The sequence below is a fragment of the Cyprinus carpio genome, unplaced genomic scaffold (assembly GCF_018340385.1).
Source record: "Cyprinus carpio isolate SPL01 unplaced genomic scaffold, ASM1834038v1 S000006747, whole genome shotgun sequence".
NCBI lineage: Eukaryota > Metazoa > Chordata > Actinopteri > Cypriniformes > Cyprinidae > Cyprinus > Cyprinus carpio.
In genome coordinates, this window is record NW_024879346.1 from 163,307 (window position 1) to 307,485 (window position 144,179).

The 144,179-nt window shown below is 37.6% G+C and overlaps 3 pseudogenes; all 3 read right to left on the bottom strand.

The window, feature by feature from the left end:
* Positions 1-1,361: 1,361 nt before the first annotated feature.
* Positions 1,362-96,825, bottom strand: LOC109098251 (annotated as a pseudogene).
* A 9,473-nt stretch (positions 96,826-106,298) lies between these two features.
* Positions 106,299-112,988, bottom strand: LOC122144649 (annotated as a pseudogene).
* A 22,459-nt stretch (positions 112,989-135,447) lies between these two features.
* Positions 135,448-144,179, bottom strand: part of LOC122144650 — a 12,003-nt pseudogene continuing 3,271 nt past the window's right edge.

The following is a 144,179-nucleotide window of genomic DNA, read 5'->3' on the forward strand; positions in this document are numbered from 1 at the left end:
CCGTATTCGTTACTACACTGACTCACGATTGGCAGACTGTAATGAAAATCACTATATGATACATATCGCCGATACATATATTGCAATTAGATATGTCATGATATCAAAATGTGGTCCCCCCCGCGAGTTGACACCTCACCAAATCGTTGTGTGTGTGAATCGGTCAGTCTCTCTAAAGCAGTTTCAGAGTTCAAACTTAAGGCCTGACACACCAAAAACACGAACTAGCAGTGACAAAAATTGGGGCCTGATTGTGTTGTTGCCTCATGTTCGCACAATCTTGGCTAAAAAGTTGCGCTTGAACAAACTGTCCGACGATTACAGCCAATGGCTGGCCAACTATAGCAGGTACATTCTGTGCCTCCATGAGAGAACAACTGTCCATAACAGCAACCCCCCCATTGTGTTTTAATAGTTTGTATTTGTGATTCAGAAAGAAGATGAACCTAGGACTGCATACACACAAAACCGTAAACAAAGCCATTTTAATTTTGAATAATGTGCTCATTATTTTAAAGAATTTCCGATTAAAAACGGAAAAAAGGATATATGGGGGGGGTTATTGGGATGCTCAGGTTTAGAACAGTTCTCCTAATGTCTGTGCCTTCTTGACTTCTTTGCTTTCATTACTTTTGCTATTATTCTCAGGCACCTTGTTAGTTAAACCGAACAGCCAGAGTTCTTTCTCACAGACAGCGCCGATGCCAGCGGACATTGATTCAACATGCTCAACTGTCCAAAACCCCCCCCAAATGAGCGTCATAGTGGCCAACGTTTCTGAACATTACCACAAAAATACTAGGGCTGATTAATGCTCTATGATGGCCGGACAGCTGGCCTGTCGCTTTCTGTGTCATGGCCGGGTATTTAGGTTGACCTGATTGAATTGTAGAAAATATGAACAAATTAATAATAAAAAAAAATCAATACAAAGCAAGAAAGTTAAAAAAAAATTACAATATATGATTATTTCAAGATTCCTAAATATTTGTGTTTTTACGGGAATAATGGGAATATTTAGTGTAATTCATGATGTTTTTGTAGGGACGTTTTTAGCTTGTCATTGTTCCATTCCACAATTCTCCGATCAAAGTCAGCTGAGGGTTTCTCAATTGAATGGTGTAATAGTTCACAGCATGTGTGTGGTTTTCAAATAGCCGGTGACACATTGAAATGTTGCAATCAAAGCCAGATTCCTCAAGCTTCCTGTGTATAACTCCCATGAATCACAGCAAATATCGGAAACAAAAGAAACAACACAAGGCCATCTGCTGGACGGAGGTGTGGAAAATTTTGCAGGCCGCGAATCAAGTAGAGCTTATTTTTCTCCCCCCTTTTCAGTTCACAGAGAGTCCCCACTATTATTCCATCCCAGTTCCTCCAGGTTCCTTGTAGAGGAGCTGCAAGAGTCGGCCGGGGTGGCAGTTGTTGCGGTTGATCTTGCGCGTCGGGGGTCTGGTAGAGGGTGGAGGAGTTGGAGAAGGTGGGAGGGGGGAGTGGCCAGTTGTCGGAGGCAGGGAGAGGGGTATCCTGGTGGCGGGGAGGAGAGATCTGGGATCGTTCTGAGGAGCGGGGAGAGATGGAGAGCTGTGGTTCTGATTGGAGGAGGTGGGGCGGTTTCCTGGAGCCGCAGGGCCCCTGTCGCTCTGACAGCTGGTTTTTTCTCAGCTCTGATACACGTTCCTCTTTCTGTCGGGAGAAAACCATGAGGCCAAAATGAAGAGAAACCAGTTTCTATTGAGCCTAAAATATTATCTGTGCAGATATGAAAAAGAACTGAGAAAGGAAGAAGAAAGTAAACGTGACAATCTGCCACGGCTCTCATGACATTTAGCATCAGACAGGATAGGGGCAAATTTAAGAATGAGCTCCCTTTGAAGCTCAATTTGAATAGAACTGGCCACACAACCTACAGGATGCTGAATTGGAAAGATGGAAGAGGATTTTGCTAAATCATAATTCAAAGAAATTTCAGTCACACAAAAAGGGATTGGATTTCCTTTCAGTGCTCTTATTGTTAACTAAAACTATTAAAACATTTCCATAAATTAAATAAAAACTGAAAATAAAACAAAAGAACTAATAGAATGCAACTAACTGAATTAAAATAAGTACGTAAATTACACATTAACACAGCAAAATTTTAAAAAACTAAACAAAAATTAAAATAAAAACTATTCAAAATATTAAGAAATACTATGATAGTATTAAAAAATGATGCTAAAAATAACTTTCATTCGCGCTGCCACCAGAATGCTGAAACAAAAGAAAATGCATTTATTATACAACTTCATTCTGACTAACTGTGCTGATGTTCTTCCTTCGTATGTTAGTCATTTTTCTCAGCTGTGGTTTCTTTAAAAACAAAGTTCATTAACTGTCAAAAAGAATGCCATCAAAATATCCACTACATTGTTTATAGATCATGTATAAAATAAATTTTTACATCAATATTTGGAATCTATATAATCTAATGAGCTTTTACAGCTCGAGTAAATAAATTCCATGGTCCATTAATTCTGGAAAGATTTTTTTAGTCCTTGTGAAATGGCAATTATTTGGTACATTAGATGAAATAAATATATAAAATATATAATATACTGCAATTAATAAATAGAGTTAACAATATATCTGGGGAAGCCATATGTGACCCTGGACCACAAAAACATTCATAAGGGTCAATTTTTCGAAATACATCATCTGAAAGCTGAATAAATAAGCTTTCCATTGGTGTATGGTTTGTTATGATAGGACAATATTTTTTGCCGAGATACAACTATTTGAAAATCTAGAATCTGAGGGTGCAAAAAAATCTAAATTGCCTTTAAAGTTGTCCAAATGAAGTTCTTAGCAATACATATTACTAATCAAAAAAAAATATTTTAATGTATTTACAGTAGGAAACGTATAAAATATCTTCATGGAACATGATCTTTACTTAATATCCTAATGATTTTAATAATTTTGACCCATACAGTGTATTTTTGGCTATTGTTAATAATAAACCCCAACGACTTAAGACTGGTTTTGTGCTCCAGGGTCAAATATACTTATGTGTTAACATTCTGATGATTATCACCATATCTTAAGGTTTTCCACCCACAAAATCCAATTTATCCCCATTATATGTGTTATTTGACTCACTGTCTAAATCAAATCTCAGTGTTAAATTTCTGAGGCAGAAGACATATCATCTGTAAACTTGTGTTTGGTTGTTTTTACTTTCAGATTAAGGCAATCGGCAACAAATACATTTCCTGGGTTCTTACTGGGCATACATTATACCAACTGCTCTTTACAAGAGCCAATCAGTTATGTACATGGAAAATGAAGTCATCTTCCACCATGGTCCATAAAATTACAATGAATAAATAGTATAGATTTATATATTTTTTTATTACTTAAAAATGACAGTTACAGCAGCTTATATGTATGATTTCCCCTTGAACTCTTGTTTCTTTAATGACAAATGCAAATCTGCAATCTGTTACTACCCCAATTCACATTCCAAATAAAGTTAAAAATGCATTCTAAATTCAGTTCTGAAATGTGCTCTATCCTAGTATGAGACATCCTCAACAGCATGCTGGAGAAAGTGAAGGTGACACAGAACATCCTGGATGATCTTCACTGCAGCTCTGTGTTCTCTCTCTCCAGCTGGCGGGGCGGGGATTATCATTGTTGGTTTTTTCTTCATCATTGTTTGTTTGTGGGATGAGCCGGTCCTTCATGGTCTCCTGCTGGTCTGCTGCCCACTCACCACGACGTGATAAGCCTCCGCATCTGCACCAAAACACACAAAGACAGCCACACCACACAGGTTATAACTACAGACGGATTCATGTTGACAGAAATATATGTGAATGTAGTCTTCTATGTACTATTTTTTTATTTTTTTATGATGGTGGTTAGGGGGTTGGGCAGTAGGAGAAATAATAATGGTGTTTTAATAGTGATTAAAAAAAACAAATAAAAATATTCATCAAGTTATAAGGGTTATCATGTTGGAAATGAAAATTTAAGTCTCTTAATAGTCTGATTAAAGAATAATTCAAAGAGATCAGGTTAAAAATAATAATACAATAACACTGGTCTGGGTGTATACAACGTGGCTCCTTTCATTTGTATATATAGAAATGCTCTTATTCAAGTGCTTGTGTGTATAAAAACAGTCTGGCTTTATGTCTTTTCATCTCTTTCATATTCTCCAGAGATGGTAATAAACACCGTGTCTCCTCTAGACAGGATGACACTGATTCCACACATCTCCATAACATCGTCAACTCAGCGCGCGCTTTAAGATTTCACGAGGCAGACCCGCTGAGAGAGATGCATATGTCACACATTTTACGGCTCACTACTCTAGTTATCCATCATTAATATTCATCACTGTAATACATTATTTACATTACTGCTCCTTCTTGTTTTGAGAAAATGATCTTCTGTTGTACTTAGGGACGAAGAGGACAACACAGAGTGATGTGTAGACGGAGAAGATGATGGCCAGCGAGGCGAAGGGCGAACGAGGCACGAGTCCTTCACTTGCTTAGACGACAGAATCATGGTGTGACGGGAGAGCTAGTTATCATACACAACACCTGAAAGAGAGGGACAAAGCGATTCACATATACAGGTGTTTCTTTAACTATGGACACTTACAAACATTTTTCACTCCCTCATTTCTGTAATTTGTGTATTGACAACATCCAACAGTGTTGTTATTGTTAAGGAAAACTATACAAAATTGTTTGTTAATTTTGAAATTAAATTAAATAAAAAAGTTAAATGATTAAAAAACTTAAAAACTAGAAATGTTGCTTTCGCAACTAACTAAAATTACTAAAACTAAAACTGAAATAAAAATAAATTAAAGCAAAGTAGAAATATTAAAAAACCCAAAACTAATAAAAACATTATAACAGCACTTAACTTGAACATATATATATATATATCTATCTCTCTCTCTATCTATCTACTTCACTCTCTCTATCTTTTTTTTTTTTTCTATTTATTATCTATCTTCTATCTAGAAACGTATCTAATCTATAGTATTCTATCTATCTATCACGATATCTATCTATCTAATCTATCTCTATATCTATATTAGATTAGGGCTGGGCAAGTTTACAAGTATAATTGTAATGCAACATTTAATTTAGTGCAGCGATAACACATCTCTTTTGATATTATTATATTATTATTTTGAAAGTCCGATGCTCACTGGCTCTGAATACAAAATAGACAAACCATGGGGTTACAGGATGGGGTGGGATGTTGATCAGTACTGGTTTTGTTTGGGATGGGCGTCATCATGCGACATAAGCAATGAACACTGTGTCTACAACGGACACAAGAGGCGGGTGGGATTTTGAGATGATTCGTTATATATTAAATTTTTTATATAATTATATAATATACTACTTTTAAATTCATTATTGAATTTTGCACAAAACTATGTGATTAATTGCAATTAATTGCAGAAAAATCATGCGATTAATCGCAATTAAAAAAAAAAAAAAAAAAAAAATTAAATAGTGTTATTTTTCCGGCAATATATATTGGTGTGGTGTGTTGTTTTGTTGTGATTTGTTTTTTTTTTTTTTGTTTTGCATGTTTGTCACACTTTGATGTGTCAGATCATCATATTAGTTAAAAGAGTTAAGATACAAGTGAACACAAAATGCAGTTTTTTAAAATGAAGGTTTTATTATTAAGGGAAAAAACAAAATCCAAAACTACATGGCCCCAGTGTGAAAGAAAAAGTGTTTGCCCCCTAAACCTAATAACTGAGTTGGACCACCCTTAGCAGCAACAACTGCAATCAAGCGTTTGCAATAACTTGCAATGAGTCTGTGACAGTGCTGTGGAGGAGTTTTGGTCCACTCATCTATGCAGAATTGTTGTAATTCAGCAAGATTGGAGGGTTCTCGAGCATGAACCGCCTTTTTAAGGTCATCCACATCATCTCAATAGGATTTCAGGTCAGGACTTTGACTAGGCCACTCCAAAGTCTTCATTTTTTTTTTTTCAGCCATTCAGAGGTGGACTTGCTGGTGTGTTTTGGATCATTGTCCTACTGCAGAACCCAAGTTTGCTTCAGCTTGAGGTCACAAACAGATGGACCGAGACATTCTCCTTCAGGATTTTTTGGTAACCAGCCCAGAATTCATGTTTCCATTTATCACAGAAGTCTTCCCAGTCCTGAAGCAAGCAAAACAAGCCCAAGACCATCACACTCTACACCACCATATTTTACTGTTTGGATGTATGATGTTCTTTTTTTCTGAAATGCGGGTGTTACTTTTTACGCCAGACGTACTCCGGACCCACACAACTTGTCTTCTAAAAGTTAAAGTTTGTCTCGTCAAGTCCACAGATTATTTTCCCAAAAGTCTTGGGGATCCAGCAAGATGTTTTCTGTCAAAACTGAGACGAGCCTTTATGTTCTTTTTGCTCAGAAGCGGTTTTCATCTTAAATAATTTTTACAGAACATCGTGATAAATTATTTCTAATTTACAAATTTCTCAAATTATATTTACTTTGAACTTTTTCCTTATAAATGTTTACCCAAAACATGTTAAAATAGTTTAACGAATTATTCACAGATTTTTTTTTTTTAATAATGGATTTTCATTTATGATTGAATGTCTGGGTATGGGACATTCAGTATATGCATAAATGGCTACTGAATTTTTTTTTAATAAACGATGAAGGCATGATAATATATTCACAAGATTGTTTATAAGTGATGTTTATATAACTTAAAGAAACAAAGCATTCATCCGAAGGCAGAGGAGAGGAGAACAGAAGCCAAGAGAGAAAGAAGCATAAAGCAATAAATATTGATCATCACTCAGTCATTTCTCACAAAGCCAGTAAAATCTTATCCAGGCTAGCAAAAAGAAAATGGTTGTTCCTGGCATCAACAGAGGTGATCTTTTTTTGCAGGGTCATATAAGTTATTTTTGGACATGGGCAACAAAAAGTGCAAGCAGTTCTCTCTAAATCAAAGCGGGTTTACAGCTGGTCTGCACAGCAGTTAGCCTACGGCTTAGGAAGCGTCACAGAGCCCATCTGAATCACACCCATGACAGAGCAGTGATGATCGGTATGAAAAACCTGCACGCTTTTAGGCTAGTAAAATGCATGGCCATGCTAAATAATACAAGTGAAACCTGAATGGAAAAAGAGCAGCAAGCCAATCCTTAACAATATTTTCTTTTGTGTTCCAAAGAAGAATGACAGTCATATGGCTTTGGAACAACATGAGGGTGAGTAAATTATGGCAGATTTTTTACAGTATGTCAATTATTTAGTCATCCTCGCATGTCATTTCAAAAACCCATATGACTTTCAGCATCCTTCTGTGGGTGGAAAAACAAAAAGGAGAAAATTTTGGGGGGAATTATCTCCAAAAACAGCATAAAAAGCACAATAAAAAATAAACATTCTAACTTTGAGTGAGGGAAAAAACTAAAACTGAAGTTGTTACTCACTGTTTTTCTTTCATCAGGTTTATTGCTGGGTGCACTATTCTTATAAATAGCCACTGCTAACTATGGGAACATCAAATAGAAACATGTTTAATACCTGTACATGGTCCCTTCCAAAACAAAGAACTAAATAAAATAAATAATATTTCAAAAAAAACCATTCTTTTTCTTTGATTAGGGTGTTTTTTTTGGGCAAGTTTCCTCAGAACATGAATTCCATAAATCTTATCAGTTTGCTGTGAACAGGAGTGCTCTCATCTTTATTATTGTCCTCCAAGCAGCTTGAAATTCTAAAAAGTGTGATTGAGTGGTAATGGCATGGCAGATGGCATCTGAAATCATTTCTGGTAGCAGAATGGGCATTTGCTAAGGGCCAGGAGTCGGCCTTGAGACTTAGAAAAAAATTTAAAGTGAGAGAGAAAAGATTTTAAATGGCAAAATACGGCCCCTTGCTGATCTAAAGTCTCTCCCTCAATTGAGCTAAAATAGGGTGCAAGTGTATAATGGTTAATCCTTGGAGGCCGAGATGAAGAGCGACACACTGCCTCTTCAATTAAAAGCTTACAATGAAAAAGCTGATGGACAAAAGCTTTGTGCTTTATTTCCAATCAACCTTCACCACAGAAAACAGACCAGAAGTCTTTATATGGCAAATGGAAATGAGATTCGGGTGTACTTAGCGTCTATTACATTAAGTGTGTGATCAAGCGTAGGGTACGTGGTGCTTTCATGACTTGTGAGCCTTGAAATTTGCTAAAGTGGAACAGACGAGATGATGTGCCAAAAACAAACAACTTTCAACATTACTGAGGGACCACTTTACTTGAGTTTTCTAACTACTCAAGAGCTCCAGTCCCGTCAAACTGATTGTGCAATCTTATTCCCGGGTGATGAGGGGAAGCTCTCTTTCCCCCCTTTTTCCCTGTCCTCTATGGAAAACTCTGCGTCCCTGGACAGCATTCGAGATGGCCAGGCTCCTCAGGACACTTCACTTCCATCAGATCTAGCAGAGCCCACACTGAAGAGCTCCAGGCGTGTTCTTACTGCTTATGAGTGTGTTGTGACACACAACAGCTCCAGACGGACACCGCGTCCCATTCACAGGCCAACTCCCAAACTAAATTTGAGCAACGAAAGGAAAAAAAAACTTCCCTCTGCGGTGCTATTCAGTCATGTCAGCCCAACAGTTCTACCTTTTAATTGGACAATATTTGGGTGACAACTGACATTTCAAATGTCACCCAAGGCGCTCTTTAAAATGTCCAGAGGGACAAGTATAAAAAGACGAACAGACTCACAGAGACATTGTAGATGGCCATCCCAACAGCTCGATGATCGTTTATTTTTTCAGGTGGACACAGATTTGGTTTTCATAAGCCAGAAAAAGAAAATCCCCAGAAGCAGCAGCAAACCCTTATAGCCATAAACGACACCTAAAAGACAAAACAGAGACAAAAATAATGAACAGGTTTCCAAACATCCTTATTGTCCTGACCATTGTTCCTTCCCAAATCACTTCAGCACTCACTATTGATGGAGCTCATGTTGCTGCATTGGGCCACTCAAACAAACAGAGCAATCCAAACTTTTAGATTATATTAACATACCAGCATCAATATAATGGACTTCAATGGTCTGACTTTGGTGCTCAATGGGTTGAAGGTCCAAATTGCGGTTTCAGTGCAGCTTCAAAGGGCTCTACAGTTGAGGAATAAGTTTCAAAAACAAATTTTTAACCAGAAATGCAAGTCTTGCACTAGCTCCAAGATGCACGTCCGCAAATTCATGCATGACGTAATCATGTTGGAAAGGTCACCATGCAGTTAGCACCTCGTCTGTTTACATCAGTTCAAAAAGGTTGGGTAGGGGGAAACTTTGCATGTTCGCTTTGTAAACACTGGGTCGGTACTTCCTACATCACGCATGACCTTTCCAATGTGATTACGTAATGCGTAAGGTCGAGTTAGTGCAAGACAAGCATTTGTGGTTAAAAAGTATATACATTTAGATTTTTTAAGAAAATGACAGATCGTTTCGCTAATTAAGACAATTATTGATCGTTTGGGTTATTGTGGGTATCTTTGAATGACAGCATTGAAACTGCAATTTGGACCTTCAACCCGTTAAGCACCACTGAAGTCCATTATATGGACAAAAATCCTGAAATGTATTCCTCAAAAACCTTAATTTCTTTGCGACTGTCGAAAGAAAGACATGAACATCTTGGATGACATGGGGGTGAGTAAATCATCAGGAAATGTTTATTCTGGAAGTGAACTAATCCTTTAAATCATCGGGTAAACCTCGCTGGTGCAATGACGGTCACAGACAGGGGGTGCAGATTTAATTTAACTGAGTGTTTGCTAAAAACCAACTCTCTCAGATTATCATTTCAAATTTATTTGGCTTTGGATGTGACCGAAAATGGTTGCTATCCAAGCTCAGGGTGAGCTGGTTTTATTATGTAATTTAGTCCATCCATTTCCACCAGTTTGATGTATTTTCAGTTCTGATGCAAACATGATAGGAGGACATTATCACTCTGACAGGGTGATCAGTCATGTCACACGGGCGCTGCCTGCACCCCATGACTTTTGCCTGCATCTAACCATTCATACCCCTCACATTCACACCACCACTTTACTACTGAAGAACTCTGCTATATTTGTTTTTTTTTTTAGTTCTGTTCGATCAAGTATGTTCTCATCCAGATGTTGTGAAAGGACACTGCTGTCCATGTGTCCTTGGGACCAAGTGCCTAAAATGGTTTATTCAGAGAAACTGTCATGACAGAAGACAGGTTGTTTACGGCCCAGCACTGTGCTCATTTCTCAAGGACTTTGCCTGAAGAATACATTAAAGGCTGACCGTAACTGGAAGACCCAGGCCGCCAGTTCAATTTATCTCATAAAAGGTAGCAATTAATTTGTTTAATTAGTTAAACACTTACAAGAAGGAAACACATGAGTTGAGAGGCTGAAGGTCGTAGACCACCGGGGTTCCTTCATTAAATCACTCTTTCACGCTCACAGGCTTATAGGCATTATTCAGACAGCAACTATTTTTTATGTCCAACACCATGACAAAAATCAGGACGAAATAAAAGAGCAGAGACACAGTCTACCCATCTCGTTTATTTTCATGCACCAGCCGTGTTGTTTTAGTATCTGATTTAATATAGGAATTATGCAAATCAGGTAACATCAGGACACTAACATGTCTTGTAGGACACTTCTTAGCATTAGGTCATCAAGGACGCTGCAGACTAAACTTAAACCTTGTGAAAAAAAGAATTACACTTTTTACATACTTTTTGCAAAAAGTCTACATGTGACAAATATTCTTAAGTGTGTAAAGATGCAGTATCACTCCTCTAGTGTGTTCAAGGCAGCTCAGGCAGCTCTTATAAAATGTCTTAAGTGTGGCTTGACTACACTGCCACATCTGGATATACACCGCCTAATAATATAACACGTTTAATCATCTTTTGATGAATCACTGCCAGCATGAATCACTAGAAAAATGTACACAAAACATCTCCTTAAAAGAAAATTCTGTTTACTGCCTGTTTTCTACAAAAACGGACGCTTCATTTAAATATGCCTTCCGCAGGCCTAATTCAGCAAGATAGTGTCGGGTTTAACTAGAGTACGAGTGGTGGGTAAATAAAAAAGCAGGTTTTTTAATGGAAAGACTGCATACAAAAGTCAGGAAATGCATTATTAACTGGTAAAATGTATAAAATGCAGCAGTTCACTATTAAAAAATAAAGTTTCAAGGGGATTCCCAGGGATGCCATAGAAGAACCCATTTTTGGGTTCCCCAAAGAAACATTCAGTGAACAATTTTTAAAATTCTAAAGACATTTTTTCCACTATAAAGACCCTTTAATGCAATGAAAATGTTAGAAAAGAAACATTCAGTGAACGCCATAATAAGGCATTTATTTTTAAGAGTGTAGGCATTTACATTTGACAAAAAACAAATCAGAATTGGGTGCACTGTGAACAAATACAGTGTCAAACCCAGAGAAGTCTTACCAAGCCATGTGTTCATTTTCTCTGAACTGCAGTGCTGCAGCAGAGGCTCGATCAACTGATCCACGTCACCCTTTAGGTGCTTCTTTAGTGAACTTCTGCTCAGATAGAAAGGAGAAACACAACAGCAGCTCATTCAATATTTTGTTTATATCCACCTTAGGGCCAAACACAATAAATCCAGCTGTGCAATATACAAAAAACACAGTCCTTGTGTGCTGCCGTACCTCCACTGTGATGTGCAGGGGATCCACAATCTGCCAAATCATAAGGGACAGGATGTCGATAACCAGCAGGACTCCCACAGTGGCATAGAGCTTCCATGGCTCCAGGTGCTGCTGGGATATAAAAGGACCACTGAATCAACTTTCCATCCTGGACAGTGAAAGACACAGCTTGCCCCGTGATTCATGACATCATATAAGCGTAAGTGCAGAGAGCTTGACGGGGAAACAATGGCCCATTATCAGGATGCCAATTCAATCCTCCACACGGGTGGCCGCACTTTATGGTTTAAGTGAGGAAAGTGTCTTCAATGGATTTCGGCTGAGAACATAACGCTGCAGCAAAATCAATAGTCATTCTTTTTTGTAGCGAGGATGGTGTTTGTGAGCAATTAAACATAAAAAGCATTTATTTAAAGAGCAACATAAAAGTGTTTATGTTCTCTGTGACTCGTATTGTTTATCGTCACTTTTGAGAGCTCATAAACCTCAAACACACACCTTCGCAGCAGCGAAGATGGAAGAACTCGCACATAGCCACACAACTGACTGGGTTCAAAACAAGTTAAGCTCTATGTATGGACTGCTATCAATTACTACAGAACTTTTGACTCATGCCTCTGTAAAAATGAACAGGAATGGACTAGAAAAGGACTATGAGTCATTTCAGGGGGGTTACAAGCAAAAATATGAAGCTTGCAATTTTGTTCAAGTGCTTATATTAAGGCTCTAAAGGCACTTCAATCATCCTTTTAAGCGGTGGATCTACTTTTCTGGGTGGATGAGCTTCTGGTTTCCCCATAGGCTTCCATTTTAAGTATGTTTTTACAAACTGAGAATCAATGTGTAAATTATTTCCTGTGTTTGTTTTTGTCATTCTTTTCAGACAGTATCTGATGTATTTAATGTGTTAAGGGGACATTTTCATGACAATTCACAAAATACAATACCCATCACGAGTTCCTCTGTACTTTAAATTAGAATGTTTGTCCCAAATATTTCTTTCTGTCTTATGGTCTATAATAAATGCTGACACTATTCTGTTTTCCATATTTTCCTTTTGTATCCTGACGATGACTTTGAAGAATCCACTTCAAACTAACTTACTGATGCTCAGTCCTGTGTTTGTTTGTTAACTTATTTTTTAACATAAAAAAAATATTTTTCTAGTGGCTCCCTCAGTCAAAGAAGCACGTTTGAAAAATGACAAAGCTGTCAATTTGATACCCCACTGCACATCACAGATCATTTCTCAATCTCTGAATCCTTTCTTTGTGTAGACCAGACGAGAGAGGAGAGAGAGAGAGAGAGAGAGAGAGAGAGAGCTCTCCACAGGGGCTCATGACAAGCTCTTCTCCACCACTAGATGGACGTTCAAGAATATTCAATAATAGGCATTATGTACTTACCCTGAAAATACCTTTCTCCTCTATCTTTATCTCTTTCTCTATCCTTATTTTAGTTATTATGGCTGTGCGTTTGTGTGATGGGTGATCTGACCTTCAAAACATCACTTTCTTAATACAGCACAGAACTAACAATTATAAATACATACATAGCTTTTGTTAATCTTAGTTATCGTTAATTTTCAGCATGTTCTGATAAACTTTTAGTTAATGCACTGTGGACTAAAATGAACAATAAACAATTGTATATGTATTTACTAACATTACCTAAGATTAATAAATGCTGCAAAAATGTATTGCTCATTGTAAGGTGGTGTAAACTAATACATTAACTAATGGGATCTTAAAGAGTTAGAAAAATCAAACATAATGATTTGAAATGATTTTGCTTGCAGTGTTTTTTGTGGGAGCCTGTGCTGTATGATAAATGTGCTGTTTTAAGGATGCTCAAGGACAACGGGAGACCCATCGCTACGAGATCACAGATGACAGAGAGACGGTGGAAGTGAGAAGGAGATCTAAAGATGATAACAGAGAGCGGAACGAGATGTATACTTTATAAAGAAACAATAATTCCACTATCATATATTGATCATGCCAGCGGCGTACTGAACGTCCTTGATACAAGTATAAAGAGAAAATCCCTGAGGGTTTAAAAAACAGATCATTTTAAAAACACCTCCGATTAACCTCACACAGTCTTATTTTTGCTAAATTAAGATTTTTAACTAATTATCATTTATTTAATTTTAGTTAAAACATTTATTTTTTTTTTTAAATATGCCTATATATTTTTTATTTCAGTTTAGTTTTAGTTATGATACTACATCACGTTAAATTAAATGAAAATGAGAAATGTTGTTCCTTGGCAACTTGCAGAAATAAGTTTATTTTATTTATTTATTTTTTTATTTCAGTTAACGTTCATTTTCCTTCAACTAATTTTTAAGTTACAAGTAACCCAATTTTAGTGTAAGTATAATAACCCTGGTTCTCTACTCACCTTTCTCTTGTCCTTCTTCTCATCTTTTTCTGTGAACACCGTGTGAACCCACCAGATCTTCTTCGTGAACATACTTCCATAAGCCAAACTGAAGCCAAGTCCAAGCAGCCACAAACGGAACTAGAAAAACAACAACAATAATAATAATAAAAATTTAGCCAATTTTTCAGTGTTTAACTTTAAAAGACTTTAGTGTACAACAGAAATAAGTATAATTTTAAAATTCTTGCCAGTACCGATAAGCTTCTAATTATTCTAATGTTATGGGATATAAACAATTGATGCCCAATATTAAAAATTCCAAAAAATTCCAAAATTTGAATTTCATTGCATTCTGTTTTGTCATCTCAAAGGTGAATTAAATGTAAAAATAGGAGAAAAGAGCTAAAAGTTTAATAAAAGCTGCAAAAACATCAAGTCCTGATCTTCAGGCTTTGCTAGGTGCTGTTATTGAAGGAAGAGCCAGTTCAAACTAAATTGGACCTGACTGCAAGCCTGTGACCCATGAGTAAATGTAAATTAAGAGGGTGTATATATATAGATGTCTGAAAGCAAGGCAGTGAAACAAGTCTGTTTAATACTCAAGGTTCTGAGAGAGGGTGAAAAATGGTCATGAAAAATTAAATAAATTCATATGTTTTTGATTCAAGAAACCTTGACTAACATTATCAGTGTGCATCAGGGAAAAAAAATAAAATTGAGGAAAAAGAGAAAAAATAATGGATATGCCTCCTTAAAGCCCTTCTGAAGAAGACTAACTGGGAGATTTTTATAATGTCAGTTACTACTACAATAAATAACATCAATATAGATATAAATGACAAAACGGTGTCACCCAGAATGCCTGAGCGCTTACCTGACAGACCACAGGAAACTGAGAGTTGCGTACATGCAGTCCGTCAATTCCCAGAGGAAAAACAGCAGCCAGAGCCATCATACAGCCCACTGCCGTCATGTTATTCAGGTACGGCTGGGGGGTTTTTGAATGTACCTTAACATAACAGACACACATATCTTGCAAAGATGTGTATGTTCAAAAAACAGGTTCATACATTGAACAGATGCTAATATAGTGAAGTGAAAGTGAAGTGACGTGTTGCCAAGTATGGTGACCTATACTTGGAATCTGTGCTCTGCATTTAACCCATCCAAGTGCACACACACAGTAGTGAACACACACACACACACCGTGAAAACACACGGAGCGGTGGGGAGACATATTGCTGCGGCACCCAGGGAGCATTTGGGGGTTCGGTGTCTTGCTCAAGGGTCTCACCTCAGTCTTGGTATTGAATGTGGAGAGAGCGCTGGACATTCACTCCCCTCGCAAACCTGAGACTCAAACCCGCAACTTTGACTCTCTAACCATTGGGGCCAAGACTGCCCCGTATATTGAGGGCTATATAGTGCCATAGTGCTGTGATATATATAGTCTAGAATGACTAACATATTCATGTAACACAATATTTCATATAATATGGTGTTCAATGGTACTTTGTTAGTAAATTTTTATAAGAATATTGAACTCTGATTCAGCTAATTTAGTTAATCTCTCACTGTGGTATAGGACTTATACTCCTGTGCCATTTTATCACACAAAAACATATAGATTCGTAGATGCACTCACACATTCACTCACATGCATGACAAGATTTGTAAGTGTTCAGGGTATTAGCTTTAGCTGTCTGCTGAGAAAATCTAGTTGAAAGTCTTAGAGTCCCTAAGATAAAAAGACTGAAGCACCGAACATTAGTCTGAATGTGTCTGTGGAGTTTGAATATGTGTGAAATGCTATCACTATTCATCATGCATCAGCCTGTTTGAAACCGGCGTGTTTTTATGCAAAGAGAATGCATAAATATGTGAATGTGACCCTTGGAAACACCAGATAATTGTATGCATATATCAAGCTGTCCTCTGCAACCGGACTCACACGTGAGTATGCAATATAAATTAACACAGACCTGCAGACAGGAGCATATACTTCCATCCACAGCTAAACATACCTGACGTTGCTGTTGTAGATGTTAAAGGTGAGGCAAACGATCCCCATTAAAATGCCCAAGCCAGCAAAAACGGACACAGAGACGAAGAGTTTTTGTGACAGATATCTGAACTTCTGAATCACTACCGTCTGGTCAGCAGGTGGATCAGAGCCTGGAGAGAGAAATGAGGCTTTTTAGTATAATATTATTTTATATTACATTGAAATAACTTGGGAACACTTTCATGGATAACATTATTAGAGGTCAAAACCTCCATCTTCCACATGACTAGTATGTAGCAATTAGCATTGAAAAATGTAATTATTGTCAAACATATTCATATCTGCATGTATATAAACTGCTAATCTGATAAGCAGAGTGTTGTTTTTAACTAAAACTATAAAAAATCATTTTTGTTAATGTAAAAATCGCTAAAAAAAAAAAAAAATCACATAACAAAACTACTGATACCTAAACTATATAATAATACCTAATACTAATAATATAATAATACCTAAACTAAATTTACAATGTAAACTGAAAATATAAAAAAAGCTAATTCAAAATGAATAAATACTATAAAATCATGTATAGGAACGGCTGATCTGCTAAACCCAGTGCTGATATTGTTTACTAAAATGAAAACAATTTAAAATTATTTTTGTTCATTTAAATAAAGCTGAAAAAATAAAAAAAATAAACAAAATGTTTCTTAAGCAACCAACCGAAATAAAATAATTTTAAGTACTAAAATTACTGCAAACCCAACTAAAATTGATAGAAAAATAAGTTAAAGCTAAACAGAGATAATAATAATAATAAAATACAAAAACACATAAAGTACACAAACAATAGTATAGTAAAAACACAAGTAGTATAGTAAAAACACAAACAATAGTATATAAATAATACTAAAAACTTACATAGCATTTGTTATTTACTTAAATTTTATTTACTTGTTTATGAAATAATCACGCATGGTTTGAATAATGAAACAATTGAGCAAAAGAAGGAAAAGCAGAGCAACTCTGAACTGCTGTTTTCGGAGCCAGAAATGAGTCACTTCACCTCCCTCTCTGCCTCTCTTTCTCTCTCTCTTGATAAAGTGGCTGCATTTCAGAGTCCTGCAGAGAGAAGCGCGATAGCTATCGAATTTCACCTCCCTGCCACTTGACTAAAGCTTCTCCCCCTCTGGTCTCTGTGAAGCGATACCATCGCAGACTGTTTCACTGCCTCCAGATGGGTAATCAGCTGGCCAATTGGCAAAAAACAAAACAAAAACAAAGCACAACAGGGTGCATTGTGGTCAGCTTCCTTCAATGGGTGGGCAGCACACAAGACGTGCACAATTGTCACATTCTTTTGTGAGTGACAGATTGGCTGGGGACCACACGGCTTGTTACATCTATCTGTAGAGCTGATTAATTTTTATAAAGCCTAGCTCCTTGAGTCTGACAGGACTCATATTGCCAATGCGGTCCCAGGTGAAAACCTGGACAGGTCGTCTGGTAATATGATAAGATGAGCAGCTGTCAGTCTTGATTAGAAGTTCACGTGAGGCCATCTCCCTTGTGGATCTCGCTGATATTGATTAAAGGAGAGTGGGAGATCCATGAACGCTCGCGGCAGAATACGGCCAACAGACAGATCCTGGGATGCTGGGAAGCAGTGTGGAGCTGCGCTGATGCTGGAACAATCTTAACAGACAGACCCAGGATGTGATATGGCATGACACATGAGTTTTAAGTGGTTTGTGGAAATAGAAAGTGGTTGCTATGGTGTTTCAGGTCAGAATGTTAACGTTGCAGTGTTGCTATGGTGTTAAAATTAACTTGCGATCCGTGTGGAGCTGCAATCCTTGAGGAACTGAGTGAACGCATTTAGGCGGATCACACAAATCATAGATATTTGCAACCGGTCGGGTGTGGATTATACATGAAATGGGTTTTGAAACCCATTTACTTCCATGAAGTGAAATATTTCTGAGTCAAACTGGATTTGAATCTAATTTGGAATTGATCAGATTGTAAAACGTAGCGGGGGATGGTGATGTCAGCCAAGAAGTGAAGTCATTTCAGAGGCGGGTGTACTATTATTACGATTGAAAAACTGTTTTACATGCACTGATAAGACCAAGTGATGTGTAATAAAGGGATAGTTCACCCAAAAATGAAAATTCTGTCATTTACTCATCCTCAAGTTGTTCCAAAGCTGCATGAGTTTCTTGCTTCTCTTGAACATAAAAGAAGATATTTTGAAGAATATGGATAACCAAACAGTTGACGGTAGCCATTGACTTTCATAGTATTTTTTCCCAACAGTGGAAGCCAATGGCTACCATCAATTGTTTGGTTTCCAACACTCTTCAAAAATATGTGTTCTTCTTGTGTTCAACAGAAGAAAGAAACTCATACAGGTTTGGAACAAGTAAATACAGTAAAATTTTGATCTCAAGGTGTCTTGAATGTAAATCAGGTCAACACTGAACGTGTGATAGGTGTAAATGTTTGTAAATGTGTGTGTGTCCATCGGGCCAGAGAGCTCATGCTGTTTAATACCTCTCCCTGTCCTTGATGGTGGAATCGGGACAGTATGTTGCCATGACGACCAATACCCATAATGGTTACCAGAGTGATGAGAGACACAGGCGCAGATGCAGTGGTTGTCAGGGGCGACCGACGGCGAGAGCGAGAGAGAACGAGCGAGGCCAGTGAAGTGGATGGGTAACAGCGAGAAACAATTGAACATAAAGACTCAAACAAAAATTTTCCCACTCAGCTGAGAAATGAAGGGACGTAACCTTCACTTTGCAGTTGGTATGAACGAGAGATAGAGAGGGAGAATATCCTGACGAGCGACGGTCGGTCAACACGTGGCATCCAATCTGGAGCAAAGTCACCCTCTCCTTCAAGAGGCCTTTATTTCAGCACTGATTATTTTTAGCTCTACACACTGCCGTCTCTCGGGATACACTGTCTGGGAGCGTCAGTGACCATTGCGGCAAGGTGAAAAGTTGGGCGGTGATGGGTGGCACTTGGGTGTGCGTCTCCAGATGGCATTGCGCAGCCTCAATGGTCATCCGTCTAACATCTAACTTTGATGATCTCGCATTGCTGTTCACCTCGTCACGATCAAACGGCGACCTTTCACCTCACCAGCAGACTCAAGGCGACCCACGGTCTGGCACAGTCAAGGGTTGCTGTTAAAGCGATGACCTCCAAAGAGATCTATCATTGACAACTAATGCAAAAGTTAAAGGTGCCAGACTGTGTGAGCCACCTGTGGTTTATGACAATGCTGCGGGCACTATTCCCAGATGCAAGCTGGGTAAATAAATGAAAAACAGGTTCCATCACAAGGCCCCCGGAAGGGCTTGTGAAAAATGCAATTAGCGCATTTCGCAATGCCGACGTGCTACAGTTGCCATGGTTCTCGCTGCTTCAGTGAGTTTTTAATAAGCTAATAAGCAAGTTCAAAACAGCGTAAGCCCACCGAGAGCACATCTAGGGAAATGTCTAGGCATAGAAATGGTCACATAATGAGCACGGTGATGTGCCATCATACCTCCGATATTATAAACCAACAAACCCAGGCTGCTATCACAAAGCTCAAGGATGTTTTTCAAAACCGCAAGCTCTGTTCAGAGCCTGTGAGGGTTTAAATAACAGGCAATGACAATCAGCTGAGGCAAGTTGTCCCGTCTGTGTTGATTGGACAATTCGTACTCGTCCAGTCAAGGTTAGCACGTGCTGGGAGGCAGCTGGGGAATAGCCCGGGCCGTTTCTGATTTGTGTTGTTTTCAGCTGTCAGCTGGCATCTTCTCAGTGTACAGTCAACAACACTGAGCATGAACTGGTCATCAAATACAATTAAAAAGAGTAAATGAAACCATCACTCATTGTATATTGCACAGAATTGTTATCAGTGCGCTTGCTCAATTTATGATTGGAATTAACTCCTGGCGGTTTTCTAATGGCATTCATTTGTCTTTTTTTGTTGAGCCATGCAGAGCTCCTGCAGCGCGGCTGCCCTCATGGACTGAATGCTAAACAGAATTTGACTGACTGATTGATTAACGCCCCGTAACAGCCTGTCATCCGCGGTTCTCTTCGTTTTGGGGGCGGGGCGTAGAATGTGCGGCTGTGACACTGGGAGAGATGCAGATGAGCGGAGAGAATAATAATGTGAGTGATTGTGTGAGAGGAGGTTTAAAACAGAGAAGAGTGCTTGAGACAGTGATAAACGAGCATATATGGGAGATGAGAGAGACAAATGTGTCCTCACCTATCCACCTGTCATTCCCATACCAAGAGAGATTGCCTTTGGTCATATCATAGTATCCAATCTTCTTGTAGCTTCCTCCTGCCGAGAGAAAAGGGAAGAGAGTGCGATTCAGAAATAGTTTAGTGACAACATTAAATGGCATTCACAAAACATTTTTCCCCTATAATGTGACATGTTTTTAAGGCAGGATATTTAAGGAGGAAAAAATGTTATTGAATTCATTTTATACACTGGGAATTCAGCTTTATGCAAATGAGCGAAGTGGTGACTATCAGTGGGAGTGCAGGGTGGCCCTGTTAACATGCAGACAGAAAAACACATAAGAAAAACGCTTTATTGCAGCATTCTGAAACATCATGCAAACACGAACAACATTTTCCTTATGTTGTCTAATTCACCCAAAAATTAACATTTTCTCATCATTTATTCACCCTCATGTCATTCAAAACCTGACTTTTGTTAATATTCAGAACACAAATAAAGACATTTTTAATACTGTCTCATCATTTTGCCCATCCACTGAAACTTCTAACAAATTAGTAGAAGTTTCAAGTCTTCTAAAGAGACATCACTTTATATCATGACCAGATTTAATTTATCAGATTTTCAGATTTTTATAAACAAATACAGTAAACGGAAAAACGCAATGTTGGATGCTTAAAGAGTCAAACAAGCACTAAGGGGACATGGTGATTGAAAAAAAAATATATAGATTGAAAAAAAATATATATATTCACCATGACCCTTGACATTTCCTTGAGCTTCTCTTTACCATATTTGATGTTCTCTATGTATGTGTTTTGACTAAACTAAATCTATTCATCAAATAAAGCAATTGTGTCTATTTACAAAACATGGATTAAACCGCTTGATTCATATGAATTACTGTCACAACCTCTTTATGAACTTTTTGAAACTTGAACATTTTGGTTGTGTGGCCTTTCAATGAATAGACAATAATAATAATATTTTCATTTGTGTTTTGAAGATGAATGACAGTCTTATGGGTTTGACTGGAAAAGTTATCACGACCATGGTGTTAGTGTGGTGTCACTGTTCTCTTAATTCTGAGATCAGATTTGTGGATCGGTTGTCTGAGTCAGATGTTTAAAATTGTGGAGTTTCAAAACAATAATTTACCTGTTTGAGTCTGGTTTGTGAGTATTTTTTGACCGACTCATTAAAGTCATGAATCAGTGACTCAATAGAAAGCTGTTTATTTATTGTCTTTATTTAATGCTTCTCTTTTATTACATTCAATTGAAAGTGGAAGGTCCACAAACGTTTGTAAAAAAAAAAAAAGAAAAGATCTGAATCCAAAAAAGAATCAGTTCTAGATTCCCAATTCCCCCGCTTCCGAAGAGGCAGCGGGTCAAGATCTGTATTTAGCTTCTTTTTCAAATCTATTATTTACTATTATTGTTGTAACCTTTTCTAACATTCAAATTAACAAGCATTAAACTGGCAAGGTTTTATAAAATCTAGGTTCCCAGTAGGCTAAAGTAATGACTAAATAGTTATTTGGCTGTCGGCTAACATTAACTAGCCTGCACTGCTTTGGTGAACTAAAACAAAAAAGAAAACCATTCAGATGTGGAAAAAGTTCATATGTTTTTAAATCACATACAAAAAGACCAGGAATATGCTTTATAAAAGTAAACGGTCCATTTTGATTTCACATTGACTTTCAGAGACGAAGGAAAGTGGAAAACAGGTACAAGGAGAGTTTTATGGGAGGAACAAAGGAAAGAGAAATGTCACTACACATTGCTGTAAATCAATACGGTGAGGCTGGATCTGATTTTGGGCAGCCTTTAGAGACCAAACAACACTATAAGACAAACAGACTGAAAACAGATCCATCATCAATCCTTATATTCCAGCAGGCGTATCAGCTGAGCTTTAAATGAGAAAGCACAACAGGGTCGCTCTCCCTTAAAATCAGCTTTATAGAGAGTGCTGTAATTGTGTGCCAATGTATCAGCAGTGCTCGAGCGAGGACCGTAAGACAGAGGAATTTATCTTCTGGTACGTTCTCTACCTTTTGCTCCATTTTTCTGTGTTCTTTCATGCACGCCCTCCCTCTCCTTCTCAAAAACACACTGGCGTGGCAACAGAGATCTGTGCAGGGCTCTGAGGGGCTCCACCCCCAAACACAACGAGAAATTAGCTTAAGTGAAAACCATTATAATTATCAGGTGATCATTAAGCATAATTACTCCAGTCAGCTTGGGCTTTCCCCTGGGAGACTTGAAATAGAGGGAAAAGAGAAAGAAGAAGAAAGACAGGCTCCGGGAGCACTGTATGATCCAGGCATGAGAAGAAATGCCTAAAAGACTGTAATTTCCTCCATTTAGATAATATCCTCTAAGCTTGCTTTGGTCTCTGGCTGTAGATCTTTCTGCAGTTCATTCTGAAACCAATTTCATCCAGCGACGGACAACACTAATAAGCCCATTAAAATCACTTCTTCAAGTGGTGCTTTCTTTGGCAAACATCAATGTATCATCGCTCATCATTATTTGCACATCTAGGAAACTAAAGCAACAACATAGCAACACCTTAGCAACAGCACAACAATACCCTGGCGACCAGCTATAGCATTGTGGAGGTGACTTCTGAATCATTTACAGTTGAACCCTCTTAATTTGAGACACTAGGCGGAAATCAAACCAATTAGCAACCACCTAGCAACACCTTAGCAACAGCACAACAATACCCTGGAAACTTCCTACGCTAACCTAGTATTGTGGAGGTAACTTTTGCATGGGCAAGCATAACTCATAATTTTGCTGGACTCTTTTGACTTGGATCAGTAAACAAAATCTGGCAATGCATTAGCATTGCCCTTAGCAGAGGGCAGTTAATAAACATCTAACACTGCCCTAGCAACCATCTAGCAACACTTTAAAAACAGCATAACAACGCCCTGGGCAACCACCCACATTACCCTTACATTTTGGAGTTGACTTTTTATGGGCAAGCACAACTTACTTTATGGTGGCTTTTTTTTTTTTTTGGAACAGAAAAAACCCTCCTAGCAATGCCCTAGCAACCACCCAGCGACAGCACAACAACACCCAGGAAATTACTGGTCCAAGTAGTATGTTTCCAGGGTTTTGTGAATGGTGGCTGGGCAGCAATAGCAATGCCTTAGCAACCACCTAGCAACACCTTAACAACACCACAAAATCACCCTGTTAACTATGCACTTTAACCCAGAACCGCTTTAGAAACCTTTGCATAGGCAAGCATTACTCCCTTTTTGGTGGGTCTTTTGATTAGGACACTAACTAACCATTAACTTAGCATGGTGGAACATGACAATTTTGGTGGATTCCTTTGACTTGGACCAGTAAACAAACAAAAAAACTAGCAATGTCTTAGCAAACACCTAGCAACACCACAGCATCACCCTGGAATCTACCTACTTTAACCCAGCACCACTGAAGAAACCTTTGCATGGGCAAGCATTACTCACAACTTCGGTGAACTCATTTGACTTGGACCAGTATATAACAACATATCAATGCTCTAGCAAACACCTAGCAACAGCATAACAACATCCTTGGCAACCACCCACATCACTGTAGCATTGTGAAGGTGACTTCTGATGGGCAAGCACAACTTACATTATGCTGGGCTTTCCAGGAAGTCCAGGAAGGAACCACCTAGAAACCACACAAGACACCCTGGTCACTACACAGCAGCACCTTAGCAGTCACAGTGCAATGACTACTCCAACCTGAACAGTGTAGCTGAGAGCTCTGGAGAGGCAACTATTCATATTTTCTTCGGAAAATGTTAAAATGTAGTTCCGTTTTTTATTGTGTCTAACAAAGAGGGATTGACGTAGGATCTGGGCACCCGGCAGAGACACAAAGAGATGTGGCAGATTGAACAGGGGAACACAGGCGCACTGATCAAAAAGACAGCTTCTGAAACAACGCCAATACAAAGACCGAAAACAAACGACAGGAGAGAGAGAAAAGGATCCAATCTGTGTGCGACAGTTGAGGTTGCAGTCACAATGCACTTGTCACTCGAGGAGGTTAACAAGCAAATGAGGGAAAGAGATGCCCCTGTCACCATGTCTGGAAACAGTGTGTGAAGATCAAATGGAATATTTAAGTCTGAAAATGAGGCTGCATGGAATATGTGACTTCTATTGGTATTCCAGTAGATGCTGGTTGTATAAACGTTTCTTTCCAAAAGATGGTTTTGAAATTGACCGGCCATTCTTATGATGCTTAAATTGTTAGACTTTCAATCCCACAACACTGACATTCTCAAAAAAGCTCTAAATATCTGTGAGTGAGGCCTTGGATTCTTGTTAAGCTGGCTGACCTTTGCCAGACTAGGCCAAATGACCAGTCTGGCCGAACTGCCATATTCATGAAAGAGTTGTAACAGCTTCAAAACCTTTCACTGAGCAATAATGGAGGTCACTTTGCTCCTGTGAACCTTTAATACCATCACTTTTTTTTACACTGGAATCCACATTTATATACTGACACAATTCTATATCAGAAGTTTGAACCTGCTGCAGGTTTTGTTCTGTCATGCACTGTGAACTCTAGGACTTTTTTATAGACTTTATATGCCCAAAGGCAGCTGTGCACCTGCCCAGTTTCATGCATGAGAACAGCTAAGGAAACTGGTTTCATTCATGCACCTCACCTCACCATCAGACCTACACAAACAGGAATGTGGTAAATCTCAGGCTAAAAAATGCTGCCTACACGGAGGTAAGAAGGCAGCCAGGCACATCTGAATCAAATTTTTGCATAACATCCCATCTACTAAGATGCTTTCATCTAGTTGGCTTTTGAAGGCAGAATATATGTTTTCCTTCTTTGATATCCCCTATCTGTGCATGAGGCTTGGCGGTTGGTGGAAAGAATAAAAATGGCATCTTAAGGAGTAAAATTATTTATAAATTCCCAATATTTCAACATATGATGCATGTGATGCAGTTTCAATTTAGAGCTTAAATATGTTCTTGCTTATGCTAGATCATTGGTAAAAAGAGGGCTGCAGCATGATTTAAATTGTTAGTATTAACATTTATTAATAATAACATAATTCATATATTAAAACAATCTAACTTCATTAAAAAACAAATAAAGAAGATGAACTAAAATCTAATTTGATTCTATAGATCCTTGACATGATATTAAGGTGCCTGAGGCATTTTTCTCAGAAAAATAGAAAAGGTCCTGATTACTCATGCAAATAAGCAATTTTCATTTTTACTTGTTAATACATGTCTACAAACAGTTATGAATCAAAACGAATGGAAGAATATGTCCTAGACAGATGAGACAAAGGTAGAGCCACTTGGCCACAATGCCAGACATGTGGAGACCAAAAAGTGCTGTGACTGCTTTGATAAAAAAGACCCTAGCAGCAAGTGTAAAGTGTGCTGGTGGAAGCTTTATTGGTTTGGGGTTATTTTCTGCCTCAGGCCCTGTCAGCTTGGCATCATAGTGTAAACCATGAATCCCCACATTGTACCAGAGGACTAAACCACCATGAGACAGTCTGTCAAAAAGCTAAAGCTGAAATGTAGACATGTACAAAGCAGACCATGCAATAAAATGACTCAAACCCTCAAGCAAAACCACAAAAATAGTCTCAAAAAAGACGAAATTCTGGGCTATCGATTGAAATCCAAGACCTCAACCTCATAGAAGTTTTGTGGGGGGACTTGAAACAGACTGTACATGCAGAAAAGCACAAAGTCAAGAGTTCTGCATGGAATATAAAGCAATGATTTGTTAATGTAGGGCACAGATACACTTAAAACTCCTACAACAAGCGACTTCTGACACAAGTACATCGAAGCAGGTATTTTTCCACAGAAGACTATTACATCTCACTTCTTTTGAATTCTTACTTTTGTTCAGGGTGAACTAAGTGTGCATTTCTCTACTTTAACACCTAAGTTTTACACCTGAAGAAATCCATGGCTCTTTTGAAAAATATGATCAAAATGATACAGGCTCCTACGAGATGATTGATCCAGTCATATAAGTGACCTAAAAACAGTTTTAAAGAGTAGTTCCATGTTAAGATCACATTAACAACTGAGTATTACTCACTATAAACCAGTTCACCCCATCATTAGACTCTTTTAAAGGTGAATCATGAGTGACAAATACACCTATTTTGCTATTTGCTTTCCATGGTGCTGAATCTGGTGTCTGTATAAAGACCAATGTTTTATCAGACAATGAAAAGAAAAAAAAGAAAGAAATACTAAGTGCACCTCTAAGAATAGATATCCAAATATGTAAATATGTTTTTTTTTTTTTTTCAAACATATGTCCCAAATTATGGATCTTAACAGTAAAAATGAATGGAATCTAATTTAGTATGGATACAAGAGTGGCTTTTTCTGAACCACCAAGTCTACTGAAATATTCAGTGATTTGTATAAGTTTTCATGCACATGTAATTCTCTTCAATCATTTTTTGAGCGTGCATGAGAGCTGTGAAAAAAAAGATACTGAGCTAAAAAAAAAAACAATTCAAGTGTCGTTTCTCTGGCTTTGGCAAAATGTTTACAGCTCTGGAGCTTTTGAACCCAGGAAAAACTGTGTTTTACCTAACACCTGTGCCACTCTCCAAATGGAGCGAGAACACTGATCGCAGAGTCGTTCATCATTTTAGAATTGCGCAGAAGCAACCATGCACACAGGCTACACCTGCTGTCCACACTCACTCTCATTTACCCTTTATTATATCTGTACCTTACAGTTTTCAGGGGGAAATAAATCATAAAATTACTTTTTATTTTGCTCACCTTGCAGCTGTTCAATGAGGGTCCATGCCATTCTGGAGCCCTGGGCATCAAACACCACATGACCCTGAGAGAGAAAGGAAACATTTTATACTGCTGTGTCTATCAGTCTCTTAAATTTTAGTATAGTATTATCTATATGTTATTCGTTGAATTAACTTTCTTTTTATATTTTCAGTTTTCATTTTAATTTTAGTTTGAGCCTGTATATATGAAAAACCTGTAAATATATATATATATATATATCTATATAGTATATACTATATATCTATATATATATATATATATATATATATATATCATTTTTTTATTTATTTATTTTTTAAATGGGACAGTTTAGAACAAATACATAAAAAAATGCTTGCATATGTCTTTTTGTTGAGCATTAGATTTGATACATCAGGCTTTTATGGCTCATTTAGTACGATATAGTGATAGAAAAACATGTTTTAGATTTAATACAATACAATAACAACATTAGTTAGCATATTAGTTTTACTGTGGTATCACAATTGTGTAGCACTGAGTATTATTAAATGTACTGGTACAGACTACTGAACCTTCATGTAGCCAAAGCCGTCACTCACCGAAACCCCCTCGAAGGAGCTGGTGTTGAGGGCTCGGTAGATCTCTGCAGTTATGTCCTTGTTATTGTAATTAAAATCTTTCCAATCTCCGTCCCTTTGCCTTCAAAGGCCCCACTGTCTTATTGAGAGCCAGAGCCAGGGCCCAAACTGCATCATACGCCAGAGGAGCTTCCTGAAACCCTCCGGTTTCCTCTGGATTCTTCCCACCCAGTTTGGACATCAGCTGTGCTAGGAACTCCTGTGAGGTCTGGATCAAAACAGAGGGTGTATGGTATCATCTGGCATGCATATGAAAGCATACACACCTGGAATAAACTTAGTGCACTAACAAGAGTTTAGGCTTGATGTATTTTAAACATGACTTCACAGTCGCCACAAAAGCACCGCACTGAAAAAAGTGCCAGACTACTGACAGTGAGAAAGCGATGAGATAAGTTAAGGTAAGTTTACAGTACAGTTCATCACCGTGGAAGTGCATCATATAGACGGAGGTACTTTTCTCCTGGGTGTGAAAGTCTTCATTCACACACACCAGGACCTGAAGGGCCAAAAATAAACTCCTGCTTCACACACACACTCTGAAGATGTTCCATGTCATTAAGGGGGTACTGGGAAAAGAAATAGAGTTGGCAAGCTCTTATTGTGGTGGCATATGAAAACTGATTTCCTTGACATTTTTCACACCTTATAGAAACAGCTGTGATACCTTCCTCACTTCAAAACAGGTGCGTTTTAGGGAAATGAGCCAAGCTGCAGATGGGCATCTGGTGATTGCTTGATGCAAATGGACAGTGGAGAAAGTGTGCGCATGTGTGTGGATAGAAAACTGCGTGTCAAGAAGCATTTTGGCTCTCTTTAAAATTACACCCTCATAGTGAGGGACGGTTAAAGCAGGATGAGGGGAACAAATTATGGTGATGCTGAGACAATTTAGCATGGCCATCTTATCACAAATGGGCCTGTCCAACATACAGTTTTTTACGTCGAATGTGAAGCATAGGTGTCTGGATACATGCCCAGATTGCTCCGGATCCAGGAAAACAGCAGGGGGACATATGCGTCGAGCCCATTCCCAGCACAGAGCACCGGAGTTTTGGGTGGGCTCCAGACACTAGCACCCCCTGGAGCTCACACCTGCCATCCAGCTCTCCCAGGGGGACAGCAGTTGGACCTGAGCGCACTGACCCCTACGTGACTCTTCGGGTTTTCAGATCTGAGAATAGCACATACACAGCTAAAGATATGACGGTAGGTTATGGGCCGTTCCCAGTGGGGAAACAGAGTTAGTTATCTAAACAGAATGAAGCTTGTGTACGCCGCGCTAATCTAAGGGATGATGTCATTGTAAAGCGTGCAGCATATGGGAACAGACGGGACACTGGTGGACAGTCATTATGGGTTTTTTTCAATGACCGATGAGGACATGTGGAGAGCAGGGTGACTGATGGCCAACAGACACAGAATATACAATTAAGTCACTGTACACCAAATAAGAGAAAATACAGAAATACAGAAAAAGCTGAAAAACACTTATTCTACACAATATTAATTAACAAAGATTTTTTAAAGAAGCTATTCATGTGATGGTTAGCATGTTGCTGTGCAGCTGCTAGGGGGTTCTTAATGTATTCCATGCAGTTGCTAAGGTGTTTTTAGTGGTGGTTAGATTGTCATGTCATTTACAGAATGTAAAAGCTAGTCTGCTGCTATATGATTTCTATAGTATTTCCAGAATGTATAGGTTAATTTACAGTCTTTGCATGAGGGTTTGTTTGGAACTTCAAAATCCAGTTTCTAGGTGGTTGCTAGGGTTTCTGGGTGGGGTGGTTGCTTGCTATCTCAAGTCAAAAAAGCCCACCCAACTGTTGATATATATGTCTCTATTATATTCTGATTAACAGATAGATATGGCTTTTGTTCCTTTGGAAGCAACAGTTACTGCCACGGGATTAAAAAAAATTAAAAAAGGTATTTGCAACTTTTTATCTCACATTTCTGCCTATTTCTCGCCAATCCAAGTGTAATATTCCACAAATCTGACAATTTTCTTACAATTGCGAATTTATATCTCATGACTCTGACTTTATAACTTTAATAAAATCAAAATTATATCATATAAACTTGCAATTCGTGACTTTGCAACTTGCAACTGCGAGTTATAAAAAAAGTTGCAATATTCCTTTTCTACTTTTTTATTCAGTGGTGGAAAGGGCTTCCATATGTTCCTCTAATATGAGCCAATTTTTTTCCCCAATTTTAACATCAGACAGGCAAAAATTGCTTTATGAACTGGATACCATTCAAGAGTCCACAGCACAAATGTGCAATGTGCCCGACTGGGCCTGGACACAAACTGAATTGTTATAAAAAAAAAAGATTATTTAGGCCCACTCACAAGGTTAGAGGCCCCTCGCACCGTCTCCGGATTGAGCATGACTATCTCCAGTGGTACATGACCCTCCACAGCTTCTGTCATCTGCTCCACAGTGCAGTTGATGGATGGTCTTTCTTGATCTTGAACCAGTTGTCAGCATACAGCCAATCAGAAACCACACATACTTTTTTCCCATACAGCTTCTCCTTATAGACCTGCAGTTTGGTTGTGTGAAACAAGTCGGCTTAGGGAACAAACTTGAGCCAAGAATGGAAAAACGAATAGAAAACACCCTGTTTCCCACTTTGACATTGACAAAGATGAATAATGCTCAGTTGGATGGCTGATTTACTGACCTCACAAAAACACTTTCCTGGCTTCCGTTTCATAAAACGTCCACAATGATGCGAGCATCTTGCCGCTGTAGGAGCAGAGTGAGAATGGATGATTTAGAACAAAGCAATGAATGCAACAATTTGCAAAAGTCAGTGAATTAGCATCAGAGGGAGGTTTGAGAGTGCTACTATGCATAACACTGCAGTAATGGTGGTTTGGACAAGCAGTCCAATCAGTGCTACTTTCCCTTTTAGCGGTTGTGCTGTATTCCAGGTTACCATGGTTCCAGCCTGGTGGTACTCCATTTATCTTGTGGCACCAAAATCTAGGGCGGCACACATGGCAGGCCTTTGCTAAACAGGCAGCCCAGGGGCCCAGCCGTCACTGGAGATAGCAGGATGGGGAGGCGAGACCGGACTGGGGGGGAAACCGATCATCTGAACCCATGTTCCAATTAAACATGATTCTCCTCAAAAACGAGAGTCCGATCCCCACATTGTTGAATTTTACTCCCGGACTTCAATGAAGGTCTTATGGTTCGACAGACCCAGAGACCGCAATAAAGGTTTGTGTGTTTTGGGGGAATCTTTTAAAGCTACAAAAACCTAAATAAATAAATATTGTTTAAAAGAAAACACAGTTTCCTAACACACATTTCCCCCAAATCCATTGAAAATTTAGCTCTAAGCTAAGACTATAAAATACATAAATACATTTTGTGAACTGTCCCTGTATAAATAAACAAACAAACAAAAATAACATAAAAAATATTTTGTTATACTAATATCTGTTGTGTTGTTTAAATAACAAATAAAATCACTATATGACACATTATGTTGTTCTTTAAAAGTGATATTAAAGAATGTATAAAAATTTTTGTTTAAGTTTTGTTTGTTTATCTATTTATTAATTATTTATATATAAAAAAAAACTTGTACGGAGGCAGGTTATAAATTTATAGGTGTTAAGATTTTATTGGGAAATGATCATTGTATTATGGCATTACTATAATAATGTAATACTAGAATAATTGAAAAAAAAAGGAAATTTAAACATTTGGAAGCATACAGTAATGAATTTCATGAAAATAACGCCACAATCTTTAAAAACAGGCTTAAAAATATGACCTAATCATGCGTTAATATAATTTTGTGCTTTTATTCATCTGATTTTGTGGTGACATGTAACCTTGGACGTGTTTCGAGAGATTTCATCTATTATGGAAAAAGTTTTATTCATTGTAAGCAGCTCTACTAAAGATAGTACGGGCAGTTCAATGTTGATTCAGTTCAGTTCAATAACAGTTATCAATGCTGCAATATTCTTCAATTCTGAACAAATTTCAATTCATCTATAAAGCAGAAGACAATAGTGGTCATTATTTAGCTCAGTTCAGTTGAAGTTTTGTTCTCATCCACTAGTGGTCAGTGGCAGTCAAATTGATGATATTACTAAAAATAAGTTTGTGTGTTTGGCATCTGTATGAGAATTGTGAAATGAGTGAAAGTGAAAGCACCTTGAGGTTCTTGACGGCCACAGCAGGATCTGTGAGGAAACTTTTGCCTCACACATGATCTCAATGCCTGCTCCTTCACCCGCTGCTCTAGATCATCCAGAGTCTAAGAAAGAGGGAAGAAAGAACGAGATTAAAGGAGAACAGAGGGAAAGAGAGGGAGGGAAAGTAAAGAGCACAGAGATGAGAAAAACATCTGCAGATAGACGGGAGGTGAAGAAAAAGCAAGAGACGGGAAAGAATATTATTGCGGCAGAAAGGCAGAGATAAGACAAGCATGTAGAAAAGAAAATGAGGGAAGAAAGAAAATTAGAAAGAGACTGGCAGATTTAATTTCTTTTGTGGGACTTGTTTACTGTTTTACCGTCCTGTGTGTATCAATAAAACAAGCGTGTAAAATTTAATAAAGTCTGTATAACCACAGGCTGCAGCAGGAAACAAAGAAACTGAGCTGAGCTTACATCAGCTACAGCCCACATCCCACATCCCAGATGCTGTCTTCTACAGCACACAGATAAGTTTTACCTACATAGATAGCATACAAAACAACATGCTATACACTGCTAAACCCTCAGTTACGTTAAACACAGCCTGTCTGAGTTGCACGACTCAGATTTTCAGGCATTCACTACATAGTGTTTTACAGGGATTGTGTCTGTCAACACTTAGAAGAAAAAAAAATGCTGTGTGTAATGCGATAAAAATCTGGCCAAGATGTTAACCTAAATCAAAGGAGATCCTTTCTTGTAAAAAGAAATGCTATTATCAGATCACATTAGTCAGAAGTAGGGTGGTTTCGATGTGAGGTAGGTTTCAATTTGATTCAAAAACAGAGTTTTTTTGCTCATTCAGAATAATTTAATTTGATTCGATACACACATTTCATTGATCTGAATCAATCACAAAAATATTTGGTTCGTTTAACAACTTTTCAAACTTGTTTATATGCATGTATAGGATTCTTAAAAAAGACCCCCTGTGTGGTCTTTAAAGAGATCAGTTTCTGGTTCAAACATATACAGTATGACTGAATTAATCTAACATTGCCCACTTACCCATTGTTTAGCATTTATTACTTTAGTTAACCGAGTGCAAGTGGAGGAGGTCTGAGCTGATGCAGACGAAACAGAAGAGTGTATGAACCAATGGGGCTCAAGAACATTGCTCCACTGTCCATATTTACAGGTCACCTACTATGCTAAATTTAGTTTTACATGGTGTGTTGACACATAAATAGTGTTGGCAGTGTGTACACAACCACCATATAAATGACAAAAATACTCCCCCACTATTTTTCTGAATCCCCATAAAATCATAAGCAGTGTCTCAGAACAAACCATGTGCAGAATTGTTAGCATAGATCCCACCCTGAGTGAGCTGCACCACATCCACCATGTTTTTCACACAAGCAGTCATTCAAGTAAGAAATGTCTTCTTACTAAAGCTATAGAAGTGAATCAGTCAAGAGCAGTGAGTGATTTTGTTTTTATTTGATTGTTTGGGTCATATAACAGCATAGGCAGCAGTAGGTACCGTATATTACGCTGCTGTCACTTAATATGCAGATCTAATATAAACATGCGATTTCTTTCCCAGCTGTTTACCTTCACAGACAGTGTTTATGTAAATTATGTGTGTTTTTGACATAACGTTGTGTGTATTTGACAGTTTAAATGCAATAAGACATGAAAGAGAACTTGTGACAGCTGCTTTCTGTGCGCGGTGCTTCGGATGTGTGCGCTCAGAAAACCTTTTATCAGAAGTTTTTGCACTGATAGTTTAAGGATCATAGGTTTAAAAAATGCATGCAACTACACTTTCGGCATGATAGACATGATAACCTAAACCAAACAGATGTTATCCGAGGCACAAGCTGTAAAGGCTCAGCCCTTTTCTGGGGGAAAAACGGGAGCTGAAACTTCACGACACATTGTTGAAGGGGACAACTGAGACTTGTATTACATCTTGTAAAAAAAGGGCATAATAGGTGCCCTTTAAATGCAACAATTACATTTATTTAATATGTGCTTATTTTATATATTGTTCAGTACTACTTTAATACGTTATGATTCCTACAACTGTTTTAGCATTTTAAATTGATTAATGACCAACTAAAAAAAAATTCATGCTTTTAAAAAGTCATATTTTAGGTCAAGATCAATATGTAAACGGATTTTGCAATAAGAAACAGGGTGAATCGTTTCCAAAAAAGAAATGTTGTCATAATGTTTCATTAAAATTTTATAATCCAGCTCTGAAACAATTGTCCTTTTTTTGCTGATATCATAAAGGCTGCCATATTTTTTCAACCACAATACTAAGTGAAAAACTCTGATATGAAATGCCAAAACCTGACATGATCCAAATGAAATCATGTCACATGCCCTACGTTTTTTCGTCTTCACTGAATATGCTGATTCACTTGGAAATACACGTGCATTTAAAATTTGTCGCATATAGAATTAACTGGGTTTTGAATGTCATTTCATGCTTTAATGACACTTGCATAACTGTAATGCATGCATAACTATGATGTGAAGGACTTTGGACCAATGGGGTTGAAGTGTGGGCGGGGCTACCCAACACAAGGCAATAAACATGGACCAACACAATACGCAGCTAGACAAAAGAGAACGGGAGCGCTGCTGGAATCCCTTGTATCCTCTGGTGCTCTTGGAAGGGTAAATTAGAAAAAGATTTTGGAAAAAAATCCAAGTCCAGGCACTCAATAGGATGGCAAAAGTTAAAAAGCCTTTAATAGTTGGGCTAAAAGCATTAAAACACCCAACGCGGTATCGGCCCATTGGCCTTCATCATGGGTGTTGGTAACAACAGACAGAATCACGCAATACTTATAGTTGCATTGGTTTCAGGTGTGCCCCTCTGGTACTTGCAACACAATTTTTGGCCACTAGAGGCAATAGTTCAGATAATGGCTAATACCAAAGGTCAACCATACAAATACAAGATAAGGATCTCAAGTGGAAAAAAAAAAGAGTATAACACCAATAACAAACATCTTGTGTACTCCACACAATTATATCCCTAAAGTCAATAAAATGTGTAGAGGCTAGTTTACCCATCTTACTTCTGAATTCATCTGTCAAGATAGTTCTAAAAACAACAGGAGAAAAATATTATTATGGGTCATTTTTTTTACAGTACATTAAAAGAACAGTCAAACAACAAACAAAGGGAGACATATTTGGATCTATTCCTTGAGGGCCACCAGTCATCCAGGTCTTAATGAGACTTTGACCTCTCACCTTTTTTGTAAAGGTTGTGTCTCAATAGGGACAGTGTATTGTTGTCCGTTTAATGTACTGTAATGCCCATAATACTATTTTTCTCCTGTATGTTTTTAGAACTATCTTGACCATTGAATTTCAGAAGTAGGATGGGGTAACTAGCCTACTACTTATTGACTTTAGGGATATAATTGTGTGGAGTACACAGAGATGTTTGTATTGGTGTTACTCTTTTTTTTTTTCCCCTTTGGAGATCCCTTATCTTTATTTTGGTATGGTTTGACCTTGGGTATAGCCATTATCTGAACCTAATGCCGATAGTGGCCAAAAATTGTGTGGCAAGTACCAAGTGGCACACCTGAAACCAATGCCAAGCTATAAGTATTTGCTGTGTGATGTCTGTTTGTTGTCCAACCAAACCCTGAGATGAAGGGCCAATGGGCCGCTACGCGTTGGTGTTTAATGCTTTTAGCCCAACTATTAATCGGCTTTTTTAACTTTTGCACCGATTGAGTGCCTGGACGTTTATTTTTTTCCAAAATCTTTTTCTACAATACTCCAGTAGTTAGGAGAATGGGTGTTACACCTCATCCTAACACACTGAGCAAATGATAATGGAATCTCTACGGGTTGTGCAACAGATCCGCAAGCTTTTCATGCAATGATTACTGCTTTTTAAAACATCTGTACTCGTAAACATTGTTACTCCACCAGAGAGGTGAAGACTTCGGTTGGGTGTTGAAATGGTGGCGATCTGGTCCACTTCCACTTATGGAAGAGCTGCACGCGGGTGGGGTGTGCATGTGGCTGAGGGGTGGATGGCGGGCGGACAGAAGGGGGGGAAACGCTGCCGGTTGGAGAGTGCTGGTGAAACTGGATCGTAGGACACTGCAAGCCAAATATCATATGCTTCGATGAGAAAAGAGCACTCGAAAAACATTACACACAATGTCTTATGTACAGACACTGAGACCGTCGAAAGAAAATTAGAAACAATCTAGTTGAAAGAAAAATGTGCGATAAACTCACCTGCAGGAAAACCAAGTACCCAAGGGACACTAAATAATCTGCCTGTTATGGTTGATTCACAGTTCACTCGGAACAGCTTTACTTAACAATTGGGGGATATGTGTGTGTGAGAGCAAGCGTGCAAAGTCCTGTGCTAAAAAGTTAAAACATCCTAAGAACACAGGTGTTAAAAACGAGAAAGAAAAAAAAAAAAAAGAGAGGTTGAAAATTTCAACTTTTAGCTGTTTATGTTAATCAAGGCAGTTCACATCAGATGACAGCAGAGGGTTTAATAAATATTTTTTTCCAATACTGAATGTCATTCACAGATGCAGAGAGCGTCGCCTGATTGACCGAGTCTGCTGAGGGGGGTGGAATTTGTGAAAAAAAAAAAAGGGCGAGGGGGTTTCAAAAGGCCAGAGGGTGGGGGGATCATTAGGTCAAAACTCATATTGTGAAGAGAAAACAAAAGCTCCTCAACAGATATAAAAATAGAGCAGGGCAATTAAAAATAAGAGAGATGATTTAAAAAAAAAAAAAAAAAAAAAGGAGAAAAAAAATGGAAGATGAGCGGGGGGCAGGGGGAGTGCAATCCAAAACGAGCCAAAAGGAAATAAAATGACAATATCTGATCGCAAAATGTCTGTGGAGCCATTTCAATGATTGGGGTATTGAACGAAGTGACTAGCATGTGTCTGGAAATGGGAATGCATTTAGATAGGCTCATCTTCACTGTGGTATACCCTTTTCAGTGATTAGACCTCCTGGAGAGTTCGGTTTTGTGATGTTACAGAATCATACAGAAGCCATCAAAACTAAATGCTGGTTGACTACAGGTACCGTTCACCTCTTTAATGTTTTTTTTTTTAATCTGTGTCAGATATCATGTCAATATAGTGGAGTAATTCTAACTCATATTTGTGTTTTAATTAATTCTGCCCTTTGTTGAATACATTTATTTCATACACATCCCGTCTGATTCGCCCGCTCTTTGCCTCAAAGGACGACAAACTCAACTTAATGAATCGCTGCGATTGTAATCAGTGATTGGCTATGTTCAATAATATGAGATTTTAAAAAAAAAAAACAATAATATTAACATAAGAATGCAATTCTTTCTAGAAAAAAAAAAAATATATTATATCGATATATTATATATATATATATATATATATATATAATATATACTATATATATATATATATGATATATATATATATATATATATATCTATATATATATATATATATTACTGACCCCCAAACGTTTTGAATGACAGTGTACTGTACTGTATATGTCTTTTTAGGTATAAATTTTATACATTTATGCATGCATTCACATAATCTCCAAGAGTTCAAATAATGAAGAAACACATATTCTAAATTAAAAGAACGTTGACACTTGCAGTTTGCAAAACAATCGAAAGTTGAGACACACTATAATTAATTTCATAACTCTTCTGTATTTTCTCTACATCCTTGCAAACAAAACAACCCCTATTGAAATCTGTGCATTTTCACATCCTTTTAAACTTATCTATGTTAGGAGTTTTTAAACCTATAACTTTTTAGATACCTGATATTTAAACACTAGGCTGATATCACCTCATTCTACAGTACATGTGTACTGTAAACATATATTGAAGTCAAATTGCTTTCACTCCCTCGTCTGAAATTTAAGTGGATGCCGGAATAATCCAATGTTTGTTGCAGAAAAGAACATTTTGCTCATCACTTTTCATAAACCTTGAGTTTTCCTCATAACATCCTTGCATTGACATCTTCATCTGAGAACAATTCAAAGCGAATGAGGATGTGATGAAAAGAGGAAAACCCACCACAATGAGGTTCCACATGCGCGCGGCTTCGGCCACCAGTGTGGACACAGAGCTGCAGCCTGGCATCAGGACGATCTATTATGGGCTCCGTGTACAGCAGGTCATACAGCAGCTTTGTGGCCTCACCAGGATCACCACTGAAAGAAGAGAGAAAAACACTTCTAAATATATAATCTATATTCCGTGTATTGAAGCCCAGCTGTCACTATTCATGAGGCATCCTGTCACTCCAAGCGCAAAACTGCATACCTCGACAAAAATAAATAAATAAAAAATGTACACTGTATCCGTTGCTACAGTATATGGAAAGACTTCATTTCATACTGAATCACTTAAGTAGAAATACATCTGCATGGGAAAGCAGAACCAAAAGAAGCAGACACAGATACTGTACAGAAAACAGCCCAAGTCCTCCAAGAACACATGCATTTGCTCATACATAGACCAAAAAACAATGTTTGTTTTGCTTAAAATGTGGATTTCCTCAGTCTTTAACACCCGGATCTGCTGACACATCAGCATCTTTTTTCCCATTTGTCTTAAAATTACTGTCAATGAAAAATCAATACCTCATTTAAATGATACTAGTAGGTTAAAGTCACAACTGATCATGTGTTGAGAGCAAACCGAGTTGCAGCCAGTGGCCTTGAGCACAGCCAGCATTTCTAAAGCTGGGCTTTTTTGTTGTTTTGGGAACAAAGAAAAGCTTAAACAGGAGCAAAAGCTATAAAGAATAAAAACAAACATGAGTTTAACATGATTCAAGGCTTGATTGGTGCAATCTCTGAGCAGACTCTCTCCAGACTCCCTGGCGGTCATCGGCAGAATCGTATCCCCAGAACGGAGACTTTGTTTAGGCTATAAATCTCCTCCCTGCTCTGACTTTCCAACCCTGAGGGAAGCCATGCGTGAGCCTCACTCTTTTAAAGCACCTGGGTTCCACCAAATCAAAACAACTGCAAAAACTGAAATCAAATTTTTCTAAAAAAAAAAAAAAAAAAAAAAAAACAGATTATCCTGAAGGTAGGAAGAACATTTCCTTATTTAACGATAGATTTGACTGATCATATAAGGTTCTAAGTAATTACACAGAAAACAAAACACAATTATTTAATTAAAATACAAATTGAGTAGCATGTAACAGAATGCCAGTAATGTCCCCCCTATTTCTCACTAGTGTTACTTTCGTTAACAAAAACCATGATACATGATAAAAAAAAAGTCAATAAACATCATTAAACACTAACTGTAACTATCTCAACATGCAATATCATTGAAGAACAAAGTCGAAGTAAAATATAGATTAAAAATTTAGACCTCTGCAAGTCTTCATGCTTGAGGTTGCCAGATGTCAACCCCCCCCCATCAAAGATTTTCTCAAAAAAGGACACATTTTCTGCCCTGCCTTTAATTTTCAATCTAGCAACCATGTGCATGGTCTCTCTCTACACTGTGGAAAAAGTGATGAACTATAATGAACTGAAATCCTTGACAAAATGTTGGAGTTTAGTGATCTCCGTTGTGATATTCTGCTCAACCTTGGTGCCAGAAAATATAAAGTTTTTGTTGTTTTAATAGGAAAACAAGAATATAATTTGGAGTTATTGAAATTTATATTAGGTTTTTCAGTGTTTGGTTGTTTTGAGGGAAGCTTCTGAGATTTACTAGTTTTTTCATGATGTAGAGATTGTGTTAATTTATATGATAATATAATAAATCAGGAAACTAGATGAGGTAAAATAAACCATTGTCGTATGAGTCAACATTCTCTTTATTTGTGCTTATAGGTAAAAGTGCAGTATTTATGATGAAATTTCTCAAATGGCAACATTCAAGACCAGTAATCACAATTATAATTTTGAGCAAAATAATTTTGATTATCAGTTTAACCATTAAAATTCCCAGACTTTTAGTCAACTAAAACTTGTCTAAACAAAAACAGGATAGGCTGACAAAATATGATATAAAACTAAAAAGGGCATTTGAGGCAGGCCCAGACTAAATTACAAAACAACTGACAAAATGAACTCTATGGACCCTTTTTACAGATGACATGTTTTTCTTCTTTCTTTTACTTTTGGAGTAAATGGGAATGTAAAAAATATATTTGTTGTAGTTTCTCTTCACTACTCTACAGGTCCAGTCCATACTAATAAGCATGCCCCCCTCGTACCATCACCGTCACCCCCCGGAGAGCGCCGTCCTCCGCTCCAATCAAGAACGGACCAGAACTACACTGAGCGCAGGTTTAATGAGACTGTTCTTTCTGTGTCTCAGGAGGGAACATCTGGGTCTGAATACCTAAAACCCAACTCAGATGAAATGTTCCTGCTCGCCTTATACCTCCTGATGACACAGCGCTTTCCTGCTCTCTAAATGTAGCTGTCCGTGGTGCTGAATCCTAATCAGACGCGGCCTCTCTGCATGAGAGTGTTTCTGTGTACATGTATTCATTCGGATCCACAGGGGTCCTGATTACATCCCCACCCGACCGCTGGGGATCAGAAAAGATGCTCTCAATATGTCCAAGTGCAGACGGAAGAACGGGACTTCATACGTCTATAAGTCTCACACCAGCTGCCTAATTTCTCTCATTTATCCATCTGCCCCTGTTTAAGCAATAATCATAAATGACCGTGCTTTTTTCTCTCTTTTGTCAGAGCAATCTGTGGCCTTATGTATTTGTTTGAGCAGCAGTGGTCTTGGTAACTGTTGTCATGCCAACCTCCACCCCCAGTCTTTCCTCCTTCTCCTGTATCTTTGAAGCGGGGTTCCAATGCAGACCCATTCCGACCAATCACGGCGAAGCTCTAAGCAACACCAAACAGTCACAGGGAATTAACTGTTTGCACTCTGCATGTATCTTTTTGTTTTTTGTGTTTTATTTTTTGGTTTGTGGTTTGCTTTATTGTGTGTGTGTGTGTGTGTGTGTGTATGTGTGTGTGCGCGCGCATGCGTGAGGCAGTATGCATTGGCATCTCTTGTGCGGGGGAGGAGGGACGCAGGTGGGAAAGATGGAGAGAAGAAGAGAGAGAGTGAAGCAAATGGAAAGATACGAACAGGGAAAGCGGAAGGTATATTGGGCCGCTATGAATAGATTTTTGCCAGCAAACCTCAGGTGACAGCATAACTAATATGATGCTGTCAAAAACATTCCTCTGTGCAGCTTTAATGAAGTCACACTGAATCAAGTACAAATTCCCATTTAAAGAACATTATGTTCATTAGGATCCACCAAACCCTTATTAGCATACTACAGCTGACCTAATATGCTGTCGTAAAATGGTAAATTTGCTCAGAAATCTCCTGTGAACACAAATCTTCAGCAAGCCACTGATAACGACACTCCACACTGTTTGAATAAATCACATCAACAGCAAGTAAACACTCTTATGGAATGACTAGTTCGGTGCACACTCAATTGCATGCTATCAAACAGTTCATATAATGGAAAGTAATTAAAGAGGCTCACATGCAGTGCTCACTTACCATACTGTCATAGTAGATTAATTCAAGCTCATAATCCGGAAGAATATCCGTTCTCTTGTTCACCAGATCCAGGGCCATTTGGGCAGCAGGGAGACAAGCCTGGCCACCCGGCCATCCGCCCGCTCATCGGGAACAGGGCTCCGATGTAGAGCTTCTTCTTGCCTAGAACCGGGCAGGGACCAGGAGAACAGTAAAGTAAGGGTGGCCAAAACAAAGTAGGAAGTTGATACCAAGCGCCGTCCTCTGCTGTGATGCTGCCAGGATAGTTTGGCCATAGTGGGCATGAGTGTGTGCCAACACAGTTTATGTTCTTGATGTTATTTTACATGAAAGGCAAGGCTGTAGGTTTTTGCCAAGAATTTTACTTTCATAAAAAAAAGTGTTTTGGACAGTGTAAATTTCAGTCTCCTTCAATGCTGAAATTAGTCATTCAAAATCTTACGTGAATGCTGCACTGTCAATTACCCCGAAGTCCTATAGATATTTAATATACTTTTAGATGCACTAAAATACACTTTTACATTTTCAACTTGGATGCGTTTAAGAAAAAAAGCCTAAACACAACATCGATGACGACTCAAAGTCATGTGGTTTGGATTTTTCTAATAAATGTAATAAATCTGCAAAGAGGAAATTAAAAACCAAAAACTATTAGCGTCGCGTTAACAGGCTCCGCGTATTGAACTATTGCGCACGCTATAGTGTTTACATGAACGCTTATAAAATGTACTATGTTCCAAAGTTTTAAATAGCCGACATTAAGCTCGCGAATGCAACTGATGTTAAAAGTTAACGTGACGTTACAAACAGTCTAAAGGTGCGGTTTAAAAAGTAACAAGAGAGTACATTTACGCGAAATAACGTTAACGAGCGGGAGCGCTAAAAATAATAACAATCTGTCGTCTCAAGAGTTTTTCGTGCCGTAGTCTTATACTCACGGTTCTCTCGAACCCGGAACGAATAGTGTACAGAAATGAACGTTACGTGTTCGTTTATGGAAAGCGGCTCGTTATCCACGATCCACTGGAATCTTCTGTGCGCGTCTTTTATGAATTCGGAGTGAAAACCTGATTAGCGCGATATATCTTTGTGGCTGATCGGTATAAAATCCAGTTAGGAAACAAAAGAAATGATAAACGAAGTCACGGCAGTGAGTGAGTGTGTTGTGTTCGTTGGATGCAGCAGGAGACTGAGTGAGAGTGAGTGAGATAGAGAGAGAGAGAGAGGAAAAAATGTCCTGGTTTATAGAGAGACAGCGAGCGCGCGCGCGAGAGAGAATGTGTATGTATGTGCGTGTGAGAGAGAGAAAGTGTGAGAGAAAGAGAGCTAGAAAGGAGTGTGTGTGTGTGTGTGTGTGTGTGTGTGTGTGTGTGTGTGTGAGAGAGAGAGAGAGTCGTAGATGTGTGGGGCTCATTTTCCTTCTCCGTTTCACAGAGCACTTTGAATTTACAATCCCTTAACACAACCACTCTGGTTTATTACCCACCAGTCTCCCCACCTCCTTTCCGCCAACTACACCCAAACCATCAGATCCACATTTTTCTTTCTCTCACTGTCTATTGCTCAGAACCTAATTACAAACGCATTTTAATTCAATAACGTCTTCCTTCCCGCAATTGCATCCTTGCATTTTCAGTCACAGTTTAGTCTGTTTTCATGTCACTCACTTTTTGTTGTTGTTTTCCAATCAATATAAGTATTGAATGTATCCTGAACCATTCTAGATAAAAACCTGCTGTACCCTACATTATGAATCACACGCTTCATTCCTCTCTCCCACACACCTTCATCTCCACTGCACCATCTATTTCTAAACTCCCAGCCACCGCTCACACTAATCCTGCACCTTGCAGCAGATACATCATGGTAAACAGGATCCATAGAGGACTGACTATGTGTGCCTGACTGTAGTCTTCAATAATGTATCTCCAAACTGATGGGCTGACACCGATCCTTCGCTTCCTCACCTTCCCCCGAACCCAATGTTATTCCACCGAGTTGAGGGCCATTTTTCTACACGTTCATTGGTTTTGGTAACACATTCGCCCTCTCACTAATCCTGAGAGTTGATGAGAATCGCTGCAGCAATCTATCTGTTTTCTCCTGCTCCGTTTATACCCATGACTGATCTTGTAACTTCTCTTTCTGCAAAAACACGGCACAAGCCCGGATACATCACATCGATACTCAAAGTTAGGGGTGACATGGGCCATGATCAAGCAGACTTTGAAATGAATAATGAAACTCCAGCCAGAAACACGAGATATCACTTTCGCTAGATGCCTTGGGAAATTCAGATTGTTACACCGATATATTTTCACTCACAATCTAGCACAAAGCTGATTAGCGAATATAGAATCTACATGTTTTAAAATGAGTCATTTTTTTGTTTTGTTTTGTTTTGTTAGGGAAGCACTTTAGGCTCAATGGAAATGGAATAGCTGCAGAGGTTTCTGGCCACCTTTCTGTTTCTCTCTCTCACAAACTGTTCTGATTTTCACATTCTCTCCAATATTAAAACCCACAGGCACTGGTTATATATCAGAGAACTGGTATTAGTTTAGCAGCTGCTGCAAGTGCCCTGGGGTTGTGCCACAGATGAAATACACCCCTGTATGTCTGGTGCATGCAGAGTGGCGATTAGCCTCCAGGGTGGCTCTAGCCCACAGTTCTAGACTTGTTTACCCAAAAGCCTATAAATTCTAAAATAAACTCAGAACTTCATGAAATTAGGTAAGAATATGCAACATATGATTCTAAACAAGCACGCCAACTTTTATGGTGATTGGCCAATAGGTGGCACTATAACAGTTATGAAGGTATAAATTATATATTTCTATACGGGGGAAGTCATGGCCTAATGGTTAGAGAGTTTGACTCCTAACCCTAAGGTTGTGGGTACGAGTCCCGGGCCGGCAATACCACGACTGAGGTGCCCTTGAGCAAGGCACTGAACCCCTAACTGCTCCCCGGGGGCCGCAGCATAAATGGCTGCCCACTGCTCCGGGTGTGTGTTCACGGTGTGTGTGTGTTCACTGCTGTGTGTATGCACTTTGGATGGGTTAAATGCAGAGCACAAATTATGAGTATGTGTCACCATAATTGGCTGTATATCACTTTCACTTGGTTGAATTTTAATACTTTTACTGATATATAAGGCAAAAGGCCTCGGCCTGAATCAACCAAAATAAAAAATAAAATAAAATGCACAAAAGTCATCATAACTATTTGTCGCTTACTCCAGTGTTTTATGTCATTGGAATCCTTGGATCACACAAAAACACATTCCTCCAATTTAATTTCCATCATTAAAATAATTCCAGCATATTGATTTTTTTTTAAAACTACTTTTGTGAAATAGTGCTAGGTTTCTCGCCTGATTGCAAACAAACCAGTGCACCAGAAATCTCTACAGATGGAATTAATCAAAAAAACTTTCAATTCATCGCCACAATGGTACAACAAAACAAGTTTACTTAAGACTATAGAGGGAACGAGTTAGCGATAGTCTGGAAACACAGTCCAAATGTTGTTAACTCCCTTCTTCTTTAGCCAATGAACACTTTGATGATTCATTTATCATTTCAGTTATTCACAGTGATTCTTATGAAAGGGATTCTGAACTAATTGGTATGCTAATATTTATGCTGCTGTCTCTGCTGAGCTTCAGCTGCAAGCCATCCAGACAGATCAGCGTCGGAAACGCTTCGGGGAACGAGAATGCCCACGCCGCCAGACTTACAAATCTCTGCCTAGTGTGGGGAAACTGCACAGCTATGGCGAGAGAACAAAAGAGCCTGGAGTGGATCGCATATCTAGTCCGTTAAACCTCACAAAGGTCAAGGGCGTGGACCAACCCACAGCATCGCAGAGGCCGCCACACCTCTAGTGGAGTGAGCCTTTACCCCCAGGAGAGAGGGGAGGCCAGAGGACTCATAAGCCAAGGCAATGGCATCTACTATCCACCGACTGAGGGTCTGTTTAGTAGCTGGAAGACCTCTCTTAGGGGGACCATAGCAAACAAACAACTGGTCCGCCCTTCTCCACAGGGCAGCTCTGTGGACGTATGTGTCCAGTGCTCACACTGGACACATATAATTAAGCTTCTGCTGGTCTGGCTCCCTAAAGGGAGGAGGACTAAAGGCCTGGAGTATGACAGGCCGTGGTGTAGACGAGGGGACCTTGGGGGGATATACTCCACTCGAGGGTAAAGAAAAGCTTTGCCCAGATCGGGCGCAAAATTAATGTAGGACGGGATTGCGGATGTGGTTTGTAGGTCCCCAACTCTCTTGAGAGAAGATATCACCAATGAGGAAGGGGAGAAAACAGTCTTTATAGTGAGAAGGTGATCAGAAATCTCCTCAATTGGCTCGAATGGAGGATTACAGAGAGCCTCTAACACCACAGCCAGGTCCCACGTTAGGACACAAGAACGTACTGGAGGCCTCAGCCTCAGGGCACTGCGGAGGAAACGTGTAACCAGGGGGTGTCTGCCCACTGACTGGCCACCGAGAGGGGTGTGGTAAGCCGCAATGGCCGCCATGTAGACCTTCAGGGTGGAGTGGGTCAACCCTGTGGAGAATCGGGCAGTTAACTGAGTTGAGCTTGCGGTCTCCGCACTAAGAAGTGAAAAGCTTCCACTTCAAGGCATAGTTTACTAGTTGAGGGAGCTCTGGATTGGAGGATGGTCTCAACTACCTCATTTGAGAGACTGGAAGCTACGAGTTGTGCCCCCTCAGAGGCCACACCCATTACTTCCACAGCTCCAGGCGGGGATGGACTATAGTTCCCTCCGCCTGTGAGAGGAGATCCCTCCTGACGGGAATCTCACATGGAGAGCCATCGAGGAGGGAAATCAGAACCATACTCGGCCCGGCCAGAATGATGCTACCAGTAGCAGCCGGACCCCGTCCGGCGCACTCTCTCCAGAACTCCCAGGAGCCGAGCGACTGGGGGAAAAGCGTACAGATGAAGCCTCGGCCACGTCTGTACCATGGCGTCCAGCCCCAGTGAAGCTGGATGAGTCAGAGAGAACCAGAGGGGACAGTGCGATGTCTGGCGAGTCGCAAACAGGTCCACCTGAGCCTGGCCAAAAACTCTCCAAATGTGCTTCACCACCTTGGTGTGAAGCCGCCATTCCCCGGGCCTCGGCCCCTGCCTCGACAGGATGTCTGCTCCCAAAATTGAGATGCCCAGGGATGTGAAACTGACCCGCTCTCAGCGAGAGGAGTTTGTCCTGGGACCACACAAGGATCTGGTACGCTAATTTGTACAATCGGCATGAGCCCAGACCTCCTTGGTGGTCTATGTAAGAGACCACCGCTGTGTTGTCGGTGCGCACCAACACATGGTGACCTCTTAGGTCTGGGAGAAAATATTGTAATGCTCGAAGCACAGCCAGCATCTCCAGGCAGTTTATGTGCCATGTGAGATGGCGACCACTCCACAGACCATGGGCAGGGTGGCCACTCATGACAGCATCCCAGCCAGTGAGGGACGCGTCCGTCGCTAGTGTTACGCGGTGACAAGAAGCTCCCAGCACCGGGCCCTGAGGTAAGTCACGACAATTCCTCCACATGTCCAAGGCACGTAGGCAGCGCCGCGTGACCTTGATCATGCGAAGTGGGTTCCCCTCGGGGGAGAACCCCTTGGTTTTGAGCCACCACTGTAGGGGTCTCATGTACAGCAGGCCAATAGGTATTACGTTGGACACAGCTGCCATCAGACCCAGCAGTTTTTGAAACTGCTTGACAGTGAGTGACTGGCCTTCTCTCACTCTCGCGACTGCTCAGAGGATCGTCTCGATCTGAGCAGGTAACATACGTGCCTGCATCGTAGTCGAATCCCACACCACACCTAGATAAGTGGACCTCTGTAATAGAGAAAACACATTTTCGTGGCGTTTAGCCTTAACCCCAGCTTGTTCATATGATGCGAGAACGATTTCTCGATGCCGAACCGCCTCCTGGTCTGGCAGGCTCCGGCGTGGAGGTGGCGGCTTAGTCTGCAGAAAGCGATCATCCAACTTGCTTTTCTGCGGTTTAGCCTTTTTCTCGGCAGGCCAATCGATGTTCAACTTGGCCACGGAGCGAGTAACCACTTCCAACACCTCCTCATACTGGGGCGATTGAGGGGCGAGTCCTCATCGACGCCCACCACGTCAACCTCCTCAGAGGAAGACAGGTGAAGCGCAGAGCCCGCTCCCTGGGGGGAAGTAGCGATGGAGCGTGCTTCCAATCCCTTAGAGCGGGCACTGGATCTGGCAGGTGAGGAAGAAGATAGGGACTCGCCCGTCTCCATTCCCTCTGCCAAATCCAGCTGCAAACCCCACGAGCGAGATCACCGCTCCGCCTTTCCCTCTGCCAAATCCAGCTGCAAACGGAAGGCTCGCAAAGGCTCCATCCATGAAGAGAGCCTTCCCGGAGCGGAGAACATGCAGGGCAAGCCGACTCGAGAGCAGACTCTGCATGCTCTGCTCCAAGACAAACAATGCACAAACTGTGTGTATCCCCACCCAAAATGTAGCATGGGCAGGGAAGAACAGTCAGTTTGAAACGCTGTTTGCCCTCGCCCAAGTGTTTGGATTTGGAGGGTGGTTTTGACATTGTTTTCGAAGACAAACAACACTAAATAAGACTGACAGAACAGGTATTGTACAGGCACACACAGAGCGCTTGCTGAAGACAAAAGGCTAATGCCGGCTTTGCTGCATGTGCTTTTAAGCTTCCTGGTCTCTGACATCACCCGCCTATGACATCTTGCCCATCCATTGGACTGATTACACACGTGATTCAGAGCGGTTCACGCTGGGGGCGTTCCCTGAAGCGTTTCCGACACAGCTCGAGTTCCTGAAAAGGAACCTTGATTTTCTAAGCAGTATGATGTCATAATGCTCAGGCCCTGCCCATGTATTTAATGTATTTCAATTGAATCCAACATTTCTATTTAAAACTGGTTTTATTTTAAGACTAAGAAGAGAAAACCTAAATTGAAGTGCACGATTCATATTGATAAAATTTACAGTATCTTTATGAACAGAAATCTATTGGTTTTCATTTGTGTTTGAAGACGAACAAATGTTTTAATGGTTTGGAACATCGTTATGATTCACTAAAAAGAACTAGTTCATTAGAGTCATAGGTATACACTGATTGTGCTGCATGTTTTTGATTAATAACTGGCTGTTTAGAGTCATTCATTCAGGAATTGTATTACAGTGGTTTATGCTGTACCTAATAGTTTGGAACGTTGTGTCGGTGAATAAATAATGACAAATTTTTTCACCAAAACCTTAATTATAATTCAAAAGTCCAGAACACAGTTAGTGATTTTGCTATACAGACCAGTAATTAAAATTAAATTATCATAGTTCAAAATTAAGAGAAATTACCACAACTTTTTGTAATTTCTCTTGGGACCACTATCTCTTTCAAAATCTGAGAGATAAATATTCCCTTTTACTGTCCTTCTATTGCCATGTCTTTCTGTGTATTTGCATTGAGAGGACTGAGTAACATGTCCCGGGCTGCTTGGAGTAGGATCACGACACAGCAGACTGGATATCACCAGAATTAATATGGATATCTGCACATGCTTTTTGAGAAGAATGTCAAGGTTGAAAGCAACTGGGGGAATATGAGGCAAAACTGCCTCTCGAGAGAAGTCTCGCCACTGTCATGCACAGCCCTGCAAAGCTGTAGCACGTGGAGGTCAGCAGCTCTACCCCACACTCCCTCTGCATACACAAAGAGCTGGCAGCAGGCTGCCAACGTCCCTGTGGGCCACCTTTCACTGTCTCTGCCAGTAATTCAGGCACCTGATGCATTCCATTGCTGCCTTAATGGGACCAATTAAGTCACTTTCTTCAGATCTAAAGGCATGGATCATTTTAAGATACAGCCATATCCACACTGTCTACTGGTTCGTGGCCAGTCAAATGGGATTGATGTTAAGATAACTGCACAATTCGACATCTAATCCGAGTTTAAATGGACCTGCAGCCTGATATCCTGTGTTTGATGGGCTCACACTCACAGTTGTAGGAATGATCTAAATCTCTGTCATTGTGTTCCTGTTCTCTGAACCTTAAAAACACAGATGGGAATTGCAATGAAATAAATGTTTTTGGTTCCGCTTCTGGTTCCTAAATGGTTCCATTAATGACTCGTTTAATACTTTTTATGAATAATAATTTGGGGGGTGAGAAGAGTGATGTCTTCTTAAAGGCATACTAAAACAAAGAAAAAAAGTGGTAATATTTATAAAATACTAATGATACAATGCATAATGGGTATTACATTAACAACCAGTCAGTATAATGGTGTATTACTACATTGCTACATTGATTTAAATCTCTCAGTTAGTAAGATTCTCTAAAACCAACAGACTTATAAGATTGATTAGTTCGAGTGCCATTTGTTAGAGACTACACTGTTTGTGCTGTATGGTTTTGATTCACCAAAAAAAAAAAAAAAAAAAACGACTCATAAAAGTCATTAGTTCAGGAAAGGACTACACTGATTATGCTGCAGGTTTCTGATTTACTTGAAATAACTAGCTCATAAAAGTTATTCATTCAGGAATTGAACTTTAAGTTGTATGTTTTTAATTCACTAAAAAGAACTGACTCCTCATTAAAAAGAACCTGCTCACTTGTTCAGAAATCAGACTACATTGACTCTCATGAGCCAGTTCATTTTAGTGAATGTAAAACCCAAAGCACAGGAGCTGGACAACGCTGGTTGAGCTTTATGTTGTAGATTCATTAAAACAAACTTACTTATTGGTGCCATTAATTCAATAGTTGGACGACACTGATTTTGCTATATGGGTTTGATTCACTAAAAAGAACCAGCTCATGAGAGTCATTCATTATATAATCAGACTACCGATTCTCGACACCCAACTGCACGGTTGCCATAAACATCCATGTGTGTTTATTTCAGGTGCTGCAGTGAATCTGGCTTCTCTTACCAAAGAATTCTGCCACCATTCCTTAAGTGAAGGGCAGCAGCTCCACAGCCCATTTAACTCACATTACTAATATGCCGGGGGCTTGGAATTACAACCAGCCTTAATACAACAGGATTGAGCTGCAGGGTGTTAATGAAAGTACCTGGTTTGCATTTGTGCAAATATTTCTCTTAGTAGGCCAAGTTGGGGAATGTGCTCATAATGGGATACAGCTAACAAAAACACACATGCATTACAGAATACAAGAGTGTTTATTATTATCTTGCCCACAAAACACCTAAAATCAACCGTCAGGGTATATTTAGTCATTAAACTGTGGGGAAAATGTCAGAAAAAGCTGATAAATGAGCTCTGCTGTAACCCACCATCAAGACAGATTTTATCAAAAGAAAATGACACCCCATTGACACCATATTCATAAGAAAGACTATAATTTTTTACGAAGAAAGAAAGAAGAAAGACATCCTCTGCAATTACAATCGATTCTTTGACCTCCACGGACCAGCGGAAATGTGCGAAGTGACAGGTGGTTGCTGGGTAATGATCATGGTCGCGTAAGTCGCCGGGCCATGCCACGGCTGCAAGGTCACAGTGGGACACTGTGATTGGCTGTTCTGGTTGCCAGGTCACAGCTGGGCAGCTTGATTGGTTCTTGAGGTTGCCAGGTCACCAAACACATGAAAGCAGGCAGGCAGTTGTAAGGCACCAGTGATATGCATCACGTTTCTGAAGTGCACAAAGGAAGAACAAAATTGTCTGCTGTTATTTTTCATAAGACATAGTTCAATAAACGAAAGAGGGTCAACTCAATATGCGGAGGAGAATCAAAACCAGACAAACAAAAAATGCCTGACTTTGAGTAAATAAATATCCAATCCCCTACAGATGGTTTGTGGTGCGATCTCAGCATCCAGCCAAAGACTTCCCTCTCATCACCTCAGTGATGCTTTTATTTTCCCGCCACGGAGTGCGTTCTCCAAACAGATTTGTTAGATTTGACACCAAATTTTATTTACTGCTAAATGCCAGAGTTCAGAATTGCATCGTGGCCCATTCCCCAGGCCTCCCAGAAGTAAATGAATCGTAGAATATTAGGAGACAGATCACTCAGCCATCATGATAACTGAGGAGTCGAGGCACATTCAGACATGTAGAAAAAAGCTCTGCTCGCCACGCTCTTCCACGACATAGAAGTTTTAATCCGTGTCTGTGTTTATCACTTTGATAACAAAGCAATGTAAGAATCTATCCGTGCCGGGATTGTGGCACAGTGAGCAAGCCGCAACTGCATCTCCTGGCTGCTCTGTTGAATTGAAGTGTGAAATATGACCAGGCACTGCTTAATAACACACCTGCTGTTTTGAACGTCTGTCCCTCTAAACTGCTAGCCCACTGATGGTTAACGCTCCTGGCTAAAATGCGCCAAAAAGCGGTGTGTGGCTGCTTTAAAGCATGCGGGTTCTTATAAATTACTGTTAAACTCAGTCTGTCCGGTTCATTCAAACACATGCAGTTTCCCTATCAGAGTGTAATTATAAAGTTTTTCCATTGTTTGCATCTGGAACCCGCTACATAGTGGACAGCAGGTAACGGCAATTTCTGACAACGTCTTTTAAGTCTTGCTGAGAAAATATTCCAGTGCTCCATTGCTGTCAGCTGTCATCACCATCGCCTTTGTTGCACTACATGCTGAGGTCGCATTCTTTTTCTACACTTACTCTGTAATGAGAGGAATGACAACAAAACTACTTGACATGAATGCATGCTAGATTAAACTATGTGGTTTACAGAATTTGGTTGATCTCCAAACTGTCTCCAGTAACTGCCTACTCCACCTCCTCCTTCTGGTTTGGATTTGGCTGCATTTACACTGCAAGGCCTAATGCACAATGTCTGTTATATTCACTTTTGATATTTTCAACTAATAAATAATACACATAAAATTTACGAAAACCCCACTAAAATGAACTATAAATAACTATAAATCACTAATCCCTGTAAATGCCGAAATGACCTCAATGAATAGAGCTAAGAATTAAAAGAAGAATTCAAACACAGTTCAACTGATTTTTCTAAGAAATACTTTTTTAATACTTTTAAATTCACTGTAAAGACATTTATAACGCTACAAAATATTTCTTCCACAGATAAATGCTGTTTTTTTTAACCTTCCATTCAAAGAATGTAGTTTTTATAAAAATATTGATCAGCACAACTGTTTTCTACTTTGATAATAATAGGAAATGTTTCTTGAGCAGCCAAATCAGCATATTGGAATAATTTCTGAAGGATCATGTGACACTGAATAGTGAAGTAATGATGCTTAAGGATATTTAAAAATATATACTTTCAAAAAACAGTTACTTTGAATTGTAATATTATATATAGATATATATATATATATATATATATATATATATATACTATATATATATATATCTATATATATTCTATTTTTTTTCTGTTTTTGATCAAATAAATGCAGCTTTGGTGGGCATAAGAGACTTCTTTGAAAAAATATAGCCAACCAAACCCCAACTTTTGAATGGTAGTGTATATCAGATTTAAAACCAAATATGAAGTGGCCCAATCAGATGCCAAAAATTCTGATTTCACGGGTGTTTTTGTCATTGCTGCCATCTCCAAAGTTTCACCTCTGCAGCTATTTATACTTTCACCCTACCTGCCCCTTTATCTCCTCCTCCCGCTTCTTATTTGGCTGGATGTAGTAGCATTAATGTGATCTGCCATGCTTCAGTAAAATAAACTCTAATCTCCTTGGCTCTATGGGTAGAGTTGGACCCTCTCTGCTATTCCTGGCTCTGCCATCCCTCATGTTTTATGGTCCATCTCTTATGATGTGCTTGTCATTGGAGCACTCGTTTCATTGTTCGAGAACCCTTGTGTTTTTGCACCTTCGATGAATAGGCAAAAAGGAAGAATAAGCAGGATTTATGGTGAGGTATTTTCAGGGTCTCCAAAGGGAAAGCGAGAATCCGAGGGAGGGAAGACATTGATAAACCATGTAACAAGTTAGATTTGATTGCATCAGCATCTTCTCCTCAAAGCGACTGGGGTGATGCGTGAAGTGTGCGGCGTGTTATGAAGAGGCTTGTAAAGTAACTCCTCTCATTGGTTCTAATACACACGTGCAGCTGGGATAATTGGGAAAGGAAATTCACATAAATGACATCGCAACCTGCTTACGCCACATTCAATGCATTTTTTTTCTCTTCCGGCCGTGTGATCGGCACAGTACAACTCATTATTTTCAAATAGCCATCAGGGGCAGAGAATACTTGTATTCAAATCAATGGTCACATATTAAACGTACACAAGAGCTTGACAGGGTAATAGAGAAAGTGTGAGTGGGATACGTTTAGAGAAGGAAAGAGGAAGGAGGGGGGAGAGCCGGCAGCTGAGCTGGTCTGGAGGATTAGGATGCTATGTGGATCATTTCTCTCAAATGCAGGCTACAGGTGAGCTACTTAACCTAGGCGTTGCTGACGATCAGCTGGCATGATGGAGGTCAACAGAGACACAGATAAATCACAGAACAGATGATGCCGGGTTCACCACCCCACTTTCAGGGCACTGCTGCCTTTCCAACACGCAATCTGGGATCATCACTTTCGTTCATGCTGACATGTGGAGGTGAGTGGATCTGATTTCAGGATTTCTGTGCTACACTTAACCCTGGGGTTTTTTGAACCTTGGGTTAGGGCCACTTTTAACCCTGGGTTAACCAACAATTCACACTAATTCGGTGGTTATAATTGCTTTTAACCTGGTGTACAGTATGAAACAACACTTCTAGTATGTTACTGTAGGGTTCTTTAGTGACAGCCTGTGACAGCTTGTGTTTAGATTCGGCAACAAATCGCGCTGTAGATCACTCAAAGTGGAAAATGCTTCTATTCCGCATTTTTCTTTCTTTCTTCTTTCTTTTTTTTTTTTATTTTTTTTACAAATTCAGCATAACAATTTGAGTGAAAAGTTATGGAAAGAAAAATTATACATTAATTAAAGAATTTCAGTGCAGAATTTTTAAATGTGCTTTTTTATTATTTCATTTTCATTTATTTATTTATTTGAAATTAGTCAAAATCCTAAACTGTTTTTTATTAATTGGTTTAAATTCAATTCTAAATTCTTGTTTTTCAATGTGGATGTTTAAATATTTGGGGTCGTATGATTTTTTAAAAATGTCTTTAAAATAAGTTTTTTTTATGCTTACCAAGATTGCATTTTAACAAGCATTCCGTAAAACTAATCGTAAAACAGTAATATTGTGACTTTACTATTACAATATAAGATATCTTATATAAGATATATAAGTTTTCTTTGTAATATATTTTTAAAATGTAATTTATTCCGGTGATGCAAAAGCTGAATTTCCAGCAACATTACTTCAGTCTTCAGTGACTCATGATCCAGCAGATATCATTCTAATATGCTGATTTTGCTGCTCAAAAAACATTTATTGTGTTTCTTAATATTTTTTTGGGAACCATGATAATTTTTTTCAGGATTCTTTCATGACAGCATTTCTTTTAGAGAAGTATTTTATACTATTTTATACTGTACTGTCACTTTCAATCAATTTAAGTGTTTATTAGATATCTATATATCTATCATATATATAATATATATCTATATTATATATATATATATAGATATATATAAACACACATTACATTATATATATATATATATTATATATATATATATATATATATATATATATATATATATATATAATATGCATATAAGGATGTTTACAATGTCTTTGCACTTTTTAAGTAAATCAACATATAGATGTATATGGGTACATTAATATATTAATACAGACTGAGACAGAAGAAAGCATTTGACCATTCAAAAAATTAACCATTTCAGCTTCAATTACCAACCCAGCGCTTCAAACAGTGTTCAACAAGGAACATGATAACCCAGGGTTCAAAAATCCAATATGGTATATGAGATACTGAGTGTGCTGTCAGGGGAAGCTGCTGTGATGAGCGTTGCACCGTGTTGAACGTCACGGTTGGTGTTACAGATGTGTCATTTTCTGGAAGTCAGCGTGGCAGGTGTCTTAACGTATGTGATGGAAGTCAGTCGCTGTGGTTGTGTTGTATTTTGGGTGATGTGTGTGCGGTGGCAGGTGCAGGGACTGGGGAACATGGACAAGAAAATAGCAAACAGGAGGTTTTCTGACACACTGCTGTAGGTGCAAGCCGTTTCTGCAATTCCAGGTTGTAACATACTGTGTTTGCTTCTGAATAATTTATCAACACTTTTAAATAAAACGCGAGTCAGAAAACGAGGAGAGCTCAAGCTAACCCTTGTGTATTCTCTATGGTCTCATTCTCCTACCCGACTGCACACGGATTTCATAGACTTCTGTTGAGAATGAGATTAGGTCCACGGATACAGAAAACCGGTTCCAGGTTTGAGTGGGCGAATGTCATGTAAATGCCACTGGGGAAATCGATCCAAAGGGAGACCTTTTTCTTGGCTACCCATGAAATTATCACACACAGAGAGAAACGCAGCAGCACTAAACAGACATTCAAAGTTGCATAGAAACACATACACAGGATGAATTAAAAACATGCTCTGACGAGCAGGGTGCCTTTCATTCACACAGACACTGAAAGGCTTTCATGTGATGACCTTTTACATACTGTGAGCTCCATCGATAGGTGGAGAAAGAGAGAGAGAGAGAGAGAGAGAGATCGCACCGGCTCTGTGTGCATCCTCTCTTAATTAAAATCCTCTAATGCGGCATGCTGAACGTTGAGAGTGGACCAATCACAGAGCTTCGTTCTCAACATCAATATTGAACAGCAGCATCTCCTAAAGTCCTCTCTCTGGAGGGCAACAGTGTGCTTGTCTAATGACTGACAGCCATAACAAACACCAAGCCTTCATTACACTAATTCTTAGCCACCTATTTCATCAATCAGTACACCACATTATCCTGTCTCACCCACTAAAGACAAATGATATCCACAGACAATACCTGTTCCTTTTACATGACCAGTGCATTCAATTCCAAAGCTTTCAACAGTTCCTCTAGTCTGATGCTGTACATTGTCATGTTGTTTAGATCTATAAGCGGCTTGTTACTCATGCTTGTTAAGGCAAGCATCTCTATAATTATTGCTCATACTTAGGGTTAGTGATTTGAACAAGTATTAAGTATTAAGCTTCAATGTTTAACTCATGCCACTGCTAAATGATGCTTAATGATACCTCAAATTTAGCGACTAGTAGGTGAGTGTCTATTACTTTTCTAAAGAAGAAGACTTCGATTTTTTTCTTTGTGGACGATAATGATTAAAAAGACTTGCATTGAAAGAGGAACCTAAGCCTTAACTAGGTACTTGAAGATTATAGAGGAGATGGACTTATTGATTGGGCTTGCAAGCAACCAATTAGCAACCACCACCAACACTCTAGCAACCTGCTGAACCACACCCTAGCAACCACACAGAACCCCTAGCAACTACAATTATTTTTTATATATGTATCTATATCTGTGTGAAATCAAAGTAAAAAAGTCTGGAGAGTTTATATGCCTGACTGGATTCTAGGGAATTCTGGCCTGGTTGCTAGGCATTTATTTATACATTTAGATGTTGCTAGAGTGTTGTGGCTGGGTGGCTAAATGTATCTAGTGTGATACATTGTTGCTATGTGTGGCTAGAGTGTTGTGGCTGGTTGCTAAATGTTTCTAGGGTGAATGATATACTGTTGCTACATGTGTCTAGGGTGTTGTTATGCATTTATTTATAAATGTAGGTGTTGCTAGAGTGGTTGCTAGGCTTTTATTTATACATTTAAGTGTTCAAGGATGTTTTAGCTGGTGGTTAGGTTGTTCTGGTTGGTTTCAGTTACATCTAGGGTGGTCTGTCTTTTTGCAAGGAGTGGCTATCAAAAACTAAGGAGTTGGTTTCCTTGTTGCTAGGCATTGTTAAGGTCTTCTAGTTGCTTGTTAGTTGTTGCAGGATGGTTCTAGATGGCACTAGGCTGTTCTAATTATTGTTAGGCATGTTAGCGACTTCTAACCGATTGCTAGGGTGTTCTGGTTGGTTTTTAAGTGTATCTAGGGTGATTTATCTTATCGCAAGGAGTGTCTTGGGTGTTATGGCTGGTTGCTAGGTATATTTTTATACATTTTGGTGTTGCAAGGGTGTTGTAGTTGGTTGGTAGGTTGTTCTGATCTTCTGGTTGTTAGGTGTTGTTAGGTTGCTTTAGATGGTACTAGACTTGTTCTGACTTATTATTAGGATTATTGCTTATTCTGAGTGGTTTCTATGAGTATCTCTACATGAGTTTTTGGATGGTTTCTGTGCATGTTATTTTAACATTTAGATGTTGCTAGGGTGTTCTGTCTGGTTGCTATAGTCTTCTGACTGTTTTCTAGGTTTGATCTTGGGTTATCTGTTTTTTCTAGGAGTGGCTATGGTGTTTTTTTTACTGGTTGTTAGGTGTTGCTAGGTTGCTCTAGGTGTAACTAGGCTATTTTGACTGCACTAGAAACTAGTCTAGGGTGATCCGCCTTGTTGCTAGGAGTGTCTGGGTTTTTTTGGCTGGTTTCTAGGGTGTACTGGCTGGTTTCTAGGAAATGTATTCATACATTTAGGTGTTTCTAGGCGGTTCTAGCTGGTTGCTAGGGTCTTCTGACTGTTTTCTAGGTGTATCTAAGGTTATCTGTTTTGCTAGGGGTGGCTAGGATTGTTTGCTTGGGTATCTAAAGTGATCACTCTTTCTGCTAGGAGTGTCTGGGGTTTTTGGCTGGTTGTTAGGCATTTAATTATGTTACATTGTTGCTAGGGTGTTCTAGCTGGTTGCTACAGTCTCTGTATATAGGGGACGTGACGTGTGATGTGGTTGTTGCTAGAAATGTCTAGGGTTTTTTAGTTGGTTGCAAGCCATTTAATTATACATTACAGTGCTGCTACGGTGTTCTATCTGGTTCTAGCCAGTTACAGGCATATCTTTTTGCCTTGTTGCTAACAGAGCAATTCTCATCAGCATCATTAGCATTTTGTGTCATGTGACTTTTTAGATGGATTGGCTCATTGTTTGCAACTGAATGATTTCCATCTGTGGCCAAAGTAGCCTTAAGTAATGACACACATTATGGATTAGGCAGTACAAACGTGATCTGTAACACTTAAAGGTACGTATAGATCAGTATAGCCACTGCTGTGAATGGAGGTAATCATGGCTGCCGGCAGAGGGAGGTGGTGGCAGAAGGCATGTGATAACCTGGGAGTGTGTTTCCAGCCAGGTAACTGTGAGAAAACACCATTTACTGAGTAGATGTAGTGCATAAATCATCTACTCTTCCCATCCCTCCTCCTAAATTGCTTTTTCTCTTTTTCCTATCTTTCTTTTCCCTCAACCCCCTACTTTTGTGCCCCCCTCCTTCTTTTTTCCTCTCACTCCCTCTCTCTCTCTCCATCTCATTTCCCCTCCTTCATTTCATCCTCCTCTCCTCTCTCATTTACTGCCGGCCAGCCCTCCATCACCCTCTCTCTCAGTGTGCAGACATCACTGCCATATTGGGACAGTGACACCGCCATTAATCAATTTAGCAAACACCACGGGCTGATCTGCACACAGTGTCACGCACATGTGCACATGCCAAAACATTCAGGACGAGTATCTACAATTCATTCACCTCGATCCGGACCTGTGGAAGTCAAGGTCATGCTGTCCCGTGGGGAATCCATATGTAATCTCAGGCGGTGACATGTGGGATTATGCATGTCTGTATGATACAATCCCGCTTCCCTACGGTTTTATTAAATTAATTTTTCATATTTAGCATATGCATATGCAAAGCATACAGGGGCTCTCATCTGTGAGTGCTGTGTGAAAGACAGTATCATTTACAGGATGTACAGCTCTTTGTGCACTCAATACTGCCATCTTTTGATATGATTTTAGTATCGCATTACCAAGATTAACTTGTCTAATGCTGCCCCCTTCAGGTTAGTAAAGGAACTTACTGACTGCTGAATGAAATGCTGCCCCCTTTTGACAGGATCTTTTGATATGATTTTAGTATCGCATTACTGATTGGGGAAATTCAGTTTTCAACAATTAACTGAATGTTGCATTTAAATAAAAATATATTATAATTGTTCTAATTTATATGAAACGCAATTAGCTGAATTTTACAGTGCTTTTTGGCTGACTTAATTACACTTTCAGGAAAAAGGTACAGTGACAGCTTTTGTACCTTTTATCCGAGAGTATAATTAAGTGGGCCAAAAAGCACTCTAAAATTCAGCTAATTGCAATTCATATAAATTTAAACGATAATATTTTTATAATATTTTTTATTTAATTGAAATTAACAAACCATATTTCAAAACCAGTAATATAAATAAATAAATAAATAAATAAAAGCAATTGTAAAAAATGTAAAAAAAAATAATAATAAAAATGAAATTACTTACTATTTTACTGTGTGTTGGAAATATGGGTAAAAATATACTGCTGAATGTACTGACATGCATTTGTGGTAAACTAAAATGTACATTGATATAATGTACATTATATTCAAACTTTTATGTCATCTATTCAAATATAGAGTAATTGTAATTAATGTACTGATGAAGTTGCAATTTAGTACATTTAAAAATATGTGACCCTGGACCACAAAACCACTCTTAAGTCGCTTGGGTATATTTGTAGCAACAGCCAAAAATACATTGTATGGGTCAAAATTGATTTTTCTTTTATGCCAAAAATCATTAGGATATTAAGTAAAGATCACGTTCCATGAAAATATTTGGTAAATTTCCTTCTGTAAATATATTAAAACTTAATTTTTGATTAGTAATATCCATTGCCAAGAATGTCATTTGGACAAATTAAAGGTGATTTCTCAGTATTTTGATTTTTTTTGCACTTTCAGATTGCAGATTTTCAAAAAGTTGTATCTCGGCCAAATATTCTCTTATCAAGTTCCTAACAAACCATGCATCAGTGGAACGCTTATTTATTCAGCTTTCAGGAAGATTTATAAATCTCAATTTCAAACAATTGACCCTTATGGCTGGTTTTGTGGTCCATGGTCATAAATATTAATGTTAAATGTAAAAACTCTCTTTATAAGTACACCTAAGTGGCCTTGTATTCATTAATATTATCTGTGAGTACAGATTCGAAGTACACTCAGTGCAAAGTCAGTACAATTAAGCGCACCTCTTTTTCACAGGGGTTCTTAGTTGCTAAAGAGCACTGGTGTATCTGGTGTAAAAGTGGAGGGGACTAGGTTGTGGCGAGGATGGTGGGTCGTGAAGTTGTCATGGCAACCACCATACACTTCCCTTTACTGGATGCACTGGAAAAAGTAGCTAGAAGCAGGAAATATGTACATATAAATTAATTTGTACGGAACATCAGGCTTCAGTGTCAGCTCTCACTCATTCGTGCGCATTTTATGTTAGTTGTTTGTGACTGGACACATAATGTACAGTAGTCGCATAATGCCAACAGTGCATGTGCAGCAGTGGTACAGTAGGTGTGGAATGGGTTCGGCAGTGTATGTATGTTGCTAAGCTGTCTCCTGAATCAAGTTCGCATCAATGATCATTATTCAGATAAAAATATTTTCTTTGAACTCAGTGCAGACTCTGATTTCTGCAATAGAACACAATTTAAGGCAGAATTTTCACAGCCAAGCAATCTTTGTTGTCATTAACACACAGTATGTCTATTCCAAAAGCATTCTATTCTATTTATGCCTTAAATATATAGAATTGTTAACTTCTGGATAATTATTTCATGTAATTTGTGTGCTTAACTCATTCATTCATTCATTCATTAGAGTAGTATATTTAATCTAAATGTGTAAATATATTGTTTTTTTTTACTTCATCTCGATTCCATAATATAAGAGTGTGTATGATCCAGAGTGAGTGGTGTTGCACATAATTACATTGGATATTGTTTATAAATCTTGATATGTGTGGGACAAGGTTTTAAGGATCAGGCCTGTCTTACTGTCACAAAAGTATTTTGTGTTACATCAATAAATTACATTATGAAGAACAACAGATTTTTTCAATGGTTTTCAAAAGGTGGAGGGGACAGAATCAACTTTGGCAAAAAGTTGTAGGGACATGTCCCACCTGTCGACAAAAAAAACCATCACCTCTTGGGAATTTGGTGTAAAATGGAAATCCCAAGTTGTGGGATTCTTCTGTTTGGAGACTTCTGGATTATTAGTCCTTTTATAAAGTTTTAGTTTATTGCAAAGTAACAATGGCCTTCTCAGTAATTACAATACTGGTCTTATACATAAGAAACACAAAACATTCTTACCTGTATAATGTCTGTCATCTACATTAGAAGCATAACACAGGAGAAAGAGAATAACAGAATTATAAGTAATGAATAAAATATAAATCTGCTCTGAGTTTGAAAGCACACAATCACACTAGGACTCACAGTGGCAGACGGGTTTGGGTGAGTCCCACTTGCCCAGTTTAGTGCACTGAGTGCTGTTTCTGCCCACCAGGAGGAAACCCTCCAGACAGCTGTAGTGCAGTATGGTGCCCTCCACCGATGGGCCTGGAGGGTGAACGGTCACACGGCCGTTCTCCAGAGACGTCCACACCCGTGCACACGGCAGCACTGAAGAGCACACACATGCCACAGCGAAGAGTCAGTTATACAAATATATGCTTTTCACAAACTAATCCTTCAACACATCAATGATGCTTCAAAAACTGCTGTGTTGACTAGATGCTAAAAGGTGGTTTTATATATTTGTTTAGGATCTATGTTTCATGTGAGCAGACTGGAATCTTGCTTGTTCTTCTGTATCTTCAGGATACACTAATTTTTAAAAGTTTAGGGTCAGTGAGATATACAGCTAGGAGGAATTCAATCAAAAGCGACAGTAAAGATAATGATAATGCTACAAAAGATGTGGAAATGGAAGGTTAAGTCGAGCACCGTTGTATTGTGGGATATAGTATTCCATGAATTCTGGAAATGGAAGGTTTATTGTATCAGAATTGTATTGTGTTATGTAGTTTTTCATGAGTTTGATGTATTTTCCTGTAATTTATATGCCAGAATATTTATTTTTTATGGTTGTTATATTTTCTAATATTTATTTATTTTTTTTAGTGCTTTTTTTTTCTGATCGCTTTAGTTTTGTTTTATTTGGGTGAGTTTTATATTTGTTTATTTTTTTTTATTTTTATTTATTTTTAGTCACTTCATTCTGAGGTAGAGTTAATGTATGGTAATTTTAATTATCTTAATTCAAGAACAGATGTCAAAGAGAAGTTATGAATTAGAAAGATATGGCAGGTAAACATACACTTGTGACTTGCTACAAAAACTGACATATTTTTTGATATTTTAAGACATGTCTGTCTGGTTTCCTGATAAACAGGTTTCCTACAGTTCACACCAAAAGAGTGACAAAACACCTACATCATTTACTTATGCATTTATCACCCAGCATGACACGACGGTAGGCTTTGGTGCCATATTTGCGTGATCTAATGCACAATCTGCTTTCAAATGCTCTGCTCTTCAACATCTCTTCAAATTTAAAGCACAGACGTATTCTGAATTTGAATGAATTCAACGAAAAATGAGATACATTACACTTAATTCTACTGGATGAGCTGTATCAGTATTAAAAGCTCATGTAAAATTGCCAAAGTTGCTAGCTAACTAAATTAACGTCAATGAAAAATGAGATACATTATACTTAATTCTACTGGATGAGCCATGTGCAGACTAAAACAACAGCAGAAATAAAATTGCACAAATATAATAAATAATAATAATAATAAACAATGGCAAACTAAACTAAAATGAAAACTGTAAATATAAAAATAAAAGCTTATTCAATATATTAATAAATAGCATAACGGTATATATAAATAAAATTAATATAATATAAATTAATCTTAATAATTAACTGGATCTTATAAATTACAATGGATCTATGGAATCAAACACTTCTTCTCTAACTCACATTTCACATTTCCAATTCAAAAATGATACTTTACACTACTCACTAGTTCATTTAGACCTCATTTGCAGGTCAGCGTGACTTTCCTCTTTTTTTAGTGAGCTTACAAGAGATGAAGCTCCCACATGAATGTTTATGGCATCACATCACTGACCTAAAGCAATGTTTTAATTATTTTTATTTGTGAAGATGGATGAACTTGACACCAGGCTATAAAGTTACTGCACAGAAAGCTAAAAAAGTAATAAACGTGCAAACAATTCACTTTCACTCAAGTCTGTTTTATCTAGACACATTTTAGACCTCTGCAGATAACAAAAGGAAGAGTTGAACTTACAGCATTTGCTGCGCTGGTTCAGGTCAGTCCATGTGCCGTCAGGGAGACACTTCCTGACCTTTGGTCCCACGATCACTCTGTTCCCTCTGCAGATATACTCGATTTCATAATCCACCGGCAACACCTGAACACTGCGGATCTGCATGCAGACAGAGAGAAATTTATATTTTCTAATAAACTGAATACTAACCTCAATATTAAATTGAATAAATAATAATAAAGACATTTATAATGTTACAAAAGATTTATTACAAATAAATGCTAAACTTTAATTCATCAAATAATACTGAAATAAATTAACACAGCTTGCACAAAAATATGAAGCAGCACAAATGTTTTCGACATTGATAATAATAATAAATGAGCAGTAAATCAGCATATTAGAATGATTTCTGAAGGATCATGTGACACTGAAGACTGGAGTAATGTTGCAATGGTACATTTTAAAATATATTAATATAGAAGAACAGTTCTTTTTAATTGTAATAATATCTCAAGATGTTACTGTTTTGACTGTATTTTTAATCAAATAAATGCAGCCTTGTTGAACATAAGAGACTTTTAAAAACATACAGTAAACAGTAGTTTCCACTTGTCACATCTATCCCCCTAGACACATACAGATACGCATATTTAATATAATAAATGACTGATAAATTCAATCTTCACACCTGTTCCTGTGTCAGACCCCTGTATCTGATCCCTCCGTCTCTTGGCGGGCGAATGATAGCACAGCCTGATGGAAAAGATGTGTAAATAATCAAAAGATAATCATGCTTTCTGAAGGGTGTCTTTGAATCATACTAATACACTCACAGAAAATGCTACCACCATTTATCACAAACTGCAAAACTCATTTTGACCATTAGATGGAGGACTCTCCTTTCTGAACATGTGAGCAGAAAAAATAGGGACAGCCATGACAGAAGCTCCAGTGAAGCCTGAGTCCTTTATTCATACAATTCGCTATTCCTGCCAATATGATTAAACAGGATGGCTATATATATATATATATATATATATATATATGTGTATATATATATATGTGTGTATTATATATATATATATATGTATGTATATATATATATATATATATGTATGTATATATATATATATATATATATATATATATATATATATAATTGAACTACCTTCACATTGGCTTCACTAGTGGAGCCTATTGTAATCACAAACTACAAATGTAGCCATATATAATAATAATAAACTCAAGAGTGCTAATTTTTCAGTATGCTGTGGATTTGCTGTCAGAATAAAAGAGCGGCCTTGCTGTTACAGCCAGGTTCACCTACAGTGTCAGCAGCTATAATTACAGCCATCGCCAAGCCCAGAGCCCAGGGGCAAGACAGACCAGCACGACTGCGTGCACTTGTGTGTTCACACGTGCATGTGTGTTTGTTAGTGTCATTTTGTGTGTGAGGGTATTTTTAGGGACAAAAACATGAGCAGCATTATCAAAATCAAATGCTGCCATTGGCTTGCTGTTCGCAGCTTTGAAGAGTCGTCTGAAATGCTGCCTTTACAAAGAACCGAAATAAGTTTAAGTTTGAACTGAATTACTAACAGGAAGTGAACACAAAAAACTACTAACTGAAATAGAAATAATTGAAATCTAAATAATAAATCTAGTTATATAAAAAATAAAAATGACTACAGCAAATACTGTAACAAAATTACTCTAAAATAAGCTAATTTAAAACATTAATAAAAACTAAAACACTATATAAATGCCTTAGACATATACTGTATATGTTTATACAGGTATGTACATACAAATGTGCAACTGCACCAAATTGCATATTTTTGCTCAGTTTTTTTTTTTCATTAAAAAAATTACTATTATTTCATACATCAGATTTTACAGGGTTAAAGTAGGAATGCAACATCTTACAATTATAACTGCTATAATAAATACATAGTATGTACATGTGGAACAGAAGTGTAAAATAAAGTGCTACCGTACTTACTATATGTGGTGAAGCCAGTAAATTATGCATAATTAGAACTAACCCTAAACCTATATTAAGTACATGTAGTTAATTAATATTACTTAGTACTTATTTGTGTAATTACACTGTACACATTGAGTTTGGTTACAACCATAGACAACCGTATTATACAACTGAATTTCCTCCTAAACACATGAGAATGTAACAACTAAAGTGTCATGAAATCTGTGAAATTAGTGATTTAGTGCATAAACAAAACATGGTACCTCAGTAGACTAATATGTCTCCATCGTTAGTCCTAATGTCAAATGTCAAAAATAGTTGACAGCTATTAGGTTAAAACTGTTGGCTTCCATGTTTCTTGTTTACTATACCACTGACACATAGCGTTGGCTATAGCTATTGCTTTGTTCGGTTATCACTCCTAAAACTTTGCAGTGTGTATATGTTTGATTTATAATGACAGATCAGGAGATGCACTATGACAAGGGATATTCCACAGGCTTTTATTGCTTTTCAACAGGCCATAGAACAGGGAGAACCTAAAAAACATAGGCATAACTTCCATTAAACTGTAAAGAATCAGCGAAACATTCACTCTATATGAACAATTATGAATAAAAAGAATTTTCAAAAAACTGGGTATGATGAGGTGACATTATTCTACTCACCCTTCAACTACTGATCATTAAAAGGAAATTTGAAAGTGTGAAAACATTAACAAATTACTTTCAACATGAATTACCATAAAAGCTTGATTATGTCCGCAGCAATGTTACGGAGGCGTTAAATTTCACTGTAGTAGTATATGTCTTTATTACATAACGATTATATTTGAAAGCATCAGGGAGAAAACAAACCTGGAAAGAGACATGAGGATTTGGAGAGGAAAACAAGAGATTCTTAGTTCATTCCAATTAATTATTCATGGTTTGTATCATGAATTAATTCGGGAGAGCAGACAACAAATGTGCAGTATATGTTATCTTTTTTCATACTGTTACAACAGAATACAAAAAGAAAATAGAAAGTAATCAGGAGAAAAAAAATAATGCAGTGGAGTGAGAGAAGCTCTTGCCATTGACATTATTGTTATATCACGTCACATAGCATTACATTATTCTCCTGACTTGAAATAGAATATGAATGAAAATGTATAGCTCATTTAGTCAAACTGACGGATACGGATTATTTGTAGCACAACTTTATGATCTGAAATGGTTTTTTTTAGTCTTTTTGAGTGGAACTTCTCCAAACCCAAAGTGCCTCCCATAATTTAAAACGTACCTAGGCTCTATTTTTTAAATAATAATAATAATTTCAAAAATAAAAATGACAAAAACACATAACAAAAAATAGTATTGTTAAGTGTTTTTTTTTCTATAATATTACAAATTAATTCCTATATGTAACATTATTTAAAAGAAAAACACAAATTACAACTGAAAACAGGAAATACACATGAAATAAGCATTTATTAAAAAGTTACACAAATCCACATATTAAAAAAGAGCACACACATACACACAGGCTTCAGCTCTCTCTATTACCTGTGGTTGTATTACGTGAGGCCACGGCAAGTGAAAAAGACCCGAGGAGTAGTGACAGAATAAACCAGAGGGCCATTATTCCACCTGCAGAATGAGAGAAAGAGAGAGGCACTGTCAGAGGAGGAATGAGTGAGTGTGAAAACAGAGGGTGGAGAGTGTGATTGTGAGATGAGTGTGAGAGGGGTTCCTGAAGGACGAGAGGAGAAAGGAAACTGGTGGAGGTTGAGAAACAGAAGGGCGGCGAGGAACAGATCAGAAACGGCACTTGCGGACAGACGGCCCTTTTGAAATCTCTGAACAGCTGATCTCCTCTTCAAGATTCACAGTTAGTCTACCACGACTGTCCAAATGAGTCACTCGAAGCAGGGTGCCTTCCATTGCTCAGCCTACAGATCTGCTAATATCTGCATCAAGGTGCGAGCACTGCCCAGCCTTCCCCGTCAATATTCCCTTTCCGCCTAGCTGCTTTCTGACTCAGACACGCCAACAAGCATCACGGCTGGTGTAGATGGAGGAGGGCAAGATGAATGATAGCTGCTTTTTCAGTCAATGGGTATTGTGTATTTATTGGTGTTGTTTGTGATGACATGGGTCCCATTTTACTTGTAGCAGCATATGTATAGCAACTGAGATACATATACAGCATGCACTTAAGCCTTGAATTTAATTAGCTGAGTGGCCTTTCTAAAATTATAACATATTTTAAATGCACTTTTTTTTGCGATTCTTTCTATATATTACACTGTTAAGGCAGAAGAAGGCAATTGACTCAACCAATTCATTCAATACTCATTCAGGGCAGGAGTTATTGAATGAATGACTCTAAAAATGATTAATCCAATAACACAGATTCATTCAGGAACGAAAACAAAGCACTGTCTTGATGAGTGAGTCATTAAATTATTGACTCTTTCAAACCAATTCCTTTAACAACACTTGATTCAATTCAGGAACAAAAGAAGCAAATGTCTTTATTAATATGTAACTGAATTATTTACTCAACTGATTCATTCAACAACACTAATTCATTCAGGAATGAAACAGATGGCTGTGTTTATTACTGAGTCATTGTATCGTTCACTTAATCAATTAGTTTGAAAACACTGATAGAAAACAAGCAACTATCTTTACGAGTAAGTTATTGAATCATTGGCTCACTTGATTTATTTAACAACACTGATTTAATGAAACAAGTAACTGTCTTTATGAGTGAGTGAGTGAGTCAATGAATCATTCACTTAACTGATTTTTTCAAAAACACTGATTCATTCAGGAATGAAACAAGCGAATGCCTTTATGAGTGAGTCAATGAATCATTCCCTCAAGTGACTCATAAACCACTCTGATTCATTCAGGAACAAAATCCCTCACTGCTGTGCTCGGATATGCATGACGATTGATTCTGATTTCCATTCAACAAAAAATAAACAAAATAACTAGACATACTGTGTATGAAATGTGGCTGAATTAAGAAAATCTTCCAGCAATGAAAATTGTAATTTTGTGTTATTTTTTAACAGCTGGCGAGTAACTCAAGTTTTTTCTTACAGTTGGAGCTTGGCAAGTGTTAATTTTGAACCTTGTTGACAACATTAAAAGGTTCATTGAAAGCAAGATGTAATAGCAGGGCATGTTCATGTTCATAAGCCCCAATAATGAGTGTGGAATTGCAGGGAAGCAAAAGAGAAACTTGCTTCAAAGAGCTGAAAAACCATAGAGAGACAAATCTGGGACATAGAGCACGTAAACCGCCAACTTCGTATGAGGAACTGGGGCCAACGCACACACACATGCTCACATTAACTCACACACAATATGATTAGACAGCCAACAATCAACTAGGACTAATCTATATAAATTAATTTCACCCAAATGATATGCTAATTTGAAATACAGGTAGCAAAGCAGGAAGACTCGACTCCACCAGAAGGCTTTACACTTTCTGTGCTGCAAATACAATGGAAGCAATTTCTAGAGATTATTCACGGCTTCTAACTGTTCTCAAAGGAGTATGAACGAGAATATGAGCCATAACACATTTCATCCCACACTATAAAAGCAGATGAGGGCTTTCCGTCGTGGGGAGCGCTATAAAGACGGTCTTCACATGAAAGGCAGGTTAGGATTAACTTAGTGGATTTAGGCAGCACAAGGAATGATTTTCATGAATGCAGTGAACATATGGAGTTGCTGTACAGCCTTGGCAGAAAAAAAAAAAGAAAAAAAAGAAAAAAAAAAACAGAACGAGGGAGAGAAAGAGAGCTAGTGTGCTGCCTTGCAGTCTACTGCTTACATTGGCAGCTGTCTTCTAAGGGGCTGTGCACACAGGACTTGTTCTTGCGTTTTGTCTGCACTAATTGTTGGTCTATGGGAAATAAGGAGTTGGCAAACATCTTTGTCCGTTACAGCACGTCTCACACCACAAGCGTGCAATTTTTAAGATGTCAAGATAAAATAGTTTACACCATGCAGCACTTGTAAATCAGTGTGGGTTTAAAAACAATGGCACAACCGGATGAACATGAGCACTGCTTACACGTAAACATTTCAAGTGTTTTTCGGGTAGTTGATGTCCATGAGGTTTTTTAATTAATATCAGTATTTTAGATTCAACTTATACAAAAGTGTATAAAAAAGTATGTTTAGGAAAGCCATTTATTATCATTTTTAAAACACTTTTTGCCTTCAATGGTTTTATTTTAAATGGTCCCGCAGTGTGACAAATGAACATTTTAAAAATGCAAATATTTCATGTAGTCTTTCAAATTATATCAGCTCATTAAAACTGCACGCATAATACATAGCAAAATGCCAGAACAACAAATTGCAAGAAGTATTTGATGTCAAGTAAGCTACCCATTAGCAAAGGTGTATGGGAGTTAATGCTGCTATAAAAGTGCCTTCTGTTGAATTCTGTCATGCTCCGTCTAGCTGTTTTTAATGCTAGGATGTGTCCTGTGTGCATGGGCCCTAAGGCATCATCCTAATAGAAATGTAAACACATACAGTAAGTGACTGATTTAAAATGCTCTATATAAACACACACACCGTATAAAGAGTTCCTCATGTGAAGCACACAAGAGTTTGAGGTTAGCATGCTGCTAAGCTAACAAAGGGATACTTTAATAAGCATTAAAAGCACACAAAATATTTGGTAAAATTATTTAACTTTTGATTTTATTTAACTTTTTTTTTATCAATACTATGCAATACTGGATGAAATATAGGTATTTTTTTCTTGACTCATCCACCATTTTTTTCTCTTAGAGTTTGTCACAATGCATTCTGAAATTGTAATTCATGTAATTCTGTTTTAGAATTCGCCCAAAGTGAGGCATACTATTGCTGACTAACATTAAGGAACAATGAAGCTAATGAAAAGCCACTTGCTGTGCAGGGTGAATGTATTGTACACACACAAACACACACAGTCTGACAGTGGCATGAAGACTGGGCTCCACCTGAGGCGGAAAGGAAAAAACTGACGACTTGGTAGCAGGCTCTTTCTCATCTATCTCCTCCTCTTTCTAACATGTTCCCTCTCTCTCTGGCTTGCTTTTTTTTATAGGCCAGCATTGTTTCTTTTATTGCGTTCTTCCAAAATCACTGCTATCAATTTCTCCTTCCTCCTATTCAGTCTTCTTTTATCTCTCTACAGAGCAATTAACTCTCAATCTTTCCCCCCCCTCCATCTTTGAGTAACTGGCTTGTCTCATGAAAACAACAAATCTTTCACTCAAACGGTTTCTCACACCATACACTCATTATAGTGTATCTAGTGCAGCAGCTTGATTGCATGCAAAATGCTGAAATCACACCCATAACCCCTGCACATTTTCGATTTACACCACCTTATAAAAACACCTATATTTCAAGACAAAAGGTACCCAAAGGTACCATTTTAGGCATTGGTCATTGAGAACGACATACTGTTTGCCCTACTAATCTAAAAAAACTGGTGTGGTAAACGTCCTCCTGCTTTGAATATGGTGGCTACAGCCCTGGCATGCACACATTCATCCACATTCACTTGGTAAATGACAGGTGACAATCTCTATATGGACACTGAAAGCAAAGCACATCTCTTTTTGACTGGAAACCAAAGCCGAAAACTGCCTAATTCTGTTGCTAGGCAACCATTCATGTACCCTCCTTCCATTTGCTCTTTGACTGCTCTCAGACTTTCTTGATGTTTTAACCCCCGGTGACACGCTGTCTCCCCCACGCCTCTGTAAAAACGAACCCTCTCACCCATCTGACTGCAGAGGTGATGAGTGAACTCGCTGCAGTGTATCATCAGCGCTTCATCTAGCGTGAATGTGTGGATTAGCTGTTTGCACCTGTGCAGCTAATATTACCCACCATAGAAATAGTATAAGCATATAAATAAGCATGAAATGTGGGATTTAAAAAGGGCAGGGCTTAAACTGTCAGAAAAAATTGGTATTTTCGGTATATAGCAGCTTATCACTTGGTCAGTAACATAAAAAGGTCAACTTTGTACCTTATGTACCATTTAAAGGTGAATAGTAGTACCTTAGAGTAGTAATATGTATACTTAAAGTGATAGTTCCCCCATAACCATTGACTTACATAGTATGAAAAAAAAAAAAAAAAACATTATGAAAGTCAGTGGCTACCGTCAACTGTCTGGTTATCAACATTCTTCAAAACTATCTTCATTTACGTTCAAAAGGAAGAAAGAAACTCATAAAGGTTTGGAACAACTTGAGGGTGCGTAAATGCAGGCCAGGTTCTACGGGGGTGCTAGAGGGTGCTAAGCACCCTCAAACAAAATCAAAAGCACCCTCAGTTAAAGCTATACTAATGGTATTTTATTGCAGATTTGGCAAACTATCCAGTGCGTTATGGTTTGTGCTCTGGAGATCGGTTTCTGTTTCAACGTGTATTTGCAGCGTTGAGCAATGGAGCTAATCACAGACATGTCTGTTGATTTTTTGAATCAGAGGCCTTTCAGTTAGAATCCCCTCAAATCTCGTTTTTTGTTGAGGTATTGTGTTCAGCACAATGTCTGTTGATTTAAACAAAGTGTTGGCGTGATGTAAACAAGAGATTCGTTGTGCAGCGTAGAGAACTTTATTGATAATGAGAATCTGAGATCACCATGAATTACAGTGGAGCCGGGCCTATGTAAATGATGACAGATTTGGTGAAAACTATCCCTTTATGGTACTATTATGAACATTTTTTAAGCCTTCTAAGGGTGCTGCCCCAATGATAAGTGGTTGTGCTTCTAAAGGTACAATTTTCACACATTTTTTTTTTCAGACACAGTGTAGCAGCATTGACACTGGATCTAACAGATCCATATGATTGGATTAAAGTAGATTTTTACATTGTCTGAAGAAAATGTGAGCAGTGTTTTCCAGCACAATACTTGCTTCTCAGTTGCTAAGGTGTTCTGAGTGTTTTTTAGCACAATACTATGTGATTACTAAGGGGTCCTAGGTGGTTTCTAGGACATTTTGGGTGGTTTGTAGGTGGAACTGCTTGCTGTTCCAAGTTAAAAGAGTCCACCCTAAAGACAAAGTATAGTTCCCTTGTTTGTGTTCCAGTCTGTGGGCCGTAATTTTCTCTCTTCAGCACATTCTGTTGATGTCCATGCACACATCTGTGTACAGCCTGATTTTTGTGTCCAGACTTGTGCCAACAATAGTGAATGTGCGAGTGATTTGACCACTTTAAAACAAAGGTCCACTAGTGCGCACCAGTGTACCCACACTCACTTGGTCAATGGAGTATGCTTTGAAAGGCTTGTGTGCTCAGCTGTGTGTGAGACAGAGCGGAACATGGAAAATAAAAAGTACACCTGGGCCTTTAGGTCTGTGATATTCTGGTCTCTAGATAACTTGCTGGAAAAAAAAAAAAAAAAAAACTAAGCTGGTTTTGCTGTTGTTTGCAGGTCCCAGCCTGGCCAAGCAGGTGTTTAACTGGGTGAAAATAGCTGAAAAGTGCCCACAACAGCAAAGACCAGAGTCTCTAACATCTAGTTTGCCTCTTTGAGTGCAGGGCAATGAGATTTACCTGCACGGCTCTTACCAGCTGGTCTATATTACACTCACCTCAATAAACCCCACTCTTCGGGTCACGGCCCCAATGTGAGTAAGAGGCATGATTTCTTTCTAAAACAGTTACATGCAAACCCACCCCAAAGCTTATTTCACAAGTCAGCTCGATCACATACAGTAGTTACCTCAGAAGAAAAGTTCAGACGCCATGGATTCTGTTCAGACTTCAGAAATATCATTGATGGATCTGATTGTGACAAACAGTTATGCTATTTTTCAGGATGTACAACCGTTACTTTTTATTTTGATAGTCTATGTTAGACTTTCTACTAGCAGTAACAGTAGACATTGTACCATTATAACTTTTCATCTGCATGCCAACTGCCAGTCATTGGAGTATTAGAAGACTGTCTATTTCATATCTAACACTTTATTTTCATGGTCCCCCAACAGACATGCAAGTACTTTGTACTTTGCAAGTACATATCAACTTCTACTAACCCTAAAACTAACAGTCTACTAATAGTGTAATGAGAGTTTGACTATCAAGATAAAGTGTTACCCAACGCTATACTCTGCTATACTCATTTGATATGTATACAATTTTTTTAATACACTGATTACAGGTGTTATTCCACCACCATTGGGTTATTTATTTATTTTAATTTTAAGTGTTAATTTTTTAGTTTTTATATTAGTAAAGCAAGTTACTTTGTTTTCCAATTTATTCACTGACACCTCTCTTGTCACCGTTTTGAGAGAAATTGGGAGTGAGGTGCAGAGGCAGAGGCACTTAATTCAGCCTGAGGCTTATTAATTTCACTTTTGATGTGAAAGGGCCTTTACAGTTGCCAAAACCTTTTGGGGGTTTTTGTTATTAAAAACAAATAAGCAAGCACAGCCCAAGTAAAAAAAAAAGAGTAAAATGTAATGCATTAATTTCCATAAAAAGTAATGCAATTCGTTACTTTTTTATGGCGTAACGCAATATTGCAATGCATTACTTTTAAAGTGCCCCGATTATGCCATTTTTAAAGTTCCTAGTATTGTTGTGGGAGTCTCCTACAATAGGTTTACATGCATGCAAGGTCAAAAAAAAAACGCTAGTTTTCTCAAAATATGCATTTAATATCATCTCATTTTACAATGATTCTCAAACTATTCGTTCTAATTGTAAACAGTTCTAAGATTCAGTCTCACTAAACCACTTTCTGTGAGCCTCCTTTGCTCTGACTGGTCAGATGGCCCAGTCTGTTGTGATTGGTCTACCGTGTACAGCGCATTGCCATAGTTCCGTAATTTGAAAGCGCGATACAAAATATAAACATCTATTTTTTATCATTCTTACAGGATGTGATTCAGTGGAGCCAGCTGGTCCAAATAAACTGGGTACTGAGCCATTTTTCAAGAGCATAGGACACAGCATCTTCTCGACAGGATGTTTACCACACAAACAAGCTACAGTGTTTGAGAGAAGGGTCAAATTGTTAGCGGCCGGCCAATGTAGAACATAGGTGGGCATTATGCAAAATGTGTTACCCGATGACGTGTAGCTGTAACAGAAGTGGGATTTGAAATACTGACGACTCGTTTAGGCTGTTCAGAGTTGATTCTTCATTTTGGGAGACAATAACTTTTATATGATAAATTTTATCGTGCACTTTCGGCTTTACATTCACATACAGCTACATAACACACTGCATGAAAAGCAATATTCGAAATGGCATAATAGGGGCACTTTAAAACTTTCCCAAACACTGGCTACACTAAGGTTAGGGATTAGAATTTGTTTCAGTATGACCAATGAAATCTACAGAATCTGCTGTTGGCGGGGTTAGCACTGAACTGGTTCATCTATGACCAATAGTAATAGTGATGACTGCCTTAGTAAGTACCAATTACACTTTGTAGAGTACAAATGTTTTCAATAAAACAAACAGGGAATCATCAAATGCCCCTAATGGGGATGATCCCTTTGGAAACAGATATTAGTTAGCGATGATCGCTCCCCAATGTAGCTGCTACACATGGTCTGCTGTCACTTCCTGTGAAATGCACAATGAATGATAGAAAACTGTCACTGACCTCCTCCTCACCATCGACCTGTTTGCTGACTGATAAGAGCGATGAAGGCCTGACAACCTGACTGATGTAAATCTGGGTGGGAGGAGCACAGGAAGTGAGTGTGTGTGTGCCTCTTAACAAAGGACACTTATTCTCTGGGGCAATTCTGCTATGCACAGTCATATTCGTTTGGGAAAAACAAACGGAAGTGAGGTAAACTCTTTATTCCATGATGCATCTCAGCGTAAGCCGCCTTCCTCCTCTGTTAATGCGCCTAAATCTGCAGGATTCAAAGGGAAGTTCAAAGATGTCAATTCTAATTCCTCCAAAATCACAGGAGATGTCTGAGTTTGGAAGCTCTGCTGGTGGAGTACGTGACCAGACATTGAGGGATGTAATTCAAGCTGGCAGAATGTGAAGCCAATAAGCCACAGCACATAACACAGTCAATAATTATTGGGTGAAGCCTTGCTGATGTATCATCCGCCCTAGACCTATATAATAGCACATGTGCAAATAGACTGTGATGACCTCAAAACCCCACGATATACACACAAAACCAAGTGCTCTGATAAGTACTCATCAAAATACTTTTGTATGTTCAGACCATACAGATACTGGCTTAGTAGGACACCAGTGAATGCTGGGCATCAGACTCTGGCCCACAGGATGGGTTGCTTGTGTGTCCTCATCAGGTTTATTTCACCCAAAAATGAAAATTCTGTCATTATTTACTTCATGTATTAAAAAAAGTGGTATCACTTTCTTCTGTGGAACACAAAATGAGATGGAAATAGGTAGAATGAAAGCAAATGCCAACCAAAGGCCAAGCTCCAAAAAACGCCATATGCAGTCAGCGATATATTTAAATATAACGCATGTGTTGCACCAGGTTTGACGCAATAATGATGCCAAAGCCAACTGGTTCCAGGATTGTTATTGTTTAACTAAAATTAAAATGATTAAAAATCATTGAAATAAAGCTGAAATGAAATAAAATACAAATTTCCGATGAAAAATGAAAACGAGAAAAAAAGCAAGTCTAAATTGAAGTACTAAAATGACTAAAACTTGAATAAAAATAAATGTATGCTAAATAGAAACATAACAAAATTATAAAATTAAAAATGAAAATGAAAATATAAAAATAAAAACTAATTCAAAATAGTAATAAATGCTATAAATAATACTATTATTATAATAATAAATATTATGAAGTAATACTAAAGTAAAATTAAAATATAATTTTCGTACATGATTTTTTAAATAAAATTTCACATAAATTCCTAGCTGTAATTTAGAATATGGACTACAATTAATTTTATATAATATTCTGGTAATTCTTCTTTTTTTTCAAATTCTTTGTGTGTAATATAAAGTAATATATAACTAATATAAACAGTTCAATTATAAACAATATTTTGAATCATATCCAATACATTGGCTCTAAATTCATATATTCATTGTTAACCCATTTAATCCCATCATTCACAATAGTGACCAAAAGGAAGGTTTTCATTTATAAAGCTCTAAAAATGTTACTGACTGGTGTTTTAGTACATTTTCTGCAAATATGGAAAAAAGAAAGGGTCTCAATTAAATATGTGCAGGTTAGAGCAAATTGGCACATGACCAGAGCAGTTTATTCCTGTTTGCACCATGAGAAGATGATGGCTGCATCAAAGCTCCAAAACAAAAGCTTAGTAATGTACAGGTATGTTAACATAAAGATATGACAAAGATTTTTGATTATTTCAAAGGATTACTAATCACACATCATTTGGATATTTTTTGTTTGTGGCGAAAAAATTGGGATTAAACGGATTAAGGTCTAATATCTGTTTAAATCTTCCGAAAATTCGGACCCAGTGCTCATTTCGTTTGAGCTCAAACCCCCTTGCATTTAATTAAATGAAGAGCATGTAATTTTAAAACAAATAATATACTCTCACAAACCTATAGCACACAGACTTATTTTTAGAAACCTCCTGACTGAGTCATCATAAAATTGAAAGTACTTTATGACTAAGACGGTGGGGGCGGGGGGGAATGGGAGGATTAGATCTGCATCAAGATACATGATGCAGCTCACACAACTCTCACAGTGCCAAAAAAGGAAGAAAAAAAAAACTTTACTTGGAGAGACATGAAGCACAAAGACACTCTAGGAAACAGCGCGACACAAACATACACTGACTCCCATGGAGTCGCACGAATGAAACCCAACAGGACACATGCAAACCCATGCTGTGACACATGCCTGCAAGAGATCAGAGACGCAGGCCACCGGCAGCAAAGAGGAAGAGAGAGAGAGAGAGAGAGAGAGAGAAGATGCAACGTTGTAATTCCTCAATCAGTGCCATGAGGCATAGAGTGTGAGGTGTAACAGGCGGCTTATTGACAGATGTCTCATAAAAGACTAAAGCCCGGAGCCTCACAACACCACACACATATTAACACAGGGGTGTGACAGTGTCCCGCTTTCCTTCTACATCTCTCTGACATTTCTGGTAATTCATCTATTCTACAAGAACCGCACACTGAAATTTCAACAGGAGTTTCTTTAATGTGCTACCATGCATACAAAACAGAAAAACAAGAGTGCTGTCATGCTGTCTAGTGCTTACATAAGCAGCTTCCTTCTAAAGGCATGCTAACTGTCATTTATATTAGCTTTGTGATTGACTGAATGTTCTGCAGTGGCAGCAACTCAACACATGCGCCATGAGAAATAGCGATCCTTATGTGAAGCAGATTTAATAGATGTTTCACAAGAGATTGCAGTCTTTAATGCAAAAATGGACTGTCTGAATACTCAGCGGCCATCTTGGTGATGCCTCTGAAATGCTATTTTCTGTGTGTGAGCACAGCTTCTGCCTACTTAAATATTTGTCAAGATTATATTTCAATCATTTATTTCAAATCAGAAATGGAACCATCTCTTGTGAAAAATTATATTTTGTATTGAAAGTGCACTTTTAGTGTACTTCAATGAAACCTTAAAAGCATATTTAAGCATATTAATAGGTCTATTAAGGAAATAAGAAGCCACTTAAGAACACTTAAGGAGAGCACACTTTCATGACTGTTTTTAACACACTTAAATACTTTTACTTAAAAGTTAATTTTCCTTGTTTTAACACTTTTTGAATGTATTTTGATGACAAAACACATGTAAAGTACTTGTTTATAATTTCAGTCGTGTTATTCAATATTACATTTAAATTGAATTTGCATCTTAATCACTACAAATGTGTAATTACAAATATGTTTAAATACACGACTTACCAGCTTCAGTAGAATTGACTTTAAAGTATATTTTAGTTTAACATAAATGCTTGTCAGAACCAAACAGTATTTCAACAAAACAATAGAAGCAATTATGAAATTACATATAAAGAAATCCTACTTAAGTGGGTGTAAAGTTCTGATAATTGCATTTAATATAAATTTAAACTAATACATTTAAATTTAATTGCAATTAACATGCAGTTAAGTGTCCAAAAACACTACATTCAGTTCATACTTAAGTAAATACTTTTTTTAAAAAATACTTATGCTTGCTATAGTAAACAAACAGTCAGTGTTGATATCAAAAAGATGATTTGCCACTTTTAAGATGGGACTGTTGATGTATTCAGCATTAAGATGTCTCCAATTCATTTTTCTATAACTGGTCTGTGTCCTTCCCTCTAGTGTCTCTGTTGTAAAAGAGTCTGATGTTAGCATGTTGCTTATTCTAACAAGCTAATGCCCCAATGCTCTACTAAGCATAAACATGCATAACACACAAACATAAATAGTTTATTTTTAATTAGAAATACAAGTACAGTACATGAGTCAACATTTCTCTCTACTTGTCCAGCATCTTGTATGATTTTTGTCAATGGGATTGACTTCCATGAATGATACTTGCAATGTTGCCTTAAAAAGGCTGAAATTAAGTGTCTTCAGTCAATTCAGAAGAGCCTTAAAATACCGTTAAGGTTGGCAGTCAAATGTTCATGCTGTAGTACAATGGATGTGATGAACAGATGGTTATTCTGGTTATTCTTCATTTAGTCTCAGACGGCACGCCCACAGTCCGTTCAGTGATTGTCTGATGCACACTGCACACAAAACTGGCAAGTGCTGGCTCAATCTGATTAGACTGTATCTATGCCATTTCCGGGGGTAAATGCACACAATGTTTTAGACCACTTGGATATAGAGATGTGTTGAGACTGAGAAGGCACTTTCAAGCATTCAATTTGCCTGATATCTTTAAAACATGTCCAGAGTAGTCAATAATCTAGTTATCCGCAGAACTGCATTGCATATAACAACTTGCTCTCTTTGTTATGTGTGCCGCTAAATAATCAGTGCGCGACGGTTTTTGTGGATGGACAACATTTCTGATCACAGAGTCCATCTGTCATTCTGTCAGGCGGTCTCTTCCTGTCTAAGTGGGCGGTTCTTGGCCAGAAAAACCTGCAAACTGGACCAGACTTTATGCCTCAATTCAAAGTCTATGCAAGAGAATATTCTTCATTAAGAGGATATAGTAAACAGTTTAAATTTCAGTCTGTTTCTCACACAAAGCTATCATATGGCTTCAGAAGACTTGGACTATAGCACACAAGTCATAAAGGCCCACTTTTATAATACTTCTATGGTGGTTTAGAGCTCGATTCATTGTGACTGCATGGAAAAGAGCAACGGGTCACGGGGGAATTAAGAATGTGTAACTGTGAAACACTGCACCCACTGATTATATTGTTTATATGCATGTGCTGCGTTGTTTTGCCACCCAATTTACTAAAGGAATTATGCAAATGCAACAAACTCACCCTCAAAATTAGAGATGATTGCAGTTTGCACCTGACAATAATACGTCCTATGCATGGAAATGCACCAAGACGATGACTGAATGGTAAAGTTTTTCAGGTTGAGGTTCTTATATAGGATGACTTCTGAAATACCTTTGCCTGGCTACAATTACTGCTGCCATGATTACTAAAAAATCTACACAAACATCCCTTCCAAAAAGCCCCCATTTATAGGAAAATATTCCTGATGTTTGTGAATCAGGCACATTCTATAATGAGCCTAATTTGCATCGAAAGGAAGAATGTTTGCCAAGAAAAGAATGACTTAATTTTAATGTGCAGCCTGCTATACAAGAGTATACCTGGTAAAGTTTAACTGAGGTCTGTGTGTGTATGAATAATATGTGTTTCCCCCCGTCCAAACACATAAAAGCTGTTATAAATAGAGAATAATGGTATAAATGCAAGAAGGTCTACTGGAGTTCTTGTGTCATGAGTACAGTGTAACCTGGTTTTATAAGAATATGTAACTACTTTATGAGTTGGTGTTTATTTCTGCATATGAAAATCAAGCATGAAGGTCCACCCCTAAACATAACCATCTGTGGACCATAAGCAGATTGTTTGAAAATGTACGAATAAGACTTTGTAGTATGAGACTCTTTTGGTACAATGGCTTGACAAACAAGCTGTTGTTGACTCGGGGTTGCCTTCAAACAGCAGTACTGCCTGAACCACTGAAAATTTCAGGTAGTCACTTTGGTCATAGAATACAACTGTCACTCCATTTTACGGCTGGTATGACAACCTCCAAGCCCATCAAATCACCTGCAGCTCTGCATATCCTTCTGAAGGACGTTACCCTTAGGAAAGAGCGGCTGAAGTTTACTTTTAACAAGATAGTGATCATTTCAATCTGATCTTTACAGTTTGAGCGGCACATTTTGGCTTGGATTGTTTTATGATCCTGCCACAATGATGCATGCGCATTGCATTTGCAAAAAGGGGGGAATGATGAAAAGTTAAAAACTATATTGGACTGACAGCTAACCCACAGCTCAACCGAAGCGTTATTGCTCATTTCACATGTGAAGGAGGTGTTTCTTAAAGGCACAGCAGCAAAAAATAGCCTGTTTATTTCAAGGGTGACCAATTCTGATTCTAAAGGTTCATTAAACTGCAGAGTTCAGCTTCAGTCCAAATTAAACACGCCTGAACCAGCTAATCATAGGCTGTGTCTGAAAACGCACATCCCAATTTAGAGGCTGCATCCTCTGAAGGCTGCATTGGAAGACCTAATGCGTCACAGCGTCGCGACGAAGGCTGTCTCCTTCAACTGCCTCGAAATACATTGTTTGTTTTCCAGTTATCCACAATTACAACAAATGTATCCTTTGCAGCCCAAATTATCCCAAGATTCAATACAAACCCATGATGACAGGTTTTTGCTGTTCACGAAATGCTGTATAACATTACACTTGTAAATGCAAGTTTTGGGTTTCAAAGCAAATATCTAAACAGGTTTGACCTTCACAGCCTTCATAGGTGTGGCCTTTGAAGTCAACGTCCTGCAGAGGATACAGTTTCTGAGTAGGTAAATCTTTTGAATAAGTAATTACTTTGCAATCTTTTAAAAAAAAAGTATGTTCCATATAGCATGAAAGTATTTAGCATGAACATTGTCCAGATGTACAACATTTGCAATGTTGTCAGTGTCATGTGACCTTCAGCGTCACTTGTGTCGCTTCACTGCCATTCACAAATCTTCTCATGGGAAAGTAAAAAATTCTACTGGATTCGCACTTCAGAATCTCACTGGAAATAACAGGTCAGCCATGGACTTTTTGCCTACTGTTTTAGGAATACTTTGAATTCTGACTCTTTACACACACCTCTTTTTTTTTTTTTTTTTTTGTCGACTACATAGCGATTTTTCAAATTCAGCCTATGCCATCAGTATTGCTAGAAACTTCCAGACAGGTGTGTTGAGGCAAGTTGGAACTAAACTCTGCAGGAACATGGCCCTCCATGAGCAGGACTGGACACCCTTGGCTTAATTCGATGAAAACAAAAGTATCACATTAACATTGACAATACTGGCTCCTGGGTCTCCTTGACTTGTCTTTGAGAGTTTTAATTTACATGGTGTCAACAGAGATTCTAGTCGTACATAAAGAGCCTCATTCCTGACCCTTCTCTTCACTCCACCACTCCTTCATCTAGCCGAGCGAGTCTGAATAAAAGCAACAGTCCTCTTCACTTCTCTCTCCAGCAGGTGGCAAGTCCTTTAAAGAGGCCTTTTGAAGGAACTCCACAATCCGCCAGAGCCCCTGCTGCATGAGTTCATCTCCTCCACTACTGGGCTTTAAAAGGCCACCTGCAATGTATTGTACCTCAACTCGATCCCATGAGGGCCAGAAAGCAGAGAGCAGGCAGCACCGTATTCACATTGCTGCAGCGGAAAGCACGTGATGCACACAAAGGTATGAATGTGGCAGCTCCAGTGGGCTTTAAACATCACGGCTAGGCCATCAATGCTATTGTGTGCGATGAAAATGAAGAGTAGGAGCCACTCAAATGCGTGGAGAGAACGATGGCATGTGGAGACTTTGTGGTGACCGACGCACACATTTATGTGTGCACACAAACAAACAACAAACAAAACCTGTGATAAGGGGAAAAGTACACACTCAAAGCAAACAGCAAACTGGGGCTAATGCATTCTGGGTCAAATTAGGCCTCCAGCCAATGATAACAAGAATTTGGAGAGTGCAACAAATGCGGTCTTAAATGAATTAAAGCAAAACCCAGGCAGCAGTTTGACAGAAGCACCTGTGGGTTTTTTGGGGGGAACATTCCAGCCAATGATAACAAGAATTTGGAGAGTGTGTACACCTTTTGGTACAGAAGCACCTGTGGGTTTTTTGGGGGGAACATAATACATGAAATACAAAAGTTTCTTCTGGCATGTTCACATAAAGCCGATAAATGTGATGCAAAGAGCACCATAATTAGAAGTTCATCTGCTGAAATCAGTAGTCCTAAAACTAAAAAAATGATTTAGACCTTAACCTTAAAGATAAAATAATACATTTTTGTATAGAGGAATTCTTATAATTACTTTAATTATAAAAACCACTTCACCTTTGTGAAGCTGAAGTAAAATAAAATATAAATATGAGATGAAAAACATAAGCTAAAATGAAAACTAAAAATGCTGCCTAACTGGAGTATTAAAATGACTAAAACTGATATACAAATATATTAAAAGCACATACTAAAATGACTAAAACTTAAACTGAAATGAAAATGAAAACTGAAAATCTAAAATTAAAAGCTCAATCAATACAAATACATAATGTACTATAATAGCATGACACTATGTAAATAATACCAAAATAATACAGTTATTGCCTCATAGAGTCGCTCGCTAGAATCCGCCTGAATCTGTTTCTGTATCTAAATAATTTCATGAAAGCAGAAGTTGGTTCTGTTGTTTCTGAACACTGAAATCTGTTGCAAAGCTTCTATTTGAAGTGCTGTGCTTAACATTTAAACCAGGCTAATAAATCTTCCTATTAGCTCAGCGGCTGATTTGTTCAGTCACTGGATTTATTAGCTTAGTCACTTCCTTCCTCACTTCCTTTTCTTACCCTCAGCTGGTCTATCACACCCACAGTCATTTCGAGCCCAACCACTGGAACAATTAAATAGCAAGTTCATTTAAACTACAAAGTACATAAAATATGAGGTCATTGCCACAATCTATACCCTCCAACTTTATAGATGGTCAATACTTGGGAGAAAGGCCATAGAAATACAGAGTAAAATACTTTAGTAAGCAGTGTTTAAGGTGTCCCTTTTGTCTAAGCTTGTAAGTTATTCTCTCTTTCATGCACACACACATTTTTCTTTGACTTTTCATTGACCATAGCTTAAATATTGAGTAAGACTAAGAAAGATTTTTTATTTTTAAAGACATTATTACATTTATTCAGCGAGGATGCATTAATATAACTAATAAATTTCTGTTCTTTTAGCCCTTGATCTATTTTTAAATTGGTGAAAAATAATGGTGAAGACTTTTAAAAACATTTAAAAACATTTCCATTTCTAATAAATTATGTTCTTTTAGCATTTTTTATGTCTTTATTAAGACAATATCTTCTATTTTTTTTATAAACCATTTGCTGGTTTTACACAATTGTCTGGTCACCTCAGCGTAGGTGATTTCAGGTTTTACTATCGTTTACTACTGAATATAGGCTAAATCTGAGCCTTGTGATTCCTGAGTTTCTCTCTCTCGCTCTCTTTCTCTCCTGCTGCTCCTTATCTCCATCTGGTCTTGGGTTTACTGTCGGTTGCCAGCTCGCTCGCTCTCACTCTCTCTCTCCTTCCCTCTTGTGCAAATCTGGCTTAGGACACAAACACCATTATCTTTGCAAAACGCACCCACATTTTAAGCTTTAAAACCATAATGTTAGCATAATGTTAGAGAAAACCTGGCCACAGAGTCAACGTCCAATGCAAACAGCTGGCCATTAATCATACCGTAGTTTACAAAAAACACACAGCGAAGCCTATTATCAGCCATTTTAAAGGAATAATGCTGAACAAACGTTTGAGTCCCCGTGTAAGGGCCTGATAAGAGAGCACATCACCACAGTACATGTCTCACAGGCTAGGCATACTAATGAAAGGCTCTAAACAAGCGGCAAAGCCCCTGTAATATGTCATTAGCCACGTTTGCTAAGGAAAGCATGACTATTACTATTATTAATACATAGTGTTAGGGATGTAACAAACCCTTACGCCACAAAAACAATTTTCTCAATTAGTATTTTTGTCTTGTTCGCCAGTAAAAACAATTAAAGGGGTCATACGATGCTGTTAAAAAGAACATTATTTTGTGTATTTGGTGTATTGAAATATGTTTATGCGGTTTAAGGTTAAAAAAACACACACTGTACATTGTTTCTCCTCTATGCCCCACCTTCTGAAACACGTCGATTTTCACAAGGCTCATCTCTCTGAAAAGCGAGGTGTGCTGTGATTGGCCAGCTATCCAGCGTGTTATGATTGGCAGAATGCCTCAAGCATGTGACGGAAATGTTACGCCTCTTAACATATTGTGTGATGCCTTGTCCGGCCGGAGAGACGAGTGCAAAGTTGCAAAGTTGATGTATTTCCTCAGCGACCAGCACGGATCAGCTCCAGGCATGATGAAGTGGATATTGTCCTCTTTTGGAAGGCCAAACAAAGTAGTTTCGCTTTCACAGTGAAACACACAGCGTCTATACGGCATGGCGGCGGCGGCAAAAACAATACTACAACGAGAATAAAAGGTACGCCTTCTTTCTTTAATTGAACATCTGGGCGGTGTTATGCAAATCTTCCCACATACTGACGTAGATATGTGGGGGGCGTGTTAGACCGAGCCGTTTCAGGGGTCTGGGCGGTGTTATTTACTTTTATAAAGAATATCTCTTTGGATTTGAGACTTTAGTCTTTGCAACTTTACAGAACTTCTTTATTCACTAAGATCTTGTAACACTCCAAAGAGAAAGGAAAATTTGAAATCGCATCATATGACCCCTTTAAACATTCTTTAAACATGATTAAACAATGATATATATAATATATATATATATATATATATATATATATATATATATATATATATAATATTAAATACAAAGATTAAAAAAAAACTTGTTTATAGACATTTGTTTTTTTTTTTTACTCCATTCGATTTCCCCCTTTGATTTAAGCCTAAAGTCAATGATTAAATGCATTTGCAGATGGTGTAAAAAAAGAAACAGAAAAAAAATAACATGCTAAAGACACTCAGAACACTGCATAGCAACATAGCAATATCTCAACAAACTCCCAGAACAGACTAGCAACACCCTAGCAACCACAAAACATTTATAATACACATAGCAACTGTATAACAGCATAATAATGTCTTAGCAACTGCAGAGCAATGCACAAAACATTCATATATTAGCAACTGCATAGAACATAAATGGGGTCTTGACAAAACCCAGAACACAACACGCTATAGGAAACACCCAAAAACACCTAGCAACTTCATAACAACACAGCAGTGCCTTGGCAACAAACTAACAAACTAATAACACCCTAGCACCACACAAAAACATTCATAAAACAGTTAGCAACTGCAGTGCATAGTAACACAACAATGTCTAGACAAAACTCCAAACACACTAGCAACACCCTAACAACCACCTAGAACACCTTAATAACTGCACAGCAACAGGGCAATGCCTTGGCAACAAACCCGAGTAACCGTATAGCACTGCCCAAAACATGGTAATGACTTGACAACCCCCAAAACACACAGTAACAGGGGAATGCACCAAAACACCACAGCAATTGTATAGCAACATGGAAATGCCTCTGTTAGCAACTAGAGAACCCTAGCAATTGTATTACAGCAATGCACACAACAAAGTTATGTCTTGACAACCCTAACACCACTAGAACACCTAATAACCACCTACAACACAACCTTAGTAACCACATACTGTAGCAATTCACAAAAAAATCATAATGTCAACTGCATAGCAACCACAATGTCTTAAACAAAACCCAGAACACACTAGGAACACCTTAGCAACCATGAATAACACCTTAACCACTGCACAGCAACAGGGCAATGCCTTGATAACCAACCAGGACACCCTAACAATCGCATAGCAATGCACAAAACATAATAATTTCTTGACAGTCCCCAAAACACAATAGCAACTCCCTAGTAACTACACAGCGGCAATGCCTTGACAGCCGAACAGAACACACTAATAACACCATAGCAACCACAAAAACATTCACAATACAGTAAGCAACTGCATAGCTACATAATAATGACCTAACAACTGCATAGCAACACCCTAGTAACCACGTACCTTAGCAATGCACAAAAAAATCACAATATGTTAGCAACTGCATAGCAACAAAATAATGTCTTGACAAAACACAGAACACACTAGCAACCCCCTAGCAACCACACGGAACAACTGCAAAGCAATAGGGCTAAGCCTTGGAGACCAACAAGAACACCTAGCTACCACTCAGAGCATCATAGCAACCACATAGCAATGCACAGCAACTTAACAAACTGCACAGCAACATGGTAATGACTTGGCAATCAACCAGGCCACACTAATAATAGCAACCACAAAAACATTCAGAATAAAGTTCGCAACTGCATATAAATATAATTATGTCACAGCAACTGCATAGCATCACAATAATATCACGTCATATTTATGTGTATAAATATAAATATTTTTGACAAAACCCAGAACACAGTAGCAACCACACAGAACACCTTAACAACTGCATAGTAACAAGGCAATGCCTTGGCAACCAACCAGAACATCTGATCAACTGCACAACAATGCACAAAACAAAGTATTGTAGCAATGTGCACAACATGGTAATGTCTCAACAACCTCCCAAAACATACCTTAGCAACCACACAGAATACTTTAACAACTGCATAGCAACAGGACAATGCCTTGGCAACCAACCAGGACACCCTAGCAACCACACAGTGATGCACAAAACCATTTATAGTATGTTAACATCTGCATAGCTACACAGTAATGTAATGGCAACCCCCAGAACACACAAGAAACACCTTAGTAACCACTTAGCAACATCCTGCCAAGCACTCAAAACACCATAGCAACTGCAAAGCAATGCACAAAACAGTCATAATATTTTTGCATTCTGCATAGCAGCATAATAATGTCTTGACAAAACCTAGGTCGGAACACACTAGCAACCACCCAGAACAACTTAACAACTGCATAGTAACCAGGCAATGTCTTGACAACCAACCAGAACACCTGAGCAACCACTTAGAACACCCTAGCAACTGCACAACAATTGCAATAAAAAATGTATTGTAGCAATGCACACAACATAGTAATGTCTCAACAACCTCCCAAAACATACTAGCAACACCCTAACAACCACGCAGAACACCGTAACAACTGCACACCAAATCGGCAACACCTTGGTAACCAACCAGAATACACTAGCAACCACCCAGGACAACTTAGCAACCACACAGCAATGCACCAAAACATTAATAGTTATCATTCATGTTAGCGTCTGAATAGCTACACAGTAATGTCATGACAACTCCCAGAACACACCAGAAAGACCTTAGCAACAGAGCATCATGGCAGTGAATACTGCATGGGCAAGAACAACTCAAAAATTCTTCAGAAAATATAAAAATTTAGTTTTATTATTGTTGAATAAGTGATTACATTGAAAGTGTGGATCTGAAATGTGGTGTTGTAAATTAAAGAGGAACTTTGTGTTTGATCAACCCCTAATGTGACAAAGTGTTTCTCACTCAAGCCAGTTACTAGAACGCTTCTAGTGTAAAGGTTCAGCATTGATGGACAGTTTCCTAACAACATCCTCTTCTCCACTCTCAGAGGACGGCCAAAATTGAGCTGAAATGGCTTTCTCTGACCTGTGCACCAGAAACGGCTCCATCGCTTTAAACTGCTTCCATGCACTGAATATAGTTGATAGACTCCAATCAATTCTGCCACTGAAGCTGTTCCTTGTCATTGATTTTTGAAATGAATATCATAGAGTGCTACTGTCCTCCTATTTATAAGATATTTGGATGCTTTTCTAGTCCAAAACCATAAAATAATTATTCCCCCATATACTGAAACCAAAATCCACAGGTTTGCATAAAGACTTTGCTTGTCTTTGACAGAAAAGCTTGATCAAACATACAGACAGAGCGCTGCTTTTATGTGCTCACACTGTCCGTCTTTTAAAAAAAAATCAACATGCCACATTGAAATAGACTATTTTGCAGCCACTATCTACAAATCCCAGACGCCAGGTCTGGAGATAGATGTGGAGAGGAAGGCAAACTGCAAATAGAATCGGGAATCGAGAGATAGTGGAAGAGGAAATAGAGATGGAAGGTGATGAGGGATGGGATTAGAACATTGATATGAATCATATTAGCGTCTCAATAGAGTGTTCGAGCTGAGCTCACAATACAAATTACCACTGGGAAAGGTTAAGAATGGGCTTAGGTAGTTAACCCTCTGGATTTCAAGGCACCATTGATTCGCTAAGTTGCTCCTCCTCCCTGCGGCAAGCAGGTTCAGTGCTTGTGCGATAGTGAGAGTGGTTTATCAGCAGTGTCAAGCCTCCAAGCATCACACCGAGAGTGAAAGCTCACACAGAACAACAGGAAAACACAAAGCAGCATTGGTTGCATCAACTGCATTTCCTGTAGGGCTTCCTCAAAGCATGTCTAGTGATATTAGGAGTGTCGAGGAGGCCTGTTTGGCATTTTGTCTGAACAGACGCAACACTGGAGGTATAATAGTTAATCTGAATGACATAACATAAACAGAGTAAGAAATCGAAAACGAGAAAGCACATAAGGATGAGGCATTACAGTATATGTCAGCGAATCGGAGTGGGCATGCAAGAAGGTACAAGTGTGTAGGACTCATCGCGGCACTGTCTGTTCCTCATCCTCTGAGGGCTCATTGTCCTGACCTCATGTCACTCAAGGAAGATGCATTTACCTGTCTCGGCTGTGTGCTGCAACCCATAAACTCAGTTCAATCTGTCAAGCCTCCAGTAAATTTGAACACTCTGCAATGGTTACAAACCTCAAACCAAATAGGTGAGGAACAAGTTAATTAGCCTGTCCATCAGTGAGGCTTTCTTCGCTGTTAAAGCGCCGCTGTAATGGCCATGTTAGCTGAAGCAGCTCTTGATCCGGGGAGTTATTTCAGCCTTTCTTCACCTGGCTTTAGTTTGCCATCACGCAGAGTGGATGTCCTGGTGAAGTGTCCCCTTCCAGTGATCCGTCTTGTCAGTCAGCACAGCATGTGTCTACCGCAGGAGTTGGCCAATCACTCACTGTTTTAATCTGCATACAGTGGAGACCGCCGAGTCACTTTAAGTAATACCTATGCTGAAGTTTATGCTTGGAATACTTACTTTCTTGAAACAGTTCTGAGTGATCTATTTGAAATTTCAGGAAGAAAAATGTCATTGTTTGACTGATCTCACTGAATTAGGTGTCTTGAAATATCACTCAGACAGCCTTAGTCTCTACAAAAATGTGTGGATGGAGTCTTTGTTTATCACAGTCAGAAGACTTTCTGTCCGTCAGTCATTCACACCATAGCTTTTGACAACCTCTGCAAAATAAGAAAATGTGCTACTGCTTTCTGACTATAAAGGTCTCAATGGTTTGGGGAAAGGGGGGGCATGTCTATTTCAATAGCTAAAGGTTCGTTCACACTAAGGAAGATATCGGTAACTAACTATAAAGTTTCAGTAATTGCTCTAATCATTAGAATAGCAGAGTCCACTCCACAGCTATAACGATAATGACAGAGAGGAACTATATAATTGGAATCACTTTCAAGACAATTTTTTACCAGCTCATGAACAATAAAATTATTGACAGCCAATCAGAATTGACTTTAGTCTGGTGGAACGTTTTTGAATGGCAAACAGCACTTACACTACCTTTAATGGAGCACTCCTGGGACATATTAGGAAAGATTGTGTTGTCTTTGTAAATGTGTAATCGAAATTTTAATATCTCCAACATTTCCATCTTCAAGGAGGTGTGAGTGGGGGAAAAAACATGCATCCGAACAGTTCTACAATGCAATATTAAAACTAGGGCTGCCTGGACGAAGGCCTGTTCACACCAAGAACGATAATGACTACTATAACTATTACAATATTTATATCATAATCAGTTTTGGTTTTTAATGTTCTTGTTCTATTTACATGGATTTAATCAGCAGATGTCCTTAGCATGCTAAGTTTCAAGCGCATCTAAACAGTGAATTTAGCTAGTGTAATCTTTCAAATCTAACAGTGAATTTAGCTAGCGTAGTCAATGTAGTAGAATAAAAACAACACAGTCTCTTTTACTGCAACTTATAATGAGGCACGACAATGTTGTCAAAACTAGTGCTGGATACCTGAGGAAATTTTACATTTTATGTTACACACTGTTTGCTGTACAGAAATTCTCGGCAACTTCGTCTGCCTTTTTGAATGAGTGACTATTTGAATTTTTAACTCATTTTAATCTGTGTTGTTTGATTTTTTATGTGTGCAAGCCCTTTAAATCTGAATGATTTTAAGGTGTTTTGTATGGTATTGTTCCTATATATCGTTATTGTTATACAGTAGTCGTGGTGTTAACTCTACTGTTCTCTTAAATTCAGAACAATTTTTAGAACTTTATCTTTATAGTTATAGTTCTTGTAAACGAACGGGCCTTAAGGGGAACTTTATGTTCTGGGCATTGGGCTTGAGTGGGGGCCAGTATTGGATCGCTGGAAAACAATCACAATTTCAACCAAGCGAAACTAGTGTAGCAAACGAAGGTAGTAAACTCGGAGAAGGTGAGTGGATGTATATTCACACGTTTTCCACCTAAACCCCTTTGAATAACCTCAAATTAACCTAGTTGCTGCCCCGCTGACTTCAATGTTTGCACTTTGAATAATGGTGAATATTTGAGAGGTCACGGTTGTGTTGGTGGCATTTCACTCATGAAGGCGATCCAAAATGGGATTTGCAGAGAAATGTCCTTTAAGTCAACACCAAATCGAAATGGACACTATTTACTTTTTAATGCACATTTCTTGGTTTTATTGTGCATGATTCACTGGTGTGCATTATCATAATAAAAAAATGTTTGCCTTTGTAAACTTCTATCAAAAACTGTAATAACATGGCTCGTCTGGCCTCTGAATCTGAAATGACCTTTTTCCTTTTTTTTAGACGATGCGGTTTGTGAACACTGTTTCATGTCCACATTAATAGCAGACACTGTGTACATGCTTCGACAGACCATGATCTTTTTCACAAACTATCTGTGAATCCAAACAAAATGTATTTGACCATTGGGCAAATACACTGTGGACACTTCAAACAATTACAGTAATTAACATGCGGGGCTGCATCTTCTTCTTGTTTAAACTTGATGAACCACAAAAGCATTCGGTATGCTGCCCAATCAATGTCTGTTGGAGGAATGCATCTATCTATCTATCTATCTATCTATCTATCTATCTATCTATACTTGATATCTATCTATCTATCTTTATCTATCTATCTATCTATCTATCTATCTATCTATCTATTCAATGCAAGTTTAATATCTGTATATCTTCTACTCTAACTGTATTTTTACTGCTGCAAGTCTCTTGATCTAGATGCATAAATAGCATTCCATCAAGAGATCCACATGGACATGATAAAAAACTTTATTATTCATCATTCCTCTAATTAAGAGTGTTCGTTAACTCACTTTCTGGCCCCACAGGGGGTTTATTTTGCTGATGAACACATAAGTAGTACGCAATGGAAATGCCAATTAACTCCATTTATGCTTCTAGACACTCTACACCTGCAAAAAGACAGACTGCAATAAAAATACCTTAACAGAGAGACAAACTCCTCATATTACCATAAGATATACCATCCAAACACAAATGTGAGTAAAGAAATCACTCTCATACACACATATATGGATGAAATGTGCAGTAGTCTAAATGTAATGGGTGAAATGGATACAAACATGGATATTTAACACTGAAAACATAAATGAAGCTGCAAAGGTGAGTCACACACTAGGTTGACTGTCACTTTGCAGTATGTGTCAGCTATAAAAGGAGATCTGATTGTTAGCATTTGATACTTTAGCCTTCAAAGCATTACCAGGCACATAACATAGTGCCAGCAAGGCTGAATAACCTATGCTTAAATTACAGGTGCATCAGTCACAAAGCTATCAAATGACTTTTAACAAAAAGTTGCAGCTCAAAAATGCTTGTAAAGCCAGTATATGAGAAGCACAAAATCCACAAAATTAGTTTGGCTTGATGAGTGACCTTTCACCCTGTTACCTACATCCAGACATGCGTATGTTTGGAGAAAGCCAAACCCACTTGTTAAACTTGGTTGTGGACCTCTAACCTGTATATGTAATAGATGTTATGAAGGTCATTAGGTCTCATGATAACACAGGATTGTTGTATAAGAGCCCAGGAATAGCCTATTAGATTTTAGAAGACCATACACCCTCAGTGGTGCAGACATCTTTCCCTTTTTATATTCCCACTTGTATTGAAGTTGACACATCGTTTCCACTTTCATTACTCAAAGAATTACCCTCTTAAATAGTGCAATTTCACACTACACAGTTTAGGACATGTTTAACAGTATTCAAGGCTAAGAGTGGTCCTGCCCTTTATAAGGACCTTGATGTTTCTGTTACTCAGCCCTATAATAAACAAATTACTTAACAAAAATGAAATGATTCATTATAAGTGCTTCTGAGTACTTGCAAGAATACATACAAAACATCAACAAAACTTAAAAAGAAAGGTTCCAAAACGATGCCTTTGAAGAACCATTTTGAGTTCCTCAAAAAACCTTTTTATGAACATTCTAACAGAACCTTTTGTGGAATGGAATCCATGGATTCCATGGATGTTAAAGGTTCTTCGTGGAACCATCGATGCCAATAAAGTATCTTTATTTTTAATAGTGTGGCATTCAGAGAATTGCCCATCCAGACAACACTATATGTTTTGTAAAAATGTTATGCACACTGACAATATGCCTCATGTTGTAATATCTAAATCGACTGGTCTAATTCAAGTCAAAAATATTATTTAAGATGACTAAATATTAGGTTGCACCAATACACTCAATTTTACTTAGTGTCAGATCAGATAAAAATAGTTAATATCGGTAACAACTGCACATTTTCACTCTTTACAATACATGAAACACATACTGACACTCATGCATAACATACATTTCAATCAAATTCACAACTCTAGCACAATACCCCAGATTATGTTTCACATCAATATTCACAACAAAAACAACAATCAAAACCACTCAACCGCCACCCTCTCCTCTTCATCTGCCTCTCTTTTTTATAGTGTTCCTCAACCATTTTTTTCCCAGGGTTCCTGTTGCAGGACCCCCTCAAACACTGCACAGATTAGATGTCTCCTTTATTTGACACACTCATTTCACTTCATAGAGCAAAACAGGTGTTTTATCCCAACTGTGTAGTGTTGAGGCCCTCCAAGACCTGGATCAAGAAATATTAAATGATATAAGTGTTTCTCAACACTTTTCCTGAAAGATCAATTTTTTGGACAGCTTTCCTGTCTCCCTTATGCTAATCTCAACATATAATAATAATAATAATAATACAGTGAGGAAGGCAGAATAAATTAAATGATTTCATTTTAGGGATTGCACAATTTACATTTCCTCTTTTTATGTTGCTAAATTATATAATGTTAATATACAAATGTATCTGAGCTGCAAAATTACTGCAAAATGTACTGATAACAACACAGCTGATACAATGGAAGCCCACATGAACACCCAGACTTTTTTTTAAAAATTGTAAATACTGAGTGTGTTTTCAGTCTTTATATTTCAAAATTTCACATTTAATTCAATGTGTTACTTTTCCTGATACTTTGCAATTATTTGTGATATGCACCATTAATTTCTGAGTGATAACTGTTTCTGCACTTTTCTTCAGTGCACAAGCATCATGCAACCTGACTATGATGCTATGCTATAAACTATAACTAAACATCATAAATATTTAAATAATAATAATTATAATAGTTAAAACAAAAAGTAATAAATTGAAACTTTGATGGACCACACAGGGAATTAATTTTTTTAAATAATTTACCACAAAGTAGCCTGCAAAGTAGTCTTCAATCTCTTTAAAATCTCTTTAAAATCTCTTAAAAAATAATATTTTTAAATAAGGTAATTAAGACTTATTAAGACTCATTACTAAAAACTTACAATGTTTTAAACAGTGTGTGTGTGTGTGTGTGTGTGTGTGTGTGTGTGTGTGTGTGTGTGTGTGTTTCCACGACAGATACTTTAAGAGTTAGTATGTAAAAAATGACTTACAAAAAATACTTTATTTAGAGGCCAAAATGTGAAAAAAGCAGTGCAAAACCAAAAGGTTTCGATTCAAATCCTCATTTTTTTTAGCAGTAAATTATATGTATTGTATTTTAAATATGTCAGTTTTTTACAGAATAGAACTGTATTAATTTTTTTTTTTTCATTGTACTCAATTTAGGTGATGGAGCAGTCATCCTAAATGCTGCAGCACTGGGGCTCCCACAGAACCCGGATCGAGAAACGCTGCTCTACATCAGCTGTCATCTGTTTCAGCACCGCGGACAGCGACCATCCAAACGCAAGACTCGAGAACACAAGCCCTCAAAAACACTTCAGGTCAACTTGCCACTCAATTCCGCTGCGGGGCCCATTGAATTCTGGGATTTCTACACTACAGCAGCTGAACTAGTGTTTCTGAGCACAGCGTCTGTGCGGTGGCTCGAAACTGCAAAGAAACCTCATAAAGACACATTCAATTAAATTGTTTCACTGTAAGGTAGCCTATATGAGACCCCTGACGAGAACAATTACTGCACACAATTATATTACTTACTGCGTCGTGCAGGCTCTTTTGGGTACGGTCTGTGGAGATGGTCCTTGAGGGATGCTTGATATAGCCAACGTGTGCGTGTGTGTGTGTGTGTGTGTGTGTGTGTGCGCGCGTGTGTACGTGTGCGTACTAGTAAGACGACAGGTAAATAAATATGCTCTTTTAATTGCTCGCGCTAGGCGTTCACTACGCACAGCTTCATATTAAACTTCAGTCTCCGTGCGCGTGAAATTGCTCTTGTACGATTAATATTGCGTTATTCGCTTGTGTGCGAGATAAACCTTGCACAATTGCTTTTAAATATTCAGGAGATTAAATAACAGTCGAATGTTTTTAATAAAAAATAAATAAATAATAAGAATTAGAAAACAAGATATACAGTTGTGCTTCGCGTAAATGTATTGCTCGATTACAGCGACTGACAACAAATAGAATAAAGCGCACACGCAAAAAAGAAGCGATTGCGAGTTGTATTAGACGTAGACACACTATTGTTTACACACGTCCAAAAGACTGTCGTTTTTCGCAAATCGTACGAACATCAGACGCTAGCGTACTTGCCACGATTCCGTCGCCTAAAAGACTTGCAGGTAAAAAATAAATACCAAATATCGATGGGAATTAAACGTCTCATGAGAGTATCCTCTGTGGAAGCCAGTCAGGACTCAATATATATGATGTGATATCGGGGAAAAAAGAAACACGGTAGCTACACACGGACGACGACGACGGCTCGCGGAGCCTCCCTCTCCTTCCTCGCGCTCTCGGTAACGTTACTGTCCCTCGCTCGCTCGCGACGTCACAGGGCAGTGCGCCTCTCTCTCATCTGCAGTCTGTAGTGTGCAGTCTGCACATGAAGACACCGCCGGCGAATAGAATAGAGTGGGAATTAAAGCGCTCATTGGCTGACGGAAAGACAGAAGGTGCGCTCATATCCCAGATAAATAGTGCAGACCTCCTCCCTGCGCAGGGCGCATAAGCCAATGGAAGCGCGTGGTCTCCAGATCTCCTTTTCTAGTGAAGTGCCACTTTGATGTACTTGATTCTTTTTAGCTGGCAGACCAGTTGCACACCCTGGCTTGTCGAGGTTGGGAGAGCATAAACCAGTTATGACTAGCAAACCATCTCAGGCTGGTTAAAGATAGGCTGTTTATTTTTAGCAAGGTTGGTGCTTTAGTTGTCACTTCCTGGACGACTACTCATTATTACAGTGCTTCCAAGGCAGCATTGTATTCCCTACTGGAAAGAACATCTCAAGCTGGTATAAACTGGCAGGAGTAACAAGCATCAACTTATAGGCTGCTTAATAGTTTATTTAAAATATAAGTACTTATAAATTCACTTATTGACTTTTTATTTTGTTAAATACCATCACATTATCCCTGTTCTGGCCTTTAGCTCTTGCTCCAAAGTTTTAGCCTGTAAGAACAAATTAGAGATTTTACCTCAATTATCTGTTCTTTACACTCAATAATTTGACATTTAAAGATTCTATATTATATTAGTATATTTAAAATACCTTTAATTTTTTTCAGCTGTGTTGTAAGCAAGTGCACACATTCACTCAGGCAACAAACATCTTTAAATTGGCCATCTAATCTACAGATTCATTAGCCAGTTCTTATAAACAAGATAAGTATATTTATTATTAGGCTACATTTTGCAGATACTTCTGATTACAATATTTCTCTGAATTTTTTGGTTTGAAGTTAATATTCAAGCATTCTGTTTGACTTTTACTGTTTTACTGTTGCTGCAAGATTTTAAAGCTCAAACAACATACTGTTTCTATTAAATGTATTGAATATTTCATTAATATATGTCATTTATAATATGTTTCAGTGTGTGTGTATATATACACACTATATAGATAGATAGATAGATAGATGATATATATATTTATAACTAGATAGATAGATAGATAGATAGATAGATAGATAGATAGATAGATAGATAGATATTGAAAAATGTTGGGATAGAAATAAATTTTACTCAGAAATTGCTTGTAAGTTTTGAAGTAGAAAAACTAAAATGAGAAAAATGTTCTAATCTTGGTTTTATTTACATTAAAAAAAACATATTTGCATGCATATTTGCACTGGTCTTCTTTCTCTAATTGTATTTGCATATTCAATTTTTAATAATTGATTACTTCTGCCAAGGCTTTGTTATGTGACAACAGCATAGCATCAGAATTAAAGCCTATAAACCTAAGCTTACCTACAACTAAAGCTGTTCAGTTTGTTGTCCTATTACCCAGTTGGAAATGAGCATTTTTGAACCATGGATTCTCTAAGGAATTGTCAGTGGGTTTTGAGAATGACAATTTACAACAAAATTGGGGCTGTGGTTTATATTGTTTTGAAGAGATGTTTTGTTCTCCAACATAAATTCCATATATTAGCATAAAGAAAAACATGAATTTTGAAGACATTGTTCTCTTAATAAACCATTTAATAAACCATAAGTCTTTTTGTAGCAACTGCTGCAGAATAAAAAAATAATAATAATTATTTCAAAGTCTTTTCAACACACCTTATTTTATTCATAACCCTAAAACTATTCTATAAAATAAATTCCCAACGGAACCAGTGGTGAATTATCCTTCCGGATTGGCCTACAAATCGATGTAATGACCGAACAGCATGCAGTGCTCTTTTTGTATTTCCTTGAAGAAACACAAAGTTCCCAGTTTCTTGTTTTGAGCTTGGGAATGGAAAAGTTCCTCCGTGAGAGTGCTGCTCTAAATCCTGTGTCTCTGTTCTTGGCAGTGGAAGCTGAGAGGATGAGTCATGCTGGTTGAAAATGATATCTCAATATTCGATGAGAGCAGCATTTATCATGTGAGTGAGGGTGCAGGCAAACATTTAATTATAGACCTAGTCCATTAGGATGTCAACACCTCGGCAGTCTCTTTCTTGCTAAGTCAATAATGACCTTTAAAACTTTCTGATTTGCTGGGAAGAAATGTGATGTTTGCACCAGAGTAATCAAATGGATGGCCATACGTACAGCCAAACCACTGCCACATCTCATTTCATCAGAGGATCACTCTCAAACTCTTCTGAGCATTAGTCTGTGCTCTCCCATTAGACGGAGGGGAAATTGGACAGTGTGCAGTGGGCTGCAGTAATTACTCATACAGACACTGTCATATTCAAACAGAATACAGTACAGGAGGATAGGGAGCACCTCTTTATTCCCCGCTGCAAATGTTTTTTTGCAGACACTTTCAAGGAGGTTTCATTTACATATACAACAGCATGCGGTGGAGGCAAATCATTTACATCAGTCCATAAGCACTATAGTTTCACCGTAGGGGATGTGTATTCACACAAGAGGTGCTCTTTCCACACACCAGTAGGCCTATTACCATTCGTTTGGAAAAGCCAAATGTATTTCTCTCTGCAGTATTGGTTTACGTGGCTAGTGAATAATAGGAAGTATTAATTTGAAGCAATTATTTTTAGTGGTGCTTGCATATCTCAAAATGTGTGCTATTACTTTTATAAGTGGTTAGATTGATATAATTTTGACCAGTGGATGTTAAAGTGCGGTGTGGGGTTGTGGGACAGATTTACAGTGTCTCGTAGGATGGCATGTAATACTTCACCTGAAACAGTTTTATATTTAATTAAAAAAAACATACTATAAATAACATAATACTGGTAATAATAATAAATGTTGAGCATCAAATCAGGGATCATGTGACACTTATGACTGGAGTAATGATGCTGAAAATTCAGCTTTACATCACAGGAATTACATTTTAAAATATGTCACAACTGAAAACAGTTTAAATTGTAATAACATTTCACGATATTGCTGTTTTTCCTGTACTTTTCATAAATTAAATGCAGCCTTGATGAAACTTTCTATTTTCTTAACACAAATTAATGCTGCAACTCTTAAACAAACAATTGTATCAATGATAAAAATACTACATCTATAAATAAGTTCTGATGTATGAACTTTGTGAGGGAACAAGGCTCGTTCCAGTCTGTAATGTACCTCTCCAAATTGACAATCAAAATAATGCATCTTCTGATGTGTTTCCCCTCAGGTATCCCAGCAGTGGAATCGGTGAGTCACAAAGTCCTGAGTGAGAAATTTCGACATAATGAAAACCAGAAAGAGAGAGAGAGAGAAATGTGCAGGAGTAGCTCCGGTTACAAATGCTGCAGGTGACACCTCATCTTCAGTTCAAACTCAGCTGTCATCATCTTGGCTGTCTCTATCACAAACTCCCACATCTAATGTCACCCTCACTCTCTGCAGTCACAGAGAAATTAGTCTATCACCTTAAACTGCCCTCATCCTCCCTTTTACTGCCCTTTCAACATGACAATTATCACAGTTTACATCACATTCATCCTCCTTTCTCTCCCCAGCGGCCGGTTTCTATGAGTTCTCTGCTCGATATTTATATCATTGTTGAATAATTAAAGACTGAAGACAGAGGATAATCTCCTCTTCTCTTTCTCTTTTCATTATGGAAGTCCTGTTCTTCAGCACATCTGATTGATTTAACAAAGCATCTCTACAAAATATTCTCCCCACGTTTACCCAGTATGTGGACTGTGATACGAGAGACAATAAAATATTGGACTTGTTTTATGCAAATGTGGAAGCCTATAAATCCTCACCGCTTCCTCCATTGGGACGATCGGATCATAACCTTGTTTACATTAGGTCTGTTTATGTGCCGGTTGTGAGGAAGCAACCGCCAGTAATAAGAACAGTTCAGAAAATGGTCTGATTCATCTTATGAGGCATTAATGGAGTGTTTTGAAACAACTGATTGGGAGGTTTGTGTAAAGCACATGGTGAAGACATTGATAGTTTAACAGAGTGTATTACAGATTATATTAACTTTTGTGTCGACAATACAGTCCCTACCAAAAGGATTAAATGTTATTCAAACAATAAGCCTTGGTTTACCTCTGAGTTAAAAGTATTATTAAACGAGAAAAAGAGGGCCTTTCTAGTGGGTGATAAGGATGAGCAAAATAGAGTACAGAGGTTATTGAAAGTTAAGGTTAGAGAGGGGAAAGAGAGTTATAAGTTAAAAATGGAACAGAAACCTACAACAAAAGAATGTGAGAGGGGTTTGGAAAGATCTAAATATGATGTCTGGACATGAAAATAAAGTAAGAAGGTATATTGTCCCAGGTGGTCAGACATGGGTAGATGGATTAAATTTATTTTTTAATAGATTTGATGCTGGGTCTAAGGATGATCTTGAACATCTCCCGCAATGTAGTTTACCACAAAGATCTCCAATCTTTCTATCCCAAGCTATTAGCTCATCAATTTCTCCCATTTCTCCAATTTGTGAGTGTATTCCTGGCTTTTCTATGTCAGTTGAACAAGTAAGAAATGGGTTAAGGAGAATTAAGATAAATAAATCTCAAGGTCCGGATGGCATTAATCCGAGAGTCCTTAAAGTCTGTGCTGATCAGATTTGTAGGGTGGTACATTATATTTTTAATTTGAGTCTGCGCTTGGAGAAATTACCTGTTTTATGGAAGACATCATGCATAGTACCAGTACCCAAGTTAATAAATCCCAAGGAGTTCTCACATTATAGACCAATATCTTTAACGTCACAGTTAATGAAGGTGTTTGAGAGATTAGTACTAGATTACTTAAAGTCAGTATTGTGTGGTGCTGTGGATAAACTTCAGTTTGCTTATAAAACTGGTGTTGGGGTTGATGATGCACTTATATACCTCTTGCATAAATCTTTAAGTCATTTAGAGACCCCGGACAGTACTGTCAGGATTACTTTCTTTGACTTCTCTAGTGCATTTAATACTATTCAGCCCTCACTATTGCAAAGTAAGATGGAAAATGCTGGAGTACATCATGGTATAGTAAATTGGATAATTGACTATCTTTCAAATAGACCACAGTATGTGAGGATGCAGGACTGTGTCTCTCAAGTAGTGAGGTGCAGCACTGGAGTCCCTCAAGGAACGGTTTTTAGCTCCATTTTTTGTTTACTTTTTATACGTCAGATTTTCAGTACAATTCTAAATCATGTCACCTTCAGAAATTTTCTGACGACTCGGCAATTGTTGGCTGTATAACGGACCATGATGAGAGTGAATATAGGGAGCTACTAAAGAGTTTTGTGGGACTGGTGTGAGAAAAATGGTCTTAGGTTAAATGCAAGTAAGACAAAGGAAGTTGTAGTTGATTTTAGTAGTTTTCCTCAGCAAGTGGTACCAGTAAAAAATAAGAGAGTCAGAAGTTGAGATTGTAAAAAACGTACAAGTATTTGGGTGTATATTTGAATAATAAGCTCAATTGGTCTGACAACACGATGCATGTTTATAAGAAAGGTCAAAGTCGTATTCATTTGTTAAGGCGACTGAGGTCCTTTGGTGTAAGTCATGTACTACTTAAGACCTTCTATGACTCTGTGGTCTCATCTGTGATATTGTACTCTGCCACAAGTTGGGGAGGGGGACTGCTAGAAAAGGAGAAGAATAAGTTAAATAAACTAATAAAGAAGGCAGGTTCTGTCGTAGGGAGTGTGTTACCCACCTTTGAGGTGATAATGCAGGATAGAATGATTGGGAAACTCTATACGATGATAAATCATGATTGTCATCCTTTAAATGAAATAGTTTGTGACTTTATGAGTACCCACAGCTTAAGATTGATCCATCCACGCTGTTACAGGGAGCGTTATAGGAAGTCTTTTTTCCCAACGGCAATTAGGTTGTATAATGAGTGTTATTCAAGATGACATACTTTTTAGGATTTATGTTTTAGTATATAATTACAATGCTTTGCAACTTGATACTGGAGAACAAGTTTTTATGTTGTTGTGAATGTTGTTTTGAAGTTGTTTTAATTTATTCATTGTATGGTTGTGCTGCTGTGACATCTAAATTTCCCTTCGGGGATTAATAAAGTTGAAGTCAAGTGATTTCAAGTAGCTGGAGTGCCCCACTGCTCTCGGATCAACATTCGGCTTAAAAATACTTGAGAAAACCTGGGAACTCGCCATTCTTCTTGATTACAATTACCAAGATATGAGGACACTTTCAATGTAACTGGTAATTAGTGGTGTTTGTTAAGCCAAGCGTATAGGTACTATTGCTCATACATAGGGCTTGCAATTCTAACAAGACTACAGGAAGTCTTAGCAACTGCACCGCGATGCCCCAGCAAGCGTCCAGGACACCCCTTGTCTTGTGGTGGCCTACAAGTGCAATTCTCATTTTATACAGCAAGCATGCATAATCTGGTTGCATTCAATAAAATAGACACAATTATGAGAAATAAAGCCATAATTACAAGTAATAAAAGTTGAAATTAAGAGAAATAGAGTCATGCAGTCACATTTTTAGTAGAGCTTCACAGTGGTAAGAATAGCCACAATTACGAGAAATAAGTCATAATTAAGTCACTTTATATTTCTTGATTTCGACTTGATCTCTTGATCTACTCTCAGACAGCAACATTTAGTTACACTGTCTCAAAACTTTTTTTGCAATTGTGAGATATAAATTCATACTTACACAGTGTGAGTTATAGTGTTGCATTACTACAAACAAAGCTGCAATTCCGAAATATAAAGTCACATCTGGGAGGACATAGTTATAAAAGACATAATTAGAATAAATACATTTGGAATTGAGAGACACAGAGTTACATCAAAGTCGCAATTATAAAGTTGCAGTTGTGAGACAAGTCACATTTTTAGTTAATTGTGTCAGAATAGCACTAAATCCTCACAACTGAGACGAAGTCACAATTATGAGAATTGTGAGTCACAATGTGAGTTACGGTGTAGCATTACAAGAAACAAAGTTAAACTTTTGAGATATAGTTACATTGTGAGATATAAAGTCACATCATGTGATATAAAGTCATTTATAATTGTGTCAAGTGAGATTAAATAAGAAAAAGAAGAGCATAGTTGTTCAATTCAAGTTTTAATATCTCTAACTGTGCAATAAATTAACATTTACAGAATAAGTTACAGTATCAGTCACCGTAAGGATTATTTGTATTCATCAGCTTGTATATACATAAAGTTCATAAGACAGCAGCATACTGGATTAATTCTACAGATCATCATCTATTTACTATGAGGAGAGGTGAGGAATCTGTACACAGCAGGTTATGATGGGGGGAAGGATGGATTTACAGGGTTTGTGGACAAAAACTACAATAACTACATTTTTAAAAATCCAAAAAATAACAAAAAAATTTGGCGAGGAGAGTAGATGTAAACTTGCAAACAATACTGTACTGTCTACAGCACGGTTTGCTCAAAACAGCTAGCATATTACATGATTTCAAAGTCTATATCTGCAAAACACAGTTATGTCATCAAGTTCACATCATTCAGTCGCTCAACTGTTGTATTTATTTACTCAACTTTTCATTTTAAAAACTCCAGCAGAACTGCCACACTTGTAAACATGAACAGTTTCTTGTCTTTCTGCCAAGACAAGACCCTCTTACGTTCCTGGACTGACCTAAAATCTCTCAAACAGATCAAAATCAATACAAAACTGTAACCTAGATCTAAAATATATCATAAATGCCACAAATTGATGACCTAGAACTAAAACGTAAATGTTACACAAAAATAATACTGACAGCCAAATAATTTTTGTAAAATTATTCCAGATTTCTACACTTACTGAGAGAGATCTGGAGATGGGAACCAAATACAGCAATATTATTAAAAAAAAGATTCCAGGTTACATACAAGTTTAGTTCGATCAACAGCATCAGGTTGAATTTCATTCTCCTAAACAAACAAAAAAAGTGTTACACACTAACAAGGGAGCCTATCAGGGAAGTGTACAGCTGTACTCATAGACCTCCAATGTAAGAGCATTTCCCTTTTCTGAGGTAACAGAAAGAGATGTGAGTTTGATCTTTAAATGTTCAATCCATTTCTCACTTGTTTTCCCTCTCTCTCGCATTGTGTGAAGTGTCTTTTCTGTCTTTTTTCACCTGATCCCTGACAGATCTTGAAACAGTAACCAAGTAAAGACGCGTAAGAACTACAAATCCCTGTGGACTGAATAAAATATTGCCTCATCCCTCCCTCCGTATTGTTATTCATTAATTTGCCGAGAACATCTGAACCCCCCTCCGGTACAGTGCATTGTTACAATAATGCCACGTCAATCTGTGTAGGTGTGTTAATATCCTACTTCCTCTCCATTACTCTATTTCTTATGTCGAAAATGGATGCATTATAATGTCTGAATCTTAGTCATCACCCCTGGAGGAGCTCTCCGCTCATCTGAACTGTGTGTGGTAGCACTGTTAGTTATGGAAGCCAGTTTCCACCATCTTCAGTAAAAAACACACAAAAAAAAATTTATATATATATATATACATACATATATAATAAAATTAATAAGACTATTGCAGGTTTATTTCTCGCAATTTATGTAACATTAAATAGCAAAACTTGCAAATGTGACTCATAATTTCAACTTTAGGTCTTAAAATGCCACAATGGGCCTCATTCATGAAAACATGAACAGGAAGAATTTTTGGTCAAATTGTTCGTAAAGCCATTCTGACGTAAATTTTCAGAGTCATGCGTAAACACACAAATTGTGTTAAGGAATTTCATATAAAAAATTAATTAGTTAAATGTGAAAAAATCTCATTAATAATAAACAAATATGATGCATAGCTGTAATTCAATTATGCTAGTTGTGGATTGTGGAATTCACTTAATACTCGATTAATTATTAAATATGAGGTTTAAAGCGTTGTGAATCTGAAGGAGAGTTTTCTGGAAGGTCCATTTTTATGTGCAAAATTACTCCAAATGTAATATATATATTTACGAAAGTTTAATGAATGAGGCTTTATAACTCTTAACTGACAATATATTTTGAACTGCAATTACCGTTTTATTTGTATTTTTTTTCACTCTCAGGTGGAAACGGGGTTCCATAGTTGGTAGTAGATGGAGTGTGTAATTTTTGTAAACTTAATGTGGAGCAATAATGTTTTCATTAGTATGTTGATTTCCCCGAAAAGTTTTTTTTTTTTTTGTTTGATCGGCCGACCAGCCCGACACAGCAACACTGGCTCAACCATTGGCATAAGTTTGGAGGTGGGATCGTCTGTTTATTTAACCAATAGCAGAGAGTGTTTCGGGAAACCTGTATGTTTTTGAAATCCCATGAGTTGCCACAAGGGGCGCTGAAATTACACACTTCACCTTTCAGTCTGATTCATTTGTAGTCAGTTGAGAGGCTCGCCTGGAAGCCTGCAGGCAAGCTTTAGCCCTCCAAGATTGCGGTTGAGTAACAGGCAACTCTAATTTCCTGTTTCCTCACAAACTAATTACTTCTGTGGTGCTGCGCTTCACAAAGCTCTCACGCTCTCTATCTCTCTGCTGTCTGTCCGTCCCTGAGGCACCTTTCTCCGCTGTCTCGAGAGGTTCGCCGCCTCTCTCTCTACTATTCTATCATTGACCCTAAATCCTCTCTCGCTCTCCGCCTCTTTCTCCTCACCTATTATACTTCCGACGTCACTCAGGTCGCCCAAGTGCTCCACAGAATCGAACTTCTCTAGGTCGGAAGCGATGGTTTGCAGACTGATGACTGACATGGAGTCTGACCCCCGCCTTCTCAGCCCTCTCTCTTTGGCCCCAACCCGCCTCCCTGTGTTTCTCCACCCACTGCCTGGTTTTCTCTTGATCGGCCCAGTCATTATCCATTAAAGGATTGGGCACCACCCCTCCATACGCCCCTGCCTTGATTACACCATCAGACTCCGCCCCCACCGGAGAGCTCCGCCCCCCACAGGCTCTGTTGCGCTCTCTGGCAGCACGAATGCGACCCCTTTGCGCATGTATCTGCTCGCTGATTTGCTCAAGGTTGCGGAGGGCAACAGAATATCGGGTCTTCACCTTCGCCACCCGTTCCTCCAGCTGGACGACTTTGGACTTGTGCTCCTGTTAATGAGTGATGATAATCATTAAACAATGGATAAAAAGACAATTTGTCATGTTCATGCAAGAAATATATTAATGACATTATAGCAATCACATGAAACAGAGATTCATGTGAGATTCAATACATTCAACCCAAATTATTTTCATGTTATGGTCAATTACCAATAATTGGCTGACGTTATAAAAATATATACTACTTTTTTTATACTACATAATGTAACTAAAATAAACAAGCCAAAAATTCATAGAATCAAATGCATTTCAAAGAGGATTTCATTTTGTTATTTAAATCGATACGGCCAGCAGACCTTGAATACCTTTACAGCAGAGGCCAGCCTCTGATGCATACCTCCAAGATGTGGTTGAACTGAGCCTTGAGCTCAAAATAAGGCTTGGACTTGATAATGACCCTCTTAAGAGCCTTCTGCAACGTCTGCACACGCGCTTCTGCTTCCTGACAGAGCTGAGTGACACGCTGGTGCTCCCTCTCGCTCCTCAATCGCTCCTCTTCTGCCTCGTTCACCTGAAAACAGCAACATGTCAAATGTGATATCCTGTTCTGTTCTCAAAAGACATTTAAGTGAATGTATCTTTATGTATCATTCATACAGAGACTTGACAAGTCGATATCGCATCAACTCTGTCAATAACGGAGTAGAGTTTGTAGAAACTTAGATGGACGATAACATTCAGGAATGTTAAAGGTACAGTACTTCAGTATAAAGTTGATAACGTCCACTGTTAACTTTATTCTCTGTTCTATTGTCTTTAGTTGTTCTATTACTGGTAATTTGTTTCTTTATTCTATATTTTATTACTAACTGTTTACTAAAATGATAGAATAATTGGAAGGTTTTTTTTTTTGTTTGTTGTCTTTTTTTTTGCTTTAAGTTAACATGAATTGCGCCCCGAATAACCCAGTTTATTTCTGTAATGTGATGCATTTCAGTAGACAGGATACTGAATGAGGAATAAAAAAAAAGCAATCTGGGAATTGAATAATTTGTGAAAGTGGGCATCACAAAAGAGAATGGAGCCAGACTGAATGCGAGTTTTTAAAAAAACTATTTGGCTATCCAGAAAACCATTCGGCTTAAGTAACATCAGGAGAAAAGTCACTGCAGAGAAAGTTATTACATCTGGATTAAAGATAACAAAGACAATTTTATTCTTTGGAATAACATGCACCAATAGATCATCCACAGTGAAAACCAGGCACATCCAATGTTTTTGTTCTGTTGTAATTTGTTTCTTATATATTTTCACTACTGTTTAGTCAGTATAATAAAATGTTCTGTTGTAATTTGTTTCTATGATTTTTTTTTTTTTTTTAATCACTGAGTGTTAATCAAATGATTAATTAAAAACCTGAAGCATTGTTTACTTAATTTGTAGCTTTGTTCTATTGTTACTTTATCTTTTATTACCGACTAGTTACTTGAATTATTAATTTGAAAACTTCAAGCACTGTCATTTGTGTTTTTTGTTCTATTTCCGTGTTATTTTTCTGTACTTTATTACTGACTGCTCACTTGAATGATTTATTTATCAACCTGAATCAGTGTTTACTTAAATTGTTACTTTGTTCCATTGTATTTATTTGTTATTTTTGCATGTAATTTGCTCTTTTCATTTATTCTTGAATGATTTAAGGCAATGATTATAACAAAGAAGTATTTTGGAATTGGTATCAAGAATCTTGAAATTTCACTAACATTGGTATCGACAACTGAAGTTTTGGTGACAACCTAACTAGAAACAAACAAACAAAAAAAAACTAGGATAATTTCACATCTGCAAAGTGCTGCTTCATTTCACTGGCAGGGCTTGAATAAAATATAAATGAAGAAATGTAAACTTGATCTTAGAAGTATAGGTGTGCATTCATCAGCATTATTGATTGCTCCCATTGTCACAATCAAATCCACACTAACCAGCTGTGCACATTTAAAGAAGACACATTAACATTTAACAAACAAAACCTACAACCTACAATCAGAGGAACTGATTTTAGCAATTAAGACCTGTTGTAAATCTAAAAAGCTTAGCATGTTTTTGAGCAAATGTATGCCACTGCCTATTACTGTAATTATCAAAGAGCAATGCTGAGTCACTGTGTTGTACCTTGGCTGTGGCGTGGTTTAGCATCTCTTGCCAGGTAGGGTCCAATGTGATTTTCCTTCGGCCAACAAACCTTGCTCAGCCACATAAACCATCTCTCTGGCAGCCGTGTGCATGGAGACAGCCCTCTCGTACCTCAGCGCTGCCTTCTGGGTCTCCTGTTGAGCCTGTGGGTAAGGTCTCCATCATATTTCATATACTGCAATCAATCACTCAGGCTCTGCAAACATGCAGCCAATCAGAGGAAGGCAATGCTGACCTTACAGAGAGCCATAAAGTGAATAGGCACTGCAAATTCTTCCAAACTTTATATCAGGTTATATGTATGTAATAAAACACTAGCTATGGGACGTGGGATCAGTATGGAAGAATATAACAATTCAACAGCATTATTTTTTTTATGTAATAAAAGAAAAAACATAAGAGAGAAGTACTCTGTATAGTACTTCTCAAACCGCAAATCATAATCATCCACTTTATATAATGAGGATGAAATAGCCAATAGGAGTTGAGGACTGTAAAGCTGACATCAAATCCAATCATACCACAAACAAGGCTGGATCTGAAAACCGTTTAGCTCAAAAAGCCTGGCTTGCTGTCAGTGAAAATTGCTGTGCACAGATCTGAATACCCAAACCAATCAATAAAAGTCAGGAACCGAGAATGGCAGGCCATATTTCATTGGGATAACTTGCTGGAAATATGGCATCCTCGCCAAGGATGATATCTGACTTTGGCTACGTTCATATCGACAGTTGCATTAACTAGCAGACTCTTCAAATGTTCAGTTTACAGGAGGGGATCAAATGATGTCTGTATGACTGAATATCTGAAGTCAAGACCCTTTTTTTATTGTTGCGATAGCCATGAATATCATCTGTAAACACACAGTGACAGAAACAAAAGTAAAAATCTAAGATGGCAACATGTCTAACTTCAGAAAGTCTCATCAGAACTGAAACTACATTATTCAAGTCAAAGCTTAATAAACAATGAGTAGAATTGAGAAACCTCAACACATTCATACAGAAGAGATTTGGCTCTTCATTGCGGTTCATACAGTACATTTTAATTGAAACTCACTCTCAAAATTCAGTTGTGAGACCTGAGAATCTCGGCAGGTAAGGCTGAATATTAAATGAGGATGCCGCTCTTATTTATAACTGAAAAGTTTGTGAATATAAGCATATTTTAGCATTCAAAACAGGACTGACAAACAAATTCTGCTGCTGTGTAAATGTACTAGCCTTTATTTTGCACAATATTCACTGATAAAGATTTATTCAAATCACTTGGGAGGAGAAAATATGCCTATAAAAGAGTTTCCTAAAGCATACGGTCACTATTAAAAGCAGACACACATCATTTTCAGAAAACCATACCAAATTTCTCGACAAACCCCTATGAGAAGGTGTAAGACTTAAATACAGGAACTGAATTCATAAGTGTTAGAGGCACTGGATCTTGCTTTAAATTTGTGCATGTGCAAAAAACATATTTTCAAAATTTACCAGACTGTGGGTTGCCTGTATGAATAGTCGACTAAAAAAAGCCCTTAAAAAGCTCTGTTTAATTTGGCTGGTTTTGGGTTCACTTGACCCAGACATGTTTCTAATGAAGGAGGCTACATAAAAATGTATGTATGTGTTTGGAGAGAAAAGAAAAAGAACAGAATGTAGAGGTCTCGAGACATGTTCTGTTAAAAGTTGGACTATTTTTAACTTGACATTCTGTCTTAAAAATGCAAAGCTCGTGGTGAAATGCTCAAACAACAGCACAAGACATGATGCCATGCCAAAGCTATCTGTGAGAATGTGTATAGCTGAAGCAGCGCTGCTCTAAAGGGGATCAATTTAAAGAAGCAACATTTTTGAGGGTGTTTTAGTATGCAAGCTGTCTACATACACACATATATGGTATATATACCAGATCAGGCGAACAGTGACTTCTTTAAATGGTCAGGCTAATTTCTAATCGAATTTATTAATTTATCAGTGACCACGAATAAGAAACTCCATGGCAGGTGTTGATTTAAAAGTAGGGCTGTTGCCTGGATTAGTCAATAAGTGTATATTTGGTGAAAACCAAAGAAAAAATTTCACTATGAATACTTCGCTCAAGCATGTTGCCAAATAACATGTACCTTTACATAGTTTGTCTATGCCAAAATGAATGAAAATATGTTTTCAGTGGACTTTCAAAATTTGCTATGCAAGAAAAAAACATGAAAATATATACCATTCCAATGTTTTCCCCCCCATTTGATTTAATGGAGTTAAGCATCAAATACAATGTGGTTTTCGGTAATCGAGATCTGGAAGCAACAGCACATTTTTCTGCTTTGGCAAGCGATTCACGGGCTGCTTTTCTTGCACATGAAATCATACACAGCCCTACAAACCTACGAGGATGTGGGAACAATAATGACGATTCATTACAACAATGAAGCGCAAGCACCAAAGTTGGATCCACTTGCCCGAATCCCTCCGTAACTGCCACAGATTTGCAGGAAATGACCGTCATTTGTCAAATAAATAATTTTAACGACAGTTACCATAAAAAATTCAGCTTTGCACCACAGAAATAAATTCTATTTTAAAACACATTCAAATAGAAAAAAGCTATTTCTAATTGTAAAACTTAATCAATATGGAAAACAATGACTACATTTATTGAGCTTGTCTACTCATCCGCACTCGTGTCTTATTTACAAGTCTTCATGAAACGGACTGACGACCAAAGTTTCAATTCAGTGTTTTCAATTACTCTCTATAGCCTCAGCTAAACGATTTTCATCAGTGCAATTACATATTCGAAATTGGCTGCAAAATGCTAATGAAAAGTGATGTGCAAATCCCATCTGGTGTTATCAGGGTTAATCACATTAACACACTCGCTCTTTCACCATAATGATCACTGCACTGAGAAAAGTTTTTAGTGGTTCAGCGGGAGGATTTTTCGCAATAAGAGAGACTGGAAATGAAACAGCAAACATCTTGAACTCATCTGAGTAGATATGAAGCACAGACGAACACGCAATAAGGACGTTCTCTTGCTCTCAAACACACACACACCAAACACCTCTTTAGCGAGTCTACGGGCTTCGTAGTAAGGTCTGGCTTTCTCGATGCAGGCTCCCAGCTGAGAGCCCTGAGCGTTGAGTTTGCGTGCCGAGTCTGTAAGGATCCTCCTGTAGCTGGATCTCGCTTCCTAAACGAATGTTAGACGGAGATGATGAGAGGGCGGCTCATTTTAGGGGCATCACGGTGCGCATCTTGAATCAGGATGTGTACTCCCCATAACATCTAAAGACACTGTCTAAAGTACGGCGCAGGCACTCAACTAGATTTTGAGACACATCCACGGTGTCACACATATTACTCACATCCAGCTGTAGTTCCAGTCTGTTGATCTCATCGCTGGCCTGATTCAAGTGCTCCAGCTCCTCCTGACAAGTGCAAAACAGGGAGGGAAGATAGTTGACATTAATGTACTATTTATAGAAGTATTAAATAACAGACAAAGGCATATGAATTTATAATAAAACCAGTTAAATCACTGACAAATAAATCATATTCTAACATTTTGCTATTATAATCCATTAATCGAAGCAAATTGTGAATAATATATGTCATAGTTGACAGTCATAGTCACAATATCAAGTTTATTTTGATTCCAAATCCTAATACCTGAATCCTGGGGTCCAGCTCTTCCTCATATTCATCCTTATCTTCATAAAACTCAGCCTTATCTGTGTCCGCCACCACAGTGTTTTCGGTTTTGCTCGTAATTTTCCTCGTTTCCTCCATCCACCCGCTTCTGTTTTTCAGGGGTGTCGTCCCTCTCCCCAGGCTCCACCGCGGGCGCTCTTGCTCTCTCCACTCCCCTGACCTCAGGCTCCCCGGATCCGGGGGGGTTCTCACGCTGACGCGCCCGGCTCCACATCCGTGGCCTTGACAATGACCCGTTTTGTTCTTGGAAATCAGAATGTATATAAGTGCTTAAATGTTTGCCATGGCCTATAAATATATATTTACCCGATAATTTGCCGCTAAAGTGCTACATAATCGTTGACGGAGAGTCATTTAACGGCGCAGGCGTGTTGTTTGCAGCGGTAGCGTCACGCGGAGGCGCTGACGGCGCAGAATAACCCGAGCTGAGGACTTCTTGGAACCGTTAGCTTCGCGGCTAACTGCAGAAATCACAGCCTCTCCAGACCGCACTGCTCATGGCTCACTAATACAGCGACAGACAGTCACTCTTGACAATTTCCGTGATTTCTTACCCTCGCTATTTCTCCTTCTCTCTCTAGCTGCCTTTTTATTTTGGTCCAGGATCATCGTTACACAAACACTTTCCTAGAAACCAAAGTTTTCCTCGAGTTAGCGTTACTCAGTCATTGTTATTATTACTGTAAATTCATATATTCATAAATAATATAATCTAAATAATGTGGGATCTTCAAACAGTAATATAACTCAGGAAAAAAAAAAACTATTTATTTGATAACACTAGTGGCTTTTACAAAATTAGCACCATGTTTTGTTGTACTAGCCAACAAGAAAACAACTAAAGTGTAAGTAAAACATGTGAATCTGAGAAAACCCATCAGTAGCTTTAACGTTAAAAAAGTAGTATTTTATCCTGGAAACATAAAATGTAATAAATTACATTAAAACGTGTGACATTATTAACATTATTTTGATAATTTAATGCACTTTCGTGTTTTCCTTTTTACCATATTGCAAAGAAAATACAGTATTTCCATAATTCCTATTATTTATTTATTATTATTATTATTTATTCCATTCATTTGATGGAAATTTGTTTTGGAAATCGAAATCATCATGAAAATAATGCATGAATGGTCCTAAAAATAAGTATGATTGATTTATTTCAAATATAATTATATAATTTTTATTCATTCATCCTTTAATAATAGGGGGTAATGCGAACTGGAAGTTTTTTGTAAGATTCACCCATTAATACTCAAATTTATTCCTCTCCATCATCCTAAAAGCTGCAGCTGAATTCTGTAATTTTACCCCTAATTACTTGTGACTGAAATGTAAATTTCATGGCCTGAATTTCCATGTCATCAAACAAAAGAGATAGCAATCAGGAATAAACTGTATTTATGGTAGTCAGTTTACCTCAGACACAAACATGGAAGCAAGTACAAAAGCAAAATTAAGTCAACAAGGGAATACATAATGCAAAACCTCTCATAAACAGTAAAAAGGTTTGAACTACAGTATGTATAGAAACACCTTGCAGTGAAATACACACAAAATAGTGCGCTTTACAGATAACTCTCTTCCTGTCCATTTTCAGAATAATTCTAAGTGGAATAATATATCTTGTAGTCTTTCAGGGCTGTTCTTTTTTTTCCCTTTATTTTTGTCTTTTTGTCTCTTCCAGAATATCTTACACCTCGCTGTCCGTCCCCTCTGTGAGCGGGGGGTCTGCCAAACTAATACAGCACTTTTCCACCAAAATCTACCTGCAGGACAGACAGGCGCTGCTTATAAAGTACAGCAAGTACAACCTGAGCCCTGTCCTGCAACACTTCAGAATCAGCCTGGGATAAAAACTAGTTGTATAACACTCCTGAAAGAAAGAAAAATCTGGTTAAAATACACACCCAACAATGCAATCACTGACCCCCTACCCCAAACCTTATTCCAATGCTAATTTTTTTATTTGGATTACATTTCTCTAACACACTTCTTTATTCAACCTGACATTTACATTTGAGAGATGAACCCTGCAGGTTCACCCATGGAATGGAAACAAATTCTTTATGCCACAATATCATCAAGATGTAATTTATTTTTGATATTAAAATGGAGACAGACGTTCCCAAAGGTTACATTTAAATGCAACGGTAACACTGTATTATTTAAATAACTGAAATGACTAATGTATAAAAATAGTCACGTAATATGGTAATAGTGTTATCTGAAGGAAAAAACAATGTAAAACATTGCTTTGGAACTACAGAACTGGTCTCATATGCACAAAGACAGACTCACACTCAGTGAACTGTAAGAGATCTTTCTCCGAGCTCCCACAGCATGATCTGATCTGTGATGCTTGGGGGAAGGACCGGGCTCTGGAAGACACGGTGGAATGACTTTCGTTTTTCGAAAACTGTTCATACAACTCCCCAGCAGTGAATATTTGCATAGCAGTATATAGAATTTTTATGATTAGAACATCACCATATTGCACAAGGGAGACACATGAGGGACATCTAAGAGTGTGTTTTACTATAATATTTGGTACTCAAAAAAAAAAAAAAACTGACTACCGTTTTTGTTTCGTTTCTTTTATAGCCTGTGTTTAGCTTTTTACTTCGGGTGATTGCACTTATAATTCACAAAATTGTTAATTTGTGAAGATTACCACCATGAAAGAAAAAGAAGAAAAAAAACATGTAAGAATAATAAACTTTTGTTTTCTTTTTTGCAAATCAAGAACCCCGTGGAAAAATCCTATTTGCTTTTTTGGAGGGAACCAGGCTGATACGATCTTTCAAAAAACATGCAATTTTTAAAGTGCTTTGTGGGATTAATAGATTTTTAATTAACAGGATCAATGAGATTTTAAATGAATCAACTGGATTTTTAACACAAAAATAATTGTAAAGAAATCCTTATAAGCACTGCATTTAATTAATTAATTAAGTAATTAATTGTAATAATTTATTAGCTATAATCACCATGTCCTAAACTATACTAAGTTTGTTCTGTTAATGCAACATTTAAATTAAACCCATTTTATTAGCATAACGGTAAAAATTAAACCTGTTAGCAATTACTCGTGTTTAAGCATTACTGGGTGAGCTCGGGGTCCTCTACGAAGTGAATGATCTGAAATCACAAAATACATGCCAAAACAGCCCTATCATTAAAAGCCCCAAAGCCAATCTGCAGAGCAGCAGATTGTGTGTTACAGCGTCCGCACGCGTCTCTACATCACCCTGCTGTGCAGTTATGCCGTTAGCAATGCACCTAGTCTCTGGTTACCCTGAACAGCCACCAGGTTAGGAAACCCATACAGCATCTCACTACTAGTGCAATCTGGAGTTCAAGAGTCTGTTAGAGAGAGATGGAGGAAGTGTGTTTTCCTTGACTGATCTTGTACAGTGTATTCCATTTTAGACAAGGCAGTGTGTATGATGTGCGTGACATACTTGTGTAGGCATATACACCGCCGGTAATTTGTCTCTACAACGATGAAGCCTGTCTCCCTGTTCCTGGTGTGGCTCCGAGTGACAGCAGTGAGCGAGTGCAAGATCCAGAGGCAGGGTTTACTGTGACCCCTGCAGATAGAGTTATGGCCAACCTGGTAGAGTAGCACCTCCTTGACTTCCTCTGTGAAAAGATGATGCAAACTGGTGTAAGAGCTTGTTTAAGGCATATTTAAAGTAAACTTTTAAATACAAAGCATTTAAAGTACCGCACAAGTAAAAAAATTAAGACTGAATTTTTAGATTGCTATACAATTATCAACAGCTATTTGAAAACGTCCCTAGTAATAAACAAAACAAACAAACAAATAGGTATATATTATTTAGAATATACACACAACACACTATTCAAAACTTTGGGGTCAGTAAAAATGCTTCTTTGAAGGGCAATATTTTTATTCAGCAACCATGCATTTAAATTTATCCAAAAGTGTTCAATAAAGACATTTATCTATTGTTGCAAAGGACTTTCTATTTCAAAATAAATGTGGTTATTTGAATTTTACCATCCATCCAAACAATTCTGAAAAAAAAAATAATATAATAACGGTTTCCACAAAAATATATAATCTTTTCAAAACTGATAATAATAATAATAAATGTTTCTTGAGCAGTAAATCAGCATATTAGGAATGAATTTCTGAAGGATCATGTGACACTGAAGACTGGAGTAATGATGCTGAAAATTCAGCCGTTTGATCACAGGATTAAATTACATTTTTAGGTATTTTCAACAGGAAAATCAGTTTATTTTAAAATGTAATAATATTCAGAATATTACTGTTTTTTACTGTATTTTTAATCAAATAAAATAAAGCCTTAGCAGCTTTGTGAGCAGACACGCAGACTTCTTAAAAAACATTTAAAAAAATAGTAATTATTCCAGAACTTGAATGGTAGAGTGTATGTGTAAATAAAAAAACATCAATATTACCTATATATTATTATAGTTTGACTGACAATTCAGTACTTTTAAGCAATGACTGACCCCTTTCTTTGGAAAACCAGACCGAAACTCTCGTAAAATGTTGCATAAATGTGAGCTCATGCCCTACACAGAATAATCCTGGAAAGTAAAACAACAATCACACTACAAAACAAAAACATTTTGACGAGCAAAACTACTTCATGGGACTATGGCAAATTACTGTTTTCGCTTTAATATAATTACGATAAGTAATGGCTTTTGTCTATGACTCATTATGTTATTGCTTGGCATTATTTGTAAAAAGCAGCACTCACCCTATCATAAGAGTGGAAAAACTCAGCTGGAACCATAACCAAAAAAAAAAAAAAAAGGAAATGACTAATCTCCATTCACGTGTCCCTTTCTCTCGACATATTGAAGAACACAGATCAGACCGTTAATAAGGAGGTGGAGCCACATTTTCAATTCCCACTAACCAAATGTTACATGCAGCCTAATAATACCGAATGAGAATGATAAGACTCATCTGGAATGAAAAGTTCATATGCAAAACACATTTGAGGGAAGTAAAACTGATCAGGCCTGAAGAAGAGGTGCAAGTCGTGAATTAATTCAGGAGCAATTGCCATTGAAAATATCTGATACCTTCCACAGATCACCAGCTCTCAAAAATACATTCCCGTCATGTTCTTCGCGTATGTTAGAACGGCAAACACACAGTTGTTCCATGCTAAGTTGTTTGTTTATCTCTTTCCAACAGGCCTCAGACAGCCTCCTTTGCTGTTATGCTTTTATGCACATAAATGTTATTCATTAATTTAAACTGTGGTACATAAGAATCTTTTGTTGGACTAATCTGTGCATTGTAAACCATTAAGTAAGGGGATATTTAGGGCCAGATTTACTTAAATTATGGCTCGGTTAGGGCGTCATTTAGCGGTTATGAAGAGTGCACAAATTAATACTTAGACCTGATGGGAGTGGGAAAGATAGCGCGGGTTTGTACTAAGCGCAAGCTTACCCACAATTTTAGAAGACACAGCACAGCAGCCAGCTCATATCCATAATGACAAACGGACATGTCGAGCCTGAGCTAGTGCAAACCCGCCCACTTTTTACCAATCCAATTTTTTGAGACATATAGACTAACCATTTAAACCATTTTACCTTTTTGGACCTTGCGGTATAGCTGGCCGTACCGGCCCGCTGGCTTTCTAGTTCCCATAGGGTAGGTGTCAAACATATCATTTACATAAAGGACTCTATTTAAAACCTCACACAAGATTAAAGAGATATTTTTTTTTAGTAATAAGAAAGCAGTAATACCGTCTAGGGTTTGCTATCTATAATAGCAACTATTATTAGCTTCTATGTATTATATATATATATATATATATATATATATATCTAGTATATTGGCTTTTCCCCATATCTCACACACACTTGTTGGAAGGGTACTAATTTTGTTGATAAACGGGTACCAGAGTATTGAACAGACCATTGCAGCATATAAACTGCGCATCACGTTTTTTATATGAATAGTTGAAAGTTTATGCAAGCTAAAAAAATTAGTTCTTCTGTTTAGTGGAAAACTTTTCAGAATAATTATCTATGTCGTTGTGTTGTGAGAGAAATAAATATGTAGAGTTCAAAAAAATGGTGGACGCTGTTTTATCTGTGAGACATTATGATTGTGGTTAAGTCCATGGATTCAATTTGGAAGTTACATTGCAATCTTTTAAGTCCAATGCGGCTAATACTGGGTAATTCTCATATTACAGTATATTGTTCTTCTTTAATTTCATAAAATTATTAAATCAGATAAGATTACTCATCAATATTGAAAAAAAATACTATATTTTTTTCATCATAGTTTTTGCGTGTGCTTCATGTGTAAATTTATAACTGTAATAATTTTCTCAATTTCAATTTTTAATTAATCAAAAAGGTGTAAATTGCAGTCACATAACATTGTAACATTCAAAACTGGAATTGTTATTCACCTTCACTTCATTATTAATGAGAAGTTCACAAACCTTAGTAAAAGGTCACCTTTGTTGCATAATTGTATATAAATAGTGCTTCTCCCTAAATTTTTCTTAAAGGGACAACCGCCTACAAGGCATATGCAATAAGGTTTTTTTTTTTTTTTTTTTTTTTTTTTTTTAGTAAATCCAGTTGTTGGACTGTGTGGCTTAGTAAATCTGACCAGGAGATTTTTAATTGCCAAAGGTGTTTTTTGTGCTGGCAAAAGCTGTTAGTCAATCAGACATTTTAATTTACAGATGGTCGTGTGTATGAGATGTGCTGTCAGGTATGGCCTGTTGCTGTTGTTTGAGTTACTTCAGGTCACGAGGTGGAGTACCAGAGCTTCAGTGGTCCAGTCCAGCAGGAACTGAAACCCTGCCGAGTGTGATAGAAGGATCCTCACCAGCCTTCGCTGAATAGAGAGAGAAAAAACAGATCACGATCATGATGTTTTGTAAGAAGTCTTATTCGCGGGTGCATTTTCATTTGATTAAAAAATAATTTTACGATTTAAAATAACAATTTTCTGTTTAAATATATTGTGCAAATGTTAATTTATTACTGTCCGGCCAACGCTGACATTTTAGCAGCCATAACTCACATGTCACATGATCCCTTCAGAAATCATTATAATATTCTGATTTGCTGCTCAAGAAAACATTTATTATTATTATATTCTTATTATTATTATTATTATTATGGTTTAAAAACAGCGTGAGTAGAATTGTTTCAGGTTTCTTTGATGAAGTAAGAAAATTCAGCAGAACAGCATTATCTGAAATAGAAATCTTTTGTAACATTATAAATGTCTTTATCATCACTTTTCGATCATTTTAAAAGCATCCTCAAAAAGTATTATAAAATTGTCCATCTTCCGTATCGATCACAGGTCATCACTTGTTTCAGGTAGTGAAACAAGGGAAAACACATAATCCTTATTTAGGACGAAATACAACAACTATTATTAGTAGTGCTATCGCTAATTTTTTTTGTATTTTAGCTATGTGAGTTAAAGTTCTGCTTAATATGGCTGTGGCGTCGCTACCCAAAACATTACACGTTCCCCAATACCGAAACATGGGATGTTCCGTGTCAAAAAATAGTATAAATATTAAGTATATGAAGTATCGAAAGATGTTATATATGATAGTGTTTGGTGGTCAATGTATACTCAAACTAACTGAATATACTTAACTTTGAAATCAGTATGATCAACTGGGGAGGTTTGCTTTTGCAAGTTTTGCAAAGATTGCAGGAGTACAAATTAAAACAACAAGCAAATATCTCCATAAATTACACTTGAAATATTGTTAAAATCGGTAATTGTTATTGATTTACCCCCCCAAAAAACTATTTTAATAAAATAGCCAAAAAATATATTTACAAGGTATAGTAAGTAAGAAAAATCTTAAAAGCTCAATACAACCCGTGCTTATTAAATTGTTTATTATAGTGTTTCAGTTATGAGAATTAACTGTATAATTACTAGAAATAGTGTTCCGTGGATACACAAACATAAAAAAAAAAAAAATTGTGTTTTTTTCCCAAGATCTTTCCATCAGTTCTGTAGAGTGGCCCATAGAAATATAACTCAATAAAGCCCTGCAAAAAAGCACTTATGCACACATTATTTTTCTTTTCTTTTATTTTTACTAACATTGAAGACATGTACAAAAGCATTTTTTATATTTCACACTAGTAAAATTCCGATAAACCAATAAATGTGAATGCAAACTGAACAGCAGCAGCAGCAAAGTCTCTCATGAATCTTCTTTTTTCTTGAAACCGTAACAGAGAAATCAAATGGAACAGTTTCTGTCATCAGCACCGTATAGGAATAATGGCAATTACGATTCGCTTAAAACAAATGTCCGAAACACTAAACAGCATTCAAACACAAACTTCCTGAACTGAAAAAAAGTGATGTTAATTTATAATAAAGCGGGGTGTATAAGAGCCATAACATTGTTAATAACCTGCAGTTTGTATGCACGTGAGAAGACCGTCTGTCCTTCATCTGCCAGACCTCATCTGGTCTTGTGTGATAAACGCATTCCTTCTTTGTTACAGCGGGAGCCATCTCCTGTCGATCTGATGGAAAGTTTGCAGAAGAGTCTACAATGAGAGCTGATGGTAGTTAAGGATCAATCTATGATAGGTTTAATAGAACTTACCAATGGCCCCTCAGCTCAGAGCTTCCCTCTTCACGGTCAACAGCGCTGGAGCTCTGAATCACAATATTATTACACACCACCGAGGACTTAATAACTGACCTCGTGAAATTCTGAGAGAGAACCCACTGCAGTTAATTCATAACAGTAAACTCACTGATGAATCACAAACCTCTGCCAGAGTGTAGTTTAGTGTCATAAACAAACACATTCAACACGTCTCTCACCTCGGACAGGGATTTTGAAAGAGCACCCGCGGGCAGGTAATAGTATTTTTCTCTCCCAGGCACTGGAGGATATTCCTCGTACATTCCGGGCAAAAGTCTGAGATCGCCACTCTAAAAACATGACATTTTCTGGCGCCGCGTTCCAAAAACAAGACGAGTCAGGGACATAACAGAACGTTACATTATTAAAGCTCAAACGCAATGGCCTCGGACGCTGTTTTAATACGCAACTGACAATATTTCTCGTCTATGATCTGAGGTGTCTCTTCTCAAGGCGGCCTGTGTCACGCAGGTTCCACATGTTTGGTCCTTCATCGAAACGTTAGCGGTCGATTCGTCGCGGGTCGATTGACGTCGTCGCCAACCTTTTCAGAGCAGGTGCAGTGAAACTCAGCTGCTTCACCACAGTATTCCGACGGTAAACTGAGATTATTTAATACTATGTGAAACGTCAAAAAAACAGCGAAGTGATAATTAGACTGCATAGTCCGTCAGAAAACACAAGGGAATTGTTGTGCTTTAGTCTCACGGTTTGGCCCGCTACATCTCTTGGGGCTAAATGGATAAGCTCCAGCTTAATGTGTTGTTTGGGGTAGTTTGCTAGCTTGAGCTACTCGCGTGTTAATTAATTAATGTAAAACAACAGATTTTTTTTTCTTAGCAATCTGTAATACTAGCACGAAGCCGGTAGCTCAATTAATAATGCGATTAATTGAGGCTGTTAAAAGACAATAATAACTGTCTTGATAAAAGCTATAAGTCTGTCTATGGTCAGCTAATTTTAATGTAAATGATGTATGTATTTTATATTTATTTTAATAATATAATATTATCAAATGAAATGGGTATATAGTTTTATACTTTTTTTTTGTTATATTTGATAAAATAATATTTGAATTAACGTACAGATTATGGTTATGAAAAAATGGTAATTATGCTTATCAAATCTCATTTATGTGTGTGGTCTTACCATATATAAGTTTCGTGAACATTAATGAAATTATATTTTATAACGTTGTATTAACCACACACAACACATAAATATATGATATTAAACATAATGGTAGCATGAGATTGTATAATGTAATCATCAATATCTTCATGTCTACTTTTATAGTATGAGATAATTCATTGTAGTTTGATTACTTACTTGCGTATGTTCTTTGTTTGTCTTTCCCAACTTCTCCTGCAAGGATGTCACTCGCGAGAACGCAGACGACCGTTGAGGAACGAGCTGTTGGATTATGAGGAGGATGTATGGTGGATGCAGGGTGCGGCGGGGACAACAGGACTTGGACAGCGCTGGATGGCATAATATCATAAATCAGGCAAAGAAGGCGGTCCCAAGGGAATCATATGTGTCCATCCACTGCTCCTCGGGATTCGTCAGGGGATTTCCTTCATCAAAACAGAACTGCTGAGAAGCTAGTAGTGACTGTGGCTTTGAACACACCATCTGAGGGTGAGCAGTTTCAGTTCACATGCCTCATCGAAGTTTCTTTGCTTGTCAGAATGAAATCAGTTTGAGATGTATATTATTTGAATATGTTTGTGTGTGTGTTTTTATTCGCTTTCAAGTTCAGCGTAATGAAGTGGCATTCCCTCACTGTGCGATCCTGAGGTATGGAATGTATTAGTGTCACGGCCAAGTCTGGAATGCGGGATAGAAGGCTGTCTTGTGTGTTGGCCACCCTTCAGCATGTCTGGAGCCAAGTGACTGGGCAGGTAATGGCAATCTTTTTAAAATGCTTTGAAAACAAAGAATCAAGACCAAAAACTAAAATGATGTCTCTGAGTGTGCTTTATGTGCCCTGCCACAGTTTTTGGGGGTGGACATTGGTGATTTGCTTGCTTCACACCAGGTGTCAGCTTGTTTTTGTTGGTGACCTGTGTGTCACACCCGAGAGCTGAGCCTTGTCCAGATCAGCAAAGAGGTACGGCTACGAGGACTTCTCTTCAAATACATGCCCAGTTGTCAAGTAGGATGAAGCCGAAGACAAATTTACATGTTCTAGGAAAAGTTTTAGTTCATGTGTTTGCCGATTTACAATCGCGGGATATAATAAGAACTACATTACTTTTCACAAATCTGTTATGATCTGTACTGAAGAAGAGGCTGTTTCTTAAAAAGTGTAAAAAAATCGGCCTCCCTTTCCATTCGCCTTGTGTTGGAATTTCAGTTGGAATGACAGGAAGAGCAATTTACTGAAAATTGTCAATGAGATGCAATGATATTAGAGTCACATCAGAAAGGAATTTCATTTAGTCCAAGTTGTAGAAACCAAAGCATAAATACTAACACCCACGTTCAAAATTTTGAGTCTGGGAGTACCCAAAAAATAAGTATTTCAATACTTTTATTTCAGCAAAGGTGTAATTTCTGTTAAGTTTCAAATCTTATACGTCCTTTAAAGAATCCAGAGAAAAAGTAATAACAGTTTCCACAAAAATATTAAAAGCGCAGAACTGTTTTTAGAACATTGATAATAATAGGCCAAATACTTGTTCTTCGAGCAGCAAATCAGAATGATTCCTGAAGGATCAGGTGACACTTGAACGACTTGCGTATATGATAATGATGCTGAAAATACCACGCTGTACAGTACGTCACAGGAATACGAAATAATTTGGAACGTAGTTATTTTAAATTGTGATAACCTAGTTTTCACAATATTAATGTTTTTACTGTATGATTTGTCTAAGAAGAAATATAGCCATAGCTACAATATAAGAAAGAATATAGTTTGGGTCTGTAAATATATTGATATTTGGCTTTTGATGATAGGAAAAAGTATTCCTTCTATGATGGTCTGTGAAATTATATTTTATTAAATAGGAACAATATATAAATTATTTCTGAAAATGCATATATTAAATCCATTTCAGAAATACATTTTTTAAGAGGCATTTAGACAATCGATTCATATTAATTATTAATATCATATCAGTTTCTTAAAAAATATCCCACTTTTATGGGTAATCAATACTGATAATAGTCTGTAAATATATTATAATAAAACAAGTCTAACACTGGCAGTTACACTTCTGTACATTCACACTTCTTGTTTGTTATATAATTAAAAATCAAGGAGTTGAATTTAAAAGACGGTAATAATCTGCATGTCTAACAAAACTGTAACTTTTCCGATATTGCTGTGCACAAAGGTTTCTCAGGTTTCTGCTGCTTGCGCTGCTCTCGCTCCCCCAGGTGGGCAGTTGTTCTTTTGGTGGTTTTATCTTAAAGAAGGACGAGACGAGCGAGGTTCTGAGACAAGAGAGCCCTCATGTGGGTTGGTGGGAAATCTCTGGGGACGTATTCTAGCTCTGTCTCGCAAACAAGAGTCTCAACCTGCGCCACATTCAAGCACGAGTTCAATCTGGACGAAATGCGACAAAGATGCTGGAGCAACTTGGTGAGCAGACCTCTTTATGAGTTCTGTGTTCAGAATTAAATTACACTGAATTCTGTGCAGTACACACTGTATACTGCATTACATACTTTCTTTAAAAGCAGCAGCAGGGGAAACAGTAGGCATCTATTCTACTGGTTCCATTGTTGTCCACATGATCTACCAAAAAATCGTGTACTTTGCATCTTAATCAGTTTTTTAATAAACTATTTCTGGGCCACAACTATCCATTTTAAGACACGAATATACTGTAGTTCAGAAACGGTATGTGTAGCGATAGCTGTATAATGAATGCATTTTAATAATACGGAATGCATTGTTCTTTTTACTGTACCCTGCAGACATGCGGACGTGATGTTCCAGGAGATCTTTCGTATGACCCGCTCAACGAGAAGCAGGTAATGATGTTCAGTGCCCCCCTGAGTAAAGAGATCCTGTCCCGGCTGTCAGAAAGTTCATGCAAGATGTCATTACCGAGCCTCTCCTACTTCTACCATGTCAAGACAGCTCCTTCCCTTCACAAGACCACCTCCTAACACACCTGAAAGAGCAGGCTCAGGAGTGGGATCCATTTACGGCCCTCTCCCTGAGACATCGTAACGCTAAGATGCCCCTCTCTGCTGCCCGTTTGATAATCACAGACTGCTTAAATATAGAGGCATGGCGACAGGAAAAAAGATGGGTAAGTCCTCTAATCCCCGGCCTCAGATGGCAGCGCTGCTCGTGTCAGCATTTGGCAAACACGGTCACACCATTCTCCGTTTGGCCAACAGATAAGGCATCGTCCACTCAGGCTATAAATATAAATAGGTCCCTTTACACAACCTTTGCTAAAGTCATGAAGAGCCCATCCAATGTATTTTTAAACAGGATAAGAGGATGTGTCTGTAAGGGAAGGATCTAGTGTATCTTCAAATACACTTCAGGGCAGTAAAATTCAAAGCATAAACGCATCTTTCAAAATCATTTAGGCATTTAGAGACCAAAATCCTTCACATTTGAATATTATTTCACTCGCAGTATCCATTTATCAAGACAAATTGCTTTAATTCCTGCTCAGTTGTAATTCCAGCCTAGAGACCTGTCCTCAAATAACCTTTAATTAGGAGGAGAGAACTGTGTTGGAGCTTCATGAATTCTGTTGTCAACTGCCCGAGACTCTCAAGGGCCACAAAAACTAAAACCAATAAAGTATTGGCCCAACAAAGCAAGCCAGCTGCTTAAAAACTCCATTAGATTCAAACTGCAAAACTGGCTCTCCCAGGGCTGCAGTTATTACTCTTTAACAAAGCAGACAGCAGGAATAAAATGAAACAAAAAGATTCACGTCACTTGGCAGGCATGAATCATTTCAGGTCGTCGACGGGCCATGATGGAACAGCTCTCAATCAATTCAGCTGATTAACAACAGTTCTGAATCTGCCCCCAAGAAAAAAAGACAAAAAACTGTCCCTAAGTGCTTAAAGTCAAGGCATACAAACTGGCCCACAGTGGAGGAGAAAGCAAGACTGCGCGGGTCCCTCGTGAGGGACCCGCGGAGCAAGAGAAAACGGGGGGTAACGCTGCGGAACGACTGGAGCGAGAGGGATGAGATGATGACAGAAAACTTAGATGTAGAGCGAGAGGAGACATGCGGCGGGTGTAGATAGAGATGCTTCTTGAAGAACCGTTAGGTGGCCATAAGCAAACAAAGTCATGATTCAAAAAGAAAAACTGTAATTAGTAGCAATACAACTGTTGCGAGTCCACTTTTAAAATGCTCAATGACATCTGTGTAGGGGTGGTGACGTTACTAACTACTTCATCACCGCACATCCCCTTGCACCATCAGATACTAAATACAATAACGACTTAATGACTTTGAATTGTCAAAACACCAAACCCAGACTTCAAAACATACACTCTTTAGTGCCCTATTTAGTGAGAGTTGAGTTACCGTATACACACCGTTATTGAGATGCTCGCCGGCCTGATGTAATCCTTTGATTTTGAGGTTCAGAAGACCCATCCTAGCTAAAATGCGCTTAAGACACATCTCAGCAGCAATTCATAGGATTGACTGCCAGACATAAAGATAGATTTGCTAATAAAATCCAAAAGGTAATTGGCCCATTGGCAATTTTAGCTTGTGTCACTGTGTCAGACACAGCCGGAGGTTTGCAGTTTAGAGTTGCCTTTTATTAAGAGCCCAATAGTGATATGATCACATAATTTTCCAATGGTCATTGCTGATGGCTGAGTTACACAGGAAAGCTTTTGAGTTTAGGTAGCCCAGATCTTAAAACCTCAGGTCTTACAACCATGCATTAGAACCAGATCGGATTGGGTGTAGGATGTTCTCTTCGTATCTATTGTTAAGTGAAGCAGTCTGGTTCAATGAATTATGGCCTTCTGAACCTCCCACTGCTAACATGTTAAACAGTGTTGCAGTAGTGTGTGAAGTCTTGTTTATGAGTGTTTAAAGATCAACATGAACAGCCAGCAAATTACATAACAAATAATAAAAATCAATAGCATTGGAATATAGAGAGCAATTTTAGAATTAAAACCAGGAAAAAAAAAAAAAATGTGGGGCTGAGGACCTAATGCATATAAATAAAGATGTGAAAGTGGGCAGGCCAGGCCTGAATGAACGGTTGCACAAATCAGCTGTGACAACATCCATGGCACACTGCTCTTTGCCTGTTTGGGAATGCTGAACTGTTGACATTACCCCACTGGTAATGCTTCTTTAAGTCAAAGTACTGTTGTGTGTTTTTGTACTGTTTACTCAAGCTGTGAATTACAGTGTTAATACTTGCAATAATTTAGAAAGGCTCTGTTATGTGCCATGATATTTGTTGCCAAGGTACCGTGTGACTAATTGGAATCATAAAACAAGACGAAGAGAGATGTAGAGGCCAGAGCGAGTTAGTGCAATTTTACAATGAAAGACTACAGAGAACAAATGTTCTTAATTCAATAATGGAATAAATGTTGCCACTGGTGAATCATTCCTTATTATGAACAGGACTGTGTAAGTTTAGGAAGACGGAAATGGAGTTTTGATTTCATTGTTGACTTATATTCCTACTTTGAACTCATTCTGAGTTTTAACACTTTCCATTAAACTGCCCATTAGATTGATTTAACGGAAGTAGCTTTACTTTGATTGTTTCCTCTCTAGCAGAACCTGTAGTTTTGGAACTTCTATTTCCGAAAAGCACCGATTTCGGCTTGATATTGTAGCTAAAGTAGCTAGGACAGCAGGGTACGCATTTATCATTGTGTTGAGACAGTAAGTGTGTGTGCGTGTGTGTTGTCTCATTGGCTTGGGCCGGAGGGGAGGGTGAATCTAACCCCCGTCCTTCTCTCCCTCCCTTTCTCCTGTGTTCTAACTCTCTCCTTTCTAACAATGTTCTCCTTCTCCTGTCGTCCTCCTCCCCACCACTGTCCTTCGCTAAAAACGTTTTACTCTGGTGTCCTTGTTTTTCTTCGTTTTGGCTTCATTCTTCTCACCAATCCCCTCCTCCACCACACCACCATGCCCGTCACACTGCATAAACCCCACTTCTCTTTCACACACTTGTAACATTATATCTGCACCACCCGGGTCTTGTAAATTTCCTGTATGTGTCCTGCACACATTCTTAACCCGCTGAACCTGCAGACCCTCCCTACCACCCCTCCTCCACCCTCCCCCTGCTGGGACACAACTGAGTGGTCCTCGCTCGAAATGGAAATTTATAGTGGACGCGACCCGAGACCTCAGCTGACACGTCACGGCCTCCCAGCTAGTAGTACCGGTCAATGCTGAAGTGACAAAGAGAAAGAACAGCGAAGCTATGTTGAGCCTCCTTGAATGTTGCCTTGGAGTTCAAACCAAGCAGTCTCTCTCAACGTCCCAGTAGGACACATGCCCGAAACAGAGCCTCAAACACTGCTGTCGATTCAAAACCAAAGATTGACTTGAGAGAGAGAGAGAGAAGAGACTCACACGTTTTTTTGCCAGCTTTTCTAAAAAACGTTTACATATCGGAAAAAAGCGACATGCACGCTTTCATCACATGCTTTAAAATGCACAATCACACAACCCCTTTGAATCGATTTTTGTTTTATTCCAATTAATGCCAAGCTACACTCGATGGAATGGGTGGGATGGAAGGTAAAATTGTATGATGAATACAACTTGAGTTCAAAAACCACATTCACATCCTGGGTAATTTACAAATCGTAAACCTAGAAATAACGTTTTGATGTGACATAATTATGCATTTTACAACCATAACCTTAAATAATGTATTTAAGTTTAAGATTATATTTTTTTTTGTTTGTACAATGTTTTTTGAAATAATTATCCTTATACTCAACAAGGCTGCCTTTGTTTTTATCAAAAAATACAGTAAACTAATATTTTTGAAATCTATTAAATTAAAATAACCTTTTTCTAAATTATTGTGTTTAACAATGTAATTTTCCTGGATCAAAGCTGAATTTCAGCATCATTACTCCAGTCTTCAGTGTCAACATGAATCCTTCATAAATCTTCTAATATAATTTGCTGCTCAAGAACATGTCCTATCAATGTTATTTTTGTACTATTAATGTTTTTTGTTAATTTTTGGTGGAAACTGAGTATCCATTGTTTCTTTCAGGATTCTCTGATGACTAGAAGAATTACCCAAGAACAGCCATTTATCAGTTCCAAATCTTTGTCTATAAGCATATCAGTACATGTGGGGTCTTACTACTTTTTGCCATGCGTGATCAATTTAATGCATCCTTTTGCTGAATTTAAGTTGCTATCTATTATATATAGATACATTACAAGGTCAAAAGTTTGGAACCATTACTATTTTTAATGTTTTTGAAAGAAGTCTCTTCTTGCTCATCAAGCCTTCATTTATTTGATCACAAATACCAGAAAAAACAGTAATCTTGTGAAATATTATTACACTTTACAATAATATTTTTCTCTTTGAATATACTTTAAGAAAACATACTTTTTCTCCTGTTATGCAAAGCTGAATTTTCAAGATCATTACTCCAGCCTTCCGTGTCACATGAACATCCAGCTCTATCACATGATCAATTTAGAAATCTTCTACTATTCTGAGTTATATTATGATGTGTTGGAAAGTTTTCTGCTATATATTTTGATGCAGTAACAATGTTCAAAAGAACTGCATTTCCTGAACTGCAAAAAAAAAATAATCGAATACTCTATATTTCTAATAATATATTTTCTTTACTATCACTTTTTATGTTTAAAGATTTTATATTTACAAAACATAGCTTTGCTTCTTGATTTTTTTTTTTTGTTTTTTCCTTTTTATTCATAAAAAAAATTAGTCCTAAAAAAAAGTATCACTATGTGCTGAAAAAATAGTAAGCAGCAGACACTGTTTTCCCAACTTTGACTAATGAATCCTCATATTTAGGAATGAGTTCTAAAAGGATCATGCTGGATAATGATCCTAAAAATTCAGCTTTGCATCACAAAATAATTATAATTTAAAGTATAATAATTTTTAAAAAACAATTATTTGAAATTGTACTAATATTCCACAATATTACATTTGTCGTATTTGTTTGATCAAATAAATGGCAGGCTTGATGAGCATAAGAAACCTCTTTCAAAAACATTAAAAATAGTAAATGTTTTTCCAACTTTTGACACTGTACTGTATATATATATCTCTATCGTCCAAGCTTTTATTTTGGGTTTGCTGGTATGACCCAAACATTTTTGTGAGTGATTTTTTTTGGACCAATGCACATCCCCAAGATTTGATTTAAGCTTATGGGAACAAAGTGATTTCAAGGGGATAGTTTTTTGCCCTTGGTTTGACGTGGCCATTGGGATTTGATGTTTGAAGGGGGGAGGATTTTAATTAAGACATCTGTTGGTTGCGTGTTACAGCTTGCTTAGTAATGTGCAGGTGGTGCGGCTTCGTGAAGTCCGTGCAACAGCGTTGGATTGCTCTGGCTCAGTTGCTGGTTGTAGCAAAATTCCCCTGCCATCGCCATTCCTAAGCAATTCCTGTCAAGACTAAAGGTAAAACCCATTCCACATTATGTCACTTTACTGTTACCGATAATGGAGGGTAGGATTTTTTTTAGGTTGCTCATAGCACATTTGAGACTCTTATTTACTTTCATCCCATGCGTAGCGCGATATCATCAGTTCCAAGGATTTCCAGAGACGGATCCTGGGTGGCCACCAAACCTGTTTGGCCGCGGATGTTATAAATGGACAACAAATTCGAAGGAACCAAGGGGGGGGGTAGGGGGGGTTTTTTCCCTTCGCCTTCAACTACGACATGCCTGAAGATTTCAGACACATACCTGCCCAGGGTCAGTTCGTTCATGTGATAATGATTTGTCAAACAAAGCCAAGTTTCATGGGATGTACAACATGCCGATTCATCTGAACAGCTTTTCCAACTTTGCTCAGTCCTTCAGGTTGCATAGGGCTGGCAGGTTTGGAACGAAAGGTCTGGCCATCACTTTTGTGTCAGATGAGACTGACTGCCCCGCACTTTGAACGACTGTTCAGTGACAGTTTGAGGTGAACATCAGCGAACTTCCAGAGGAGATTGAACATCTTCCCCTCATAAGAGTGAGTGATAATAATTTCATCATTACAGCTGGTTTTCCAATCAAACGTATTTTTAACAAGGGATAATTCACAAACCTAAATAAAATAAAAAAAATATTCTTCTTCCGCACCATTTTAGTCACACGTTATTTCAAAAAACCTGTTCCAACTTCTGGCCGTTCTTTTTGTTCATGTGAAAACACCAAAGAAAATATTGAAGAATGTTCTAGGTTGCTCTTTTCCATACAAGTAAGTTGGCACTGTCAAGCTCCAAAATTAAAACATGTTGTATGCAGGAGAACAAAGTGACAATTAATTTTTTGGGTTTTTGTTAAGACGAAAAATGTCTAATTTTTTTGTACATGATTTTTTCTCCTTGTGTAGCTGTTTTTCTCCTATTTTAGCAAACACGATAAAGTATGACAGAACACAAAAGGCCGCAGTTTTTCTTCTGATGATTCATGGCATTGTAAGCATTTGGTAGCAACGAGAGAGTTTATATTGTCCATATAGACTGGTTAACGGTAGTTAGTGCATACTTAAAATAAACAGCTCATATCACAGTGTTTCTTATAGTGTCGTGATTTTCCTATAACCTACCGCAATAGTTTCAGTTTTGATTTGATTGTTGAAATTACAAAAAAAAAATGGCCTTTTATGTTGCATGTTCATCTTCTTCCTCCCATAATTAATAATTTGTGCTTGTTTTTTGAATTTTGTTTATGTATAATGTCGAGGCATAATTTGTTGTTTTTTGTTGTGATAGGAGTTTTCCATCATTGGATTATATTGGCACCCTACAGTTTGATTGCATTGATGTACAATTTGTTGGAAAGTTATTTACTATTTAGCAGTATATGCTGAATGCTTGTTACCAGTGAAGTAGGTTATCACTCTAGGGTTCATGTGTGGTTTTCAGGTTGCCTAGGCAAATGGCCACTTTGTTTAAACTACTTAATTGCTTGTTAAACCAAATAAGTATGGTTTTGTCTTTTACATACACTTGTGTTTCAATGATTAAACATTAGGTGTTTTCCCCACATGGGCCGGTTTTTTAAGATACCAGAGTTGTTCGCAAGATTTTTGGGTTGGTTAACCAACTCTGAAGCCAAAATTTTAACTTCCCGTCCCCATTTTTGGCATACTGTGACGGATGACAGGGAATTACCCTGCGTACTGGAAAAGACCAGTTCACTGGACCTTCACAAGACCTAGGTTGGCACACGGAAATGAAGGGCCACCTTATGTTTTACACTGAATTCAGACCCTCAGAAGTCATTTGCACTGCACAGGTGGCCCAGAATCACTTCTGATGTGGCATTTATACAGACTGTTTAATGCTGCTCTGAGTTAGCGTGCATGCATTTAACACCCAACTTTCAACTGTATATTGATACTAGGGGGTGCTGTAGTGTCAGAATAGTAATGATCTGGCTTTCTATGCATCTGGACATTGAATTTTGAGCAGGCGCAGGGCAGGCTTAGGCTGTATTTGGTTGATTTGTGAGACCAGCCCACATTATAACTACCTTTTTGCGTCGAAAGATTATGTTTTTTTTTTTTTTTTTTTTTGATTCATTGGTCAGAAGTTAAAATGATTCAGATTCTTAATTGACAATTCGAACTTATATGACACGTCTAATTTTCCTATGGACCGTATAAGATGAAAATGTGCTGTTCAACTTAACACAAACGTGGATGGACGTCCCGTCAACGAACTAAGACCGTTTCCAATAGAGAAAGCTTTGTTTCAGTATAGATGACCTATTGTTGTGTAAATCTTTCAGCCTGATCTGCTTGCTGTTTTGAAAACATCCTTGGGGTTGAGACCATTGCTTATTTGGGCCGGTTTTTGTAGAAATGCAAAAGAGTTTCCAATTCCACTGTGTGGAAACGGGACTTGAAAGAGTTCTATCAATTACTCTTTTAACAGTCAAAGTGTGAAAGCACACTAGATACATTCTGAAGTAGTATAACCACTTAATTTCAACTAATACTCATGCCCCTGATCTGATGTGGCAATATGATCAACCAATTAATCAATCTTGCTAGAATGAGATGTTCCAGTATGAGTCACCACTGCCTATTTCCCAGAAAAATTAATCTGATTAATGGCTAAAGAAACACAAAACGAATGTCCAATTCATCTAATCAGTAACACACATCCTTTGACTTTTTTTAAAAGTTGCTGGAGGTTTTACAAGAACAGGAAAAGAACAGTAAAGTCATCAACAGAGAGTCATAAGAAAGGAAGTCAACAGGACACAATAAGAGTGAGAAAGGAAATCTGGAGCGACAGAGACGTCAAAGGTGTCACAATGGCTCCTGGATCAGTGCTGATGTTGGGGTTTAGACAAAAGATCCCTGGAAGGAAGTCACCAGTTAGGATTTCAGCTTCAACAACCAACATAACACAGAAAGAACACGTTTACAAACCTCAAAATGAGTGACCTTGAAAATTAAACATCTAAGATTCCAAAGAAATAATTAAATAAAAATGATTCCTAAAAGGATGTTTAAATGGGCAAAAAAGACAGAAAAACAGAATATATTGTCAAATAGCAAAATAGTCTGTTTTATTCTCAATGTATTAAATTTATAAACATGTCAGGAAGTGGTTTCACACTTCTTCATACCGTGCATATGCATTAATATCAGATCATTTCACTCCCAAACATTTAGATACAGTACATTTAATTAAAATGTTTCCTCCGGCCTACTGAAATCCATTTATTTCATCCTTAAGAACAAAAAAGTGATTTCTATGACCACTGGTTTTGCAACAAAACCTACAACATCTTCAAGAAGCAAATGAGAGCTCTCCCGGTCCAGGAAGAGCAGATAAAATAAAAAGCAGGTTCAAGTACAGTACTTCAACAGAATGGCACAGAAGAGATGCTGTGCCAGAGTTTTGGTATGTCAGTTACACAAGCCTTGAATCCTTTCTGGCAACAAGCTTGAACTTCATAGATTCAACGGTGCTACATTAAAGTCAAATGAACGAGTCTGCGCTTTTATATGAATGCATTGATCAAATTTAGACTACAATTATACTCAGCTTTCATTTATAATGATGTCAGGGACTCATAAGACTTGGCAAAGGGTCTCAAAAGGGCTTTTAACACTCAGATTGATCTTTAAAAGGCTGAGTCTCACTTGTCAAGAACTCTTTTTTTTTTTTTGCCAAAAATTTAAATTAAGCACATAATAACTATCATTATTGAAATGTTACAGCAATAATGTTTTAATTATACAGTAATTCTTGTTATAATTAAAATCATCACTGAGAATTTTGAAAATTACAACAACAACAACAAAAAAAACCCAAATATAATTTCTTCTATTGATTTTGGAGTAAAATGTGAGTTTTTTCGTGAGATTCACCCAAAAGATACTGTGGTGGGATAAAACGACCTCTTATTTGCCTTTTGGATTGATGTTAACACCAACAGAAAGGTCAAACAGAAAGGTCAGAAAAAATAAATAATCAGATAATTTTTCTCCATGTCAGAAGGAGCGATTCTGCATAGGAGCTGTTTGCAGCGTAACACTATTTTCTTGAGGGAAGATTGTTGCATGATTGCTGTGCAAATATGATGCACCAACCTTTGTGCTGTTCCCAGCATTCCTGGGTGTTCCTCCATAACAAAACAGCAGTTATTTTATACTCCCATCTTAGCGTTAACCCTTCCTCAAACTTTCACACCCTGCCTCTATTTTCTTTGGTTTGAGGAGGGCGTTTCTCTCTTCCTGTACTTGTAATAATAGATGTGAGTTTTCTCTGTTTTCTGGTCTTTTCTGGTTCAAAGCTCATCCTCCTCAGCTCCAGCTGGTGTCATATTTAGTCCAGCCCTCAGGGGGAGCCAGATAAATTCTTCGATCCGCGGGAAATAAAGCTGACTACGCCCCTGTAACCGGCACGGGGACCCCCCGACTTCAAGTCGTCCATAACTCCCAGGTTGCGGGCCAGCACTTTAAAGCTGTCTCTGCTGGAATACTGAACTCGAAACGGCCCGGAGCCTTTCAGGCTTCCACCTTGCTGTAGTTCCTCCACCTTCACCAAGGGGGCGCTATACACTTCTTTTCAAAGGTTTCATCGTACTTCTCCTGGACCAAGTAGGGACAAGTCCGCTTTAGTGAAAGGCACAAATTCAGTATTGAGTTTTATGTAGCGCAGATACTGGTCAAAATATTGACCCAAACTGACGCCTTTCCGGCCAAACGTTATAGTTCTTGAGATCTCCGGACGAATGCATGAGCGGTCCTTCCGCTGCTCTGGGTGCCGCATCCAGTCATCCCAGAATGCCTTGGGCCACTTGGGCTCCAGCTCTGCCCAGACTTCCTTCAAAAGCATCCATCCAAGGCCGGGAAAGAAATCTGTTCGGTAAAGGAGGTCAGCCATGCCCGGGTTGACCAACCCATCCCGTCCGTTATCGTTCCAGGCGGAAAAACGCACCAAAGAGTCGGATCCGATCGCAAGATGGGGTACAGCGCACGGAAATACTCAAAAAGTCGGGGGGCCACCTACAAGATAAAAACAAAAAGCAGTTAAAAGACAAAGAAAAACAATGATAAACGAAACTATCTCTGGACAGAACTGGCTAGTTCACTTAAAGTCCTAGACGGATTCAAAGATGGTTAGGTGAACATTTGCTAAGCCAGCTGGCTGTTTTAAAAGTGTGTTTGCGCCTTAGGGAATCTCTGTGGTGCTTAACTGTGATGCTCAGTAGAGCTTAAAGGGATACTCCACAAAATGAAAATTTTGTCAATCATTTACCCCCATGTTGTTCCAAACCCATAAAAGCTCCATTCGTATTTGGAACACAATTTAAGATATTTTGGTTGAAAACCGGGAGGCTTGTGAGTGTCAAATAAATAACAGTGTCAAGGTCCATAAATGGTATGAAAGTCGTCGTCAGAATACTCCATCTGCCATCAAACATGCAATATGGGGCATATGAAGCGAGGGGAACAAAAACTTTTTTTTTTTTTTTTTTTTTAAAAGCAAGAGAAAACAACAAACTAACGACTTTATTCAATAATACTTCTGTCAACGGTTCCTCTGGGTCTCTCCATATCACTGTATGCTGTGTATGCTCTCCTGTGGTCATTCTGTAACCCAAGCCATGAGCTGGTTCTGCATGTTCAAATCAAAGATAAAAAACATAGAAACAGCGCTTCCTTGTGGCACAGATGATGCAGGATAGCAGAAGCAGCATACAGTGCATGAAGAGACAACAGGGAGACGTTGACAAAGGCAATTATTGAATAAAGTCGTGTTTTATATTTTTGTTTTCTTTGCTTACAAAATGTGTTTCCGTCTCTACATAAACCCAGCTTGACGTCTCGATGGCAGATGGAGTTTTCGGATGACGGGACTTTCATGTGTTTTTATGGACCTTGACACTGTTATTTATTTGTCAGTCTATGAGACAGTCTCAAGCCTCCTGGTTTTCATCCAAAATACTTAACTTGTGTTCTGAAGACGAACGGCTCTACGGTTGGAACGACATGGGGGTAAGGTGGATTAATGACAAAAGTTTCATATCTGGGGTGGGTATCCCGTAGAATCAAAAGAATAATCTGTTTTACAACTCTACCATGTGTTTAGGGTTCCCATCAGCAGTTGGGGAATTAGGACTTGCTGCTCAGATTGAGACACCAAACATGGTGGCGCTGAAAGAGTGGTGGTGGGAAGCATTTGGAGAGGTGTTTGTTGACTAAAGAAATATTCTTGTATGCTGTACACATACAGATACCAAGCAGGTTTCTGTTTACTTGTACAAATGAATATGTCTTCGTTTTATATTTGTGTCTTATTTCATATTTGTGACCTATTATTTTCTGACGGCAGCCTGTTCTGGTGATGAGTTACTACTGCGCAGGCTCTGGCCAGTCGCTGGAAACATGCAGTCCCCGTTCTCTGAGCTCATTTTGCGTTTATATGAATGCCCTCATCTTCAGTGCTGTGTTTTTAAAATCAGAAAGATTTTAGTAGGTTCCTCTGCTCAGGTTAATTGCAAACTTTTGATGTACCAGAATTTCTGCATTTTGAATTTTGCAACAACCAGACAATGTTTTGAACTTTTTCCCTGGAAATTATTGATCAAAAATTATTAAAAGCTTTACTTAAGTTTTATGGCCATATCACGGCCACTCAAATTGTAAGAGAACAGAAAATGTGATATTGTTGGACGCTTTGATTGTAATGCTTTGATATATATGACATCACCACCGTGCCCTGAGCAGTTACAGCAGTTCTTGTTATTTGTTATATATGAAATGTGCACTGTGCAGTTAGAGGATTTAGGGTTTTTGGTTATTAAATTTTAATTTTTAATTGTGGTGTATAGTGTTATGTAACGTGGCAAGGTTGCCTCAGGTTGTTGCAGTAACATATCTGTCATTTTCCAAAAGAATTTAGTATGTCAAGTCAGCACCATAACACAAGTAGGGACCTAAAAGAAATTAAGGGAGGATCGGAATGTAAACTGTTTTTTTTATTTATTAGTATTTCTTATTATTATTATTATTATTTTATTTTTATTTTTTTTGGAAGGTTGGTAGTAAGTATACAATCATAAAATCAAAATAAGTGTTACAAGGTTTATTTGAAATTTTATGTTATTGTTATTATTGTTTTATAAGATAAAACAAAATTGATGTCTATTTATTCTGATCCTTAATTATTATATGTATCCAGAAACCTTTAAAATAAAAAGAAAATGCAAAAGAGGTACAAGATTGACTTAATTATTATGTGTATCAAGTATTCTTTTTGATGAGTTGAATCATTTTTTCTTGTGCGTCTTCTATTTAGTTTAATGAGCATAAATATGCTCATTGATAAATATGACCTTTTGTCTTGTTAAGGTACAACTCATTATACAAAAAAAAACGTCATTTCATTGAATACATTACTTGAAATCCCCATACAGCATGGGGATCGACCACGCTTGAAAAGACTGTATATTAATTACACTTTTTTCCTGTATTTTGCACAGGTGAAAGTAGTATTCAGCTGCTTATACACTGGATATTTACATCACCGTGTTGGAGATTATTCACAGGTCAGAGTGTGTTATTCAGGCTGTTCCGTTCACTACACATTTCCTGTGAGTCAGCTGCCCAGTTCAAGTGCAAATAATAATCTCAACTAATTGTGAACTTCTAAAGATGAGGGCTTCCTTTGACGATTCACTCTCACTATGTGATACTGGCGATTTTTATCAAAGGGATCTGAAGGTTTCCAATACGACTGATGACAGACAAGTGGACTACTGCTAAATCCTGTGTAAAGATAGGTGAGCGAACATAAATCATTTAATAAATTAAAACAAAGGTGTTTTTTGTGAGGTAATGATTTTGGTAAAAAATTTTAGTCGGATTATACATAGTATATTTGTTTAATTTCTTGTTTCTTTTTGATCATGAGTGAGGGAAACATTAAGGACCTAGACGGCAGTAATGTTCTTGACATGTTTGTTTATTTGTGTTTATTTGAGATTCAAATGATTTGAATTTATGTGGTGTTTTTTGTACTTATGTTTATTGATAGTGATTTTCCACAGCTGACTTCGTCTGGCGGCGTGTTTACGGTATCCGTTACGCCCATGCACTCCTCGAGTAGTCACACTGTGGGTAAGCAGAGAACTCTGCTGATTAGTCTCTGTCACCACTGAGAATCTTCAAATCCTCTTTCCATCACTGAGAGTGTTTTCTTCACAGGTATCGAGCCCCAGAGCTCCTCCTAGGGACCAAGACGCAGACCACTGCCCTGGACATGTGGTGAGAACTGGATGAACAGTGCTAGAGTAAAGTGTTACGGAACCAGATTACCTTTTGGTAAAGAGTGGAAACAGACAGACAGAGCATTAAAACCAAATTGGCAGCAATCAAGCAGCATAGAAACAATGTTATCAAAATTAGACTGTTAAAACTCATTTTTTTGCTCCATAGGCAAACTGATTCAGGCAGAATGGGAATTATGTTATAATTGTTAGAATGTTAAAACTCATTTTTTTGCTCCATAGGCAAACTGATTCCCCCGTGGGGTGTTAATGTTGTATGGTAACAGGGGAGGGGGTGCCTTGTTTGAAGCCATCTGTGTTTCACCTATTTCTAAACACAATTGTGTTAACGGCGGAATTGTGTGAAAATTACCAGGCGCAATCAGAAATTACATGTTGCAAGTGTTGCAATTACTCAGTAATGGGTCAAAATTACATTGCAAAGTGTTGCGAATTACGTCAAGTATATGGTGTCAAAATACTTAAATATTTGTATATATATTTATATTTTTGTTATAAAATTTTAAAATATTGTTTTTATTTATCTATCATTCTTACTTCGATTATGTCAGTGCTTCATGGGATTGTAGTTTTTTTCACTCACTAAAGCCATTAAGTACACAGTCTTGTAAGTATACTTTTTATTTTTTTGTAATTCTAAAGCCATTAAGTACATGTCTTTCCCCATGATGCACGCTCTTTTATGATTTACTGATGTTGATAAAGTAACAAGAGTAACGACGCATTAAATTATAATTTGGAACATTCAAAGAACTTTATTTTACTACATTGTATAATTATAGAAAAAACTGTATATCAAATCATTTTATATTGTTATTGTTAAGGAGATTTAATAATGTGCTTGTCTTCATATTTTCATTTTAATTATATTTTTTATTCAATGTGTGATATATTTATATTATAAATAAATGTGTGCATTATGTACATAGATGTATGTATATATATATATATATATATTTATATATATATATATATATATATATATATATATATATATATATATATATATATATATATAGGTATATGATTTGTTTATAAACTGTGGTTTTATAATTTGTTGGCACCCCTTTGTTGACTACCAAATTTATCAAAAATCAGGCTTCAATTAATAAATATAAATGTTGAAAAAATTATAAATGCAATGAAAAATACATTTTAATACATTTAGATGAATAAATTAAAGCCTGGTGAGCATGAAGTAAATTATTAACAATCACAGACAAGAGGGTAGAAAATGATAGGTGTAAAAACTATCCGAATATGATATTTAAATAAAAAATAAAAATGTCTGCCTCATGATGCACGTCTTTTTTATGATTTACTGATGCTGATAAAGTAAAGGCAAGAGTAACGTATCATTAAATTATAATTTTGGGAACATTCAAATAGAACTTTATTTTTACTTCTTTAACATTGTATAATTATAGAAAACTGTATATCAAATTGTATTTTTTTATATATTGTTATTGTTAAGAGATTTTTAATAATGTGCTTGTCTTCATATTTTCATTTTAATTATATTTTTATTCAATATGTGATATATATTTATATTATAAAAATAAATGTGTGTGTATTTCTATATGCATGTATGTATGTATGTATGTATATATATATATATATATATATATATTTATATATATATATATATATATATATATATATACATATATATATATATATATATATATATATATATATATATATGATTTTTGTTTATAACCGAGTTTTAGCTTTGTTGGCACCTTAGTTTGACTACACCAATTGTATCAAAATCAGTTTGAATTAATAAAAAATATCATGTTAAAAAAATTATAAATGCAATGAAAAATACATTTTTAATACATTTAAATGAATAAATTAAAGCCTGGTGCATCAAACATAATATACAAAAACATTTTTTGTCTGAAGGTTCAATACACAGCTTGATTTAAAAATATATTTTTTCAAAATATTAGTAATTCTAATTAAATTATATTTTTATATGTTCATTTTTTTCTGACTATTTCTTCATATGTCAGGATTTACAGTGTCAGTGTTAACCCTGCCTAAGGTCCATTACCGATGGAATACACAACAATAGATGCAAGTAATGTGTAAGTAAGCATTTCTGTCATTTTAACAGAAGTGGAGAGTTTGTCTTATAAACTGCTGACTGCAGTTATGATGAATCACCCATAGCAGCCAGTTACCCACAAGTCATCCACAATCTCTTATAATGGCTCCAACTACATTTATCACTGCACGTCTTGTCTTTACATTCACATCTCGTGGTAGTGTGGTTTGGATGGGAAATACTGGGCCATGTAAAGACGTTTATCACAGTATGATTGCCCTTATATATTTTATTCAGCTGCTGGCTAACACAACCAAAAAAACACCTATATTTCATCTGGTACTACAGCTGCCTCATCTCAAGCACAAATTAGAGAATTTCATTCACCCTCCTCCACAGGAGGGCTTTAGAAGTACACACTTCCCGAGCATGCTTTGAAAATCCATGCAAACCCAGCTCTTGGCAGGCTGAGGGCACTCCAGAGCAATTAAAACTGACAGTTTGATCAGACTGCGGGCAACATCATTGCAAAGAGTACTCTGTAATTACCGCGGACAGTCAATGGTGATTTTTTATTTTAACAGTCGGATGAGCTGAACCAAAAATCACAGCTAAGATATCAGCTCTGATCCCAATTAGCTGATGTGTTTCATGACCCACATGTCTTGGATGGCAGGAAGCACAACAAGAGCTAGCCTAGCCAACATAGTTTGTGGCTACCTCGACTGGAAATTCAAATGAGGCCTACAATTCCTAAGAGTGAAATTCAGAATGATCTGGTCTCATGATGTCAGTTGCACCATTGTGCCAAGTGTGGTTTGGCGTTACCAGCGCCAGCGGGCCACGAACAGAAGTCTGTCACTTACAAAAGAAGAGTCTCAGCCGCACTGACAATCCACCGCAGAACTGAACCTCCATCCTCCCTAAAAACAGAAACAACGGTGCATTTGCCTCCAGTGGTTCCTGTGTGCCTCCTTACGAAGGTCAATAAATAATATTTGAGTAAGCACTTTTTCCATTAGACACCAAAAAACCCATGGCACTCCATGAAGAATGTCTCGGGAATTGGCGCAGGCACTTGTCCACACAAGAAAACAGTATTATCCAGGTGGACTCCAGCACATTAGAGGCATTTAGTGCAAAACGCTTGTGTAAACAGCAAATACATCCCACGCTGTGCTGAAAACTGGAAACTGGGAGAAAGACAGACAGGGACTGACAGTGTATTGATCCCTGAGAGGAAATTCTAGTTGCAAAGTTCACATGGAGTCTAGTAATTTAATTCCTAACTGTAATTTCTACTAGTGGACAACCGTTATAGGTTTTTCTCTGGCCAATACTCATGCTATTGTGTTTAACGCAGAATAGCTGATTGATTATATACAATACTGTTCTTATCATTTTTAGTATAATGTTTTTGAAAGAAGTCTCTTATGCTCACCAAGACTGCATTTGTTTGATCAAAAATTACAAAAAAATACAGTAATCATGCAAAATATTATTACAATTTAAAAGAACTGTTTTCTGTAAAATGAATATATTGTAAAATGTAATGTTATTTCAGTGAGTTCTAAATTGGAACTTTCAGCCTCATTATCCCAGTCTTCTTCAGTGTGTCATATGATCCTTCAGAAATCATTATTATATAGTGATCTACTGTCAAGAAAATATTTTCCTCTTGACGGCTACCAAATGGGATCCATTCAATGTTGATCAATTCAATGCATCCCTGCAGAATAAAATTATTACTTAAAAAAATTATGAATAACTCAATGTTTCTGAACAGTAGTGTACATGTACATAGATACAATAACATTTAAAGATAGTATATGAAATAAACTAATATTTAATTTACACAACATAATTATTAAATTATTAAATTAAAGTCTACTGGTTACATTACAATTCAAAAAACATTTTTACCAAAAAAATAAAAAGTAAAAGACATGATCTGTCAAGGAGAGCATGCATTATATTATATTATATTATATTATATTATATTATATATATTATATTATAGTATATTTATTTATATATGGTAAATATATATTCTTGGACGTAACGCATTCACTCAACTTACGATTCGAATCGATTCACGATTTTGATTTCACGATTCGATTCGAGATTTTTATTGATTTTTTATTTTTTTTTTACAAAATGAGATTTAAGACAAATTATAAATTAAATCCGTCCTTTATTATATGCTTCTGGACAAAATGCTGCAAATGTCTTTGTGAAATTTGAAATAAAAACACTATAATAATATACTAACATAGCACTTTGGGAATAAAAGTCGTCTGCTAACATGGACCCAATTTAAATATAATGCAAAATGTAAATAACAAAACTAAATTAAAATTTAAAAACAAGCCCCAAATCCAAATCAGTAACACAAATAAAATAAATCGCTCTTCATATAACAAATAAGGCTTTTGTCTGTGCTCTTTCCATTTAAATTAGAGGCAAGTAACCACTGCATTTTAACTCATGATTCACAACAAAGATCCTGCATACATGCATAAAACACATGAGCAGTTTTTAATTTAAATTAGATTGTGTAATTTAGAAAGTATACATCAAAAAACAATAGAATGTTTTGACTTGAGTTTTCTGAAAATTATACATAAAAAATACCTGCATGAAACAGAAACAGCAGACGAAGCTGAACGAGAC